Source organism: Pseudophryne corroboree, chromosome 8 (genome assembly GCF_028390025.1).
Source record: "Pseudophryne corroboree isolate aPseCor3 chromosome 8, aPseCor3.hap2, whole genome shotgun sequence".
NCBI lineage: Eukaryota > Metazoa > Chordata > Amphibia > Anura > Myobatrachidae > Pseudophryne > Pseudophryne corroboree.
The window spans coordinates 162,886,354-163,028,694 of NC_086451.1; the positions used below are offsets into that span (position 1 = coordinate 162,886,354).

The following is a 142,341-nucleotide window of genomic DNA, read 5'->3' on the forward strand; positions in this document are numbered from 1 at the left end:
CAACAACAAAAAATACCCAAATAAAAACACAAACACACACAGCGTGACAGTAAAATTATTGAGACAGGCTGTAGCATGTGGGTGCATGTAACCCTATAAAAGTGATGGATTGGGTGACTATTACAATACCCACTGTTGCTGTCTGAAAAATTATGGATTTATAGATTGCTCTGCCGAGACATGTTTTTTTCTAAAATGCACCACAGGTATGGATGGATAGTATACTTGACGACACAGAGGTAGGTAGAGCAGTGGCCTACTGTACCGTACTGCTATATATTATATTATTTATTATTATTATTATTATCCTTTATTTATATGGCGCCACAAGGGTTCCGCAGTGCCCAATTACAGAGTACATAAACAAATAATCAAACAGGAAAACAGCAACTTACAGTTGACGACAATATAGGACAAGTACAGGGTAAATAAACATAGCTACATCAGCAGATGACACTGGAATAAGTATCAGGTGGCAGAAGACTGCTGGATTTGGTGCAGCTGAAGATTATTAAAGTAAGAAAAGAGTAAGCACATGAGGGAAGAGGGCCCTGCTCGTGAGAGCTTACATTCTAAAAGGGAGGGGTAGACAGACAGGGGTGAGACAGATGGGGTACATAGAGAGCATGGAACAGAGGTTTAGGATGAGATTTGGCTGGGTTTGGTGAAGAACTGGGTCTTGAGAGCCCGTTTGAAGTTTTGTAGAGAGGTGGAGAGTCTGAGGGGGAGAGGTAGGGAATTCCAGAGAAGTGGTGCAGCACGTGAAAAATCTTGGAGGTAGGAGTGGGAGGAAGTAATCCGTAGGCAGGAGTCGGTGTGCATTAGCAGAGCGAAGAGGACGGGTGGGAGTGTAAAGCGAGATAAGATCAGAGATGTAGATGGGAGAGGAGTGGGTGAGGGCTTTGTAAGCAAGTGTGAGAAGCTTGAAATGGATTCTGAAAGGGAAGGGGAGCCAGTGAAGGACTAGTAAGAGAGGAGAGGTGGACGTAGTGCGTTTGGTGAGGAAAATGAGCCGGGAAGCAGCATTGAGGATAGATTGGAGTGGAGAGAGGTATTTGTCAGGAATGCCAGTCAGGAAGAGATTACAGCAGTCCAGTCTGGAGATGACCAGTGAGTGGATAAGAGTCTTAGTAGCATCCTGGGTCAGAAAGGGTCTGATCCTGGAAATATTTTTTAGATGAAAACGGCAGGTTTGTGAGAGGTGCTGAATGTGTGGTTTGAAGGAGAGGGAGGAGTCAAGGATTACTTCAAGACAGCGCACTTGGGGGGTAGAGGAGATAGTAGTGCCATCAATAGATAATGAGATTGTAGGAGGTGAGGTTATGCGGGAGGGAGGGAAGATGATCAGCTCGGTCTTAGACATGTTAAGTTTAAGAAAGAGCTGGGACATCCAGGAAGAGATAGCAGAGAGACAGTTGGAGATACGAGTGAGGAGAGTAGGGGAGAGGTCTGGAGAGGAAAGATAGATTTGAGTGTCATCAGCATAGAGATGATATTGGAAACCAAAAGAACTAATGAGCTTACCTAGTGAGGACGTATAGAGAGAGAAGAGAAGAGGACCAAGGACAGAACCTTGGGGAACCCCTACAGTTAGTGGAAGTGAGGGGGAGGTGGAGTCATGAGAGGAGACAGAGAATGAACGGTCAGAAAGGTAGGACAACAACCAAGAGAGGGCTGTGTTACGCAGACCAATGGAGTGAAGGATTTGCAGTAGGAGAGGATGGTCCACAGTGTCAAAAGCAGCAGAGAGATCAAGTAGAATAAGTAGAGAGTAGTGTCCCTTAGATTTAGCAGCATGGAGGTCATTGCATACTTTTGTAAGGGCAGTTTCAGTGGAGTGGAGAGGACGGAAGCCAGACTGGAATGGGTCAAGCAGTGAGTGTGAGGAAAGAAAGGAAGTAAGGCGGTTGTAGACAATACGCTCAAGGAGTTTGGAGGCAAAAGGGAGGAGAGAGATGGGTCGGTAGTTGGAGAGAGTGTTTGGATCAAGGGTAGGTTTTTTAAGAATAGGAGAGATGAGAGCGTGCTTGAAGGCAGAGGGGACAGTGCCTGATGAGAGGGAGAGATTGAGAAGGTGGGAAAGATGGGAAAAAGCAGAAGAAGAGAGGTGGCAAAGGAGGCGGGAGGGGATTGGGTCAAGTGGGGAGGTGGTGAGGGGACAGGAACGAATGAGGGCCATGACTTCCTCTCCAGATGCATGGGAGAAAGATGACAGAGTTGGTGCGAGGGATGGGGAGGGTTGGTAAGGGTTGGGAGAAGGCTGGTTACTGATAGTCTGGTGTGATGTGATGTCCTGACGTATGGAGTCAATTTTGGATGTGAAGTTAGTGGCAAAGTCAAGAGCAGAGAGTGAGGAAGGGAGACGAGGTGGAGGTGGGCAGAGGAGTGAGTTGAGAGTGGCAAAGAGGCGCCGGGGGTTGGAAGACTGGGAGGAGATGAGGTTCTTGAAGTATGACTGTTTAGCAAGAGAAAGGGCAGCACTGAAGGATGAGAGCCTAAGTTTGAAATGGAGGAAGTCTGCCTTAGAGCGTGATTTCCTCCAGTGTCGCTCAGCCGTACGTGAGCATTTTTGCAGATATCTGGTGCATTTGGTGTGCAAGGGTTGAGGTGTTAATTTGTGAGGGTGAATAGTGGTTGGTGGAGCAACAGAGTCAAGAGCAGAAGTAAGGGAAGCATTGTATGTGGAAGTGGCTTGTTCAGGGCATGAGAGAGAGAGAATAGGAGAGAGAAGTGAGTCAAACAGGGAGGAAAGGAATGTGGTGTCAATAGCTTCAATGTTACGCTTAGTGATGGTAGCCTTAGGAGGTAGAGATGGGGAAGTCGAGAGAGATAGGTTGAAGGAGAGCAGGTGGTGGTCAGAGAGGGGAAATGGGGAGTTGGAAAAATCAGAAATATCACAGCGGTGAGTGAAGACCAGATCCAGTGAGCTCCCATTCACATGGGAGGGTGAGGAGGTCCACTGGGAGAGACCAAGTGAAGAGGTGAGGTTAAGGAGTTTAGAGGCAGGGGATTGTGTGGGGATGTCAATAGGGATGTTGAAATCGCCAAGGATAATGGTGGGAATGTCAGAAGAGAGGAAGTGAGGAAGCCAGGAAGCAAAGTTGTCGATTAATTTGGAAGCAGTGCCAGGGGGGCGGTAAATGACAGCTTCTCTAAGATGGACTGGTTGGAAGAGGCATATGGCGTGGACCTCAAATGTAGAGAATATAAGGGATGGTTCTGGTGGTATGAGTTGGTAGGAGTTACTAGAAGGTAAAAGGACCCCAACACCACCCCCATGGCGACCCCCAGGTCGGGGTGTGTGTGTGAATGTAAGGCCCCCAGCAGAGAGAGCAGCAGCAGAAGTAGTGTCAGAGGGCGTAATCCAAGTTTCAGTAATGGCTAGTAGGTGTAGGGAGTTGGAAATGAAAAGGTCATGAGTGGGGACCAGTTTGTTATAAACAGATCTGGCATTCCAGAGGGCACAGGATAGGGGGTATGAGTTTGTGGGAGAGATGTGAATTAGATTTTCAGGGTTGCTGTAGCGATGAGGTGGGATTAACTTTGAGGGCAGGGATGATGAGAGAGTAGTGATGGTACGGGTGCCTGAGCTAGGAGGGGAAACTGCAGGAGGTGGGCAGGGAGGGAGGTCAGTGTGATGTGAATGGGGGTGTGGGGAGGTGACAGGGAAGGGAGAGAGGGAGCAGGGCTGAGTTGTGGGGTAGCAGGACCATGGGGCAGAGGTGAATGAAAGTGGGGTAACAGGAAAGGTGGGGGAAGGAAACAGAGGGATGGAGGGGAGACAGAGGAGGGGAGAGAGGAGGAGGTGGAGGAGACTAGGGGGGAAGGCTAAAGATACATTATTAGGTAGACACTGAGTGATGTGGGGAGTATAAGAAAACCTTGACATAGTGTTAAGTAGGTAAATAGGTTGAGGGAAAGTGGAAGTAGGAGAGGAGACTGTAAGGCAATCCGAGCAGAAGAATTGCAGAAATGCAGGTGAGAAAAGCAGTGTAGGCTCAAGGGGTGTAGATTTAGTATGAAATGAGTCAAAAGCATAGATAAAGTGGGTGCAGAAAAGTATTTGGAGTGTAAGAAATGAAAGGATTGTGAGAGGTTTAAGAAGCAATGGTAATTATGTTAGATGTTTTAAGTGTTTGCAGGTAAAATTGCATTGGTGCAGCTGTGCTTAAAAAACAAAATTACAATAATACAGATACAGGCATTTGTAGGTGAAATGGGTGGTTTATGAAATGTCCAAGTAAGGTAGTTCTGTGCTATGTAATCAGATGCAACAATCAGGAGGTGAGTGATCTGAGGAGTAAGTGACTCACATTTGTTATTAGTTCTTCAGTTTTCTTTGTTTTGTTAGATTGGTGTGCTTCTGTTTTCCTTCTTTTTCACTTCGATTGAACGCTGATTGAACACTGCTGTTATGTGTCAATTTTATCACGCTTTGATAAAAATGCACGCTTAGATCAATAAATGCACAGCCAAATGGCTTTGCACAGCCTACACCATTGGACTTAAGTAGAAGACTATTACAAGTGAAACCAATAATTGAAATCTGTAACCACACCCCACCCCCTCAAATGCCAGGCAATAAATTACCTTAAAAACAACAACCAGGCATTCCACAAAGATTAAACTGGGTCTATATCATTCAAAACTTTAAAAAAGTACTTCAAAATCACATACTATGCAATAATGTTTCAATTTGCATTACCCAGCAGAATTAGCTTTGCATATATAGATATAGTGCAGCAGAATATATTGGTGGTTGTAGTCAATTGTAATTACCTGTAGGTGACAAGAAGAGAAGAAACGTCAATTCACAATCAATATCAGCTGAAGATAAATTAACGCTGATTGAACGCTGCTGTTATGTGTCAATTTTATCACGCTTTGATAAAAATGCACGCTTAGATCAATAAATGCACAGCCAAACGACTTTGCACAGCCTACACCATTGGACTTAAGTAGAAGACTATTACAAGTGAAACCAATAATTGAAATCTGTAACCACACCCCACCCCCTCAAATGCCAGGCAATAAATTACCTTAAAAACAACAACCAGGCATTCCACAAAGATTAAACTGGGTCTATATCATTCAAAACTTTAAAAAAGTACTTCAAAATCACATACTATGCAATAATGTTTCAATTTGCATAACCCAGCAGAATTAGCTTTGCATATATAGATATAGTGCAGCAGAATATATTGGTGGTTGTAGTCAATTGTAATTACCTGTAGGTGACAAGAAGAGAAGAAACGTCAATTCACAATCAATATCAGCTGAAGATAAATTAACGCTGATTGAACGCTGCTGTTATGTGTCAATTTTATCACGCTTTGATAAAAATGCACGCTTAGATCAATAAATGCACAGCCAAACGGCTTTGCACAGCCTACACCATTGGACTTAAGTAGAAGACTATTACAAGTGAAACCAATAATTGAAATCTGTAACCACACCCCACCCCCTCAAATGCCAGGCAATAAATTACCTTAAAAACAACAACCAGGCATTCCACAAAGATTAAACTGGGTCTATATCATTCAAAACTTTAAAAAAGTACTTCAAAATCACATACTATGCAATAATGTTTCAATTTGCATTACCCAGCAGAATTAGCTTTGCATATATAGATATAGTGCAGTAGAATATATTGGTGGTTGTAGTCAATTGTAATTACCTGTAGGTGACAAGAAGAGAAGAAACGTCAATTCACAATCAATATCAGCTGAAGATAAATTAACGCTGATTGAACGCTGCTGTTATGTGTCAATTTTATCACGCTTTGATAAAAATGCACGCTTAGATCAATAAATGCACAGCCAAACGGCTTTGCACAGCCTACACCATTGGACTTAAGTAGAAGACTATTACAAGTGAAACCAATAATTGAAATCTGTAACCACACCCCACCCCCTCAAATGCCAGGCAATAAATTACCTTAAAAACAACAACCAGGCATTCCACAAAGATTAAACTGGGTCTATATCATTCAAAACTTTAAAAAAGTACTTCAAAATCACATACTATGCAATAATGTTTCAATTTGCATTACCCAGCAGAATTAGCTTTGCATATATAGATATAGGAGCAGCAGAATATATTGGTGGTTGTAGTCAATTGTAATTACTCAGCAGAATTAGCTTTGCATATATAGATATAGTGCAGCAGAATATATTGGTGGTTGTAGTCAATTGTAATTACCCAGCAGAATTAGCTTTGCAAATATAGATTTAGTGCAGCAGAATATATTGGTGGTTGTAGTCAGTTGTAATTACCCAGCAGAATTAGCTTTGCATATATATAGTGCAGCAGAATATATTGGTGGTTGTAGTCAATTGTAATTACCCAGCAGCAGCTCTACTGCACTCAACATCACCAGTGCTCACAATATATATAATGCTATATACTATGCCATAGTGGTGCTTACTATATAACACCTCCTACTGCGTTCCCCCTGGCAATGAGCATGACACCCAGAGAGTGAAACCCCTGGCAATGAGCATGACACCCAGCACGTGAAACTCTTGGCATTGAGCAGTTTTTGTAAAAGTAATTAGAAGCTTTACTGTAGGGCATAGTGTATCACAGATATTGTGGTGAGTGACATAATATGTTCCAAAGGGCATTAATGTGTGGGGCTTAACATGGTGGAAATTACTGTACTTTTTTCCCTGTGGTGGCCGAGGTCTGTTGGTGCAGGGTCAAGAACTGGGGTGTAAGGTAGTCTTTGCCTGCAAGGCTACGCCCATTTTATGGAGACCATACCCATTTTTGCGAGGTCACGCCCCCCCATCCCGTCCGGAGCGCTCACGCAAATATAGTTTTTTTTATATATATATATATGGGGGAGGGGCACAATTTTTAATGCCAATGGTGGCGGGGGGCACGCATTTGAAGCCAAATTGTTTAGAAACACCCCTGCAAGAAAATATCTGCAAATCCAATGTTACCATAAGTGTGGCATATACCTGCGCTTGCTCGCGGGGTGAGAACATCTCCCTAATTGAATTCAGCGATATGAATAGAGGTTGTGCAGCAGCCACAGAAAGGGTTAATCTCTGCATCTTGTCACTAAATTACATTGTTGCAATTTTAGCTGGGAGCTGCAATAATTACTCTAATACATAACACAGCCAACACTTCTATATTCACACAATATACTGCATGGTGAATATAGAAGTGGTGCTTACTAAACAGCACCTCCTACTGCATTCCACATCACCGCTGGTCACACTCATATCAGGCCCATAATGCTGTATACTATGCCATAGTGGTGCTTACTATATAACACCAGGTGATGTGCAGTGGTCAAAACACACTAACTGGTCCCATGCTGTTGTTGAACTAAAGGCCTATACACACGATGAGATTCGGTCTATGCTAATAGGTTTAAAAAGGTTACATAAAAGCTACTTTATGTATTTATTCATTAAAGTTTTTAAGTTGTATTTTACAACCATACAATGATATGATATATAATGTATCGTATAATCATTACATAATGTTGATGGCATTGAATTGTCTCTGCCTTGACTAGTGGCAGCAGCTTCAGCACTAGGTGGAAGTGGATCTTGATCTTTCCCTATTTTACCCTCCACCTTTTTGTTCTCCGTTTTTTAATGTGTGGAATTATATGCCAGTAATATATCTGGAATTAGACGGTGGTAATGTCTGGAATTAGATACCACTAGATAGATACCAGATATCACTGTGACTGTAATGATGACATATGCACAGTGACAGGACACTACCACAGCACCCTACAGCAGCCATATGCGGCACAAGACACTGGAGTATTAGTAATGTACTGTAGTATACTGAGCACCACAAGACAATGAGCAGTGATACGGAGCACTGATGAGATTACTAGAACTGACACTGAGCAGCCAGATGCAGCACTGGACTATTAGTAATGTACTCTAGTATACTGAGCACCACAATGCAGCACAAGACAATGAGCAGTGATACTGAGCACTGATGAGGATACTACTGAGAACTGACACTGAGCAGGAGAGACACACTACAATTTCATCTTGCGCCTCTTTTTTTATTTATCTTTGCATCATATGCTGTTTGGGGCTATTTTTTTAAGTGCCATCCTGTCTGACACTGCAGTGCCACTCCTAGATGGGCCAGGTGTTTGTGCTGCCCACTTGGGTCGCTTAGCTTAGTCATCCAGGGACCTTGGTGCAAATTTTAGGACTAAAAATAATATTGGGAGGTGTGAGGTGTTCAGAATAGACTGGAAAGGAGTAGAAATTATGGTTATTGAGCTTAATACTATAGGATCAAAATTACCCCCAAATTCTATGATTTTAGCTGTTTGAGGTTTTAAAAAAAAATCACCCGAATCCAAAACCCGAAAGGGTGGTTTTGCCAAAACGCGTCCGTATCCAAAACACAACTGCGGATCCGAAACCAAAACCAAAACATGAAACACGAAAAATGCCCGCTGCACATCTCTAGTTAGGGGAGAAGCATGTAGCCTTGTAGACTATGTACAGCTATATCTAGAAAAATATACGATCTAATCTTTAACCAACCAATGCAAGAAAGTATTTAATGTGAAAATACGAAACACTAGACTAATTGGAGGTGCGCCCTAAAGCAAATTACAATGTTAGGATTAGGGGGTTCGGAAAGACCTCTAGTGTATACACTACTATATACATTTTAAGATAGGAAGGTACAAATTACATATTCACATTGCATCTATGGGCTGGATTCAAATGTCCCTTTCCTCCCTCAATCGTGCCCGTCAGCAGCTATTCTAATGTTGCTGCCAACGGGTGCGACATGTTTATTTCAGCTCGCTACCCCCAGGGGAAACAAGCTGAAATGTGAGCAAAGAGACCCATTTGGGCAACCAAACGGTGTCTTTTCACGATCGCGCCCATTACTTTATTCAGGTTTAGGTGCTTTGTGCACCTAAACCAGAGTGTAATGGGCGCAATAATTGAGGGCATTTGAATTTCCCTTATATGTGTGTGTGTGATATACACACAGACACACATACTGTATTTCTTTATATAATGGACACCTCAGTTTCTATTCATTCATGTCCTGCCCCCTACTCTGTCAGACCCCTTCCCCTCTACTTTTCTGACCCCAAACGCCACTCATTCTTGTTGAGTGCTGGTGGGCCCATTCAGAATTTTGCTATGGGGCCCACAAAGGTCTAGTTACGCCACTGGGCAGGGTTATAGAGGAGGCGGTGCAAGGCATCCTGGGAACAGTCAAAGCTTTAGCCTGTTGGTGCCTTGGATCAACATCCAACTCTACACCCCGATGTTAGTGTAGTGCCTTTTGGGGTTAAGGTTTTACAGAAAGTTACAGGTTTTTTTAATTTAGTAAAATATGCCCCATTTTAAAGATAGGGCATTTAAATTTGTTGCACCTGTGCAGTACATAGCAGCCTGCAGGGCATGTACAGTGGCTTCATTTGGGTGCACATACATTGCCGGCTCCTGGTCGCAAACTGAAATTATTGTGTGTAAGTGGAATTAGCGGTGTTTATGTCATACAGGGGGGTGGGGGAGGTTTGTGGTTGGCGGGGGGCACGCTGTGCGATTATTATCCTGCATCTATACATACATGCGCTAACACCTGGACATACACTGATGTACCCACACCTAATATCCATACATACACGCCCTGACACCTGGACATACACCAACATTCCCACACCTGCATCTATACATACACATGCTGACACCTGGACATACACCAACATTCAAGCACCTGCATCTATATATACACGCGCTGACAAATGGACATACACCGACGTACCCACACTTGCATCTATACATACATGCACTGACATCTGGACATACAAGCACCTGCATCTATACATACACGCGCTGACACCTGAACCTACACTGACGTTTCCACACCTGCATCTATACATACACATTCTGACACCTGGACATACACAGACGTACCCACACCTGCATCTATACATACACGCGTTGACACCTGGACGTACACTGACGTACACACACCTACATCTACACACACGGTCGTGCCCTTATATTAAGGCTGAATCGAACAAACGGAATTCTCCCATAGGGAACTTCTGAGATGGGGGCATGGTATTTGAGGGGCTACACCTCAAAACTGATTGGACGTACTGAGCTGAAATTTGGCATGGGAGCGTAGAATCGTCACCCGGTGCTGCATGCCAAATTTCAGGGCAAAATAATAAAAAATGAGGAATTGGGAGTAACCTAAAGTTCCAACTGTCAGTTTTTTTCTGCTACTTCCTTGTTGGCTTATTGACACCGTTTTCCTATAGAGTGAATGAGGAGATTTTTGGGAAGGCATAACTCAGGGTAGAGGACAAAGAAAGACTAGGGGGTAAATTTACTAAGATTCGTAATTTCCGAAAAAAGGTCAAAGTTCAATCACGAATGACATCGACAGTGTAAAACTGCAACTTTTTGAATTGATTACGATGGATTTACTAAGCTGTCGTATTCGGGTTTTTCTTTTCTTCCGATGTCGATGTCATTCGTTTTTTTTTACCTATTTTTACGGCAGTGATTAGCAAAACACTGCCGTTTTTTTTTACAATCAATCTCGGCCGGATCTGTGTGATCCGTGCTGGGGTTCTTATTTTTTTTTTTTTTAATTAAACAATGTAAAATCCCCCAAAAAAAATGCGTGGGGTCCCCCCTCCTAAGCATAACCAGCCTCGGGCTCTTTGAGCCGATCCTGGTTGCAGAAATATGGGGGAAAAATTGACAGGGGTTCCCCCATATTTAAGCAACCAGCATCGGGCTCTGCGCCTGGTCCTGGTTCCAAAAATACGGGGGACAAAAAGAGTAGGGGTCCCCCGTATTTTTAAAACCAGCACCGGGCTCCACTAGCTGGACAGATAATGCCACAGCCGGGGGTCACTTTTATACAGTGCCCTGCGGCCGTGGCATCAAAAATCCAACTAGTCACCCCTGGCCGGGGTACCCTGGGGGAGTGGGGACCCCTTCAATCAAGGGGTCCCCCCCCCCCAGCCACCCAAGGGCCAGGGGTGAAGCCCGAGGCTGTCCCCCCCCATCCAATGGGCTGCGGATGGGGAGGCTGATAGCCATTTGTGATAATGAAAAGATATTGTTTTTAGTAGCAGTACTACAAGTCCCAGCAAGCCTCCCCCGCATGCTGGTACTTGGAGAACCACAAGTACCAGCATGCGGCGGAAAAACGGGCCCGCTGGTACCTGTAGTACTACCACTAAAAAAATACCCAAAAAAACACAAGACACACACACCGTGAAAGTATAATTTTATTACATACATACACACATACATACATACTTACCTTATGTTCTCACGCAGGTCGGTCCTCTTCTCCAGTAGAATCCAAGGGCTACCTGTTGAAGAAATTCTACTCACCAGATCCAGTGGTCCAGGCTCCTCGGCAAATCCAGGGATAATCCACGTACTTGAATAAAACAAAAAAACGGTTGCCCGACCTCGAACTGAAAGGTGACCCATGTTTGCACATGGGTCACCTTTCCACGAATGCCAGAAACCCACTTTGCCTTCTGACTAAGTGGGTTTCTTCAGCCAATCAGGGAGTGCCACGTTGTAGCACTCTCCTGATCAGCTGTGTGCTCCTGTCCTCACTGACAGGCAGCACACGGCAGTGTTACAATGTAGCGCCTATGCGCTACATTGTAACCAATGATGGGAACTTTCTGCCCTGCGGTTGACCTAAAGTGACGTCACCGCTGAGCAGAAAGTTCCCAGCATTGGTTACAATGGAGCGCATAGGCGCTACATTGTAACACTGCCGTGTGCCGCCTGTCAGTGAGGACAGCAGCACACAGCTGATCAGGAGAGTGCTACAACGTGGCACTCCCTGATTGGCTGAAGAAACCCACTTAGACAGAAGTCAAAGTGGGTTTCTGGCATTCGTGGGAAGGTGACCCATGTGCAAACATGGGTCCCCTTTCAGTTCGTGGTCGGGACACCGTTTTTTTTTATTTATTCAAGTACGTGGATTAACCCTGGATTTGCCGAGGAGCCTGGACCCATGGATCTGGTGAGTAGAATTTCTTCAAAGAGGTAGCCCTTGGATTCTACTGGAGAAGAGGACCGACCTGCGTGAGAACATAAGGTAAGTATGTATGTATGTGTGTATGTATGTAATAAAATTATACTTTCACGGTGTGTGTGTCTTGTGTTTTTTTGGGTATTTTTTTAGTGGTAGTACTACAGGTACCAGCGGGCCCGTTTTTCCGCCGCATGCTGGTACTTGTGGTTCTCCAAGTACCAGCATGCGGGGGAGGCTTGCTGGGACTTGTAGTACTGCTACTAAAAACAATATCTTTTCATTATCACAAATGGCTATCAGCCTCCCCATCCGCAGCCCATTGGATGGGGGGGGACAGCCTCGGGCTTCACCCCTGGCCCTTGGGTGGCTGGGGGGGGGGGACCCCTTGATTGAAGGGGTCCCCACTCCCCCAGGGTACCCCGGCCAGGGGTGACTAGTTGGATTTTTGATGCCACGGCCGCAGGGCGCTGTATAAAAGTGACCCCCGGCTGTGGCATTATCTGTCCAGCTAGTGGAGCCCGGTGCTGGTTTTAAAAATACGGGGGACCCCTACTCTTTTTGTCCCCCGTATTTTTGGGACCAGGACCAGGCGCAGAGCCCGATGCTGGTTGCTTAAATATGGGGGAACCCCTGTCATTTTTTCCCCCATATTTCTGCAACCAGGATCGGCTCAAAGAGCCCGAGGCTGGTTATGCTTAGGAGGGGGGACCCCACGCAATTTTTTTGGCAAAAATAAGCACTTTCCCACCCCTTCCCACTGATATACATGCACGGATCTCATGGATCCCTGCATGCATCTCAAATCACGGAAAAAAAAAGCAGGTCTGTTTTTTTTAGGACTTTTTTACGAGTTGTAATTTTTCACGGCAGTGTTTTGTGTTTTTTTGCTTTGCACTTCTTAGTAAATGACCGAGATTCATATCTAAACAGGCGTAATTTGACCGATGGTGTATTCATTCGTAATTTTTTACCTGAACTAGCAAAAAATTACGAATGCCCTCATCACTGCCGTGATTAGTGTTTAGTAAATGACCGAGATTAACCGAGATGACACTTTGAAGAAAAAACGGCATCTCGGTCAAAATCGGGAGCTTAGTAAATATACCCCTAGGGGTTTGTTTTATTAGATAGAGTATGTCCCAGTGTAGTGCCTTTTGGGGTTGTGGTTTTTCAGAAAGTTATAGTTTTTTTTTTATTAAGTAAAATATGCCCCATTATAATGATAGGGCTTTTCAATTTGTTGCGGCTGCGCAGTGGCCGCCAGCAGGGGGTGTACAGTGGCAGCTTCACTTGGGTGTACTAACATGGACGACTTTTTCCTCGCCTCTGGTTTTTGTTGGTAAACTGGAGGGGAACGGCCTACACTTGGGTGATACAGTGGGGTAAGGGGGTGTTTTGGGGTTACTGGGGGCATAGTGTGATAATTATAGGCCCTGGCACGGCTCACGTTAGTTTTATTGTTCCGTGGTGTAGGAGCGGTGGCAGGGCCGGCTCCTACACCACGTGATCACAGCACAGTCAGCCAGGGGCGGGAAGTTCAAAAGTGCTTAGCACTGTGCAGTATTTATCCCGTCATTATAGACGCAGCCTAGCACTGCAGCTGCTGCTGCGGAACTTCCACTGGTGCAGGGGGTGCAATGCGCAGGGGCCCATGGTAATGAAGGGGCCCATATGTGTCAAACTTAATTATACTGACTTATCTTTATGAATGTATTGCTGGGCACGCACGGCTGTGGTCTGTAATAAAGGAGGAGGAGGAGGCGGTCTAGCTGGAGGAGGAAGAGGGAGCCCACTCCCCTCTCTTCACATCTCCTCCCATTCTCTTACCGTCCTCATCCCCTCTCACAGACAGGCTGCTATTGCCGGGTTCGACGTCATGATCTAGTGACCGGCCCCGGCGCGAAAATAAAGAGAGCAGAGAAGCTTTCCTGAGTCCATGTCCCCCGGTAAGCCTTATACATAGCACCCCAGATCACCTCCATCAGGAACCGGCCCTGGTCACCTCCATCACCCTCCGGCCCTGGTCACTTCCATCATCATACCTCCCAACTGTCCCGATTTTCGCGGGACAGTCCCGTTTTTTGGGGACTGTCCCGCTGTCCCACCCGCGGGCCGCAGTGTCCCGCGGTGGGGGGGGGGCAGTTGGGAGGCTCTGTCACCCGCTGCCCTGCTTAGCAGAGCAGCGGTGAATAGACGCTGTGCGCATGCGCACAGCGTCTATTCAGTGCAGACAGAGGGAGAGGGGGCATGCCAGCAGCTCACAGAGCGCTGGGCATGCCCCCTCAGTGACGAAAACGGGGGCGTGACTCGCGATCGCGGGTCCTCCCACGAAGCCACGCCCCCTTTTCGTAGGCCGCGCCCCCTTTTCGGAATCGCGCGCGGCCAGAAGGTTGACCAAGAGGAACGATGGTGCCCATGTGCTGTCCGGGAATGATGGTGCTGCGCCTGTCTGGCTAGGCAGGGGAGAGAAGGGTCATGCTGGGGGAAAAGATGGTGCAAAGCTGTCTGTGTTGAGGGGGGGAGGGGGGGGGTGATGGTGTTGTCCTGTCTGCCTGTGGAAGGGGGGGTGATTGTGCTGTCTGTCTATGGGAAGAGGAAGTGTCTGTCTATGGGGGGGGGGGGGGGGAGGGGGCGTTGCTGGAGGAAAAGATTGTGCTACATTGTCTATCTAGGGGTGTGGAGGGTGATGGTGTTGTCCTCTCTGCCTCTTTTCATGTGTCTTACTCTCTCTTTCATGTGTCTTACTCTCTCTTTCATGTGTCTGGCTCTTTTTCTTCTCTGTATCTCACTTTTCATGTGCCTATCTCTCTTTTGATGTGTATGTGTGTCTCTCTCTTCATGTGTCTCTCCTTTCATGTCTCTTTCTTGATCTCTCACTCTCTTTTCATAGCGCCCTTTTCTTGTCTCTTTTCATGTCACTCTGTCTCTCTCTCCATGTCTTTCTCTCTCTCTTTTTCTCTGTATCTCTCTTTTTTCATGTGCCTATCTCTCTTTTCAAGTCTCTCTTCATGTGTGTCTCTTTTTCTCTGTATCTCTCTTTTCATGTCTCTCACTGTCTCTTCATCTCTCTCTTTTCATATCTCTCTTTTCATGACTCTTTACATGTCAATCTATGTCTCTCTCTCTCCATGTCTGTGTCTCTCTCTTTTCATGTCTCTCTCTCTTTTCATGTGTATCTCTCTCTTTATGTCTCTTTTCATGTGTCTCTCACTGTTTTCATATCTCTTTTCATGTGTCTCTCTTTTTCTCTGTATCTCTCTTTTCATGTGTCTCTCTCTTTTCATGTGTCTCTCTCCCTCTCTCTTTTCATGTCTCTCCATGTTTCTCCCTCTGTGTGTCTCTCTTTTCATATCTCTCTTCATGTCTCTCTCTCATGTCTATCACTTTCTTTCTCTTATGTCCATCTCTCTCTCTTCCTGTCTCTGTCTTTTCATGTGTCTCTCTCTTTTCATGTCTCTTTCTTGATATCTCACTCTCTCTCTCTTTTCATGACTCTTTTCTTGTCTCTTTTCATATCACTCTGTCTCTCCATGTCTGTTTCTCTCTCTCTTTTCATGTCTCTCTTTTTCTCTGTATCTCTTTTTTTTTCATGTCTCTCTCTCTCTCTTCATGTCTGTCTCTGTAAATATCCCATTTTCTCTGTCTCTATCCCTATGTCTGTCTCCTCATGTCTCTCTTCATTTTTCTGTCTAACACACACACCTTTCTCTCTCTCTCTCACACACACACACACACACACACACACACACTGTACACATCTCTCACACATACGTACAGTATGTTTGTCTTTTCATGTCTCTTTTTCTCTGTCTCTCCATTTCTGTCTCTCTATCTCTCCATGTCTCTCTCTCCTTTTCTCTGTCTCTCTGTGTCTCTCTCCCTTTTTCTGTCTCTGTCTCTCCCTTTTGCTCTGTCTCCCCATGTCTCACTACATGTTTCTGTCTCTCTCAGACACATACATATCTCTCTCACACACATACATGTTTTTCTTTTCATGTCTTTCTCTCTTTGTTTCTATCCATGTCTGTCTGTTTCTCACTCTCTCTATTTCTCTGTCTCTCTTTTTCTCTATCTCTCCATGGGCGGGATGTACTAAGCGGAAAATGCGGTAAACTCCCTGTTTACCGCATTTTCCGGATGTACTAACCCCAGGCCGGCAGGACAGCGCCGCGGTGGGGTACGTCCATAGAAGCCTATGGGGCTTCTCTCCGCGGCGCTGTGTGAGGGATCTAATCGGATCCCTCCTAGCATGCCCTGCGGCCACCCCCGTCACCCTGCGCATGCACAGACTGACTTCTGGGGCCGAATCCCGGAAGTCAGGCTGCCGCTGCGCATCGCGGAGGACAGCTCTTATCGGAAGAGCTGTCCTCCGCAATGCTGAGTACATATGCGATCAGCATCATGGCGCAGGGCGGCGATGTACATTAGTACATCCCGCCCCATGTCTTTCTCATTTTTCTGTCTCACTCGCACACACATATAGATCGCTCTGTCTCTCTCTCTATCCATGTCTTTCTAATTTTTTTTGTCTCGCACACACATATACTGTATATCGCTCTCTCTCACACACACACACATATATATATATATATCTCTCACACACATATGCATATCTCTCACACACGCATACATATCTCTCACACAGACATACATGTATGTATCTCTATGTCTAATCTCCATGTCTCTCCTTTTTTCTCTCTGTCTTACTCTCTCGCACACACATACCGAATCCCAGTGAACCCTTTAAACCCAATTTACCCCCTTGACTCCCTCCTATAAAGACTTCACCTCTGCCTCTCCCCGTCACCCTCTACCTGTTACCCACTCTCTCCCAGTCACCCACCGTCTCTTCCTTTCACCCACTCTGTCATCCTGAGCCTCACCCTGTCACACTCTAATTCACGTCACCTTCTAACTCTCCCTGTCACACTCTGCCTCTTCCTAGTCACCCACTGTTTTTCCCTGTAACCATTAAACCTCTCCCTGTCACCCTCTCCTTATCACCTGCTGCCTCTCCTGTCCCCCTATCCCCGTCACCAACTACCTCTCCTGTCACCCTCTGTCTCCCCGTCACCCACTGCCTTTACCTTTAACCACCTCCCCTTCACCCACTGCCTCTACCTTTAACCCTCTCCTCTTCACCCACTACCTCTCCCTGTCATCTTCTACCCTTCACCCACTGCCTCTCCCTGTAGTCCTCTCACTCTCTCTCTCCACTACCAAGCAACATATTTTGAACTTGAGGAGAGGGGCCCAAAGCATATTTCTGCACCTGGGCCCACCACCCACAATTTCCGCCACCAGACTCTGGGTCCCCATCCTCCTCTTCCGCTACAGGTTCACAAGCAGCAAGAGCACTCCGATCCCCCCTCCAACCCGCCTCTCTGATCTCCCAATTCTCTGATTCTCCTCTCTATGTTCCAACCCCCCCCCCCCGTCTCTCTCCATCTGCAGGAATAGGACCCGCCCCCTTCTTCATTCAGCCCGCCCCCTTCATCCCCTGTATCTTTCTTTCTGCCATTTGTGATCTCTCCCATCTGTAGGAATAGGCCCCGCACCTTTTTTACTCAGCCCGCCCCCTTCTTCCCCTGTACCTTGCTCTCTCCCGAGTGTGTGCTCTCCGTCTCTCCCGTCTGCAGGAATAGGCCCCGACCCCTTCTTCATTACTTTCTTAGGAAAGGGAGGAGGAGCCGAGGAGGAAGGTGTACTCTGGGAGGCCGGGAGCTGCGGCGGTGTAGAGGGGCTGATGAAACACTTTGGCCACTCCCCCTCCAGCGGACCTTGGAAACAGCACCTTATAGGGGGAGAAGACCCGGACACCTGCATTCTACCACCCCTTCCCCCGCTGCTTCAATGAAGACAGCTCTGCCAGGCCAGTCACAGTGGCGTGGAGAAGAGAGGGGGGAGGCGCACTCACAGATCTAGCACACAGCGGCAGAGGTGTCTGGGTAAGAAAACAGTGGCATGTGATCAACGTCTGGATGTGCCCAGCACAAGGCTGACTGGCAATTACTTGCCACTCCCAGCACTGCTCAATTCCCTGCTCCGCACCTCTTCCCAACACCTCCCCCCTGTTATGTGTTGTGTACACTAGTGTGACCTGCTGGCACTCCAACTCCCATGTCGTGTCAGCTGTTTTACTTATCCTCCAGCTCACCAACCCCTCCCCCCCCCCCACGTAATGTGCACCTATAGCCAGACTCCAAATTCCCCTCCCTGCTGTGTGTCCGGCCATCCCCCCCTCCCTGCTGTGTGTCCGGCTACACCCCCCCTCTCCTCCGTGCTGTGTGTCCGGCCAACACCCCCCCCCTCCCTCCCTGCTGTGTGTCCGGCCACCCCCCCCTCCCTGCTGTGTGTCCGGCCAACCCCCCCCCCTCCTCCCTGCTGTGTGTCTGGCCACCCCCCCCCTCCCTGCTGTGTGTCAGGCCACCCCCCCCTCCCTGCTGTGTGTCCGGCTACCCTTCCTCCTCCCTGCTGTGTGACCGGCCAACCCCCCTCCCTCCTCCCTGCTGTGTGTCCGGCCAACCCCCCTCCCTCCTCCCTGCTGTGTGTCCGGCCACCCCCCCCCTCCCTGCTGTGTGTCCGTCTACCCTCCCTCCTCCCTGCTGTGTGTCCGGCCACCCTCCCTCCTCCCTGCTGTGTGTCCGGCCACCCTCCCTGCTGTGTGTCCGGCCAACCCCTCCCTCCTCCCTGCTATGTGTCCGGCCAACCCCCCCCCCCTCCCTCCTCCCTGCTATGTGTCCGGCCAACCCCCCTCCCTCCTCCCTGCTGTGTGTCCGGCCACCCCCCCCCCCCCCTCCCTGCTGTGTGTCCGTCTATCCTCCCTCCTCCCTGCTGTGTCTCCGGCCACCCTCCCTCCTCCCTGCTGTGTCTCCGGGCACCCTTCCTCCTCCCTGCTGTGTGTCCGGCCTACCCCCCCCCCTGCTGTTTGTCCGGCCACCCTCCCCTCCCCTGCTGTGTGTCCGGCCTACCCCCCCCCCCCTCCCTGCTGTGTGTCCGGCCTACCCCCCCCCCCCTCCCTGCTGTGTGTCCGGACTACCCCCCCTCCTCCCTGCTGTGTGTCCGGCCACCCTCCCCTCCCCTGCTGTGTGTCCGGCCTACTCCCCCCCCCCCCTGCTGTGTGTCCAGCCCCCCCCCTCACCTGCTGTGTGTCCAGCCCCCCCCTCCTCACCTGCTGTGTGTCCGGCCTACCCCCCCTCCCCTCCCTGCTGTTTGTCCGGCCTACCCCCCCCCACATCTCATTCACCCACCGCCGCAGACTCCTCCCCCACACGGTTATTATAATAAGGCCACCCCCCCCCTCACCTGCTGTGTGTCCAGCTCCCCCCCTCACCTGCTGTGTGTCCAGCCACCCCCCCCCTCACCTGCTGTGTGTCCGGCCTACCCCCCCCCCCTCACCTGCTGTGTGTCCAGCCCCCCTCACCTGCTGTGTGTCCAGCCGCCTACCCCCCCCCCCCCTCACCTGCTGTGTGTCCGGCCTTCCCCCCCCCCTCCCTGCTGTGTGTCCAGCCCCCCCCCTCACCTGCTGTGTGTCCAGCCCCCCCCCCCTCACCTGCTGTGTGTCCGGCCTACCCCCCCTCCCTGCTGTTTGTCCGGCCTACCCCCCCTCCCCTCCCCTGCTGTGTGTCCTGCCTACCCCCCCTCCCTGTTGTGTGTCCAGCCCCCCCCCCCCTCACCTGCTGTGTCCGGCCTACCCTCCCCTCCCCTGCTGTGTGTTCGGCAACCCCCCCCTCTTCCCGCTGTGTTCGAACACCCCCTACCCCCTCCCCTCCCTGCCGTGTGTCCGGTCACCCTCCCCTCTCTGCTGTGTGTCCAGCCACCCCCCCCCCTCTCTGCTGTGTGTCCGGCCACCCCCCCCAGACACGCAGCGCCTGACACACACAGACATGCAATGCCTGACACGCATACGCATATGCAGCGCCTGACACACACGCACACACACAGCACCTCACACACACACACACACAGCACCTGACACTCACACGGACCTGACACACACGCACTCACACGCAGTACCTGATACACGCACACGCATATGCAGCGCCTGACACACACGCAGCACCTGACACGCACACACACAGATGCAGTACCTAACATTCACACGGATCTGACACACACGCACACACTCACACGCAGCACCTGACACACACAGATACGCAGCGCCTGACACACACGCACAGGCAGCGCCTGACACACACGCACAGGCAGCGCCTGACACACACGCACAGGCAGCGCCTGACACACACGCACAGGCAGCGCCTGACACACACGCACAGGCAGCGCCTGACACACAGGCAGCGCCTGACACACAGGCAGCGCCTGACACTGACACACAGGCAGCGCCTGACACGCAGGCAGCGCCTGACACACAGGCAGCGCCTGACACACACGCACACACCTGACACACACGCACACACCTGACACTCACACGCACCTGACACACGCACTCACACACAGCACCTGACATACTCACATGCAGCACCTGACACACACACACACGCAGACATGCAGCACATGACACGCAGCGCCTGACACACACACAGACACGCAGCGCCTGACACACACGCAGCGCCTGACACACACGCAGATACGCAGCGCCTGACACACACGCAGATACGCAGCGCCTGACACACACGCAGACACGCAGCGCCTGACACACACGCAGACACGCAGCACCTGGCACACACGCAGCACCTGACACACGCAGCACCTGACACACACACGCAGACATGCAGCACATGACACACAAGCAGCGCCTGACACACACGCAGACACGCAGCGCCTGACAGACACGCAGCGCCTGACACACACGCAGACACGCAGCGCCTGACACACACGCAGACACGCAGCGCCTGACACACACGCAGCACCTGACACACACGCAGACACGCAGCGCCTGACACACACGCAGCACCTGACACACACGCAGACATGCAGCACCTGACACACGCAGCACCTGACACACACGCAGACACGCGGCACCTGACACACACGCAGCACCTGACACACACGCAGACACGCAGCACCTGACACACACGCAGACACGCAGCACCTGGCAGACACGCAGCACCTGACACACGCGCAGACACGCAGCACCTGACACACACGCAGACACGCAGCACCTGACACACACGCAGACACGCACACACACACAGCACCTGACACAGATATGCAGCGCCTGACACACACACGCAGACATACAGCGCCTGACACACACACACGCAGACATGCAGCGCCTGACACACACACGCAGACATGCAGCGCCTGACACACACACACGCAGACATGCAGCACCTGACACACCCACACACAGATATGCAGCACCTGACACACCCACACACACATACAGACAAGCAGCACCTGACACACACACACACACACACGCAGCACCTGACACACATATATACATGTGGCATTTAACGCACACACGCACAGCACCTGACACACAATCATATACACTCAGAGCACCTAACACACACATACACTCGCAGCACCTCACACACACTCGTATACACACGCAGCACCTGCTACTTACACATATATACACATGCAGCACCTGCCACTCCCACATACATGAACAGCACCTAACACACACATATATACATGCAGCACCTGACACACATACACGCGCAGCACCTGACAGTCGCACACATACAGATGCGACAGCTGACACAAACACATACACGCTCAACACCTGACACCCACGTGGCAGCTGACGCATACAAATGCAGCACCTGAGATACACACATACACGTACAGCACCTGAGACACACACATACATGTACAGCACCTGAAACACACACACACATGTATGTACACGCGCGGCTCCAGGCACACACATACGTACGTACACACGCGGCACTTGACACACACACACACGTACACGCGCGGCACCTGACACACACGCACGCACGCACGCACGTACGTACGTACGTACGTACACGTGTGGCATCTGACACACACACACGTATGCACACGCGTGGCTCCTGACACACACGCGTGTTGCTCCTGACACACACACATGTACGTACACGCTCGGCTCCTGACACACACACGTATGTATGTATACGTGCTGCACCTGACACCTACACGTATGTACGTATACGCGTGGCTCCTGACACCCTCACGCATGTACACGTGCTGCTCCTGGCACACACACGCACACACACGTACACGCGTGGCACCTGACACATACACGCGTGTACGTACACACATGCACAGCACCTGACATACACACATGTAGGTACGCGCCACCTGACACACACACACGTACACGCACGACACCTGACACACACGTACATACTAGTGATGAGTGGGTTCGGTTCGTCGGAATCCGGACCCTCCGGACTTGACCCATTTTACATGGGTCCGAGGCAGGTTCGAACCTTCCCGCCTTGCTCGGCTAACCCGAGCGCGCCCGAACGTCATCATCCCGCTGATTCCCGCGAGATTCGGATGTCTGCATTCGTGGAAAGGGGTCCTATGTGTAAACATGGGACCCCTTTCAGTCCGTCTGGTCCGGGTGTTCGGTTTGTTGTTTTGCCAAGTACGTGGATTTAATCTGGAACCTGGATCAGGTGAGTATAATTATCTTTTATTTTCAGGTACCCGTGGATTCTACTTGGAGAAGAGGACCGACTGCTTCGTGTCAACATAGGTAAGTATGTGTGTGTCGGCAGGTGTAAAATAAAGTTATACTTTCACGGTGTCTGTGTCCTGTTTTTATTTGGGTATTTTTTTCCCAGTAGAACTACAGGTACCAGCGGGCCCGTTTTTCTCCCGCATGCTGGTACTTGTGGTTCTCAAAGTACCATCTTGCGGGGGAGGCTTGCTGGGACTTGTAGTGCTACTGGAAAAAAACAATATTCTTTCAATTTTCTCAAGGCTATCAGCCTCCCATCCGCAGCCCTTGGATGGGGGGGACAGCTTCGGGCTTCACCCCTGGCCCTTGGGTGGCTGGGGGGGGGGACCCCTTGATTGAAGGGGTCCCCACTCCCCCAGGGTACCCCGGCCAGGGGTGACTAGTTGGATATTTAATGGCACGGCCGCAGGGCACTGTATAAAAGTGACCCCCGGCTGTGGCATTATCTGTCCAGCTAGTGGAGCCCGATGCTGGTGTAAAAAATATGGGGGACCCTACTCTTTTTGTCCCCCGTATTTTTTGCACCAGCACCAGGCGCAGAGCCCGGTGCTGGTTTTAAAAATACGGGGGATCCCCTGTCCGTTTTTTCCCCGGATTTTTAGAACCAGGATCGGCTCGAAGAGCCCGAGGCTGGTTATGCTTTGGAGGGGGTACCCCACGCAAATTTTTTTTCCGGGTTTTTCACATTCCATTTAAAAATAACAAACAAATAATAATCTTTTAAAAAATATATAAATAATACTTGTGCCTCCAAAAAAGACAAACCAAGTACCTAATCCCTTCTAATATAAATAGATATGCTATTACCCCCCAAAAAACAGCAAAAAAAACATGTTTTAATTTTTTTTATTAGATTCCGCCTGCAAAATGTGGTGGATTGAAAATTACGAATTTACTGTTTAAAAGCACTGTTGTCGAATTTACAAACTTCAATTGAATATACTTTTGTCGAACTGCTGCATTTGTACCATTGCAGAAAAGTCGAATTTGTCAAATGTCGAATTTTAAAAAGTCGAATTTTGAGAGCCTGTAAGAATAGGCCCCTCCCCCTTCTTCACATCAGCCGTCCTCTTCTACCCCTGTACCTTGCTCTCTCCTGTCTGTGCTCTCTCCCGTCTGTAGGACTAGGCCCCGCCCCCTTCTTACCCTCCAGTGACTGCTCTCTCCTGACAAGTGGACCAGGCCTGCCCCCTACACGCTGCTGGTGTCTTCATTGTTACTTGGTCTGGAGCTCCGTTGGGGAGAGAACTCACGTGAGCTTATTAAGAATGAGGAACTGGGATGTTTTAATTTTATTGTGAGTAGTGTAGTGTGGTGATGTAGTATGTTGTATGGGGGGTATAGTGTAACTATGAAGTGCAGCATATGGGAGGGCTGTAGCATAGTGATGTAGTGTGGCATATGGGGGGTGGTAGCGCATAGGCGTGTGTACAGGGGGTGCCTGGTGCGCACAGGCACTCCCTAATGTCCAGCACCGCTGCACGCCACGCTTGCTGTAGCACAGTGATCGCTGAGTGTGTGATCAGTGGAGCCTAGCCTGCAGCTCATTTCTGTACCTCCCACCACCGCTGCTGGGAGGGCAGACGGGGAGCAGGTGTCACAAGGAGTGTGTGGGTAACTAATTCACAATACTTCCGCTCAACGTGGCACTGCTGGTCCTTCATCTCCCATGTCTCTTCACCAGGTGGCGGGCGGCCCAGAAATTAAGTGATGTGTTGTGCAGCAGTCAGTGTGAAGTGACTGTGAGTAACACTGGTGGTGCTGATGATGCTGCTGCAGAATCGGGAAGCAATTAATTCATAAATATAATGTACTCTATCAGTGTATTATACATACATAAACATGTACATACGTGTATTTGTGTATACATGTATATGCATGTATATACATGAGTGTGTGTGCATATATATATATATACAGCCAGTTCCCAGGAACAAGAGTCCTCCCCCGCTTCCGCTAAGTCCACAGCATGACGCTGGGGCTCCACTGGTGGAGCCAGGTGCGGTGGGGGCCCGTCTCAAGTGCTTCAGCGGTCAGTGGGCTTGCTCACAGGTGGATCCCTGGATTCTACAAGTAGTGTCTCAGGGATACAAGCTGGAATTCGAGACGTCTCCCCCTCGCCGTTTCCTAAAATCTGCCTTGCCAACATCTCCCTTGGACAGGGAGGCTGTGATAGAGGCAAATTCACAAGCTGTATTCGCAGCAGGTGATAGTCAAGGTACCCCTCCTTCAACAAGGAAAGGGTTACTATTCCACAATGTTTGTGGTACCGAAACCGGACGGTTCGGTTAGACCCATTTTAAATTTAAAATCTTTGAACACGTATATAAAACGGTTCAGGTTCAAGATGGAATCAGGGCGGTTATCTCAAGCCTGGAGGAAGGAGATTACATGGTATCACTGGACATCAAGGATGCTTACCTGCATGTCCCCATTTACACTCCTCACCAGGTGTACCTAAGATTTGTGGTACAGGACTGTCATTACCAATTCCAGGCGCTGCCGTTTGGTCTGTCCACGGCACTGAGGGTGTTTACCAAGTTAATGATGATACTCCTGCGAAAAAAGGAAGTTATAATTATCCCGTACTTGGACGATCTCCTGATAAAGGCGAGGTCCAAGAAACAGTTGTTGATCCGAGTAGCACTTGCTCTAGGCTGGTGCTACAACAGCACGGCTGGATCCTGAATATTCCAAAGTCGCAGCTGGTTCCTGCAACACGTCTATTGTTCCTGGGGATGGTTCTGGACACAGAACAGAAAAGGGTGTTTCTCCCGGAGGAGAAGGCCAAGGAGTTGTCATCGCTAGTCAGAGACCTCTTAAGACCAAAACAGGTGTCGGTGCACCACTGCACGCGAGTCCTGGGAAAGATGGTAGCTTCTTACGAAGCAATTCCGTTCGGAAGGTTCCATGCACGGATCTTTCAGTGGGATCTGTTGGACAAGTGGTCCGGATCGCATCTTCAGATGCATCAGAGGATAACCCTGTCTGCAAGGACCAGGGTGTCTCTACTGTGGTGGCTGCAGAGTGCTCATCTTCTAGAGGGCTGCAGATTCGGCATACAGGACTGGGTCCTGGTAACCACGGACGCCAGCCTTCGAAGCTGGGGAGCAGTCACACAGGGAAGAAATTTCCAGGGACTATGGTCAAGCCAGGAAATGTCCCTACACATAAATATTCTGGAACTAAGAGCCATTTACAATGCCCTAAGTCAGGCAAGACCCCTGCTTCAAAGTCAGCTAGTACTGATTCACCCAGACAACATCACGGCGGTCGCCCATGTAAACCGACAGGGCGGCACGAGAAGCAGGATGGCGATGGCAGAAGCCATGAAGATTCTCCGATGGGCGGAAAATCACGTGTTATTCCGGGAGTGGACAACTGGGAAGCAGACTTCCTCAGCAGACACGACCTCCACCCGGGAGAGTGGGGACTTCATCCAGAAGTCTTCCGGCTGATTACAAACCTCAACAAAAAGCTAGAAAACTATTGCGCCAGGTCAAGGGACCCTCAGGCGATATCGGTGGATGCTCTAGTGACACCGTGGGTGTACCGGTCGGTTTATGTGTTTCCTCCTCTTCCCCTCATACCAAGGGTGCTGAGGATAATAAGAAGGAGAAGAGTAAGAACTATACTCATTGTTCCGGATTGGCCAAGAAGAGCTTGGTACCCAGAACTTCAAGAAATGATCTCAGAGGACCCATGGCCTCTACTGCTCAGACAAGACCTGCTGCAGCAGGGGCCTTGTCTGTTCCAAGACTTACCGCGGCTGCGTTTGACGGCATGGCGGTTGAACACCGGATCCTGAAGGAAAAGGGCATTCCGGAGGAAGTCATTCCTACGCTGAACAAAGCCAGGAAGGACGTGACCGCAAAACATTATCACCGCATATGGCGAAAATATGTTGCTTGGTGTGAGGACAGGAAGGCCCCAATGGAGGAATTTCAACTGGGTTGATTCCTGCACTTCCTACAGTCAGGGGTGACTATGGGCCTCAAATTGGGGTCCATTAAGGTCCAGATTTCGGCTCTGTCGATTTTCTTCCAAAAAGAACTGGCTTCCCTGCCGGAAGTTCAGACTTTTTTTTAAAGGAGTGCTGCATATTCAGCCTCCTTTTGTGCCTCCAGTGGCACCTTTGGATCTCAACGTGGTGTTGGATTTCCTTAAATCACATTGGTTTGAGCCACTTTAAACCGTGGAGTTAAAATATCTCACGTGGAAAGTGGTCATGCTATTGGCCCTGGCTTCGGCCAGGCATGTGTCAGAGTTGGCGGCTTTGTCATGTAAAAGCCCTTATGTGATTTTCCATATGGATAGGGCGGAATTGAGGACTCGTCCCCAATTTCTGCCTAAGGTGGTTTCAGCGTTTCATTTGAACCAACTTATTGTGGTGCCTGCGGCTACTCGGAACTTGGAGGATTCCAAGTTGCTGGATGTAGTCAGGGCCCTGAAAATTTGTTTCCAGAATGGCTGGAGTCAGGAAAACTGACTCGCTGTTTATCCTCTACGCACCAAACAAGATGGGTGCTCCTGCTTCAAAGCAGACTATTGCTCGCTGGATATGTAGCACAATTCAGCTTGCACATTCTGCGGCGGGACTTCCGCATTCTAGAATAGTAAAAGCCCATTCCACGCGGAAGGTGGGCTCTTCTTGGGCGGCTGCCCGAGGGGTCTCTGCTTTACAACTTTGCCGAGCTGCTACTCGGTCGGGGTCAAACACATTTGCAAGATTTTACAAGTTTGATACCCTGACTGAGGAGGACCTGGAGTTCGCTCATTCGGTGCTGCAGAGTCATCCGCACTCTCCCGCCTGTTTGGGAGCTTTGATATAATCCCCATGGTCCTTACGGAGTCCCAGCATCCACTTAGGACGTCAGAGAAAATAAGATTTTACTCACCGGTAAATCTATTTCTCGTAGTCCGTAGTGGATGCTGGGCGCCCATCCCAAGTGCGGATTGTCTGCAATACTTGTACATAGTTATTGTTAACAATAGGGTTATTGTTGAGAGCCATCTGTGCAGAGGCTCCGTTGTTGTCATACTGTTAACTGGGTATAATATCACGAGTTGTACGGTGTGGCTGGTATGAGTCTTACCCGGGATTCAAAATCCTTCCTTAGTGTCAGCTCTTCCGGGCACAGTATCCTAACTGAGGTCTGGAGGAGGGTCATAGGGGGAGGAGCCAGTGCACACCAGGTAGTCCTAAAGCTCTCTTTAGTTGTGCCCAATCTCCTGCGGAGCCGCTATTCCCCATGGTCCTTACGGAGTCCCAGCATCCACTACGGACTACGAGAAATAGATTTATATATATATATATAATAAGATTTTACTTATTATATATATATATATATATATATATATGACTTGGGGTTTGTTTTATTAGATAGAGCATGTCCCTGTAAAGTGCCTTTTGGGGTTGTGGTTTTTCAGAAAGTTACAGGTTTTTTTTAATTAAGAGAAATATGCCCCATTATAGAGATCGGACATTTCAATTTGTTGCGCCTGCGCAGTGGCCGCCAGCAGGGGGTGTACTAGAGTGCCTTCTCTTGAGAGCCGCAATATGGCCGCCTTCTCCCCGGTTATTCTGTAAATAGGAAAATAACCTCACAGGTTCACATAGGGCAGAGTTGCCACTACTAGTGCAGGGCTGTAACGTACAGTACTAAGGAAAAGCCATATACTAAAGCGGCACGGTGACCTCACCCCTCTCAGAGACACCAGGGCGCAGCACACTGTACGGGGTACACTGGTACACACACCTGTTAGCTCAGGGCAGCACTATAGGACCCTCCTGTAATGCTGTGCTGGTGGCGTGTAGTGATCAGGGCACTGGGAGACAGGCAGGCTGGTCTCCGTCTCTGCTGCCTATAGAACTTCCACCTCTGTTATATATCAGGGCTGCTCTCCTGTTGTTATGATTCCAATACTCTGGTCTGGGGATATCTTATAGCAAGGACCTGAGTACTGGAACGTAATGCTGGGAAAGGGAGTGGGAACGGGAATAGCCCCTGGCGCCCTATCTCCGTTGTCTCGCCCGTGCTGTCAGAAATCTCTTGCGAGACTATGGTTGCTTGGACCCATGGCAGCCGCGTTTGAAGGGCGGATTACGTCTGCCCAACTCCGATGGCCCCTCAGGTCTTAATGGGAGACAAAGAGAAATCCGAGACAGGGTGATAACAAGGGGCCCTCTACTAAACAACAAAGCCAGGGGCTCAAAACTAACTTTAAACTAGAGTATGTGTGGAAAACCGCCAGGGAAAAGGACAACTAAAATACCCACTTGTCCACTCTCCTACCCGGCACCGGCGAGTTCCGGAGAGGACTGTGGGAGCGGAAACCTCCGCAAATGCACCAACACAAAATACAAAATAAAGCGGCCTAGGCCGCAGCACGCGGCAGAGCTGCCACTCACGAAAACCACACGAGATCCTCTAGCGACTGTTGCGGGTAAATGAGGACTGGAAGTCTCCTTGGGAAGAGATGACAACACCAAGATTCAGGAACTCTGAGGACAGGAATGACCGGACACAGCAGAACTGGAACAGACGTCAGCAAACCAAAGCAGCATGCAGGAAGCTATAACCGGCGTCTGTGTGAGGCACTGAGAAGGTATTTAGCAGGGAGTCCTCCAATCAGAAGTTCAGAGCCTGATTAGCACCATGCCGTGCAGCTGCCTTGCTGCACGACCAGAAGACAAGTGTGTGTGTAGTTCACTTGATTGACCCTGCAACGGGGAGCGCAGTCCGTCCGTGGCGTCCCCATTGCTAGGGTCCAGGCGGCTCAGCGCGCCCGGCGTCCTAGCGTTGCTAGGGAGCCGGCGGCTAGCACGCTCGGCGTTGCTAGGCGCCGGGCCGCGAGGACATCGCGGACCACGGCGCCTAACACCTGTGTGTTCTCTTCCTCTCCTACCTCACACTGGAACTGGCTGCCCAGAGAACGAGAGGGCAGCGGCTGACATCAGAGAGGGTGCAGCAATCTGTGTGGGCAGAGCCCCTCACAGCAAGGTGTCCTTATGCTGTGCCCCGTGTAATCACTGTGATCCATACAGACTCTCACCCTGGTATGCTCTCTATTTATTATTGATTTTTTTACACTGCGGCATGCTCAAGGGAAGGGAGCAGGCACCCCCCCACCCCACCACCACTACTCCTCTGCCAGCATCACTGCCGAGCCGGTCAGTGTTCCGGCGGCAATGAGCAGTAGGCAGCCACCAGCAACAACAGTCAGAAAGCTGTTACTCCCGGCAGCAGTAGCGTCAAGCTGCAATTCAGCCAGCGGCACGATGATCCGGGAGACAGTGGCAGCACAGGGAAGCAGTACCCCCTCCAATCGCAGCACCAACCAGGAGACTGAGGCAGCAACCTGCCCCCAACAGCAGCACCACCCTGATGATATGTAAGATGCATTTTGGTGTCACAAGAAGGTGGCCGGAGTAGTGGCTGGCTGTGGTCACACCCCGGGGAAAAGTGATAGTGATTTCTTTATCATCCACTAGGGGTCACTGGAGTACTCTTAGGGATATGGACGGGCGTAGCCGAACAAAGGCACTGAATATTTAAATTTAGGACTCTCCCCCCTCCATATCCCCGAGTACCTCAGTGTACTCTCCCAGTGTTTTTTCGGTGCTCACAGCACGAACATCGGCTTGTGGGAATGCCACATGTCAGAAGATTTTATTACATTTTTCATTTTACTTTTTATTTTTAATTTTTACACTTCCCTTCCCAGTTTCTGGAAAAACATGGGTCCGGGATGGTGCCGCTGCAAGGCAGCGCATGGCGTGTCGGTCCTCACAAAGAGCACCCTCACAGCCACAGGCGCTACAAGCAGCGCATGGCGTGTCGGTCCTCACAAAGAGCACCCTCACAGCCACAGGCAGCCACTGTCTCCTGCAAGCTGAACGGAGCTTACAGAAACCCCGTCACAGCCAGGATGAGACAAAGAGCTGGAAGGAAAATGGAGCTGGACGGAGCTTACAGGAGAAGCCCCGTCACAGCCAAGATAAGACAAACAGCTGCACCTGGAGATGAGACAGGAGCCAGGATCTGCTGGACGGAGCTTACAGAAAGAAGCCCCGTCACAGCCAGGATGAAAGCTTACATAAGTGGCGAGCAAGGTATGTTTGTCAGGGCGGTCAGCTCATGCTGCCGCCCTGTTGTGTGGGGAAATTCTTTACTGAGGCACCCGTCCACGTGCCGCCGCTAATTAGACCCCTGAGCGAGGCCAGCCGAGCCAGCCACACTACGCGCACAGCTCTGAGCGGCCGCACGTCATTCAGAGACGCCGGCCGCTCTTCCAGCGCTGACCGCCCACCGCAGCCCGCCGCTGATACACGGACACTGCTGAACGATGTAAGGCGCGCTCTTCCGGACGGCTCCCCGGCGCTATACACAGCGCTCCCCGGCTATCCCTGCACCCGCTCCCGTCCGCTGCAGGTAACAGGGGGTAGAAGCTAGCGCACAAGCAGCGCAGCTGCAGGGGGGGTGAGGGGGAGTAATGCCCATAGCAGCAGCACCAAAGGCTGCATGGGTTAAGAAATAGGCTGTTCAGTTTGGTTGTTTGTTTTTTTTAAACAATACTCTGGTTTCTCTTCAGAATGACTAAATCTTTCGCCTTTTACTAAAGATTTCCCTGGAGAGGAACAACCATGAGTTTCATGCAGCCATTTTTAACCATGTTTCCTGGTTTTCTGTTAAGGCTGCAATATAATACAAAAATCAGCAGGCAGTGTTTATATTACTGGAAGGCTAACTAAAAGCATGTATTGGGAATGCATGTATTTTACTGTATACTAAACCTGGGATATCACTGTATAATAGGCTATTAAATAGCACTGCAGCAGGTAAACTGTACTGTGATTTTCAGTGAAAGCATGGCATGAGGGCCATTTTAATCATTGCTGTTGTTCCAGCTTATAATTCCAGAACATTCCGACATACACCTCTACTCCACAAGGAGGCGCAGGGGTGTTAGTAGGAATTTTTGGTTCAGGTTTCACATAAGTTAGCCAGGTAATCTGTATTTCTACATAATTCTAGAACATTCCTACCCTACATCTCTAAGCCACCAGAGGCGCAGGGGAGTAGGAATTTGGTTCGGGTTTCATATGCCCATGTGAACTGCTTTTCACATAAAGAATACTTTGGTTTCTCTTCATATCGAATAAATCTTTTGTTTTTGGCTAAAGATTTCCGTAGAGAGAAACAAGCATGAGTTTCATATGAATATGCTGTTCAGCAATAACATTTATATATATATATGACACATAATAACTTCATTAAGTCGTGCAAGTGTCTGTCTGTTGCCTATTATGGTGTCTGTCTACATAGCGAGTAAGGCTCTAGTACAGACTAAAAATAATTTTAAAAAGCCTAGGTTAACATTGGCAATTCAAATTAAAAGAGCGGTAACATCGGAGTCTCGGAATGACTCCGCCAGCTCTAACAAAAGACAGTCTTTCCAAAGGGCCAATTTCCCTTTGGGTACCAGAGTTTTTATTTCACTGGTCTTATAATTTAATGCACGATTCTATGTCAAATCTCACACCGATAACTACGAGTGAGAAGGGTACATTCGTCCAGCACTCAGATAGTGCGGGGTTTTGGACAACCATACATAATCGTTTCCAAAAGGACGCGATCCGCCATTGGTAGATGCGTTTCTGTCAAACATTATAAAAACCCAGGATACATTTGGGTCACTAGAATCTATGTATGAAACAATGACGATCACGGTTAAAAGAAGCTGCAGAGTATATCTGTAAAGCTTCTGCTAACGCCGGTTATTTTCATTGTCGCTAGTTAAGCGCGACAAGGCCAGAGCTTGTTTGCTCCTAAATTTGATATACTTGTAACGGCGTTTTATCCCTTTATGATATTCAGCCATTACCGCATACAGTATACTTGTAACGGCGTTTTACCCCTTTATAAGAAACAGTCACGCCTTGTAACGACAGGACGTTACAGTCAGCAAGCCAGTGGTTTGATCACCTCTTTTACAATTGTGGAAGCGCGTCTTTACATGTTACATTTGCGAGGTTTCATGATTTCAACTCATACATGTCTCAGCTATTTACAGCTTAAAGTACAAAACTGCCTCTGTCGAACGGTTTGGCAGGTGGCCATTTAGTTTTGCTGGTTTATAAACCAGGCAGTAGTACGCCAACAGAGTCAGAGTTACTTATTCCCCTCTGTTTGAGCAAAACCAAACTGCTCCGTCGCAATATCAATCAGCAAGTCATTTACTACACTTGGAAAATGGATTTTCTGCGGTTAGTATTTGCTTATTGGAGCCACAAAATTTGCATAATTGCATTTGATCTTCACAATGCGTATTTACCCAGTCCGGTTTGTTCATCACAGGTTCTAGCGTTTGCAAATCGCCACAACCATTAACCATTTCAGGTCTACCGTTGCTTATCGCTTCGGGTATTTACCAAAGTGATGTTGGGATGATAGCTCATCTCACATAAGAACTCTGTCTCAACAAAGTTCCTCTAACTTGCGCTACTAAGGTATACTGCGGTAGCAGATCAAGTTCGAAAACAATCGCATCTAATTCCGTCTAAACGATGTCAATTCCTAGGTAAGATTATAAATACGGTAAATCAAAGACTTTTACCTACTACACCAGCAAGAATAATGTACATCTAGTAATTAGTGCAAAACACGCACACTAGCGGTACATTGGTGTATTCACCTATTAAGAATAAAGATGTGTTTTCAATTTAGTTTGCCACCCTTCACTCGCGTTTCCCACAGAGGGACAAGGGTGCATATACTCTGGACGACAGTCGCAGAGGGTCAGGATTTGTAGTTAAAATCAGTGACAAAGGTTCTAAAACACGACAGATTGCTGTCGATAAATGTCCTAGAACTCCGTGCATTTTACAATGCAATACATGATTCACTTTCAGTCTGACCAGGGATATACTCTGGTTTCTCTTCAGAACGAATAAATCTTTCGCCTTTTACTAAAGATTTCCGTGGAGAGGAACAACCGTGAGTTTCATGTAATTTTTTGATGCCTGGCTCACGCTGGGCTTAAGCAGTCAAACAAGGCAACGGCAGTTGCATACACAACAACAGTGAGAACCAAGAAGCCGCATGGCAATGCGGCAGGTAACTCAAATCCTCAATGGCTCAGAACACCATTATGTGAAAATGTCAAGAGATCATTCCGTGAGTGGACATCTGTTAGACAGATGATCTCACCCGTCAGGATTTGGATCCTGAAAACTGGACATTAAATCCAGAGGTGTTTCATATGTGAGTCCACAGAAGGGGGTTACCCTCAAGTATACATGATGGCATCTCGCCACAATTACAAAAGCTCAGTATGTGTACAAAACACATCACAAGGGCAGTGGCGGTGGAGTCTCTCACATTCATGTGGTCATTCAGCATCGTGTATCTGGCTCCACCATTTTCCGCTGCTCTCTCCGTTGCCAAAACGGATCATAAGACAGTTCGTCACAGTCATACTGGTGGTATCTCATGGGTTTCGGAGAAGTTTGCTTCTCGATTTTCCAAGGAATACTTGCACACGATCTTGGGCCGCTCATAATACGTCCAACCTGTTACATCAGGGAACGGTCTTTTACCCATAGTTACCTATGTACCTATTACGTATGTACCGCAGCTGCGGTTGACGGGGTGAGGGTTCAGACCGCCATCTTAAGAAATGGAGCATTACAGTATCGGTTACACCAACCATGTTACAAGCTAGTAAGCCGCTTAAGGCAGCCCATTATTACAAAATTTCGTGTGCTTACATAGGTGGTAAACCTCGGAAGTATCCGACATCATCCTTCAAGTTACCCGTATTCTGTTAAACGGGGTGGGATGGAAAACTGCGTTTACCTGCACTCTCAGTGCAGATATCTGTATGGTAAACTTATTTTCAAAGACGTTTGCCTCTATTGCGTCTGTACACATCTTTCTACAAGGTGTCATCAAAGTTCAGACTCTATTTATCCCACCTACAGCGCCAGGTTGCTTGAGGTTGGGTTCAGATTTCTTACAGTTTTCATATTTTGAACCCTTACAACAAATGGGGATTAAGTTTCTCACTTTGGAAAATATTTTTCTTCTAGCCTTGGCTTCGGCAAGGGTTTTGTTTTCATATTTGGGTGCCTTGTATTCCAAGCCACCGTATTTGAGTTTTCTCATGACAAAGCAGATTTTCGGACGAATTCCGCTTTCGTATCCTTCACATCAATATACCAATAGTGGTTCCTGTGTGGACAGCACATTCTAGAATTCTGAATGTGGTACACGCATTACGCGTTTATATATGTCCCGAACGTCTACAGTACGTGATATGAATACGTTGTTTGTTCTCTATGATACTGCCAACTGGGGTTAGCCAGTTTCTCAGCAGACATTATCCAGTTGGATAATAATAATGACTACAAGTCAGGCTTACTTTAAGGCTAAGTTACAATCGCCTACGTCAGTAATAGCTCATCCCACAGGTTCTGTGGGAATGTCAGACCCAGCGGGTCATGGAGCGTCTACGACGCGGCTACATAGCCTTTAGTGCACCACGTTTGTGCACGTTTACACGTTATGAATGGTGGCGCCATCAGCATCTGGCTTTGGCCTGCCTACTGTTACAAGTATCAAACAGCTCTCCCGCCCACGAGGGAAGCTTTGGTACGTCCCAAGAGTACTCCAGTGACCCCTAGTGGATGATAAAGAAAATAGGATTTTGGTACTTACCAGGTAAATCCTTTTCTTTGAATCCATAGGGGGCACTGGACGCCCACCCAGAGCAGTTTTACCTGGGTTGTTTTAAGCTCAAGGGAGCTTAGGGTAAAAAGTTTTACTTGATTGATATTAAGCTCAGAGGAGCTTATGGTAACACATTTTCACCGATTGGTTCAAATTATAAAGTTCTATCGGTTATGGTGTCAACTGTTTAGTTGACAGTAAGGTTATGGGTCAACTTTGTTGTTGTCCGTTATGTTATAGGTATTCTCCATTGTCAACCTCTCTATATAGTTCCTGTTCGCTCAGTAAAAAACACTGAGAGAGTACACTGAGGTACTCGGGGATATGGAGGGGGGAGAGTCCTAAATTTAAATATTCAGTGCCTTTGTTCGGCTACGCCCGTCCATATCCCTAAGAGTACTCCAGTGCCCCCTATGGATTCAAAGAAAAGGATTTACCTGGTAAGTACCAAAATCCTATTTTCAGTGTTCCCTTGCGCGGGGATTTGATGTGTAGATGTATGGAGGCTATGTATGCATAGATGTGAGCGGCAGTGTGCGGATATATGAGAGCGGCAGTGTGCGGATGTATGAGAGCGGCAATGTACGGCTGTATAACTGCATCGGTGTGCGGCTGTATGAGTGTGATGGTGTGCGTCTGTAAGAGTGCGGCAGTGTGCGTCTGTAAGAGTGCGGAGTTGTACGGATGTATAAGAGCGGGGTTGTACGGATGTATGAGAGCGGCAGTGTATGGATATATGAGAGCAACAGTGTACAGTTGTGTATGAGAGTGGCGGTGTACGGATATATGAGAATGGCAGTGTATGGATGGCAGCGTCATAGGGAGGGATGTCGGAATGTTGTTATAGGGTTCCTAATACAAAATGGAATCCGTATAGTGGGTGGGGCTGGCACCATGGCACCACGTTGGGCTTGATGGGCAGGTAGTGCGGCAAGCACACCCAAATTGGCATATGACGTCGCCCGCAGTCCACACTGTTGTGAGGAGTCAGAGTTAATTTTGACTGTGTACTGCACTCACAGAGGACCTACCGCCCGTCCCCTCCTCGCATCTGAGCAGCAGGTCAGGCTCTTATTTTCTTTTTAATCAGGAGAGGCCAAGTGAACTGTGAGCAGGGGGGCAGAGCTACATGGAACCCAGAGGGGCTGCTGTGCTGTCAGAGAGGGAGAGGAAGAGAGAGATGAAGCTACTGCAGATCCCCAGCTGATTGTGAGGTGCCGGGTTTAAGGGTGATGTGATCACCCTTCTCCCTCGCTGCAGCTGGGGACCGCATCTAGGCTTCCTCCATCGAGGGCATGCGGCGCAGCAGTGGGCAGCGTGTAATGAGTTTGTCTGACTCATTATACTGCTGCCTGTTGTGGACACCTCCGTCTGTACGGACTGGTGTACATGCCCAGCACAGAGGTGACAGTGTTGGTGGAAGTGCTGCCCAGCTCTGACCCTGCAGGCCTCCCTGATCTGGCTTCGGCCGCTGCTGCTGCGGCCCCGAAACCCCTGCCGGTCCCCTCCATAGACTTCTGCCTGGCCAGCGATGAGGTACTAGGGGTAGCCCAGCTGCGGGAAGGGTATGTCTCTGGCTTTCTCTCCGGCAGGGGAAGGTGACAGCGGCGGAGGAAGTGCTGCCCACCTCAGACACTGCAGGCCTCCCCGATCCAGCTGCGGCCACAGCTGATGCTGCCAGAACCCCCTGCTGGTCTCCTTTGTTGACTGCCGCATGGCCAGTGCTGAAGTACTGGGGGTAGGCCAGCTACGGGAAGAGTGTCTCTGCCTCGGACTCTCTCTCACTGGCAGGGGAAGGAAGGGCTGATTCTCTGGCACAACAGGGAGGGCTGGGCTGCAGGAACACAGCACTGGAAGAAACAGGAGGCCGAACTCATGACCAAAAAGTGAGCAGTGCAGTGATCAGCCCCCTGGTCTTTCCCTCTCTCTGGGTGCAGAGCTGTATTCTATAGAGAGAGCTGGGATGGGAAGAAGGGGAACGGCACTTGACATACACATACACGCGCAACACCTGACACACACACACACATACACGTGCGGCACCTGACACACACACGTAGCATCAGACACAATAAAATATACATGCAGCACCTGACACACACACGCGCAACACCTGACACACACACATATACACATGCGGCACCTGACACACACACGTAGCATCAGACACAATAAAATAAACATGCAGCACCTGACACATGCATGTACACGCAGCACCTGACACATACATATACACGCAGCACCTGACACATACATATACACGCAGCACCTGACACATACATATACACGCAGCACCTGACACATGCATATACACGCAGCACCTGACACATACATATAAACGGAGCACCTGACACATACATATACACGCACACCATCAGACACACTAATATACACATGCAGCACCTGACACACACATAGACACGTGCAGCACCTGACGCACACACATGTACACGCGCAGCACCTAATGCACACTCATGTACACACGCAGCACCTGACGCACACTCATGTACATGCACAGCACCTAATACACACTCATGTACACGCGCAGCACCTGACGCACACTAATGTACACGCGCAGCACCTGACACAGACATACGTATTCATGCGCAGCACCAGACATACACTTGTACACACGCGGAGCACATGATACTCGCACACATATACACCCGCAACACCTGACACACACACACGTGCGGCAGCTGACGCATACACACGCTTCATCAGACACACTCATATATACACGCAGCACCTGACACACACACACACACACACACACAGGACCTGACACACATACACAGGCAGCACCTGACACACACACATATACATGCGCAGCACCTGACACCACGCACTCACACGTACAAGCAATGCATTTCACGCCTACCTCCAGCCTCAGTTACATGCTGCTGCCGCCTACCCCCCTCCCTGCATCAGCTGCAAAATATTTTGACCAAAGTCTAAAGGCCCATACACATTAAACGATGTCGCTCTGTGAGCGACATTGTCTAATGTTTCCCCCTCCCGGGCCGGCGGCCGGCTGTACACACTGAGCGGTATGACCGCTCATATTGCTCAGTGACGTCACGCCCCCGCCAGCCCTGTATGAAGGTCGTGGATGACAGTCCACATCCTTCATGCATGCCCTACCGACAGCGACGAATGTTGCCGACCCGCGGGGCCGCGCATTGTTTCTTCGCTGGCGGCATATACACTTAACGATAAAACGAGCGATGTCGCTCAAGGAGGGGGAAAATGAGCGACGTCGCTCATTAAATCGTTAAGTGTGTACGGACCTTAAACAATTCGGTTTGGTAAATAAAATTATTTTGCACAGAACAGTGATGTTATACGAACATTTTCATTAAACATTTAAAAAATCAAATGTTTATTCTTACAGTGAAATTTTACATTTCTGAATAAAAAAAATAAATTTAAAAAAAGCGATGAAATTCCATAGACAAAAAACCTTACGGTTTCACATGTCCCATTAAGGCTTCTTAGACATGATCGAAATTTCAGAAACCTGTTGTAACTCTTCCACTCAAACTCCAAAAAGCAATGAAATTCCGATCATTAAGGCTGACGCCTTAATGGACGTGTTCCTTGCGCAATACAGATATGGTATGCCATCACAGCCTGTGGGTAAGTGCAGATTCAGCACTCTCACAGAGTGAGATTGCTGTCACTCACACAATGGTGGAGCTGCTAATTCACAGATTTGTGTGCTCATTGGAATACACACATGCAGTCTATGCAACTGAAGGTCTGTGCAGTTTTGTGGTGCTCCCATCCCACACAGTGCCCACAACCATCCCATTCAGTCACCACAACAATGCCACCTTGTTACAACATCCTTCTCACTCCATACATCCATCTCACTTAGTATACACATTTAGCTCCCTCAAACATCTTGGTTATTTGCTAAACTATAATACCCCATCTACGGACTATGCATCTACACTTACTTCCCCTATACACCCCCATGCTGCCCTGTCTTCCCCAATCCCTACTGCTGTGTTCTCCCATCTGTGCTAGTCTGTACCATCTTTCCCCACCTGTGCCTTGTCTGTACCACCGTTTCCTTTTCTCTGTGCTGCTCAGTGTTTCCTTCTTCAACGTCACTCTGCCTCCTCCAATACATAGCACACTGTCTTCTCTCCCATCTGCACCAGTTTTCTACCCATCCATGCCAGTGTTTTCAACCCATCTGCACCATTTCCCCCATCTACACCGCTCTGTCTCCCTTCCCATACTTGCTGCTTAATCTACCCCCTATCCACACCACTCTTACCCCATTCATGTAGCTGACATCCTGAAGGTAAATTTAGTGGATCCTGCGCTCTTGGCAGGGGGATAACCGCCACAGCCCACCCCCCAGTGGTCCGGAAACGCCTCCGTTGTGCAGACCATGCCCTGCCAATGGCATTCTAACGCTGTTTGCTCGCCCCCTTCCTTCCCCGCAACCACCTCTGCCTATCAATCAGGCAGGGTGATAGCATCTCACTGGGCTCCTGGGGTACGCACGCGCAGTGCGGCCATTGCACGTGCGCACCTCACAAACTAATTCAGACTGCAATCGCTGCTGCTGCGGTCTGAATTACCCCGTGTTTCTTTGTCCCCCCCATTAGTGCTGCTTAGTGTTCCCTCTATCCACACACTTCTGTTCCCCCATCCACACCGATTTCCTCCCTCCAATCAACAACACTCTTACCTCATCTGAGCAGCTTTGTCTTCCGCTCAGACCTTCAGTTGCATAGACTGCATGTGTGTATTCCAATGAGCACACAAATCTGTGAATTAGCAGCTCCACCATTGTGTGAGTGACAGCAATCTCACTCTGTGAGAGTGCTGAATCTGCACTTACCCACAGGCTGTGATGGCATACCATATCTGTATTGCGCAAGGAACACGTCCATTAAGGCGTCAGCCTTAATGATCGGAATTTCATTGCTTTTTGGAGTTTGAGTGGAAGAGTTACAACAGGTTTCTGAAATTTCGATCATGTCTAAGAAGCCTTAATGGGACATGTGAAACCGTAAGGTTTTTTGTCTATGGAATATATATATATATATATATATCACAAACATATATGATTCATACATATATCACACTCACATACATGATACATACATGAGAAAGACCTGGGAAGGTGATGAGGCCCGGGCCCCCTGCTGATGTTGCGTTGAGGAAGGCAGTGTTCCAGGGCGGATGCCAGTCGGGGAGAGCGCCGCGCAGCCCGGGAAAAATACTGCTGAGGAGCTACATCTGGAAGAGCCCCAGGGAGGGAGAGTGTCACATGCCCCATCCTGCGCGGCACACTCTGCAGGCCTGCACATGGGAAGGGAGGTCTCTGGCCACACATACTCACCCTGCTGCTGAAGCCCCGTTGCTGTCCCCATCAGCGCTCTCCAGCGGGGAGCGGGGCCAGGATGAACCTCAACCTGTGAGAACTATCTTCATGATCAAGAGATCTCATATGCAAGATAAGTATGTGTTGGGAAAGGGCTGGGGAGGGCGGCTGCTCGGGCACACCCTCGTCAAGTTAAGGAGATTTAACTGAGGAAGCACAAGGGAACTCTCGTCTGGGGACAACAACTGCAGGGAGACCACATCTTTTCTGATGAACATGGGAGGGCGGAAGGCTGCCTAATACTGAAGCACCCTCAGACATTAAACCATATGCAACAACTATTGCAAGCATTCCTGGGGGAAGGTCTGCAGCAGACGGATTTGCATTCAGTGATGTCATCCAAGCAGTGGGCCAAAGTTGGCTGGAACCCTCATCTGTATATGAAAAGAGAAAAGGGGCATGCGGGGCATGGCGGTCTTTTGCGGCGCTTGGATAACCCCAAGTTTGCATTAAACACCCCCACCCTCCTTCGGTGTGGGGCTCATGTTGGCCATGCCCAAGCCCCTGAAGCATTCAAGCTGATTTCTTGCAGCAGCTGGGCTCTACAAGACAAGTAAAAGGGTGTGGGCCCTGCAGCACCACCGGTAGTTTGCATACACACATATATAGGACAGCATCTCTTATATGCCCCAGGGTCAATAAAATAGTATCCTTGTCTAGGCTATCCATCCCCTCAGATAAGGCATTTGTCCATGCCGCTACAGCACTACACACCCAGGTCGACGCAATTGCCGGTCTGAGTAAGGTACCTGAATGTGTATAAATGGACTTCAGGGTAATCTCCTGTTTGCGGTCAGCACACTCTTTGAGGGTAGCCGTATCCTGGGACGGGAGGGCTACCTTCTTGGATAAGCGTGTTAATGCTTTGTCCACCCTAGGGGAGGATTCCCATCGTAACCTATCCGTTGATGGGAAAGGATACGCCATAAGATTCCTTTTGGATATCTGCAGTCTTTTATCTGGAGATTTCCAAGCTTTTTTACATAACTCGTTTAGCTCGTGTGAGGGGGGAAAGGTTACCTCAGGCTTCTTTCCCTTGTACATATGTACCCTCTTGTCAGCGACAGGGGGTTACTCTGTGATGTGCAAAACATCTTTTATTGCCATAATCATAAATCGAATGGATTTTGCCAATTTTGGCTGTAACTTTGCATCATCGTAATCGACACTGGAGTCAGAATCCGTGTCGGTATCTGTGTCAACAAACTGGGATAGTGGGCGCTTATGAGACCCTGACAGTCCCTGCAACATAGGATCAGGCATGGGTTGAGACCCTGACTGTCCCAAAGCTTCTGCCTTGTCTAATCTTTTGTGCAATGAGTTTACACTAGCATTTAAAACATTCCACATATCCATCCAATCAGCTGTCGGCAGAGAAACCACATTCATTTGCTCCCGCTCCTCTCTAATATAGCCTTCTTCCTCAGACATGTCGACACACGTGTACCGACACACCACACACACAGGGAATGCTTTTTCTGAAGACAGTTTCCCCACAAGGCCCTTTGGAGAGACAGAGAGGGAGTATGCCAGCACACACCCCAGCGCTATATAACCCAGGAATAAAACAGTAACTTAATGTTTGCCCAGTAGTGCTGCTGTATGTAATTTGCGAATTATGTGCCCCCCCCCCTCTTTTCAACCCTCTTGTCTAACGTGGTATAAGCAGGGTAGAGTCCGGGGAGCTTCCTCTCAGCGGTGCTGTGGAGAAAAAATGGCGCTGGTGAGTGCTGAGGGAGAAGCCCCGCCCCCTCGGAGGTGGGCTTCTGTCCCGCTTAAACTGTAAAATTGGTGGGGGCTCATACATTTATACAGTGCCCAGCTGTATATATGTTATATTTTTGCGAAAGAGGTTTATATTGCTGCCCAGGGCGCCCCCCCTGCGCCCTGCACCCTTACAGTGACCGGAGTATGTGAGGTGTATGGGAGCAAAGGCACACAGCTGCAGTGCTGTGCATTACCTCAGTGAAGATCATGAAGTCTTCTGCCGCCTCTGAAGTCTTCTTTTCTTCTCATACTCACCCGGCTTCTATCTTCCGGCTCTGCGAGGGGGACGGCGGCGTGGCTCTGGGACGGACGGCGAGGGTGAGATCCTGCGTACCAATCCCTCTGGAGCTAATGGTGTCCAGTAGCCTAAGAAGCAGGACCTTGCAACTCAGAGAGTAGGGCTGCTTCTCTCCCCTCAGTCCCTCGATGAGGGAGTCTGTTGCCAGCAGTGCTCCCTGAAAATTAAAAACCTAACAAAATACTTTCTGTCAGAAAGCTCAGGAGAGCTCCTGAAAAGCACCCAGTCTCCACTGGGCACAGTATCAAACTGAGGTCTGGAGGAGGGGCATAGAGGGAGGAGCCAGTGCACACCCAGAACTAAAGTCTTTCTTAAAGTGCCCATGTCTCCTGCGGAGCCCGTCTATCCCCATGGTCCTTACGGAGTCCCCAGCATCCTCTAGGACGTTAGAGAAAATAGGATTTTAATACCTACTGGTAAATCCTTTTCTCTTATTCCGTAGAGGATGCTGGGCACCCGTCCCAGTGCGTACTGTGTCTGCAGTTATTAAATGGCCCTTAACTCCAGAACATTTATGTGGAGACAACTTTCCTGACTTGACCATCTTCCTTGGATGTTTTCCCCCTGTGTGACTGCTCCCCAGCCTCGGAGGGTTGCATCCGTGGTCCCTAGGATCCCGTCCTGGATCCCAAACCATCGCCCCTCTAGGTGGTGAGAACTGTGCAGCCACCAATGGAGTGAGATTCTGGTCTTGGAAGACAGGATTATCCTCCGGTGCATGTGTAGGTGGGATCCGGACCACTTGTCCAACAGGTCCCACTGGAACACTCTGGCATGGAGCCTGCCAAACTGAATGGCATCGTAGGCCGCAACCATCTTCCCCAGCAACAGAATGCATTGATGGATTAACACTCTTGCTGGTTTCAGAATTTGTTTGACCAGACTCTGGATCTCCAGAGCCATTCCACTAGAAGAAAACCTCTTCTGTGTCCAGTATCACTCCCAAAAACAACAACCGCGTCATTAGGACCAACTGCGATTTTGGCAAGTTTAGGAGCCAACCATGTTGTTAAAGAACTGTCAGGGAGAGTAGATGTTTTGCACCAACTGGTACCGGGATCGCGTCCTTTATCAGGAGATCATCCAAGTACGGGATAATTGTGACTCCTTGCTTGCGAAGGAGAACCATCATTTCCGCCATCACCCTGGTGAAAATCCTCGGAGCCGTGGAAAGACCAAACGGCAACGTCTGAAATTGGTAATGACAATCCTGAATTGCAAACCTCAGGTAGCTTGATGCAGTGGCTAAATGGGAACATGTAAGTAGGCATCCTTTATGTCTACCAAAACCATGAAATCTCCTTTATCCCCCGGACTGGAGATCACTACCCTGAGAGATTCCATCTTGAAATTGAATTTCTTTAGGTAGAAATTAAGGGATTTCAGATTTAAGATTGGTCTGACTGAGCCGTCCGGCTTCGGGACCACGAAGAGGCTTGAATAAAAACCTTCTCCCTGCTGACTAAGGCTGATTTGAACAATTGGTGAGGGGGAACTTCTTGAAACCCCAGTTTGTACCCTTGGGACACTATTTGTAAAACCCACGAGTCCAGGTCCGAATGAATCCAGAACTGACTGAAGAGTTTTAGACGTGCCCCCCAGTGGTGGAACTAGCGAGCAGTGGGCCCATGTGCGACAAAATGGCTTGGGCCCCCCCCCCCCCCATCCCATCCCATCCAAGTCCACCCCCTCACCCCTGGAGAGGATCTGGTGAGGGGGGCCTGCTCAGGGAAGTGGATACCTAGCAACAGTGCCGTAACTAGACATTTTAGCAGTGTGTGCAAGAAACGGCATTGGAGCCCCACCCCTGCATGCACAACAGGGGCAGCAAAAAAACATAGTGGCGTGGCTTCGTGGTTAAGGGGTGTGGCCACAAAATAATACCAATTCATAAAACGGTGCACAGTAGTCTCCATTATTCAAATTACGCCGCACAGTAGCACCACTACACCAGGTAGAGACCCTTTTACACCTTACGGCGGACAGATTCCTCTTTTTACACATTACAGCAGACAGCGTCCTCTTTTTACACATTACAGCAGACAGCGTCCCCTTTTTACACATTACGGCAGACAGCATCCCCCTTTTTTACACAACGGCAGACAGCGTGCCCTTGTTACACATAGCGGCAGACAGCGTACATTTTTTTCACATAACGGCAGACAGCCTGCCCTTGTTAAACATAGCGGCAGACAGCGTACACTTTTTTCACATAACAGCAGTCAGCCTGCCCTTGTTACACATAATGGCAGACATCGTACACTTTTTACACATTACAGCAGACAGCTTGCCCTTGTTACACATTACAGCAGACAGCTTGCCCTTGTTACACATTATGGCAGACAGCGTGCCCTTGTTACACATTACGGCAGACAGCATCTCCCTTGTTACACATTACGGCAGGCAGATTCCCCCTTGTTACACATTGCGGCAAGCAGATTCCCCCTTTTTACACATTGCGGCAAGCAGCTTCCCCCTTTTTACACATTGCGGCAGGCAGATTCCCCCTTTTTACACATTGCGGCAGGCAGTCCCCCTTTTTACACATAGCTGCAGGCAGATTCCCCCTTTTTACACATAGCGGCAGGCAGATTCCCCCTTTTTACACATTGCGGCAGGCAGTCCCCCTTTTTACACATAGCTGCAGGCAGATTCCCCCTTTTAACACATAGCTGCAGGCAGATTCCCCCCTTTTACACATAGCTGCAGGCAGATTCCCCCTTTTTACACAAAAAGCGGCAGGCAGATTCCCCCTTTTTACACATAGCGGCAGGCAGATTCCCCCTTTTTACACATAGCGGCAGGCAGATTCCCCCTTTTTACACATAGCGGCAGGCAGTCCCAACAAAGAAAGAAAGAGAAGAAAGAAAGAAAGAAAGAAAGAAAGAAAGAAAGAAAGAAAGAAAGAAAGAAAGAAAGAAAGAAAGAAAGAAAGAAGAATTATACTTACCCTCTCCGCTGGCTCAGGCTCCTCGTGCAGCTTGACGATTCCCGGGCAGTAGAGAAGGAGGAGAAGGGAGGTGGAGGAGGAAGCCGCAGCAGCGCTGTGTTATTGGTGGAGGCGCTGCTGCTGCTGCCCCTCTGCTTCACTATAGGCTGTTCTCGGAAGACAGCCTATAGTGAAGCAGAGGGGCAGCAGCAGCAGCGCCTCCACCAGTAACAAAGCGCTGCTGCGGCTCCTTCCTTCACCTCCCTCCTCCTCCTCCTCCTCCCCGTGCCGCTGCTCCTCTCATCTCCAAGCGACCCTCCTCCCTCTTCGTGTGTTACAGAGGCGGCAGCGTGTCTGGTGCTGCGGCTGCTGCCCGTAGTGCCCTGGCCTGATCTGTTCGTTACGACGGGCGGGCGGCGGGAGTCGCAGGACGCAGACCCGACGGGAGCGCTGGTGTGCGGCTGCGGCATGATACAATGAGTCATTGTGACTCATTGTAATGCCGGCGGCTGTGGGCCCTTGAGTGCGGCGGGGCCCCAGTGCAATGCACTGCCTGCCCTGCCAGTAGTTCCGCCCCTGGTGCCCCCCACTGGTGTGGGCTCCTGCAAGAGAGCCCCAGCGTCATGCAGTGGATTTGGCAGAAGCAGAGGACTCTGCTCCTGCGATCTTGAAGAGGCTTCTTGGAGTCAGCATCAGCATTCCCTTGGTGAATCCACAATGCCCTCCTATCCGAGACTGCCATGAAATTGGCCAGTGAGCACTTGTGCCCGGTGTAGGATTTTTAAATATGTGTAGTTTACTGTATGCAAGGGTTTAAAACCTTTTAGGAACTGAGATCTAAGGTGTATTACATGTAGTTTAAAAAAAACAAAAAAGGTTTATTTTATGGCAGTAGTTTCCAAACTGGGGTTCTTGCACTGGTAGCATAGTTTGGTGGTCCAGGACCAATTAAAATTATTTATACTTTATTAAATTGGCAAAACCATTCCCTCACAACATAACTGAACCTGAGGATGACATGCTATAAACACAATTTACTTAATTTTATATTTTTTTCTGAATTTCTCAATAAAGAAAACTTTGGCCTAGGGGTGCCGTGAAACAAATTTTGATACTATTTATTTATATAGTGCTCTTTCTCCAACAGGACTCAAGGCGCTTGAGATATGGCTTCTGGAACTGAACACAGGATTCTAAATGTGGCTGTACCAAGGACCTATACAGTGGCATTACAGGTTGAGTATCCCTTATCCAAAATGCTTGGGACCAGAGGAATTTTGAATATCGGATTTTTCTGTATTTTGGAATAATTGCATATCATAACGAGATATTATGGTGATGGGACCTAAATCTAAGCACAGAATGCATTTATGTTTCATATATACCATATACACACAGCCTGAAGGTCATTTTAGCCAATATTTTTTATAACTTTGTGCATTAAACAAAGTGTGTGTACATTCACAGAATTCATTTATGTGTCATATACACCTTATACACACAGTCTGAAGTTCATTTAATACAATATTTTTAATAACTTTGAGTATTAAACAAAGTTTGTGTACACTGAGCCATCAAAAAACAAAGGTTTCACTATCTCAGTCTCACTCAAAAAAGTCCGTATTTCGGAATATTCCGTATTTCGGAATATTTGGATATGGGATACTCAACCTGTATTACTTTTTTCTGCTACTGGTTCTTTACCTATGCAAACAAGCATCTGACTTGCCTTTCCTATTGCTTTGTTACATTGCTCACCTGAAATAGTAATACTTAGATAGCTTTCCTCTTGCCATTATAATGCCCTTAATATTATAGTTAGCCTTTGTATTTTTGAGACGTGTATGATTTTGCATTTTTTGGCATTAAATGTTGCCATGTTCTTGACCATTCCTCTAGTGCAGGGGCGGAACTGCCAGAGACAACGGAGTCAGTTGCCGCCGGGCTCCAGCCCTAAAGGGGCTTCCTCCATTGCCCTCCGGCTGTTACGTGCCCTTCCTACTAAATAGACAAAGGCGCTACCAGCAGGGTCTCGCAGTTTGTACATTCCATGCCGTAACACCCTTCTTTCCACCTTTTTAAAGACCCAGCCCAGCAGCCTCGCCGCTGCCACCACCGCTAGCTGCAGCACTGCCAGCGGTGGGGTGCCCCTGCTTCTTCTCACACCACAGATAGCTGGGCAGCACTGCAACTGCCTGCCTGATTGCTCCGCCCCCTTCCGGCTCCCAAGCACCTCTGCTGCCCAGTGATCCAGGAGCCTGCTGCTAGGAAGAAGTGGCCGAGCTTCAGCAAGCGAGTCTGGACACTGGCGGAGGAAGCCATGATAACCAGATAATGGGGAGTGGAGAGCCAGTTCCAAGGTAATACTTTATACAGCTGGTTGAGATCCTGGTCGGTGGATATGGATTTCAAGAAAACCCTGGAGATGCTTCCTTTCAAGGGAGACACTCTCTTTGGAGAAGACCTCAATAAGATTGTAGCTGATCTGGCTACTGCTAAAACAGCTTGCCTACCTTGTATGACTCCTACCACGCAGAAGGCTAAAAGTACTTTCCCTTGGCCCTTTCATCCTCAAGGTAAAGCGTACCCAAGGTCAGGCATACCCAAAGCAAGCTCATGCTTCCAGACCTGACAAGCCCAGACTGAAGCAAGCCTGGGCTGCCCATCAGCCTGCTTCCAAAACGGACAAGCCTGCCGCATGACGGTGCAGGCCTCCCTCTGGGGGATCCCAGGGTGGGGGGCCCGACTTCTAGGTTTGGCATAATTCTAAGCTAGAGAATTCTGTTTGGAGCTCACCTTGTACTTTGTGAAGAAATAATCAGCATTGTGGCTGAGCAGATACATGTAGTGTGTGGCTGCAAACTGCATGGATCTGCTGCGTTGTAATGCTGATACTTTTTTTTTCAAAGTACCAATAGCTTCATATAATGTTCACAATTTTTATGCAGGATCAAATAGCTCAATAGGTAGGGTGTTTGATTAGAATTCAACAGGTTATAGGTTTGAATCCTGGGTATGGTAGTTATAGGTTTGAATCCTGGGTATGGTATAGTTGTTCTGACTGCCGGCATCCTATCACCTGGGATATCATACTAAATAAATGGAGTTGATCAATTTTTTTTATTTTTTTTTTAAACTAGGGACAATTTCCAGATACTTTTCTTTATAACTGAGATTGCCCCCTGGAACTTCACATCAGTTGACAACTATGCATGAGTGGGCAGTGCTTGCTCTGGATCTGCCCACCCATTTATGTGCCGTCATAAAAGAAAGCACAACTGACAGTTATCCTGGGCGTACACTACACAATTATCTGTCAGGCTATCTATCCAGTCTGGATGGATGGAATGAAAATCTGGTAATGTATAGGAGCAAATGTCAATTAACCATTTGCTCCCAAACACTAGAAAAGTGGTCAAAAATGGTCATTACACAAATTGGTTAAACCCAAAATTTAACCAATTTGTTTAGGGGACCATTTTTGTCCATTTTCTAGTGTTTGAGAGTAAATCGTTGATGGTCATTTGCTCACATAGATAACCGGATTTCTATTCCAACCAGCCAGTGTTGGAGATATGGTCTGCCAGATTACATAATGCATACCAGAGCCATAACTAGACTTTTTGGTGCCCTGTGACAGATAATTATATGCGCCCCCCCCCTCCACTATTTTTGCAATATGGACAAAAGGCGCATGCCTTGTGGGGAAGGGGCATAACAAGATTGGTCTCAGAGAAAGCACATGAGATATGAAGATATATCTAGTATACTTGACACTCAATGGTTTGTGGTATTGCCGGGGTGCCCTCCTTAAATGCATATACAGTCACACATGGCGTGTTTGTGCAAATGGCATATCAGCAGTCAGCACTAACTGGTGACATGCCATTTGTACAAGTAAGCCATGTGTGACTAATATATAAACATACTTTATTAAATAACACCTCAAACTATCATACCCAGGATTCAAACCTATAACCTGTTGAATTCTAATCAAATACCCTACCCATTGAGCTACTTGATCCTGCATCTATTCTAACCTCCAAAAACAGATTCAGTTGCATTTTCCAGCGTGTTTTGTTTGCGCCTTTGCAAATGTCTTACATCGACAAACTTATTTAGTACTATTTTGCAAATAGGGTTACATTGTCGCAACATTGTGTTCCCTAATTGCTTGATTTTTTTAAATGCAACAATTGATAAAGACACCTGATAATTGCTCTGTGGAGTCTTATTTTGTGTCTACTTCTTATCTACATTTAATTCCCTACCTCTAATCAAGGCATTTTTAAATGCTGGGGGCTGCCAGGACGTGAGGCCTACCTAGACTTTAGATCTGAATTTGAAAGTACTTGTGAACTAACTTAATTTCCTACTTCTAAATTCATTCCTAAATTCACTACTTACATGAATCCTGTAGTTGGGCATTTTGAGCCTTCAATTGTGGGCATTGTTTTGTGTCCAGACCAGCAGCTGGTGGTGTGCATTTGCTGGAAAGGCATCGAAGACCTCCGATATGCTGCATCTCCTGATGTGTGTCTCCCTCAAGTGGCTGTCAGCAAATGCATGCTAGACACCCCATTCCAAGCTGATTGTGACATCACGGAACATGCATCATAGAACAGGCATGCTAGAATATGGGTCTTCAACCTGCGACCCTCCAGCTGCTGTGGAACTACATATACCAGCATGCCCTGCCTCAGTTTTAGCATACCTTAATAGCAAAACTGTGGCAGGGCATGCTGGGATGTGTAGTTTCACAGCAGCTGGAGGGCCACAGGATGAAGACCCATGTGCTAGAGCCAAGCCGCAGGTACATTGAATGCTAGCAAGCTGAATGTTTAAATCCTTTTTGTTCCGCAGCATTCCAATGCGGAAGATTCCATGGAACCAGAGATTATTCCATTGAGAAGGACATGCTGCCTGGATGACTGCACTGTGCAAATTAAATCACGGAGCCAGTTGGCTTGTGGGTGGCTCTGGTGACTGGGTGGTTGGGTGGGCGGTGTGTCGGAGGTGGAGCACATGCAAATGAATGTGTATCATCCAGCTAGTGAGAGTGAAAACTCATGCAGGAGTGTGCCTGCTTGTCAGTGGGTTATGCACCTTGAGAGGCGTCAAATCTACATGGAGCAGCTGGAGGGGACAAGAGCAGGTTTGCAAAATATAGATAGAAGAGCATATATGCTGGCGCATTCTCCATGATTGTGTCAGCTTATGTTTTGGTGCACTGCACTTTCCTTCACTAAGTTTTAGCCATTTTGGTTAAACGCAAGTGTAGTTGCTTCTCGCACTTTTGGCTGTGATCTTGTATCGTGGTTGAAGAGTCTGCTGGAGGGATTGTTTTCTTCATTGGCGAGAGACTGAAGATATTCCAGGATGGAAGGCTTGGAAACACTATCCGTTTTTCAGTTGTGGAAGAGTTGAAAGACCGGATTGGACTACATTCTATAGTAAAGGATATCTTTGTATTTATTAATCCTCCATTTATATGTGTCTGTCTTTCAATAAAGCTTCGGGCTTGTGATTCCCTCACCCTCTTACACTCCACACACATAGCCTTATTAACTGTTGTATTATTGTATAGTTTAAATGTATAGTGCAGTTCATGATTTATAGTGTAGGCTGGCCTGTGCTGTAGTTCTTGAACTGTACTATACCGACAGCATTTGTATTGTGTTTTATCTGTGCTGCAACACAGTACTTATGTGTGTAATGTTTATGTATGTTTTTTTGCTTCTTTATGTCAATAAAGACTGCTTTTTCAATCCAATATCTGAAAACAATCAATGTTTATCTTTGATGGCAATAGAAGTGGTATGATATTTGCTGCTTTTGAAAGGCAATATCTGATATGTCCCCTATCTGGGAACCATATATTAAATGGCTTTTCAGAAAAGGAAGATGGTAGAAGAGCTTTCAGTTCTTGTTGGACCGATGCACATTTCCTATTCTAGCCTCCAAAAACAGATTCAGTTGCATTTTCCAGCGTGTTTTAAATGCGCCTTTGCAAATGTCTTACATCGACAAACTTATTTAGTACTATTTTGCAAATAGGGTTACATTGTTGCAACATTGTGTTCCCTAATTGCTTGATTTTTTAAATGCAACAATTGATAAAGACACCTGATAACTGCTCTGTGGAGTCTTATTTTGCGTCTACTTCTTATCTCCATTTAATTCCCTACCTCTAATCAAGGCATTTTTAAGTGCTGGGGGCTGCCAGGACGTGAGGCCTACCTAGACTTTAGATCTGAATTTGAATGTACTTGTGAACTAACTTAATTTCCTACTTCTAAATTCATTCCTAAATTCACTACTTACATGAATCCTGTAGTTGGGCATTTTGGGACTTCGATTGTGGGCATTGTTTTGTGTCCAGACCAGCAGCAGGTGGTGTGCATTTGCTGGAAAGGCATCGAAGACCTCCGATATGCTGCATCTCCTGATGTGTGTCTCCCTCAAGTGGCTGTCAGCAAATGCCTGCTAGACACCCCATTCCAAGCTGATTGTGACATCACGGTACATGCATCATAGAACAGGCATGCTAGAACATGGGTCTTCAACCTGCGACCCTCCAGCTGCTGTGGAACTACACATCCCAGCATGCCCTGCCTCAGTTTTAGCATACCTTAATAGCAAAACTGTGGCAGGGCATGCTGGGATGTGTAGTTTCACAGCAGCTGGAGGGCCACAGGATGAAGACCCATGTGCTAGAGCCAAGCCGCAGGTACATTGAATGCTAGCAAGCTGAATATTTAAATCATTTTTGTTCCGCAGCATTCCAATGTGGAAGATTCCATGGAACCAGAGATCCTTCCATTGAGAAGGACATGCTGCCTGGATGACTACACTGTGCAAATTAAATCACGGAGCCAGTTGGCTTGTGGGTGGCTCTGGTCACTTTGTGGTTGGGTGGGTGGTGTGTCGGAGGTGGAGCACATGCAAATGATTGTGTATCATCCAGCTAGTGAGAGAGAAAACTCATGCAGGAGTGTGCCTGCTTGTCAGTGGGTTATGCACCTTTCCAGACGTCAAATCTACATGGAGCAGCTGGAGAGGACAAGAGCAGGTTTGCAAAATATAGACAGAAGAGCTCTCCAGCCTAGTTTGCTGTCTGTTTCCACTTTTCTTTTCTTGAGCCGCTCCCTTCTATGCCCTTGCGCACTATCCTGACTTCTCCCGTCTGCTTACTTTGTGCCTTCCAATGCACAATGCAAACTACAGGTAGTGCTGCAGGGCCCACACCCTTTTACTTGCCTTACAGAGCAGCTCTGGAGCTGTTACAGTGCCCAGCTGCTGCAAGAAATCAGCTTGAATGCTTCAGGGGCTGGGGCATAGCCAACATGAGCCCCACACCGAAGGAGGGTGGAGGTGTTTAATGCGAACTAGAGGTCATCCAAGCGCCGCAAAAGGCCGCCATGCCCTGCACGCCCCTTTTCTCTTTTCATATGCAGACGAGGGTTAAAGCCAACTTTGACCCACTGCTTGGATGGCATTACCATATGCAAATCAATCTGCTGCAGGCCTTCCCCCAGGAATGCTTGCACTAGTTGTTGCATTTGGTTTGTTGTTTGGGGGTGCTTCAGTATTAGGCAGCCTTCTGCCCTCCAATGTTCATCTGAAAATATGTGTTCTCCCTGCAGTTGTTGTCCCCAGATGAGAGTTCCCTTGTGCTGCCTCAGTTGAATCTCCTTTACTTGACAGAGATGTGCCTGAGCAGCGGCCCTCTCCAGCCCTATCCCAAATCATACTTATCTTGCATAGGAGATACCATGGTCATGAAGATTGTTTTTCCAGGGTGAGGTTCATTCATTGCATTCTGGGTATGCTGACCCCTGTGATTTCCCCAAATGTGGGAAACTTGACTGCATTATTTGTAGTAGTGGGGGACTGTGTTTGTGCTTTCCTCTGGTCAGCTCTGGTAAAAGTCAGATTTCTTTGTCTCATTTCTTCCTCTAGCCTTGTTCTTCTTTCGAGAGTTCCCTTGTGCTGCCTCAGTTGGATCTCCTTCACTTGACAGGGGGGTGCCCGAGCAGCGACCCTCCCCAGCTCTAGCCCAACTCCTACTTACCTGCCAGGTGAGATACTATGATCATGTAGGTGCTTCTCCCAGGGCAAGGCTCACCCATTGCACTCTGGGTGTGCTGCTCCTGCGATTTCCCCAAATGTGGGACACTTGACTGCATAATTTGTGTTTCCCCTGGTCGGCTCTCGTATAATTCAGATCTCTTTGTCTCAGGTCTCTCTCCAGCCTAGTTTGCTGTCTGTTTCCACTTCTCTTTTCTTGAGCCGCTCCCTTCTATGCCCTTGCGCACTATTCTGACCTCTCCTGTCTGCTTACTTTGTGCCTTCCAACGCACAATGCAAACTACAGGTAGTGCTGCAGGGCCCACACCCTTTTACTTGCCTTACAGAGCAGCTCTGGAGCTGTTACAGTGCCCAGCTGCTGCAAGAAATCAGCTTGAATGCTTCAGGGGCTGGGGCATAGCCAACATGAGCCCCACACCGAAGGAGGGTGGAGATGTTTAATGCGAATTAGGGGTCATCCAAGCGCCGCAAAAGGCCGCCATGCCCTGCACATCCCTTTTTTCTTTTCATATGCAGACGAGGGTTGAAGCCAACTTTGACCCACTGCTTGGATGACATCACCATATGCAAATCCATCTGCTGCAGGCCTTCCCCAGGAATGCTTGCACTAGTTGTTGCATTTGGTTTGTTGTTTGGGGGTGCTTCAGTATTAGGCAGCCTTCTGCCCTCCCATGTTCATCTGAAAATATGTGTTCTCCCTGCAGTTGTTGTCCCCAGATGAGAGTTCCCTTGTGCTGCCTCAGTTGAATCGCCTTTACTTGACAGAGATGTGCCTGAGCAGCGGCCCTCCCCAGCCCTATCCCAAATCATACTTATTTTGCATAGGAGATACCATGGTCATGAAGATTGTTCTCCCAGGGTGAGGTTCATTCATTGCATTCTGGGTATGCTGACCCCTGTGATTTCCCCAAATGTGGGAAACTTGACTGCATTATTTGTGGTAGTGGGGGACTGTGTTTGTGCTTTCCTCTGGTCAGCTCTGGTAAAAGTCAGATTTCTTTGTCTCAGATCTTCCTCTAGCCTTGTTCTTCTTTCGAGAGTTCCCTTGTGCTGCCTCAGTTGGATCTCCTTCACTTGACAGGGGGGTGCCCGAGCAGCGACCCTCCCCAGCTCTAGCCCAACTCCTACTTACCTGCCAGGTGAGATACTATGATCATGTAGGTGCTTCTCCCAGGGCAAGGCTCACCCATTGCACTCTGGGTGTGCTGCCCCTGTGATTTCCCCAAATGTGGGAAACTTGACTGCATAATTTGTGTTTCCCCTGGTCGGCTCTCGTATAATTCAGATCTCTTTGTCTCAGGTCTCTCTCCAGCCTAGTTTGCTGTCTGTTTCCACTTCTCTTTTCTTGAGCCGCTCCCTTCTATGCCCTTGCGCACTATTCTGACCTCTCCTGTCTGCTTACTTTGTGCCTTCCAACGCACAATGCAAACTACAGGTAGTGCTGCAGGGCCCACACCCTTTTACATGCTTTACAGAGCAGCTCTGGAGCTGTTACAGTGCCCAGCTGCTGCAAGAAATCAGCTTGAATGCTTCAGGGGCTGGGGCATAGCCAACATGAGCCCCACACCGAAGGAGGGTGGAGATGTTTAATGTGAATTAGGGGTCATCCAAGCGCCGCAAAAGGCCGCCATGCCCTGCACATCCCTTTTTTCTTTTCATATGCAGACGAGGGTTGAAGCCAACTTTGACCCACTGCTTGGATGAGATCACCATATGCAAATCCATCTGCTGCAGGCCTTCCCCAGGAATGCTTGCACTAGTTGTTGCATTTGGTTTGTTGTTTGGGGGTGCTTCAGTATTAGGCAGCCTTCTGCCCTCCCATGTTCATCTGAAAATATGTGTTCTCCCTGCAGTTGTTGTCCCCAGATGAGAGTTCCCTTGTGCTGCCTCAGTTGAATCGCCTTTACTTGACAGAGATGTGCATGAGCAGCGGCCCTCCCCAGCCCTATCCCAAATCATACTTATTTTGCATAGGAGATACCATGGTCATGAAGATTGTTCTCCCAGGGTGAGGTTCATTCATTGCATTCTGGGTATGCTGACCCCTGTGATTTCCCCAAATGTTGGAAACTCGACTGCATTATTTGTGGTAGTGGGGGACTGTGTTTGTGCTTTCCTCTGGTCAGCTCTGGTAAAAGACAGATTTCTTTGTCTCAGATCTTCCTCTAGCCTTGTTCTTCTTTCGAGAGTTCCCTTGTGCTGCCTCAGTTGGATCTCCTTCACTTGACAGGGGGGTGCCCGAGCAGCGACCCTCCCCAGCTCTAGCCCAACTCCTACTTACCTGCCAGGTGAGATACTATGATCATGTAGGTGCTTCTCCCAGGGCAAGGCTCACCCATCGCACTCTGGGTGTGCTGCCCCTGTGATTTCCCCAAATGCGGGAAACTTGACTGCATAATTTGTGTTTCCCCTGGTCGGCTCTCGTATAATTCAGATGTCTTTGTCTCAGGTCTCTCTCCAGCCTAGTTTGCTGTCTGTTTCCACTTCTCTTTTCTTGAGCCGCTCCCTTCTATGCCCTTGCGCACTATCCTGACTTCTCCCGTCTGCTTACTTTTTGCCTTCCAACGCACAATGCGAACTACAGGTAGTGCTGCAGGGCCCACACCCTTTTACTTGCCTTACAGAGCAGCTCTGGAGCTGTTACAGTGCCCAGCTGCTGCAAGAAATCAGCTTGAATGCTTCAGGGGCTGGGGCATAGCCAACATGAGCCCCACACCGAAGGAGGGTGGAAGTGTTTAATGCGAACTAGGGGTCATCCAAGCGCCGCAAAAGGCCGCCATGCCCTGCACGCCCCTCTTCTCTATTCATATGCAGATGAGGGTTGAAGCCAACTTTGACCCACTGCTTGGATGACATCACCATATGCAAATCCATCTGCTGCAGGCCTTCCCCCAGGAATGCTTGCACTAGTTGTTGCATTTGGTTTGTTGTTTGGGGGTGCTTCAGTATTAGGCAGCCTTCTGCCCTCCCATGTTCATCTGAAAATATGTGTTCTCCCTGCAGTTGTTGTCCCCAGATGAGAGTTCGCTTGTGCTGCCTCAGTTGAATCTCCTTTACTTGACAGAGATGTGCCTGAGCAGCGGCCCTCCCCAGCTCTATCCCAAATCATACTTATTTTGCATAGGAGATACCATGGTCATGAAGATTGTTTTCCCAGGGTGAGGTTCATTCATTGCATTCTGGGTATGCTGACCCCTGTGATTTCCCCAAATGTGGGAAACTGGACTGCATTATTTGTGGTAGTGAGGGACTGTGTTTGTGCTTTCCTCTGGTCAGCTCTGGTAAAAGTCAGATTTCTTTGTCTCAGATCTTCCTCTAGCCTTGTTCTTCTTTCGAGAGTTCCCTTGTGCTGCCTCAGTTGGATCTCCTTCACTTGACAGGGGGGTGCCTGAGCAGCGACCCTCCCCAGCTCTAGCCCAGCTCCTACTTACCTGCCAGGTGAGATACTATGATCATGAAGGTGCTTCTCCCAGGGCAAGGCTCACCCATTGCACTCTGGGTGTGCAACTCCTGCGGTTTCCCCAAATGTTGGACACTTGACTGCATAATTTGTGTTTCACCTGGTCGGCTCTCGTATAATTCAGATCTCTTTGTCTCAGGTCTCTCTCCAGCCTAATTTGCAGTCTGTTTCCACTTCTCTTTTCTTGAGTTGCTCCCTTCTATGCCCTTGCGCACTATCCTGACTTCTCCCGTCTGCTTACTTTGTGCCTTCCAACGCACAATGCAAACTACAGGTAGTGCTGCAGGGCCCACACCCTTTTACTTGCCTTACAGAGCAGCTCTGGAGCTGTTACAGTGCCCAGCTGCTGCAAGAAATCAGCTTGAATGCTTCAGGGGCTGGGGCATAGCCATCATGAGCCCCACACCGAAGGAGGGTGGAGGTGTTTAATGCGAACTAGGGGTCATCCAAGCACCGCAAAAGGCCGCCATGCCCTGCATGCCAATTTTCTCTTTTCATATGCAGACGAGGGTTGAAGCCAACTTTGACCCACTGCTTGGATGACATCACCATATGCAAATCCATCTGCTGCAGGCCTTCCCCCAGGAATGCTTGCACTAGTTGTTGCATTTGGTTTGTTGTTTGGGGGTGCTTCAGTATTAGGCAGCCGTCTGCCCTCCCATGTTCATCTGAAAATATGTGTACCTCCTGCAGTTGTTGTCCCCAGATGAGAGTTCCCTTGTGCTGCCTCAGTTGAATCTCCTTTACTTGACAGAGATGTGCCTGAGCAGCGGCCCTCCCCAGCCCTATCCCAAATCATACTTATTTTGCATAGGAGATACCATGGTCATGAAGATTGTTCTCCCAGGGTGAGGTTCATTCATTGCATTCTGGGTATGCTGACCCCTGTTATTTCCCCAAATGTGGTAAACTTGACAGCATTATTTGTGGTAGTGGGGGACTGTGTTTGTGCTTTCCTCTGGTCAGCTCTGGTAAAAGTCAGATTTCTTTGTCTCAGATCTTCCTCTAGCCTTGTTCTTCTTTCGAGAGTTCCCTTGTGCTGCCTCAGTTGGATCTCCTTCACTTGACAGGGGGGTGCCCGAGCAGCGACCCTCCCCAGCTCTAGCCCAACTCCTTCTTACCTGCTAGGTAAGATACTATGATCATGAAGGTGCTTCTCCCAGGGCAAGGCTCACCAATTGCACTCTGGGTGTGCTGCTCCTGCGATTTCCCCAAATGTGGGAAACTTGACTGCATAATTTGTGTTTCCCCTGGTCGGCTCTCGTATAATTCAGATCTCTTTGTCTCATGTCTCTCTCCAGCCTAGTTTGCTGTCTGTTTACACTTCTCTTTTCTTGAGCCACTCCCTTCTATGCCTTGCGCACTATCTTGACTTCTCCCGTCTGCTTACTTTGTGCCTTCCAACACACAATGCGAACTACAGGTAGTGCTGCAGGGCCCACACCCTTTTAGTTGCCTTACAGAGCAGCTCTGGAGCTATTACAGTGCCCAGCTGCTGCAAGTAATCAGCTTGATTGCTTCAGGGGCTGGGGCATAGCCAACATGAGCCCCACACCGAAGTAGGGTGGAGGTGTTTAATGCGAACTAGGGGTCATCCAAGCGCCGCAAAAGGCCGCCATGCCCTGCACGCCCCTTTTCTCTTTTCATATGCAGACGAGGGTTGAAGCCAACTTTGACCCACTGCTTGGATGACATCACCATATGCAAATCCATCTGCTGCAGGCCTTCCCCCAGGAATGCTTGTACTAGTTGTTGCATTTGGTTTGTTGTTTGGGGGTGCTTCAGTATTAGGCAGCCTTCTGCCCTCCCATGTTCATCTGAAAATATGTGTTCTCCCTGCAGTTGTTGTCCCCAGATGAGAGTTCCCTTGTGCTGCCTCAGTTGAATCTCCTTTACTTGACAAGGGAGGCATTTTGGATTTTTTCTTTGGGTACCCTTACACCTGATGGTCTGAATGAGAGCATCGAACTGAACAACATTGGCAGTCTCTGAAGATTTTATCTATTGATTTACCTAATATATTATTTATTGAATATCCATTTATTGTATGTTTAATAAATAAACAAAATTATTAGAAGTAGCTATTTTGGAAACAGCTTTCCTCTTAGGATGAAACTGTATAATCCTGTTGTGTGTATTCCTTTAATGCTCCTTAGTAAAATCCACTAGTAATGATGAACATCAGATTTCTTCCTCCATCCTCTTTTTACACTTTCTCTTGGTTCTATATATATATATATTTTTTCTATTTTTATTTTTTTCCCCTCCTTCTCCCAAAAGGCCCCCCTCCCTCTCCCCCCCTCCCTGTTTTAAATTTTAAAATCTTTAAATATTTAAATCTTCGAATCCTTAAATTGTCTGTTTAATATTTATTTTTTCTTCAATTCTTTTTGTTGTTTAAACAGCAATGTAGTTATTCCAGGGGTTAAAATAATGAAATATAGAAATAATATTAACAAAAATTAAAGGTAAAAATGAATTGATAGAATGATCCCATTAAAAGTAAATAAATAATATGGATGTTAAGCTGAGCAGGTTGGATTCGAACATGGGACTAGCTGCATAGAGTGCATTTGATGTTTCCCCTGCGCCACAAGAACTGCTTTAGTAATGGCATGGATTTATGTTACCCTAAAAGGTTTTATATAAGTAAATGGGGATCCTTAGTGCTGAGTCTCTGAATTATGTATATGTGATTATAGATATGAGGTATTGATTGAAAGATTATAGGTTAATCTGTATATAGATTATATATTTTCTGTTATTTTTTAAACCACCTTGTTGCTTATTTTATTATTATTTTTAATCACCATGTTGCTTATTTTTATATTATGAAATGCCTTTATATGTGCAATTGCAATTAGAAAGTTGTTCCATATGTGAGTCATTACATGTATGCATCCAATTAGTACATGTATGTATCCAATCAACTAATTAGTAATGCTATTGGTCCGGTGCATTTTAAAAAGAGCCTGCTAGGCTGCTGATGTATCCTCTGACGAAACCGCTCTTGGATAACAGCGGAGAAACACGTAAGGAAGGTGATTACCGGACACTCTGATTGCTGAGATATAAGCCCGTTCATGAACGAGCTACATCACGGCGGACGTCTGATGTAAAGACAGCGGTGAAGGGGAAAAAGCAATTTGAGACCGAGCAAAAGGAGGTCTCTACCCCACGGCAGGGAGAAATATCCCGACCGCGAGTGCCAATAAGATCCAGCCACGGTTAACGGGGGTCGTAGCATACCGCTGTGTTTCACCAACCATCACAGCGCTCTCCCCCTGTTTTCTTTCATTACTCACGTGAGTTACATATGAACTTTAACTGCAGTAAATAAGAGGCGTTGGTTACAACTGTTGCTGTTCATCCACAAGAAGGAATTTAATGTATCAATTACAATTGGAAAGTAACGATTAAATTACAACAGCTGTATCCAGGAGGATTTTTTGGACACTTTAATAAACATTCCGTTGTCATCAAGGGCAATATGAAATAGATCCTGATTACATTTAGATATGGATAGTGGTGCCTATATATGTTGACTCCATTGTATTTTATTGAATGTGGGTTTCTTCTGTCTATATATATTTTTTTTAAAATAAAGAGCTTGTATATTTTATTTTTTGCGCTCCCTTGATAACAAGTGTGATTATCTTTAAAATTTGGTTTATTATTGGTAGAACAGTACTACCTATGGGAGCACCATTTTATAATATATGGTGAAAATTAATAGATGTATAAAGATTAAATAAGCAACAAATTGGTGAAATAGATAAGTTTTGATAGGAGCACTGGGTTCTATATATATTTATTGACATTTGGTTATATATATGTATAGACTTTATAAATTCTTGACAGAGATGTGCCTGAGCCCTCCCCAGCCCTATCCCAAATCATACTTATTTTGCATAGGAGATACCATGGTCATGAAGATTGTTCTCCCAGGGTGAGGTTCATTCATTGCATTCTGGGTATGCTGACCCCTGTGATTTCCCCAAATGTGGGAAACTCAACTGCATTATTTGTGGTAGTGGGGGACTGTGTTTGTGCTTTCCTCTGGTCAGCTCTGGTAAAAGTCAGATTTATTTGTCTCAGATCTTCCTCTAGCCTTGTTCTTCTTTCGAGAGTTTCCATGTGCTGCCTCAGTTGGATCTCCTTCACTTGACAGGGGGGTGCCCGAGCAGCGACCCTCCCCAGCTCTAGCCCAACTCCTACTTACCTGCCAGGTGAGATACTATGATCATGAAGGTGCTTCTCCCAGGGCAAGGCTCACCCATTGCACTCTGGATGTGCTGCTCCTGCGGTTTCCCCAAATGTTGGACACTTGACTGCATAATTTGTGTTTCCCCTGGTCGGCTCTCGTATAATTCAGATCTCTTTGTCTCAGGTCTCTCTCCAGCCTAGTTTGCTGTCTGTTTCCACTTCTCTTTTCTTGAGTTGCTCCCTTCTATGCCCTTGCTCACTATCCTGACTTCTCCCGTCTGCTTACTTTGTGCCTTCCAACGCACAATGCAAACTACAGGTAGTGCTGCAGGGCCCACACCCTTTTACTTTCCTTACAGAGCAGCTCTGGAGTTGTTACAGTGCCCAGCTGCTGCAAGAAATCAGCTTGAATGCTTCAGGGGCTGGGGCATGGCCAACATGAGCCCCACAGAGAAGGAGGGTGGGGGTATTTAATGCGAACTAGGGGTCATCCAAGCGCCGCAAAAGGCCGCCATGCCCTGCATACCCCTTTTCTCTTTTCATATGCAGATGAGGGTTCCAGCCAACTTTGGCCCACTGCTTGGATGACATCACCGTATGCAAATCCGTCTTCTGCAGACCTTCCCCCAGGAATGCTTGTACTAGTTGTTGCATTTGGTTTGTTGTTTGGGGGTGCTTCAGTATTAGGCAGCCTTCTGCCCTCCCATGTTCATCTGAAAATATGTGTTCTCCCTGCAGTTGTTGTCCCCAGATGAGAGTTCCCTTGTGCTGCCTCAGTTGAATCTCCTTTACTTGACAGAGATGTGCCTGAGCAGCGGCCCTCCCCATCCCTATCCCAAATCATACTTATTTTGCATAGGAGATACCATGGTCATGAAGATTGTTCTCCCAGGGTGAGGTTCATTCATTGCATTCTGGGTATGCTGACCCCTGTGATTTCCCCAAATGTGGGAAACTTGACTGCATTATTTGTGGTAGTGAGTGACTGTGTTTGTGCTTTCCTCTGGTCAGCTCTGGTAAAAGTCAGATTTCTTTGTCTCAGATCTTCCTCTAGCCTTGTTCTTCTTTCGAGAGTTTCCTTGTGCTGCCTCAGTTGGATCTCCTTCACTTGACAGGGGGGTGCCCGAGCAGCGACCCTCCCCAGCTCTAGCCCAACTCCTACTTACCTGCCAGGTGAGATACTATGATCATGAAGGTGCTTCTCCCAGGGCAAGGCTCACCCATTGCACTCTGGGTGTGCTGCTCCTGCGATTTCCCCAAATGTGGGAAACTTGACTGCATAATTTGTGTTTCCCCTGGTCGGCTCTCGTATAATTCAGATCTCTTTGTCTCAGGTCTCTCTCCAGCCTAGTTTGCTGTCTGTTTCCACTTCTCTTTTCTTGAGCCGCTCCCTTCTATGCCCTTGCGCACTATCCTGTCTTCTCCCGTCTGCTTACTTTTTGCCTTCCAACGCACAATGCGAACTACAGGTAGTGCTGCAGGTCCCACACCCTTTTATTTGCCTTACAGAGCAGCTCTGGAGCTGTTACAGTGCCAACTGCTGCAAGAAATCAGCTTGAATGCTTCAGGGGCTGGGGCATAGCCAACATGAGCCCCACACCGAAGGAGGGTGGAGGTGTTTAATGCGAGCTAGGGGTCATCCAAGCGCCGCAAAAGGCTGCCATGCCCTGCACGCCCCTTTTCTCTTTTCATATGCAGACGAGGGTTGAAGCCAACTTTGACCCACTGCTTGGATGACATCACCATATGCAAATCCATCTGCTGCAGGCCTTCCCCCAGGAATGCTTGCACTAGTTGTTGCATTTTGTTTGTTGTTTGGGGGTGCTTCAGTATTAGGTAGCCTTCTGCCCTCCCATGTTCATCTGAAAATATGTGTTCTCCCTGCAGTTGTTGTCCCCAGATGAGAGTTCCCTTGTGCTGCCTCAGTTGAATCTCCTTTACTTGACAGAGATGTGCCTGAGCAGCGGCCCTCCCCAGCCCTATCCCAAATCATACTTATTTTGCATAGGAGATACCATGGTCATGAAGATTGTTCTCCCAGGGTGAGGTTCATTCATTGCATTCTGGGTATGCTGACCCCTGTGATTTCCACAAATGTGGGAAACTCGACTGCATTATTTGTGGTAGTGGGGGACAGTGTTTGTGCTTTCCTCTGGTCAGCTCTGGTAAAAGTCAGATTTCTTTGTCTCAGATTTTCCTCTAGCCTTGTTCTTCTTTCGAGAGTTCCCTTGTGCTGCCTCAGTTGGATCTCCTTCACTTGACAGGGGGCTGCCCGAGCAGCGACCCTCCCCAGCTCTAGCACATGTAAGTTTGTTTTTATTTTACTACATTGTGGTTTGTGGCTCTATACCATGTAATGCATGTCTTTTAACAGTAGTCAAGTCTTCCAATGTGCTTGTTAGTGAAACCCAATACATAGCTTTATTTTATTTTGTTTCTTCAAATATTGAATGCATATGTCTTATAACTTTTTTTTTCAATATATAAACATTTTTATTATAAGATTTTCAATGACACAAGTACATCCAAGTTGCAGATTATGGGTTGTGAAGGACAAATCAACCATATAAACAATTTAAGCAATTTAAATTGCATGCAGGTAGTAGAATATCAAACTCCTTGGATGAGAGTTGGTCGTAATAAACTAGGATAGAAAAGAATAAAGTAGAAAATAAGATTTTAAACCTACCGGTAAATCTTTTTCTCGTAGTCCGTAGAGGGTGCTGGGGACTCCGTAAGGACCATGGGGATAGACGGGCTCCGCAGGAGACATGGGCACTTTAAGAAAGACTTTAGTTCTGGGTGTGCACTGGCTCCTCCCTCTATGCGCCTCTATGCCACAGTTAGAGAAACTGTGCCCAGAGGAGACTGACAGTATGAGGAAAGGATTTTGTTAATCCAGGGCAAGATTCATACCAGCCACACCAATCACACTGTATAACTTGTGATAAACTACCCAGTTATGAGTACGAAAAAACAACATACTGTAGCATCAGTGCAGGACCGATGCAACTATAACATAACCCTTATTGAAGCAATAACTATATACAAGTATTGCAGAAGTAGTCCGCACTTGGGACGGGCGCCCAGCATCCTCTACGGACTACGAGAAAAAGATTTACCGGTAGGTTTAAAATCTTATTTTCTCTAACGTCCTAGAGGATGCTGGGGACTCCATAAGGACCATGGGGATTATACCAAAGCTCCAAAACGGGCGGGAGAGTGCGGATGACTCTGCAGCACCGATTGAGCAAACATGAGTTCCTCCTCAGCCAGGGTATCAAACTTATAGTATTTTGAAAAGGTGTTTGAACCTGACCAAGTAGCAGCTCGACACAGCTGTAGTGCCGAGACCCCTCGGGCAGCCGCCCAAGAAGAGCCCACTTTCCTCGTGGAATGGGCCTAGACCGATTTCGGTAACTGCAATCCAGCCATAGAATGCGCTTGCTGAATCGTGTTACAAATCCAGCGAGCAATAGCCTGCTTTGAAGCAGGGGCACCAATCTTGTTGGTTGCATACAGGACAAACAGCGCTTCAGTTTTCCTGACTCTAGCCGTCCTGGCCACGTAAATTTTCAAAGCCCTGACCACATCAAGTAACTCGGAATCCTCCAAGTCACGCGTAGCCAAAGGCACCACAATAGATTGGTTCATATGAAAAGATGAGACCACTTTTGGTAGGAATTGAGGATGGGTCCGCAATTCCGCTCTATCCACATGGAACACCAAATATGGGCTTTTATGTGACAAAGCCGCTAATTCCGACACTCGCCTAGCCAAAGCCAAGGCTAATAACATGACCACCTTCCACGTGAGATATGTTAACTCCACCGTTTTAAGGCTGCTAAAAACTGCTAGCGAGCAATCAACTCAGAATGACCCCCATAGTGTATTGCAAGAAAATATCTGTAAATCCAATGGTACCGTAAGTGCGGTATATACTCGCACTTCTTTGCGGGGCGAGAACATCTCCCCTAAGTGAAGTCAGCCCTATGAATAGAGTTTGTGTGATCCCTGTGCAGCAGTCACAGAAAGGGTTCATCTCTGCAGTTTGTCACTCAAATTACATTGTTGCATTTTTTCTAGAAGTGGATCTGAGAGCTGTTACCCGCAGACCAGCTACAATAATTATCCTGGGATAGTGCGCAAGGGCATAGAAGGGAGCGGCTCAAGAAAAGAGAAGTGGAAACAGACAGCAAACTAGGCTGGAGAGAGACCTGAGACAAAGAGATCTGAATTATACGAGAGCCGACCAGGGGAAACACAAATTATGCAGTCAAGTTTCCCACATTTGGGGAAATCGCAGGAGCAGCACACCCAGAGTGCAATGGGTGAGCCTTGCCCTGGGAGAAGCACCTTCATGATCATAGTATCTCACCTGGCAGGTAAGTAGGAGTTGGGCTAGAGCTGGGGAGGGTCGCTGCTCGGGCACCCCCCTGTCAAGTGAAGGAGATCCAACTGAAGCAGCACAAGGAAACTCTCGAAAGAAGAACAAGGCTAGAGGAAGATCTGAGACAAAGAAATCTTACTTTTACAAGAGCTGACCAGAGGAAAGCACAAACACAGTCACTCACTACCACAAATAATGCAGTCAAGTTTCCCACATTTGGGGAAATCACAGGGGTCAGCATACCCAGAATGCAATGAATGAACCTCACCCTGGGAGAACAATCTTCATGACCATGGTATCTCCTATGCAAAATAAGTATGATTTGGGATAGGGCTGGGGAGGGCCGCTGCTCAGGCACATCTCTGTCAAGTAAAGGAGATTCAACTGAGGCAGCACAAGGGAACTCTCATCTGGGGACAACAACTGCAGGGAGAACACATATTTTCAGATGAACATGGGAGGGCAGAAGGCTGCCTAATACTGAAGCACCCCCAAACAACAAACCAAATGCAACAACTAGTACAAGCATTCCTGGGGGAAGGTCTGCAGAAGACGGATTTGCATACGGTGATGTCATCCAAGCAGTGGGCCAAAGTTGGCTGGAACCCTCATCTGCATATGAAAAGAGAAAAGGGGTATGCAGGGCATGGCGGCCTTTTGCGGCGCTTGGATGACCCCTAGTTCGCATTAAATACCCCCACCCTCCTTCTGTGTGGGGCTCATGTTGGCCATGCCCCAGTCCCTGAAGCATTCAAGCTGATTTCTTGCAGCAGCTGGGCACTGTAACAGCTCCAGAGCTGCTCTGTAAGGCAAGTAAAAGTGTGTGGGCCCTGCAGCACTACCTGTAGTTTGCATTGTGCATTGTAAGGCACAAAGTAAGCAGACGGGAGGAGAAGTCAGGATAGTGCACAAGGGTATAGAAGGGAGGGGCTCAAGAAAAAAGAAGTGGAAACAGACAGCAAACTAGGCTGGAGAGAGACCTGAGACAAAGAGATCTGAATTATATGAGAGCCGACCAGGGGAAACACAAATTACGCAGTCAAGTTTCCCACATTTGGGGAAATCACAGGGGCAGCACACCCAGAGTGCAATGGGTGATCCTTGCCATGGGAGAAGCAACTTCATGATCATAGTATCTCACCTGGCAGGTAAGTAGGAGTTGGGCTAGAGCTGGGGAGGGTCGCTGCTCGGGCAGCCCCCTGTCAAGTGAAGGAGATCCAACTGAGGCAGCACAAGGGAACTCTCGAAAGAAGAACAAGGCTAGAGGAAAATCTGAGACAAAGAAATCTGACTTTTACCAGAGCTGACCAGAGGAAAGCACAAACACAGTCCCCCACTACCACAAATAATGCAGTCGAGTTTCCCACATTTGTGGAAATCACAGGGGTCAGCATACCCAGAATGCAATGAATGAACCTCACCCTGGGAGAACAATCTTCATGACCAAGGTATCTCCTATGCAAAATAAGTATGATTTGGGATAGGGCTGGGGAGGGCCGCTGCTCAGGCACATCTCTGTCAAGTAAAGGAGATTCAACTGAGGCAGCACAAGGGAACTCTCATCTGGGGACAACAACTGCAGGGAGAACACATATTTTCAGATGAACATGGGAGGGCAGAAGGCTACCTAATACTGAAGCACCCCAAAACAACAAACAAAATGCAACAACTAGTGCAGGCATTCCTGGGGGAAGGCCTGCAGCAGATGGATTTGCATATGGTGATGTCATCCAAGCAGTGGGTCAAAGTTGGCTTCAACCCTCGTCTGCATATGAAAAGAGAAAAGGGGCGTGCAGGGCATGGCAGCCTTTTGCGGCGCTTGGATGACCCCTAGCTCGCATTAAACACCTTCACCCTCCTTCGGTGTGGGGCTCATGTTGGCCATGCCCCAGCCCCTGAAGCATTCAAGCTGATTTCTTGCAGCAGCTGGGCACTGTAACAGCTCCAGAGCTGCTCTGTAAGGCAAGTAAAAGGGTGTGGGCCCTGCAGCACTACCTGTAGTTTGCATTGTGCATTGTAAGGCACAAAGTAAGCAGACGGGAGGAGAAGTCAGGATAGTGCACAAGGGTATAGAAGGGAGGGGCTCAAGAAAAAAGAAGTGGAAACAGACAGCAAACTAGGCTGGAGAGAGACCTGAGACAAAGAGATCTGAATTATATGAGAGCCGACCAGGGGAAACACAAATTACGCAGTCAAGTTTCCCACATTTGGGGAAATCACAGGGGCAGCACACCCAGAGTGCAATGGGTGATCCTTGCCATGGGAGAAGCAACTTCATGATCATAGTATCTCACCTGGCAGGTAAGTAGGAGATGGGCTAGAGCTGGGGAGGGTCGCTGCTCGGGCAGCCCCCTGTCAAGTGAAGGAGATCCAACTGAGGCAGCACAAGGGAACTCTCGAAAGAAGAACAAGGCTAGAGGAAAATCTGAGACAAAGAAATCTGACTTTTACCAGAGCTGACCAGAGGAAAGCACAAACACAGTCCCCCACTACCACAAATAATGCAGTCGAGTTTCCCACATTTGTGGAAATCACAGGGGTCAGCATTAGTGATGAGCGGATTCGGTTTTACTCGGTTCTCAAAACTGCATCTTATTGGCTCACGGATGTCACGTGTTTTGGATAGCCAATAAGATGCCGTTTTGAGAACCGAGTAAAACCGAGTAAAACCGAGTAAAACCGAACCTCGCTCATCACTAGTCAGCATACCCAGAATGCAATGAATGAACCTCACCCTGGGAGAACAATCTTCATGACCAAGGTATCTCCTATGCAAAATAAGTATGATTTGGGATAGGGCTGGGGAGGGCCGCTGCTCAGGCACATCTCTGTCAAGTAGAGGAGATTCAACTGAGGCAGCACAAGGGAACTCTCATCTGGGGACAACAACTGCAGGGAGAACACATATTTTCAGATGAACATGGGAGGGCAGAAGGCTACCTAATACTGAAGCACCCCAAAACAACAAACAAAATGCAACAACTAGTGCAGGCATTCCTGGGGGAAGGCCTGCAGCAGATGGATTTGCATATGGTGATGTCATCCAAGCAGTGGGTCAAAGTTGGCTTCAACCCTCGTCTGCATATGAAAAGAGAAAAGGGGCGTGCAGGGCATGGCAGCCTTTTGCGGCGCTTGGATGACCCCTAGCTCGCATTAAACACCTTCACCCTCCTTCGGTGTGGGGCTCATGTTGGCCATGCCCCAGCCCCTGAAGCATTCAAGCTGATTTCTTGCAGCAGCTGGGCACTGTAACAGCTCCAGAGCTGCTCTGTAAGGCAAGTAAAAGGGTGTGGGCCCTGCAGCACTACCTGTAGTTTGCATTGTGCATTGTAAGGCACAAAGTAAGCAGACAGGAGGAGAAGTCAGGATAGTGCACAAGGGTATAGAAGGGAGGGGCTCAAGAAAAAAGAAGTGGAAACAGACAGCAAACTAGGCTGGAGAGAGACCTGAGACAAAGAGATCTGAATTATATGAGAGCCGACCAGGGGAAACACAAATTACGCAGTCAAGTTTCCCACATTTGGGGAAATCACAGGGGCAGCACACCCAGAGTGCAATGGGTGATCCTTGCCCAGGGAGAAGCAACTTCATGATCATAGTATCTCACCTGGCAGGTAAGTAGGAGTTGGGCTAGAGCTGGGGAGGGTCGCTGCTCGGGCACCCCCCTGTCAAGTGAAGGAGATCCAACTGAGGCAGCACAAGGGAACTCTCGAAAGAAGAACAAGGCTAGAGGAAAATCTGAGACAAAGAAATCTGACTTTTACCAGAGCTGACCAGAGGAAAGCACAAACACAGTCCCCCACTACCACAAATAATGCAGTCGAGTTTCCCACATTTAAGGAAATCACAGGGGTCAGCATACCCAGAATGCAATGAATGAACCTCACCCTGGGAGAACAATCTTCATGACCATGGTATCTCCTATGCAAAATAAGTATGATTTGGGATAGGGCTGGGGAGGGCCGCTGCTCAGGCACATCTCTGTCAAGTAAAGAAGATTCAACTGAGGCAGCACAAGGGAACTCTCATCTGGGGACAACAACTGCAGGGAGAACACATATTTTCAGATGAACATGGGAGGGCAGAAGGCTGCCTAATACTGAAGCACCCCCAAACAACAAACCAAATGCAACAACTAGTGCAAGCATTCCTGGGGGAAGGCTGCAGCAGATGGATTTGCATATGGTGATGTCATCCAAGCAGTGGGTCAAAGTTGGCTTCAACCCTCGTCTGCATATGAAAAGAGAAAAGGGGCGTGCAGGGCATGGCGGCCTTTTGCGGCGATTGGATGACCCCTAGTTCGCATTAAACACCTCCACCCTCCTTCGGTGTGGGGCTCATGTTGGCTATGCCCCAGCCCCTGAAGCATTCAAGCTGATTTCTTGCAGCAGCTAGGCACTGTAACAGCTCCAGAGCTGCTCTGTAAGGCAAGTAAAAGGGCGTGGGCCCTGCAGCACTACCTTAAGTTCGCATTGTGCGTTGGAAGGAAACAAATTAAGCAGACGGGAGAAGTCAGGATAGTGCGCAAGGGCATAGAAGGGAGCGGCTCAAGAAAAAAGAAGTGGAAATAGACAGCAAACTAGGCTGGAGAGAGACCTGAGACAAAGAGATCTGAATTATACGAGAGCCGACCAGGGGAAACACAAATTATGCAGTCAAGTTTCCCACATTTGGGGAAATCGCAGGAGCAGCACACCCAGAGTGCAATGGGTGAGACTTGCCCTGGGAGAAGCACCTTCATGATCATAGTATCTCACGTGGCAGGTAAGTAGGATTTGGGATAGAGCTGGGGAGGGTCGCTGCTCGGGCACCCCCCTGTCAAGTGAAGTAGATCCAACTGAGGCAGCACAAGGAAACTCTCGATAGAAGAACAAGGCTAGAGGAAGATCTGAGACAAATAAATCTGACTTTTACCAGAGCTGACCAGAGGAAAGAACAAACACAGTCCCCCACTACCACAAATAATGCAGTCGAGTTTCCCACATTTGGGGAAATCATAGGGGTCAGCATACCCAGAATGCAATGAATGAACCTCACCCTGGGAGAACAATCTTCATGACCATGGTATCTCCTATGCAAAATAAGTATGACTTGGGATAGGGCTGGGGAGGGCCGCTGCTCAGGCACATCTCTGTCAAGTAAAGGAGATTCAACTGAGGCAGCACAAGGGAACTCTCATCTGGGGACAACAACTGCAGGGAGAACACATATTTTCAGATGAACATGGGAGGGCAGAAGGCTGCCTAATACTGAAGCACCCCCAAACAACAAACCAAATGCAACAACTAGTGCAAGCATTCCTGGGGGAAGGCCTGCAGCAGATGGATTTGCATATGGTGATGTCATCCAAGCAGTGGGTCAAAGTTGGCTTCAACCCTCGTCTGCATATGAAAAGAGAAAAGTGGCGTGCAGGGCATGGCGGCCTTTTGCGGCGCTTGGATGACCCCTAGTTTGCATTAAACACCTCCACCCTCCTTCGGTGTGGGGCTATGCCCCAGCCCCTGAAGCATTCAAGCTGATTTCTTGCAGCAGCTGGGCACTGTAACAGCTCCAGAGCTGCTCTGTAAGGCAAGTAAAAGGGTGTGGGCCCTGCAGCACTACCTGTGGTTTGCATTGTGCGTTGGAAGGCACAAAGTAAGCAGACGGGAGAAGTCAGGATAGTGCGCAAGGGCATAGAAGGGAGCAACTCAAGAAAAGAGAAGTGGAAACAGACAGCAAACTAGGCTGGAGAGAGACCTGAGACAAAGAGATCTGAATTATACGAGAGCCGACCAGGGGAAACACAAATTATGCAGTCAAGTGTCCAACATTTGGGGAAACCGCAGGAGCAGCACACCCAGAGTGCAATGGGTGAGCCTTGCCCTGGGAGAAGCACCTTCATGATCATAGTATCTCACCTGGCAGGTAAGTAGGAGTTGGGCTAGAGCTGGGGAGGGTCGCTGCTTGGGCACCCCCCTGTCAAGTGAAGGAGATCCAACTGAGGCAGCACATGGAAACTCTCGAAAGAAGAACAAGGCTAGAGGAAGATCTGAGACAAATAAATCTGACTTTTACCAGAGCTGACCAGAGGAAAGCACAAACACAGTCCCCCACTACCACAAATAATGCAGTCGAGTTTCCCACATTTGGGGAAATCACAGGGGTCAGCATACCCAGAATGCAATGAATGAACCTCACCCTGGGAGAACAATCTTCATGACCATGGTATCTCCTATGCAAAATAATTATGATTTGGGATAGGGCTGGGGAGGGCCGCTGCTCAGGCACATCTCTGTCAAGAATTTATAAAGTCTATACATATATATAACCAAATGTCAATATATATATATAGAACCCAGCGATTCTATCAAAACTTATCTATTTCACCAATTTGTTGCTTATTTAATCTTTATACATCTATTAATTTTCACCATATATTATAAAATGCTGCTCCCATAGGTAGTACTGTTCTACCAATAATAAACCAAATTTTAAAGATAATCACACTTGTTATTAAGGGAGCGCAAAAAATAAAATATACAAGCTCTTTATTTTTAAAAAATATATATAGACAGAAGAAACCCACATTCAATAAAATACAATGGAGTCAACATATATAGGCACCACTATCCATATCTAAATGTAATCAGGATCTATTTCATATTGCCCTTGATGACAACGGAATGTTTATTAAAGTGTCCAAAAAATCCTCCTGGATACAGCTGTTGTAATTTAATCATTACTTTCCAATTGTAATTGATACATTAAATTCCTTCTTGTGGATGAACAGCAACAGTTGTAACCAACGCCTCTTATTTACTGCAGTTAAAGTTCATATGTAACTCACGTGAGTAATGAAAGAAAACAGGGGGAGAGCGCTGTGATGGTTGGTGAAACACAGCGGTATGCTACGACCCCCGTTAACCGTGGCTGGATCTTATAGGCACTCGCGGTCGGGATATTTCTCCCTGCCGTGGGGTAGAGACCTCCTTTTGCTCGGTCTCAAATTGCTTTTTCCCCTTCACCGCTGTCTTTACATCAGACGTCCGCCGTGATGTAGCTCGTTCATGAACGGGCTTATATCTCAGCAATCAGAGTGTCCGGTAATCACCTTCCTTACGCGTTTTTCCGCTGTTATCCAAGAGCGGTTTCGTCAGAGGATACATCAGCAGCCTAGCAGGCTCTTTTTAAAATGCACCGGACCAATAGCATTACTAATTAGTTGATTGGATACATACATGTACTAATTGGATGCATACATGTAATGACTCACATATGGAACAACTTTCTAATTGCAATTGCACATATAAAGGCATTTCATAATATAAAAATAAGCAACATGGTGATTAAAAATAATAATAAAATAAGCAACAAGGTGGTTTAAAAAATAACAGAAAATATATAATCTATATACAGATTAACCTATAATCTTTCAATCAATACCTCATATCTATAATCACATATACATAATTCAGAGACTCAGCACTAAGGATCCCCATTTACTTATATAAAACCTTTTAGGGTAACATAAATCCATGCCATTACTAAAGCAGTTCTTGTGGCGCAGGGGAAACATCAAATGCACTCTATGCAGCTAGTCCCATGTTCGAATCCAACCTGCTCAGCTTAACATCCATATTATTTATTTACTTTTAATGGGATCATTCTATCAATTCATTTTTACCTTTAATTTTTGTTAATATTATTTCTATATTTCATTATTTTAACCCCTGGAATAACTACATTGCTGTTTAAACAACAAAAAGAATTGAAGAAAAAATAAATATTAAACAGACAATTTAAGGATTCGAAGATTTAAATATTTAAAGATTTTAAAATGTAAAACAGGGAGGGGGGGGAGGGAGGGGGGCCTTTTGGGAGAAGGAGGGGAAAAAAATAAAAATAGAAAAAAAAATATATATAGAACCAAGAGAAAGTGTAAAAAGAGGATGGAGGAAGAAATCTGATGTTCATCATTACTAGTGGATTTTACTAAAGAACTTTAAAGGAACACACACAACAGGATTATACAGTTTCATCCTAAGAGGAAAGCTGTTTCCAAAATAGCTACTTCTAATAATTTTTTTATTTATTAAACATACAATAAATGGATATTCAATAAATAATGTATTAGGTAAATCAATAGATAAAATCTTCAGAGACTGCCAATGTTGTTCAGTTCGATGCTCTCATTCAGACCATCAGGTGTATGGGTACCCAAAGAAAACATCCAAAATGCCTCCCTTGTCAAGTAAAGGAGATTCAACTGAGGCAGCACAAGGGAACTCTCATCTGGGGACAACAACTGCAGGGAGAACACATATTTTCAGATGAACATGGGAGGGCAGAAGGCTGCCTAATACTGAAGCACCCCCAAACAACAAACCAAACGCAACAACTAGTACAAGCATTCCTGGGGGAAGGCCTGCAGCAGATGGATTTGCATATGGTGATGTCATCCAAGCAGTGGGTCAAAGTTGGCTTCAACCCTCGTCTGCATATGAAAAGAGAAAAGGGGCGTGCAGGGCATGGCGGCCTTTTGCGGCGCTTGGATGACCCCTAGTTCGCATTAAACACCTCCACCCTACTTCGGTGTGGGGCTCATGTTGGCTATGCCCCAGCCCCTGAAGCATTCAAGCTGATTACTTGCAGCAGCTGGGCACTGTAATAGCTCCAGAGCTGCTCTGTAAGGCAACTAAAAGGGTGTGGGCCCTGCAGCACTACCTGTAGTTCGCATTGTGCGTTGGACGGCACAAAGTAAGCAGACGGTAGAAGTCAAGATAGTGCGCAAGGGCATAGAAGGGAGTGGCTCAAGAAAAGAGAAGTGTAAACAGACAGCAAACTAGGCTGGAGAGAGACATGAGACAAAGAGATCTGAATTATACGAGAGCCGACCAGGGGAAACACAAATTATGCAGTCAAGTTTCCCACATTTGAGGATATCGCAGGAGCAGCACACCCAGAGTGCAATTGGTGAGCCTTGCCCTGGGAGAAGCACCTTCATGATCATAGTATCTCACCTAGCAGGTAAGTAGGAGTTGGGCTAGAGCTGGGGAGGGTCACTGCTCGGGCACCCCCCTGTCAAGTGAAGGAGATCCAACTAAGGCAGCACAAGGGAACTCTCGAAAGAAGAACAAGGCTAGAGGAAGATCTGAGACAAAGAAATCTGACTTTTACCAGAGCTGACCAGAGGAAAGCACAAACACAGTCCCCCACTACCACAAATAATGCTGTCAAGTTTACCACATTTGGGGAAATAACAGGGGTCAGCATACCCAGAATGCAATGAATGAACCTCACCCTGGGAGAACAATCTTCATGACCATAATATCTCCTATGCAAAATAAGTATGATTTGGGATAGGGCTGGAGAGGGCCGCTGCTCAGGCACATCTCTGTCAAGTAAAGGAGATTCAACTGAGGCAGCACAAGGGAACTCTCATCTGGGGACAACAACTGCAGGAGGTACACATATTTTCAGATGAACATGGGAGGGCAGAAGGCTGCCTAATACTGAAGCACCCCCAAACAACAAACCAAATGCAACAACTAGTGCAAGCATTCCTGGGGGAAGGCCTGCAGCAGATGGATTTGCATATGGTGATGTCATCCAAGCAGTGGGTCAAAGTTGGCTTCAACCCTCGTCTGCATATGAAAAGATAAAATTGGCATGCAGGGCATGGCGGCCTTTTGCGGTGCTTGGATGACCCCTAGTTCGCATTAAACACCTCCACCCTCCTTCGGTGTGGGGCTCATGATGGCTATGCCCCAGCCCCTGAAGCATTCAAGCTGATTTCTTGCAGCAGCTGGGCACTGTAACAGCTCCAGAGCTGCTCTGTAAGGCAAGTAAAAGGGTGTGGGCCCTGCAGCACTACCTGTAGTTTGCATTGTGCGTTGGAAGGCACAAAGTAAGCAGACGGGAGAAGTCAGGACAGTGCGCAAGGGCATAGAAGGGAGCAACTCAAGAAAAGAGAAGTGGAAACAGACTGCAAATTAGGCTGGAGAGAGACCTGAGACAAAGAGATCTGAATTATACGAGAGCCGACCAGGTGAAACACAAATTATGCAGTCAAGTGTCCAACATTTGGGGAAACCGCAGGAGTAGCACACCCAGAGTGCAATGGGTGAGCCTTGCCCTGGGAGAAGCACCTTCATGATCATAGTATCTCACCTGGCAGGTAAGTAGGAGCTGGGCTAGAGCTGGGGAGGGTCGCTGCTCGGGCACCCCCCTGTCAAGTGAAGGAGATCCAACTGAGGCAGCACAAGGGAACTCTCGAAAGAAGAACAAGGCTAGAGGAAGATCTGAGACAAAGAAATCTGACTTTTACCAGAGCTGACCAGAGGAAAGCACAAACACAGTCCCTCACTACCACAAATAATGCAGTCCAGTTTCCCACATTTGGGGAAATCACAGGGGTCAGCATACCCAGAATGCAATGAATGAACCTCACCCTGGGAAAACAATCTTCATGACCATGGTATCTCCTATGCAAAATAAGTATGATTTGGGATAGAGCTGGGGAGGGCCGCTGCTCAGGCACATCTCTGTCAAGTAAAGGAGATTCAACTGAGGCAGCACAAGGGAACTCTCATCGGGGGACAACAACTGCAGGGAGAACACAAATTTTCAGATGAACATGGGAGGGCAGAAGGCTGCCTAATACTGAAGCACCCCCAAACAACAAACCAAATGCAACAACTAGTGCAAGCATTCCTGGGGGAAGGCCTGCAGCAGATGGATTTGCATATGGTGATGTCATCCAAGCAGTGGGTCAAAGTTGGCTTCAACACTCATCTGCATATGAATAGAGAAGAGGGGCATGCAGGGCATGGCGGCCTTTTGCGGCGCTTGGATGACCCCTAGTTCGCATTAAACACCTCCACCCTCCTTCGGTGTGGGGCTCATGTTGGCTATGCCCCAGCCCCTGAAGCATTCAAGCTGATTTCTTGCAGCAGCTGGGCACTGTAACAGCTCCAGAGCTGCTCTGTAAGGCAAGTAAAAGGGTGTGGGCCCTGCAGCACTACCTGTAGTTCGCATTGTGCGTTGGAAGGCACAAAGTAAGCAGACGGGAGAAGTCAGGATAGTGCGCAAGGGCATAGAAGGGAGCGGCTCAAGAAAAGAGAAGTGGAAACAGACAGCAAACTAGGCTGGAGAGAGACCTGAGACAAAGACATCTGAATTATACGAGAGCCGACCAGGGGAAACACAAATTATGCAGTCAAGTTTCCCACATTTGGGGAAATCACAGGGGCAGCACACCAAGAGTGCGATGGGTGAGCCTTGCCCTGGGAGAAGCACCTACATGATCATAGTATCTCACCTGGCAGGTAAGTAGGAGTTAGGCTAGAGCTGGGGAGGGTCGCTGCTCGGGCACCCCCCTGTCAAGTGAAGGAGATCCAACTGAGGCAGCACAAGGGAACTCTCGAAAGAAGAACAAGGCTAGAGGAAGATCTGAGACAAAGAAATCTGACTTTTACCAGAGCTGACCAGAGGAAAGCACAAACACAGCCCCCCACTACCACAAATAATGCAGTCGAGTTTCCAACATTTGGGGAAATCACAGGGGTCAGCATACCCAGAATGCAATGAATGAACCTCACCCTGGGAGAACAATCTTCATGACCATGGTATCTCCTATGCAAAATAAGTATGATTTGGGACAGGGATGGGGAGGGCCGCTGCTCAGGCACATCTCTGTCAAGTAAAGGCGATTCAACTGAGGCAGCACAAGGGAACTCTCATCTTGGGACAACAACTGCAGGGAGAACACATATTTTCAGATGAACATGGGAGGGCAGAAGGCTGCCTAATACTGAAGCACCCCCAAACAACAAACCAAATGCAACAACTAGTGCAAGCATTCCTGGGGAAGGCCTGCAGCAGATGGATTTGCATATGGTGATGTCATCCAAGCAGTGGGTCAAAGTTGGCTTCAACCCTCGTCTGCATATGAAAAGAAAAAAGGGATGTGCAGGGAATGGCGGCCTTTTGCGGCGCTTGGATGACCCCTAATTCGCATTAAACATCTCCACCCTCCTTCGGTGTGGGGCTCATGTTGGTTATGCCCCAGCCCCTGAAGCATTCAAGCTGATTTCTTGCAGCAGCTGGGCACTGTAACAGCTCCAGAGCTGCTCTGTAAAGCATGTAAAAGGGTGTGGGCCCTGCAGCACTACCTGTAGTTTGCATTGTGCGTTGGAAGGCACAAAGTAAGCAGACAGGAGAGGTCAGAATAGTGCGCAACGGCATAGAAGGGAGCGGCTCAAGAAAAGAGAAGTGGAAACAGACAGCAAACTAGGCTGGAAAGAAACCTGAGACAAAGAGATCTGAATTATACGAGAGCCGACCAGGGGAAACACAAATTATGCAGTCAAGTTTCCCACATTTTGGGAAATCACAGGGGCAGCACACCAAGAGTGCAATGGGTGAGCCTTGCCCTGGGAGAAGCACCTACATGATCATAGTATCTCACCTGGCAGGTAAGTAGGAGTTGGGCTAGAGCTGGGGAAGGTCGCTGCTCGGGCACTTCCCTGTCAAGTGAAGGAGATCCAACTGAGTCAGCACAAGGGAACTCTCGAAAGAAGAACAAGGCTAGAGGAAGATCTGAGGCAAATAAATCTGACTTTTACCAGAGCTGACCAGAGGAAAGCACAAACACAGTCCCCCACTACCACAAATAATGAAGTCGAGTTTCCCACATTTGGGGAAATCACAGGGGTCAGCATACCCAGAATGCAATGAATGAACCTCACCCTGGGATAACAGTCTTCATTACCATGATATCTCCTATGCAAAATAAATATGATTTGGGATAGGGCTGGGGAGGGCCGCTGCTCAGGCACATCTCTGTCAAGTAAAGGAGATTCAACTGAGGCAGCACAAGGGAACTCTCATCTGGGGACAACAACTGCAGGGAGAACACATATTTTCAGATGAACATGGGAGGGCAGAAGGCTGCCTAATACTGAAGCACCCCCAAACAACAAACCAAATGCAACAACTAGTACAAGCATTCCTGGGGGAAGGTCTGCAGAAGACGGATTTGCATACAGTGATGTCATCCAAGCAGTGGGCACGGTTGGCTGGAACCCTCATCTGCATATGAAAAGAGAAAAGGGGTATGCAGGGAATGGCGGCCTTTTGCGGCGCTTGGATGACCCTTAGTTCGCATTAAACACCCCCACCCTCCTTCGGTGTGGGGCTCATGTTGGCAATGCCCCAGCCCCTGAAGCATTCAAGCTGATTTCTTGCAGCAGCTGGGCACTGTAACAGCTCCAGAGCTGCTCTGTAATGCAAGTAAAAGTTTGTGGGCCCTGCAGCACTACCTGTAGTTTGCATTGTGCATTGGAAGGCACAAAGTAAGCAGACAGGAGGAGAAGTCAGGATAGTGCACAAGGGTATAGAAGGGAGGGGCTCAAAAAAAAAAAAGTGGAAACAGACTGCAAACTAGGCTGGAGAGAGACCTGAGACAAAGAGATCTGAATTATATGAAAGCCGACCAGTGGAAACACAAATTATGCAGTCAAGTTTCCCACATTTGGGGAAATCACAGGGGCAGCACACCCAGAGTGCAATGGGTGAGCCTTGTCCTGGGAGAAGCACCTTCATGATCATAGTATCTCACCTGGCAGGTAAGTAGGAGTTGGGCTAGAGCTGGTGAGGGTCGCTGCTTGGGCACCCCCCTGTCAAGTAAAGGAGATCCAACTGAGGCAGCACAAGGGAACTCTCGAAAGAAGAACAAGGCTAGAGGAAGATCTGAGACAAAGAAATCTGACTTTTACCAGAGCTGACCAGAGGAAAGCACAAACACAGTCCCCCACTACCACAAATAATGCAGTCAAGTTTCCCACATTTGGGGAAATCACAGGGGTCAGCATACCCAGAATGCAATGAATGAACCTCACCCTGGGAGAACAATCTTCATGACCATGGTATCTCCTATGCAAAATAAGTATGATTTGGGATAGGGCTGGGGAGGGCCGCTGCTCAGGCACATCTCTGTCAAGTAAAGAAGATTCAACTGAGGCAGCACAAGGGAACTCTCATCTGGGGACAACAACTGCAGGGAGAACACATATTTTCAGATGAACATGGGAGGGCAGAAGGCTGCCTAATACTGAAGCACCCCCAAACAACAAACCAAATGCAACAACTAGTGCAAGCATTCCTGGAGGAAGGCCTGCAGCAGATGGATTTGCATATGGTGATGTCATCCAAGCAGTGGGTCAAAGTTGGCTTCAACCCTCGTCTGCATATGAATAGAGAAAATGGGCGTGCAGGGCATGTCGGCCTTTTGCAGCGCTTGGATGACCCCTAGTTCGCATTAAACACCTCCACGCTCCTTCGGTGTGGGGCTCATGTTGGCTATGCCCCAGCCCCTGAAGCATTCAAGCTGATTTCTTGCAGAAGCTGGGCACTGTAACAGCTCTAGAGCTGCTCTGTATGGCAAGTAAAAGGGTGTGGGCCCTGCAGCACTACCTGTAGTTCGCATTGTGCGTTGGAAGGCACAAAGTAAGCAGATGGGAGAAGTCAGGATAGTGCGCAAGGGCATAGAAGGGAGCGGCTCAAGAAAAGAGAAGTGGAAACAGACAGCAAACTAGGCTGGAGAGCTCTTCTGTCTATATTTTGCAAACCTGCTCTTGTCCTCTCCAGCTGCTCCATGTAGATTTGACGTCTGGAAAGGTGCATAACCCACTGACAAGCAGGCACACTCCTGCATGAGTTTTCTCTCTCACTAGCTGGATGATACACAATCATTTGCATGTGCTCCACCTCCGACACACCACCCACCCAACCACCCAGTGACCAGAGCCACCCACAAGCCAACTGGCTCCGTGATTTAATTTGCACAGTGTAGTCATCCAGGCAGCATGTCCTTCTCAATGGAAGGATCTCTGGTTCCATGGAATCTTCCACATTGGAATGCTGCGGAATAAAAAGGATTTAAATATTCAGCTTGCTAGCATTCAATGTACCTGCGGCTTGGCTTTAGCACATGGGTCTTCATCCTGTGGCCCTCCAGCTGCTGTGAAACTACACATCCCAGCATGCCCTGCCACAGTTTTGCTATTAAGGTATGCTAAAACTGAGGCAGGGCATGCTGGGATGTGTAGTTCCACAGCATCTGGAGGGTCGCAGGTTGAAGACCCATGTTCTAGCATGCCTGTTCTATGATGCATGTACCGTGATGTCACAATCAGCTTGGAATGGGGTGTCTAGCAGGCATTTGCTGACAGACACTTGAGGGAGACACACATCAGGAGATGCAGCATATCGGAGGTCTTCGATGCCTTTCCAGCAAATGCACACCACCTGCTGCTGGTCTGGACACAAAACAATGCCCACAATCGAAGTCCCAAAATGCCCAACTACAGGATTCATGTAAGTAGTGAATTTAGGAATGAATTTAGAAGTAGGAAATTAAGTTAGTTCACAAGTACATTCAAATTCAGATCTAAAGTCTAGGTAGGCCTCACGTCCTGGCAGCCCCCAGCACTTAAAAATGCCTTGATTAGAGGTAGAGAATTAAATGTAGATAAAAAGTAGACACAAAATAAGACTCCACAGAGCAGTTATCAGGTGTCTTTATCAATTGTTGCATTTAAAAAATCAAGCAATTAGGGAACACAATGTTGCAACAATGTAACCCTATTTGCAAAATAGTACTAAATAAGTTTGTCGATGTAAGACATTTGCAAAGGCGCATCCAAAACACGCTGGAAAATGCAACTGAATCTGTTTTTGGAGGCTAGAATAGGAAATGTGCATCGGTCCTACCAGTACTGAAAGCTCTTCTACCATCTCCCTTTTCTGAAAAGCCATTTAATATATGGTTCCCAGATAGGGGACATATCAGATATTGCCTTTCAAAAGCAGCAAATATCATACCACTTCTATTGCCATCAAAGATAAACATTGATTGTTTTCAGATATTGGATTGAAAAAGCAGTCTTTATTGACATAAAGAAGCAAAAAAACATACATAAACATTACACACATAAGTACTGTGTTGCAGCACAGATAAAACACAATACAAATGCTGTCGGTATAGTACAGTTCAAGAACTACAGCACAGGCCAGCCTACACTATAAATCATGAACTGCACTATACATTTAAACAATACAATAATACAACAGTTAATAAGGCTATGGGTGTGGAGTGTAAGAGGGTGAGGGAATCACAAGCCCGAAGCTTTATTGAAAGACAGACACATATAAAGGGAGGATTAATAAATACAAAGATATCCTTTACTATAGAATGTAGACCAATCCGGTCTTTCAACTCTTCCACAACTTAAAAACGGATAGTGTTCCCAAGCCTTCCATCCTGGAATATCTTCAGTCTCTCGCCAATGAAGAAAACAATCCCTCCAGCAGACTCTTTAACCACGATACAAGATCACAGCCAAAAGGGCGAAAAGCAACTACACTTGCGTTTAACCAAAATAGCTAAAACTTAGTGGAGGAAAGTGCAGTGCACCAAAACATAAGCTGACACAATCATGGAGAATGCGCCAGCATATATGCTCTTCTATCTATATTTTGCAAACCTGCTCTTGTCCCCTCCAGCTGCTCCATGTAGATTTGACGTCTGGCAAGGTGCATAACCCACTGACAAGCAGGCACACTCCTGCATGAGTTTTCACTCTCACTAGCTGGATGATACACATTCATTTGCATGTGCTCCACCTCCGACACACCGCCCACCCAACCACCCAGTCACCAGAGCCACCCACAAGCCAACTGGCTCCGTGACTTAATTTGCACAGTGCAGTCATCCAGGCAGCATGTCCTTCTCAATGGAATAATCTCTGGTTCCATGGAATCTTCCGCATTGGAATGCTGCGGAACAAAAAGGATTTAAACATTCAGCTTGCTAGCATTCAATGTACCTGCGGCTTGGCTCTAGCACATGGGTCTTCATCCTGTGGCCCTCCAGCTGCTGTGAAACTACACATCCCAGCATGCCCTGCCACAGTTTTGCTATTAAGGTATGCTAAAACTGAGGCAGGGCATGCTGGGATGTGTAGTTCCACAGCAGCTGGAGGGTCGCAGGTTGAAGACCCATGTTCTAGCATGCCTGTTCTATGATGCATGTTCCGTGATGTCACAATCAGCTTGGAATGGGGTATCTAGCAGGCATTTGCTGACAGCCACTTGAGGTAGACACACATCAGGAGATGCAGCATATCGGAGGTCTTCGATGCCTTTCCAGCAAATGCACACCACCTGCTGCTGGTCTGGACACAAAACAATGCCCACAATCGAAGTCCCAAAATGCCCAACTACAGGATTCATGTAAGTAGTGAATTTAGGAATGAATTTAGAAGTAGGAAATTAAGTTAGTTCACAAGTGCATTCAAATTCAGATCTAAAGTCTAGGTAGGCCTCACGTCCTGGCAGCCCCCAGCATTTAAAAATGCCTTGATTAGAGGTAGGGAATTAAATGTAGATAAGAAGTAGATGCAAAATAAGACTCCACAGAGCAGTTATCAGGTGTCTTTATCAATTGTTGCATTTAAAAAATCAAGCAATTAGGGAACACAATGTTGCAACAATGTAACCCTATTTGCAAAATAGTACTAAATAAGTTTGTCGATGTAAGACATTTGCAAAGGCGCATTTAAAACACACTGGAAAATGCAACTGAATCTGTTTTTGGAGGCTAGAATAGGAAATGTGCATCGGTCAAACAAGTACTGAAAGCTCTTCTACCATCTTCCTTTTCTGAAAAGCCATTTAATATATGGTTCCCAGATAGGGGACATATCAGATATTGCCTTTCAAAAGCAGCAAATATCATACCACTTCTATTGCCATCAAAGATAAACATTGATTGTTTTCAGATATTGGATTGAAAAAGCAGTCTTTATTGACATAAAGAAGCAAAAAAACATACATAAACATTACACACATAAGTACTGTGTTGCAGCACAGATAAAACACAATACAAATGCTGTCGGTATAGTACAGTTCAAGAACTACAGCACAGGCCAGCCTACACTATAAATCATGAACTGCACTATACATTTAAACAATACAATAATACAACAGTTAATAAGGCTATGGGTGTGGAGTGTAAGAGGGTGAGGGAATCACAAGACCGAAGCTTTATTGTAACACAGACACATATAAGGGGAGGGGCAATAAATAGAAAGGTATCCTTTACTATAGAATGTAGTCCAATCCGACCTCTGTGCTCTTCCACAACTGAAAAACGGATAGTGTTCCCAAGCCTTCCATCCTGGAATATCTTTGGTCTTTCGCCAATGAAGAAAACAATCCCTCCCTCCAGCAGACCCTTCAACCACGATACAAGATCACAGCCAAAAGGCCGAGAAGCAACTACACTTGAGCTTAACAAAAATGGCTAAAACTTAGTGGAGGAAAGTGCAGTGCACCAAAACATAAGCTGACACAATCATGGAGAATGTGCCAGCATATATGCTCTTCTACCTATATTTTGCAAACCTGCTCTTGTCCCCTCCAGCTGCTCTATGTAGATTTGACGTCTGGCAAGGTGCATAACCCACTGACAAGCAGGCACACTCCTGCATGAGTTTTCTCTCTCACTAGCTGGATGATACACAATCATTTGCATGTGCTCCACCTCCGACACACCACCCACCCAACCACCCAGTCACCAGAGCCACCCACAAACCAACTAGCTCCGTGATTTAATTTGCACAGTGTAGTCATCCAGGCAGCATGTCCTTCTCAATGGAAGGATCTCTGGTTCCATGGAATCTTCCACATTGGAATGCTGCGGAACAAAAAGGATTTAAATATTCAGCTTGCTAGCATTCAATGTACCTGCGGCTTGGCTCTAGCACATGGGTCTTCATCCTGTGGCCCTCCAGCTGCTGTGAAACTACACATCCCAGCATGCCCTGCCACAGTTTTGCTATTAAGGTATGCTAAAACTGAGGCAGGGCATGCTGGGATGTGTAGTTCCACAGCAGCTGGAGGGTCGCAGGTTGAAGACCCATGTTCTAGCATGCCTGTTCTATGATGCATGTACCGTGATGTCACAATCAGCTTGGAATGGGGTGTCTAGCAGGCATTTGCTGACAGCCACTTGAGGGAGACACACATCAGGAGATGCAGCATATCGGAGGTCTTCGATGCCTTTCCAGCAAATGCACACCACCTGCTGCTGGTCTGGACACAAAACAATGCCCACAATCGAAGTCCCAAAATGCCCAACTACAGGATTCATGTAAGTAGTGAATTTAGGAATGAATTTAGAAGTAGGAAATTAAGTTAGTTCACAAGTACATTCAAATTCAGATCTAAAGTCTAGGTAGGCCTCACGTCCTGGCAGTTCCCAGCACTTAAAAATGCCTTGATTAGAGGTAGAGAATTAAATGTAGATAAAAAGTAGACACAAAATAAGACTCCACAGAGCAGTTATCAGGTGTCTTTATCAATTGTTGCATTTAAAAAATCAAGCAATTAGGGAACACAATGTTGCAACAATGTAACCCTATTTGCAAAATAGTACTAAATAAGTTTGTCGATGTAAGACATTTGCAAAGGCGCATCCAAAACACGCTGGAAAATGCAACTGAATCTGTTTTTGGAGGCTAGAATAGGAAATGTGCATCGGTCCTACCAGTACTGAAAGCTCTTCTACCATCTCCCTTTTCTGAAAAGCCATTTAATATATGGTTCCCAGATAGGGGACATATCAGATATTGCCTTTCAAAAGCAGCAAATATCATACCACTTCTATTGCCATCAAAGATAAACATTGATTGTTTTCAGATATTGGATTGAAAAAGCAGTCTTTATTGACATAAAGAAGCAAAAAAACATACATAAACATTACACACATAAGTACTGTGTTGCAGCACAGATAAAACACAATACAAATGCTGTCGGTATAGTACAGTTCAAGAACTACAGCACAGGCCAGCCTACACTATAAATCATGAACTGCACTATACATTTAAACAATACAATAATACAACAGTTAATAAGGCTATGGGTGTGGAGTGTAAGAGGGTGAGGGAATCACAAGCCCGAAGCTTTATTGAAAGACAGACACATATAAAGGGAGGATTAATAAATACAAAGATATCCTTTACTATAGAATGTAGTCCAATCCGGTCTTTCAACTCTTCCACAACTTAAAAACGGATAGTGTTCCCAAGCCTTCCATCCTGGAATATCTTCAGTCTCTCGCCAATGAAGAAAACAATCCCTTCAGCAGACTCTTTAACCACGATACAAGATCACAGCCAAAAGGGCGAGAAGCAACTACACTTGCGTTTAACCAAAATAGCTAAAACTTAATGGAGGAAAGTGCAGTGCACCAAAACATAAGCTGACACAATCATGGAGAATGCGCCAGCATATATGCTCTTCTATCTATATTTTGCAAACCTGCTCTTGTCCCCTCCAGCTGCTCCATGTAGATTTGACGTCTGGCAAGGTGCATAACCCACTGACAAGCAGGCACACTCCTGCATGAGTTTTCACTCTCACTAGCTGGATGATACACATTCATTTGCATGTGCTCCACCTCCGACACACCGCCCACCCAACCACCCAGTCACCAGAGCCACCCACAAGCCAACTGGCTCCGTGACTTAATTTGCACAGTGCAGTCATCCAGGCAGCATGTCCTTCTCAATGGAATAATCTCTGGTTCCATGGAATCTTCCGCATTGGAATGCTGCGGAACAAAAAGGATTTAAACATTCAGCTTGCTAGCATTCAATGTACCTGCGGCTTGGCTCTAGCACATGGGTCTTCATCCTGTGGCCCTCCAGCTGCTGTGAAACTACACATCCCAGCATGCCCTGCCACAGTTTTGCTATTAAGGTATGCTAAAACTGAGGCAGGGCATGCTGGTATATGTAGTTCCACAGCAGCTGGAGGGTCGCAGGTTGAAGACCCATATTCTAGCATGCCTGTTCTATGATGCATGTTCCGTGATGTCACAATCAGCTTGGAATGGGGTGTCTAGCATGCATTTGCTGACAGCCACTTGAGGGAGACACACATCAGGAGATGCAGCATATCGGAGGTCTTCGATGCCTTTCCAGCAAAATGCACACCACCAGCTGCTGGTCTGGACACAAAACAATGCCCACAATTGAAGGCTCAAAATGCCCAACTACAGGATTAATATAAGTAGTGAATTTAGGAATGAATTTAGAAGTAGGAAATTAAGTTAGTTCACAAGTACATTCAAATTCAGATCTAAAGTCTAGGTAGGCCTCACGTCCTGGCAGCCCCCAGCATTTAAAAATGCCTTGATTAGAGGTAGGGAATTAAATGTAGATAAGAAGTAGACACAAAATAAGACTCCACAGAGCAATTATCAGGTGTCTTTATCAATTGTTGCATTTAAAAAAATCAAGCAATTAGGGAACACAATGTTGCGACAATGTAACCCTATTTGCAAAATAGTACTAAATAAGTTTGTCGATGTAAGACATTTGCAAAGGCGCAAACAAAACACGCTGGAAAATGTAACTGAATCTGTTTTTGGAGGTTAGAATAGATGCAGGATCAAGTAGCTCAATGGGTAGGGTATTTGATTAGAATTCAACAGGTTATAGGTTTGAATCCTGGGTATGATAGTTTGAGGTGTTATTTAATAAAGTATGTTTATATACTAGTCACACATGGCTTACTTGTACAAATGGCATGTCACCAGTTAGTGCTGACTGCTAATATGCCATTTGCACAAACACGCCATGTGTGACTGTATATGCATTTAAGGAGGGCACCCCGGCAATACCACAAACCATTGAGTGTCAAGTATACTAGATATATCTTCATATCTCATGTGCTTTCTCTGAGACCAATCTTGTTATGCCCCTTCCCCACAAGGCATGCGCCTTTTGTCTATATTGCAAAAATGGGGAGGGGGGGGGGCATATAATTATCTGTCACAGGGCACCAAAAAGTCTAGTTATGGCTCTGGTATGCATTATGTAATCTGGCAGACCATATCTCCAACACTGGCTGGTTGGAATAGAAATCCGGTTATCTATGTGAGCAAATGACCATCAACGATTTACTCTCAAACACTAGAAAATGGACAAAAATGGTCCCCTAAACAAATTGGTTAAATTTTGGGTTTAACCAATTTGTGTAATGACCATTTTTGACCACTTTTCTAGTGTTTGGGAGCAAATGGTTAATTGACATTTGCTCCTATACATTACCAGATTTTCATTCCATCCATCCAGACTGGATAGATAGCCTGACAGATAATTGTGTAGTGTACGCCCAGGATAACTGTCAGTTGTGCTTTCTTTTATGACGGCACATAAATGGGTGGGCAGATCCAGAGCAAGCACTGCCCACTCATGCATAGTTGTCAACTGATGTGAAGTTCCAGGGGGCAATCTCAGTTATAAAGAAAAGTATCTGGAAATTGTCCCTAGTTTAAAAAAAAAATAAAAAAAAATTGATCAACTCCATTTATTTAGTATGATATCCCAGGTGATAGGATGCCGGCAGTCAGAACAACATACTTTATTAAATAACACATCTCAAACTACCATACCCAGGATTCAAACCTATAACCTGTTGAATTCTAATCAAACACCCTACCTATTGAGCTATTTGATCCTGCATAAAAATTGTGAACATTATATGAAGCTATTGGTACTTTGAAAAAAAAAGTATCAGCATTACAACGCAGCAGATCCATGCAGTTTGCAGCCACACACTACATGTATCTGCTCAGCCACAATGCTGATTATTTCTTCACAAAGTACAAGGTGAGCTTCAAACAGAATTCTCTAGCTTAGAATTATGCCAAACCTAGAAGTCGGGCCCCCCACCCTGGGATCCCCCAGAGGGAGGCCTGCACCGTCATGCGGCAGGCTTGTCCGTTTTGGAAGCAGGCTGATGGGCAGCCCAGGCTTGCTTCAGTCTGGGCTTGGCAGGTCTGGAAGCATGAGCTTGCTTTGGGTATGCCTGACCTTGGGTACGCTTTACCTTGAGGATGAAAGGGCCAAGGGAAAGTACTTTTAGCCTTCTGCGTGGTAGAAGTCATACTAGGTAGGCAAGCTGTTTTAGCGGTAGCCAGATCAGCTACAATCTTATTGAGGTCTTCTCCAAAGAGAGTGTCTCCCTTGAAAGGAAGCACCTCCAGGGTTTTCTTGGAATCCATATCCACCGACCAGGATCTCAACCAGCTGTATAAAGTATTACCTTGGAACTGGCTCTCCACTCCCCATTATCTGGTTATCATGGCTTCCTCCGCCAGTGTCCAGACTCGCTTGCTGAAGCTCGGCCACTTCTTCCTAGCAGCAGGCTCCTGGATCACTGGGCAGCAGAGGTGCTTGGGAGCCGGAAGGGGGCGGAGCAATCAGGCAGGCAGTTGCAGTGCTGCCCAGCTATCTGTGGTGTGAGAAGAAGCAGGGGCACCCCACCGCTGGCAGTGCTGCAGCTAGCGGTGGTGGCAGCGGCGAGGCTGCTGGGCTGGGTCTTTAAAAAGGTGGAAAGAAGGGTGTTACGGCATGGAATGTACAAACTGCGAGACCCTGCTGGTAGCGCCTTTGTCTATTTAGTAGGAAGGGCACGTAACAGCCGGAGGGCAATGGAGGAAGCCCCTTTAGGGCTGGAGCCCGGCGGCAACTGACTCCGTTGTCTCTGGCAGTTCCGCCCCTGGACTAGAGGAATGGTCAAGAACATGGCAACATTTAATGCCAAAAAATGCAAAATCATACATGTCTCAAAAATACAAAGGCTAACTATAATATTAAGGGCATTATAATGGCAAGAGGAAAGCTATCTAAGTATTACTATTTCAGGTGAGCAATGTAACAAAGCAATAGGAAAGGCAAGTCAGATGCTTGTTTGCATAGGTAAAGAACCAGTAGCAGAAAAAAGTAATACAGGTTGAGTATCCCATATCCAAATATTCCGAAATACGGACTTTTTTGAGTGAGACTGAGATAGTGAAACCTTTGTTTTTTGATGGCTCAGTGTACACAAACTTTGTTTAATACTCAAAGTTATTAAAAATATTGTATTAAATGAACTTCAGACTGTGTGTATAAGGTGTATATGACACATAAATGAATTCTGTGAATGTACACACACTTTGTTTAATGCACAAAGTTATAAAAAATATTGTCTAAAATGACCTTCAGGCTGTGTGTATATGGTATATATGAAACATAAATGCATTCTGTGCTTAGATTTAGGTCCCATCACCATAATATCTCGTTATGGTATGCAATTATTCCAAAATACAGAAAAATCCGATATCCTAATGACGCGGTTGTTGTTTTTGGGAGTGATACTGGACACAGAAGAGGTTTTCTTCTAGTGGAATGGCTCTGGAGATCCAGAGTCTGGTCAAACAAATTCTGAAACCAGCAAGAGTGTTAATCCATCAATGCATTCGGTTGCTGGGGAAGATGGTTGCGGCCTACGAGGCCATTCAGTTTGGCAGGCTCCATGCCAGAGTGTTCCAGTGGGACCTGTTGGACAAGTGGTCCGGATCCCACCTACACATGCACCGGAGGATAATCCTGTCTTCCAAGACCAGAATCTCACTCCATTGGTGGCTGCACAGTTCTCACCACCTAGAGGGGCGATAGTTTGGGATCCAGGACGGGATCCTAGGGACCACGGATGCAACCCTCCGAGGCTGGGGAGCAGTCACACAGGGGGAAAACATCCAAGGAAGATGGTCAAGTCAGGAAAGTTGTCTCCACATAAATGTTCTGGAGTTAAGGGCCATTTAATAACTGCAGACACAGTACGCACTGGGACGGGTGCCCAGCATCCTCTACGGACTAAGAGAAAAGGATTTACCAGTAGGTATTAAAATCCTATTTTCTCTAAAGTCCTAGAGGATGCTGGGGACTCCGTAAGGACCATGGGGATAGACGGGCTCCGCAGGAGACATGGGCACTTTAAGAAAGACTTTAGTTCTGGGTGTGCACTGGCTCCTCCCTCTATGCCCCTCCTCCAGACCTCAGTTTGATACTGTGCCCAGTGGAGACTGGGTGCTTTTCAGGAGCTCTCCTGAGCTTTCTGACAGAAAGTATTTTGTTAGGTTTTTAATTTTCAGGGAGCACTGCTGGCAACAGACTCCCTCATCGAGGGACTGAGGGGAGAGAAGCAGCCCTACTCTCTGAGTTGCAAGGTCCTGCTTCTTAGGCTACTGGACACCATTAGCTCCAGAGGGATTGGTACGCAGGATCTCACCCTCGCCGTCCGTCCCAGAGCCGCGCCTCCGTCCCCCTCGCAGAGCCGGAAGATAGAAGCCGGGTGAGTATGAGAAGAAAAGAAGACTTCAGAGGCGGCAGAAGACTTCATGATCTTCACTGAGGTAACGCACAGCACTGCAGCTGTGTGCCTTTGCTCCCATACACCTCACATACTCCGGTCACTGTAAGGGTGCAGGGCGCAGGGGGGGCGCCCTGGGCAGCAATATAAACCTCTTTCGCAAAAATATAACATATATACAGCTGGGCACTGTATATATGTATGAGCCCCCACCAATTTTACAGTTTAAGCGGGACAGAAGCCCGCCTCCGAGGGGGCGGGGCTTCTCCCTCAGCACTCACCAGCGCCATTTTTTCTCCACAGCACCGCTGAGAGGAAGCTCCCCGGACTCTACCCTGCTTATACCACGTTAGACAAGAGGGTTGAAAAGAGGGGGGGGGGCACATAATTCGCAAATTACATACAGCAGCACTACTGGGCAAACATTAAGTTACTGTTTTATTCCTGGGTTATATAGCGCTGGGGTGTGTGCTGGCATACTCCCTCTCTGTCTCTCCAAAGGGCCTTGTGGGGAAACTGTCTTCAGAAAAAGCATTCCCTGTGTGTGTGGTGTGTCGGTACACGTGTGTCGACATGTCTGAGGAAGAAGGCTATATTAGAGAGGAGCGGGAGCAAATGAATGTGGTGTCTCCGCCGACAGCTGATTGGATGGATATGTGGAATGTTTTAAATGCTAGTGTAAACTCATTGCACAAAAGATTAGACAAGGCAGAAGCTTTGGGACAGTCAGGGTCTCAACCCATGCCTGATCCTATGTTGCAGGGACTGTCAGGGTCTCATAAGCGCCCACTATCCCAGTTTGTTAACACAGATACCGACACGGATTCTGACTCCAGTGTCGATTACGATGATGCAAAGTTACAGCCAAAATTGGCAAAATCCATTCGATTTATGATTATGGCAATAAAAGATGTTTTGCACATCACAGAGTAACCCCCTGTCGCTGACAAGAGGGTACATATGTACAAGGGAAAGAAGCCTGAGGTAACCTTTCCCCCCTCACACGAGCTGAACGAGTTATGTGAAAAAGCTTGGAAATCTCCAGATAAAAGACTGCAGATTTCCAAAAGGATTCTTATGGCGTATCCTTTCCCATCAACGGATAGGTTACGATGGGAATCCTCCCCTAGGGTGGACAAAGCATTAACACGCTTATCCAAGAAGGTAGCCCTCCCGTCCCAGGATACGGCTACCCTCAAAGAGTGTGCTGACCGCAAACAGGAGATTACCCTGAAGTCCATTTATACACATTCAGGTACCTTACTCAGACCGGCAATTGCGTCGACCTGGGTGTGTAGTGCTGTAGCGGCATGGACAAATGCCTTATCTGAGGGGATGGATAGCCTAGACAAGGATACTATTTTATTGACCCTGGGGCATATAAGAGATGCTGTCCTATATATGTGTGTATGCAAACTACCGGTGGTGCTGCAGGGCCCACACCCTTTTACTTGTCTTGTAGAGCAGCTCTGAAGCTGTTACAGTGCCCAGCTGCTGCAAGAAATCAGCTTGAATGCTTCAGGGGCTTGGGCATGGCCAACATGAGCCCCACACCGAAGGAGGGTGGGGGTGTTTAATGCAAACTTGGGGTTATCCAAGCGCCGCAAAAGACCGCCATGCCCCGCATGCCCCTTTTCTCTTTTCATATACAGATGAGGGTTCCAGCCAACTTTGGCCCACTGCTTGGATGACATCACCGAATGCAAATCCGTCTGCTGCAGACCTTCCCCCAGGAATGCTTGCAATAGTTGTTGCATATGGTTTAATGTCTGAGGGTGCTTCAGTATTAGGCAGCCTTCCGCCCTCCCATGTTCATCTGAAAAGATGTGGTCTCCCTGCAGTTGTTGTCCTCAGACGAGAGTTCCCTTGTGCTTCCTCAGTTAAATCTCCTTAACTTGACGAGGGTGTGCCCGAGCAGCCGCCCTCCCCAGCCCTTTCCCAACACATACTTATCTTGCATATGAGATCTCTTGATCATGAAGATAGTTCTCACAGGTTGAGGTTCATCCTGGCCCCGCTCCCCGCTGGAGAGCGCTGATGAGGACAGCAGCGGGGCTTCAGCAGCAGGGTGAGTATGTGTGGCCAGAGACCTCCCTTCCCATGTGCAGGCCTGCAGAGTGTGCCGCGCAGGATGGGGCATGTGACACTCTCCCTCCCTGGGGCTCTTCCAGATGTAGCTCCTCAGCAGTATTTTTCCCGGGCTGCGCGGCGCTCTCCCCGACTGGCATCCGCCCTGGAACACTGCCTTCCTCAACGCAACATCAGCAGGGGGCCCGGGCCTCATCACCATCCCAGGTCTTTCTCATGTATGTATCATGTATGTGTGTGTGATATATGTATGAATCATATATGTTTGTGATATCTATCTATCTATCTATCTATCTATCTATCTATCTATCGTATGTGTGTGTATATATGTATCTATCATGTATGTATGTATCTATCTTGTATGTATGTGTTCTATCTATCTATCTATCTATCTATCTATCTATCTATCTATCTATCTATCTATCGTGTGTGTGATATATGTATGTATCTATCATGTATGTGTTATATGTATGTATCACACCTTCCTCTATACATATACATACATACATACATACATGCATACATACACACACCTATATCTGTACGTACACTGACATACACACACCAACATCTATACATAAACACGCTGACCCCTAAACGTACACCAACGTACCCACATGTGAATCTATACATACATGTGCTGACACCTGGACATACACTGATGTACCCACACCTAACATCTATACATACACATGCTAACAACTGGACGTATACAGACGTACCCACATTTGCATCCATGCATATATAGATGTAGGTGTGTGTACGTCAGTGTACGTCCAGGTGTCAACGCGTGTATGTATAGATGCAGGTGTGGGTACGTCTGTGTATGTCCAGGTGTCAGAATGTGTATGTATAGATGCAGGTGTGGGAACGTCAGTGTAGGTTCAGGTGTCAGCGCGTGTATGTATAGATGCAGGTGCTTGTATGTCCAGATGTCAGTGCATGTATGTATAGATGCAAGTGTGGGTACGTCGGTGTATGTCCATTTGTCAGCGCGTGTATATATAGATGCAGGTGCTTGTATGTTGGTGTATGTCCAGGTGTCAGCATGTGTATGTATAGATGCAGGTGTGGGAATGTTGGTGTATGTCCAGGTGTCAGGGCGTGTATGTATGGATATTAGGTGTGGGTACATCAGTGTATGTCCAGGTGTTAGCGCATGTATGTATAGATGCAGGATAATAATCGCACAGCGTGCCCCCCGCCAACCACAAACCTCCCCCACCCCCCTGTATGACATAAACACCGCTAATTCCACTTACACACAATAATTTCAGTTTGCGACCAGGAGCCGGCAATGTATGTGCACCCAAATGAAGCCACTGTACATGCCCTGCAGGCTGCTATGTACTGCACAGGTGCAACAAATTTAAATGCCCTATCTTTAAAATGGGGCATATTTTACTAAATTAAAAAAACCTGTAACTTTCTGTAAAACCTTAACCCCAAAAGGCACTACACTAACATCGGGGTGTAGAGTTGGATGTTGATCCAAGGCACCAACAGGCTAAAGCTTTGACTGTTCCCAGGATGCCTTGCACCGCCTCCTCTATAACCCTGCCCAGTGGCGTAACTAGACCTTTGTGGGCCCCATAGCAAAATTCTGAATGGGCCCACCAGCACTCAACAAGAATGAGTGGCGTTTGGGGTCAGAAAAGTAGAGGGGAAGGGGTCTGACAGAGTAGGGGGCAGGACATGAATGAATAGAAACTGAGGTGTCCATTATATAAAGAAATACAGTATGTGTGTCTGTGTGTATATCACACACACACATATAAGGGAAATTCAAATGCCCTCAATTATTGCGCCCATTACACTCTGGTTTAGGTGCACAAAGCACCTAAACCTGAATAAAGTAATGGGCGCGATCGTGAAAAGACACCGTTTGGTTGCCCAAATGGGTCTCTTTGCACACATTTCAGCTTGTTTCCCCTGGGGGTAGCGAGCTGAAATAAACATGTCGCACCCGTTAGCAGCAACATTAGAATAGCTGCTGACGGGCACGATTGAGGGAGGAAAGGGACATTTGAATCCAGCCCATAGATGCAATGTGAATATGTAATTTGTACCTTCCTATCTTAAAATGTATATAGTAGTGTATACACTAGAGGTCTTTCCGAACCCCCTAATCCTAACATTGTAATTTGCTTTAGGGCGCACCTCCAATTAGTCTAGTGTTTCGTATTTTCACATTAAATACTTTCTTGCATTGGTTGGTTAAAGATTAGATCGTATATTTTTCTAGATATAGCTGTGCATAGTCTACAAGGCTACATGCTTCACCCCTAACTAGAGATGTGCAGCGGGCATTTTTCGTGTTTCATGTTTTGGTTTTGGTTTCGGATCCGCAGTTGTGTTTTGGATACGGACGCGTTTTGGCAAAACCACCCTTTCGGGTTTTGGATTCGGGTGATTTTTTTTTAAAACCTCAAACAGCTAAAATCATAGAATTTGGGGGTAATTTTGATCCTATAGTATTAAGCTCAATAACCATAATTTCTACTCCTTTCCAGTCTATTCTGAACACCTCACACCTCCCAATATTATTTTTAGTCCTAAAATTTGCACCAAGGTCCCTGGATGACTAAGCTAAGCGACCCAAGTGGGCAGCACAAACACCTGGCCCATCTAGGAGTGGCACTGCAGTGTCAGACAGGATGGCACTTAAAAAAATAGCCCCAAACAGCACATGATGCAAAGATAAATAAAAAAAGAGGCGCAAGATGAAATTGTAGTGTGTCTCTCCTGCTCAGTGTCAGTTCTCAGTAGTATCCTCATCAGTGCTCAGTATCACTGCTCATTGTCTTGTGCTGCATTGTGGTGCTCAGTATACTAGAGTACATTACTAATAGTCCAGTGCTGCATCTTGCTGCTCAGTGTCAGTTCTAGTATCCTCATCAGTGCTCAGTATCACTGCTCATTGTTTTGTGCTGCATTGTGGTGCTCAGTATACTACAGAACATTACTAATAGTCCAGTGCTGCATCTGGCTGCTCAGTGTCAGTTCTAGTAATCTCATCAGTGCTCCGCATCACTGCTCATTGTCTTGTGGTGCTCAGTATACTACAGTACATTACTAATACTCCAGTGTCTTGTGCCGCATATGGCTGCTGTAGGGTGCTGTGGTAGTGTCCTGTCACTGTGCATATGTCATCATTCCAGTCACAGTGACATACCCTCCAACTGTACCTTTTTAATAGGTACAGTACCTTTTTTTCATGGTCTGTACCTATTTTTGGCTCTCCAAACTTCCATTGAAAGTATAGGAAAAGGGGCGTGACCACGCCCCCTTTACCCGTGACCACGCCCCTTTCCCTAATTTGTACCAATTTTTGTGTGTAAAATGTTGGAGGGTATGCAGTGATATCTGGTATCTATCTAGTGGTATCTAATTCCAGACATTACCACCGTCTAAGTCCAGATATATTACTGGCATATAATTCCACACATTAAAAAATGGAGAACAAAAAGGTGGAGGGCAAAATAGGGAAAGATCAAGATCCACTTCCACCTAGTGCTGAAGCTGCTGCCACTAGTCAAGGCAGAGACAATTCAATGCCATCAACATTATGTAATTATTATACGATACATTATATATCATATCATTGTATGGTTGTAAAATACAACTTAAAAACTTTAATGAATAAATACATAAAGTAGCTTTTATGTAACCTTTTTAAACCTATTAGCATAGACCGAATCTCATCGTGTGTATAGGCCTTTAGTTCAACAACAGCATGGGACCAGTTAGTGTGTTTTGACCACTGCACAGCACCTGGTGTTATATAGTAAGCACCACTATGGCATAGTATACAGCATTATGGGCCTGATATGAGTGTGACCAGCGGTGATGTGGAATGCAGTAGGAGGTGCTGTTTAGTAAGCACCACTTCTATATTCACCATGCAGTATATTGTGTGAATATAGAAGTGTTGGCTGTGTTATATATTAGAGTAATTATTGCAGCTCCCAGCTAAAATTGCAACAATGTAATTTAGTGACAAGTTGCAGAGATTAACCCTTTCTGTGGCTGCTGCACAACCTCTATTCATATCGCTGAATTCAATTAGGGAGATGTTCTCACCCCGCGAGCAAGCGCAGGTATATGCCACACTTATGGTAACATTGGATTTGCAGATATTTTCTTGCAGGGGTGTTTCTAAACAATTTGGCTTCAAATGCGTGCCCCCCGCCACCATTGGCATTAAAAATTGTGCCCCTCCCCCATATATATATATATAAAAAAAACTATATTTGCGTGAGCGCTCCGGACGGGATGGGGGGGCGTGACCTCGCAAAAATGGGTATGGTCTCCATAAAATGGGCGTAGCCTTGCAGGCAAAGACTACCTTACACCCCAGTTCTTGACCCTGCACCAACAGACCTCGGCCACCACAGGGAAAAAAGTACAGTAATTTCCACCATGTTAAGCCCCACACATTAATGCCCTTTGGAACATATTATGTCACTCACCACAATATCTGTGATACACTATGCCCTACAGTAAAGCTTCTAATTACTTTTACAAAAACTGCTCAATGCCAAGAGTTTCACGTGCTGGGTGTCATGCTCATTGCCAGGGGTTTCACTCTCTGGATGTCATGCTCATTGCCAGGGGGAACGCAGTAGGAGGTGTTATATACTATAGTAAGCACCACTATGGCATAGTATATAGCATTATATATATTGTGAGCACTGGTGATGTTGAGTGCAGTAGAGCTGCTGCTGGGTAATTACAATTGACTACAACCACCAATATATTCTGCTGCACTATATATATGCAAAGCTAATTCTGCTGGGTAATTACAACTGACTACAACCACCAATATATTCTGCTGCACTATATCTATATTTGCAAAGATAATTCTGCTGGGTAATTACAATTGACTACAACCACCAATATATTCTGCTGCACTATATCTATATATGCAAAGCTAATTCTGCTGAGTAATTACAATTGACTACAACCACCAATATATTCTGCTGCACTATATCTATATATGCAAAGCTAATTCTGCTGGGTAATGCAAATTGAAACATTATTGCATAGTATGTGATTTTGAAGTACTTTTTTAAAGTTTTGAATGATATAGACCCAGTTTAATCTTTGTGGAATGCCTGGTTGTTGTTTTTAAGGTAATTTATTGCCTGGCATTTGAGGGGGTGGGGTGTGGTTACAGATTTCAATTATTGATTTCACTTGTAATAGTCTTCTACTTAAGTCCAATGGTGTAGGCTGTGCAAAGCCGTTTGGCTGTGCATTTATTGATCTAAGCGTGCATTTTTATCAAAGCGTGATAAAATTGACACATAACAGCAGTGTTCAATCAGCATTAATTTATCTTCAGCTGATATCGATTGTGAATTGACGTTTCTTCTCTTCTTGTCACCTACAGGTAATTACAATTGACTACAACCACCAATATATTCTGCTGCACTATATCTATATATGCAAAGCTAATTCTGCTGGGTAATGCAAATTGAAACATTATTGCATAGTATGTGATTTTGAAGTACTTTTTTAAAGTTTTGAATGATATAGACCCAGTTTAATCTTTGTGGAATGCCTGGTTGTTGTTTTTAAGGTAATTTATTGCCTGGCATTTGAGGGGATGGGGTGTGGTTACAGATTTCAATTATTGGTTTCACTTGTAATAGTCTTCTACTTAAGTCCAATGGTGTAGGCTGTGCAAAGCCATTTGGCTGTGCATTTATTGATCTAAGCGTGCATTTTTATCAAAGCGTGATAAAATTGACACATAACAGCAGTGTTCAATCAGCGTTCAATCGAAGTGAAAAAGAAGGAAAACAGAAGCACACCAATCTAACAAAACAAAGAAAACTGAAGAACTAATAACAAATGTGAGTCACTTACTCCTCAGATCACTCACCTCCTGATTGTTGCATCTGATTACATAGCACAGAACTACCTTACTTGGACATTTCATAAACCATCCATTTCACCTACAAATGCCTGTATCTGTATTATTGTAATTTTGTTTTTTAAGCACAGCTGCACCAATGCAATTTAACCTGCATACACTTAAAACATCTAACATAATTACCATTGCTTCTTAAACCTCTCACAATCCTTTCATTTCTTACACTCCAAATACTTTTCTGCATCCACTTTATCTACGCTTTTGACTCATTTCATACTAAATCTACACCCCTTGAGCCTACACTGCTTTTCTCACCTGCATTTCTGCAATTCTTCTGCTCGGATTGCCTTACAGTCTCCTCTCCTACTTCCACTTTCCCTCAACCTATTTACCTACTTAACCCTATGTCAATGTTTTCTTATACTCCCCACATCACTCAGTGTTTACCTAATAATGTATCTTTAGCCTTCCCCCCTAGTCTCCTCCACCTCCTCCTCTCTCCCCTCCTCTGTCTCCCCTCCATCCCTCTGTTTCCTTCCCCCACCTTTCCTGTTACCCCACTTTCATTCACCTCTGCCCCATGGTCCTGCTACCCCACAACTCAGCCCTGCTCCCTCTCTCCCTTCCCTGTCACCTCCCCACACCCCCATCCACATCACACTGACCTCCCTCCCTGCCCACCTCCTGCAGTTTCCCCTCCTAGCTCAGGCACCCGTACCATCACTACTCTCTCATCATCCCTGCCCTCAAACTTAATCCCACCTCATCGCTACAGCAACCCTGAAAATCTAATTCACATCTCTCCCACAAACTCATACCCCCTATCATGTGCCCTCTGGAATGCCAGATCTGTTTATAACAAACTGGTCCCCACTCATGACCTTTTCATTTCCAACTCCCTACACCTACTAGCCATTACTGAAACTTGGATTACGCCCTCTGACACTACTTCTGCTGCTGCTCTCTCTGCTGGGGGCCTTACATTCACACACACACCCCGACCTGGGGGTCGCCATGGGGGTGGTGTTGGGGTCCTTTTACCTTCTAGTTACTCCTACCAACTCATACCACCAGAACCATCCCTTATATTCTCTACAGTTGAGGTCCACGCCATATGCCTCTTCCAACCAGTCCATCTTAGAGTAGCTGTCATTTACCGCCCCCCTGGCACTGCTTCCAAATTAATCGACAACTTTGCTTCCTGGCTTCCTCACTTCCTCTCTTCTGACATTCCCACCATTATCCTAGGCGATTTCAACATCCCTATTGACATCCCCACACAATCCCCTGCCTCTAAACTCCTTAACCTCACCTCTTCACTTGGTCTCTCCCAGTGGACCTCCTCACCCTCCCATGCGAATGGGAGCTCACTGGATCTGGTCTTCACTCACCGCTGTGATATTTCTGATTTTTCCAACTCCCCATTTCCCCTCTCTGACCACCACCTGCTCTCCTTCAACCTATCTCTCTCGACTTCCCCATCTCTACCTCCTAAGGCTACCATCACTAAGCGTAACATTGAAGCTATTGACACCACATTCCTTTCCTCCCTGTTTGACTCACTTCTCTCTCCTATTCTCTCTCTCTCATGCCCTGAACAAGCCACTTCCACATACAATGCTTCCCTTACTTCTGCTCTTGACTCTGTTGCTCCACCAACCACTATTCACCCTCACAAATTAACACCTCAACCCTGGCACACCAAATGCACCAGATATCTGCAAAAATGCTCACGTACGGCTGAGCGACACTGGAGGAAATCACGCTCTAAGGCAGACTTCCTCCATTTCAAACTTATGCTCTCATCCTTCAGTGCTGCCCTTTCTCTTGCTAAACAGTCATACTTCAAGAACCTCATCTCCTCCCAGTCTTCCAACCCCCGGCGCCTCTTTGCCACTCTCAACTCACTCCTCTGCCCACCTCCACCTCGTCTCCCTTCCTCACTCTCTGCTCTTGACTTTGCCACTTACTTCACATCCAAAATTGACTCCATACGTCAGGACATCACATCACACCAGACTATCAGTAACCAGCCTTCTCCCAACCCTTACCAACCCTCCCCATCCCTCGCACCAACTCTGTCATCTTTCTCCCATGCATCTGGAGAGGAAGTCATGGCCCTCATTCGTTCCTGTCCCCTCACCACCTCCCCACTTGACCCAATCCCCTCCAGCCTCCTTTGCCACCTCTCTTCTTCTGCTTTTTCCCATCTTTCCCACCTTCTCAATCTCTCCCTCTCATCAGGCACTGTCCCCTCTGCCTTCAAGCACGCTCTCATCTCTCCTATTCTTAAAAAACCTACCCTTGATCCAAACACTCTCTCCAACTACCGACCCATCTCTCTCCTCCCTTTTGCCTCCAAACTCCTTGAGCGTATTGTCTACAACCGCCTTACTTCCTTTCTTTCCTCACACTCACTGCTTGACCCATTCCAGTCTGGCTTCCGTCCTCTCCACTCCACTGAAACTGCCCTTACAAAAGTATGCAATGACCTCCATGCTGCTAAATCTAAGGGACACTACTCTCTACTTATTCTACTTGATCTCTCTGCTGCTTTTGACACTGTGGACCATCCTCTCCTACTGCAAATCCTTCACTCCATTGGTCTGCGTAACACAGCCCTCTCTTGGTTGTCGTCCTACCTTTCTGACCGTTCATTCTCTGTCTCCTCTCATGACTCCACCTCCCCCTCACTTCCACTAACTGTAGGGGTACCCCAAGGTTCTGTCCTTGGTCCTCTTCTCTTCTCTCTCTATACGTCCTCACTAAGTAAGCTCATTAGTTCTTTTGGTTTCCAATATCATCTCTATGCTGATGACACTCAAATCTATCTTTCCTCTCCAGACCTCTCCCCTACTCTCCTCACTCGTATCTCCAACTGTCTCTCTGCTATCTCTTCCTGGATGTCCCAGCTCTTTCTTAAACTTAACATGTCTAAGACCGAGCTGATCATCTTCCCTCCCTCCCGCATAACCTCACCTCCTACAATCTCATTATCTATTGATGGCACTACTATCTCCTCTACCCCCCAAGTGCGCTGTCTTGGAGTAATCCTTGACTCCTCCCTCTCCTTCAAACCACACATTCAGCACCTCTCACAAACCTGCCGTTTTCATCTAAAAAATATTTCCAGGATCAGACCCTTTCTGACCCAGGATGCTACTAAGACTCTTATCCACTCACTGGTCATCTCCAGACTGGACTGCTGTAATCTCTTCCTGACTGGCATTCCTGACAAATACCTCTCTCCACTCCAATCTATCCTCAATGCTGCTTCCCGGCTCATTTTCCTCACCAAACGCACTACGTCCACCTCTCCTCTCTTACTAGTCCTTCACTGGCTCCCCTTCCCTTTCAGAATCCATTTCAAGCTTCTCACACTTGCTTACAAAGCCCTCACCCACTCCTCTCCCATCTACATCTCTGATCTTATCTCGCTTTACACTCCCACCCGTCCTCTTCGCTCTGCTAATGCACACCGACTCCTGCCTACGGATTACTTCCTCCCACTCCTACCTCCAAGATTTTTCACGTGCTGCACCACTTCTCTGGAATTCCCTACCTCTCCCCCTCAGACTCTCCACCTCTCTACAAAACTTCAAACGGGCTCTCAAGACCCACTTCTTCACCAAACCCAGCCAAATCTCATCCTAAACCTCTGTTCTACGCTCTCTATGTACCCCATCTGTCTCACCCCTGTCTGTCTACCCCTCCCTTTTAGAATGTAAGCTCTCACGAGCAGGGCCCTCTTCCCTCATGTGCTTACTCTTTTCTTACTTTAATAATCTTCAGCTGCACCAAATCCAGCAGTCTTCTGCCACCTGATACTTATTCCAGTGTCATCTGCTGATGTAGCTATGTTTATTTACCCTGTACTTGTCCTATATTGTCGTCAACTGTAAGTTGCTGTTTTCCTGTTTGATTATTTGTTTATGTACTCTGTAATTGGGCACTGCGGAACCCTTGTGGCGCCATATAAATAAAGGATAATAATAATAATAAATAATATAATATATAGCAGTACGGTACAGTAGGCCACTGCTCTACCTACCTCTGTGTCGTCAAGTATACTATCCATCCATACCTGTGGTGCATTTTAGAAAAAAACATGTCTCGGCAGAGCAATCTATAAATCCATAATTTTTCAGACAGCAACAGTGGGTATTGTAATAGTCACCCAATCCATCACTTTTATAGGGTTACATGCACCCACATGCTACAGCCTGTCTCAATAATTTTACTGTCACGCTGTGTGTGTTTGTGTTTTTATTTGGGTATTTTTTGTTGTTGTAGAACTACAGGTACCAGCAAGCCCGTTATTTCCCCGCCTGCTGGTACTTGAGGTTCTCCAAGTACCAGCAAGCGGGGGAGGCTTGCTGGGCCTTGTAGTTCCACAACAAAAAAAACAATATTCTTTTTTTACACACATGGCTATCAGCCCGGCACCCACCACCCAGGGGTGCTGGGGACAGCCTCGGGCTTCACCTCTGGCCCTTGGGTGCCTCGAGGGGAGGAACCTCTTGATTTAAGGGGTCCCCACTCCTCCAGGGAACCCCGGCCAGGGGTGACTAGTTGGAGGGGTAATGCCAGGGCCGCAGGGACCTACATAAAAGTGTCCCCCGGCTGTGGCATTATCTCTCTGGCTAGTGGAGCCCGGTGCTGGTTTTAAAAATATGGGGGACCCCTACATCTTTTGTCCCACGTATTTTTGGAACCTGGACCGTTCTAAGAGCCCGGTGCTGGTTGTCTGAATACGGGGAACCCCTGTCCAATTTTTCCCCCAGTATTTAAATAACCAGGACCGGCTCAAAGAGCCCGAGGCTGGTTATACTAAGGAGGGGGGACCTCACGCATTTTTTTTTAACCCATTCAGACCCTTCTCCTTTAAGTTAATGGAAGCCCTGGACAACAAAATTGCATTCATGTCCTCCTCCCTCACCCTTCCCAGTCCCAAACACTCATTTTTTTTTTCTTTAAAAATGTATAATATATAACAAGAACAATGAGCAGGCAGGCAGCGGGCATTGGCGGCATCGGACTGAGATAGAAATTAGTGGTGGAGGGCTGGGTCAGTTGATTGTGGGAGAGTTTGTAAGCCATTGGCGGTGGCAGCGGGTATCGGCTCAGAGGCAGTAGCGGGCATTGGCTAAGGGTCATCGGCAGGATTCGGCGGAAATTATGGCTGTAGTGCCTCACTAGCCACTGACCTCACCGCACGCCACTGTGGGACAGATGTAACATGCAGAGAGAGGTAGATTTGGGAGGGGGAATGTCCTAGCATAACTGTTAATTGCAGTGTAATACTGTTATTCAGCTGTGCAGCATTTGTGGCTAAATGTCAACGAAGCCAGTATTTACCCTGCATGCAAAACAATAAATGTATTTGAACATACCTCCCAACTATACCAATTTTTGCAGGACAGTCACTTTTTTGGGGAATGTCCAGCTAACCCAAACACCCCCCCCCCCCCCCTGTGGGGGCCGCAGTGTCCCATAGTCATGGGGAAGGGGGGGGGTGGAAGGCTCCCTGTAGCTTGTTGCTCTGCAAATATGCACATTGTGGGTAATTCAGACCTGATCGCTAGGGTGTGTTTTTTGCATCCCTGTAATCAGGTAGTTGCCGCCTACAGCGGAAGGGAAAATTTGCTGTGCAGGTGTGTGATCACATGTGCACAAGAGCTGCACAGCTCAGCACTTACTCAGCCATTGAGGTGACGTCACAAATCCTCCCACAAAACGCCGGGTCCCTCCAGTGTTTTTCCGGACACTCCCTAGAAACATTCAGTTGCCACCCACACAAACACCCTCTTCTTGTCAATCTTCTTGTGATCTCCGGACCGTCGCACTTACGCATTGTGGCGCATACGCATGTGCAGTGCAGACCTGATTGCCCGCTGGGTGAAAATAAATTGAAGCGATCTGGTCTGAATAAGCCTCAATGTCTATTCACGGGAGACAGAGGGGCTGGGGCATGGCCAGCAGCTCACAGAGCACCTATAATGACAAAAATGGGAGACATGGCTCATGATTGCGATATACCTGCGAAGGTACGCCCTCTACTGATTGACAGGCAGAGGCATTCGCATTTTCTGCGGGGCACCCGGAGAAAATGTAGGCACACGCACAGGATGGACCCTGCGTATATGCCCCCATCCTCTTCATAGTTTTTGCGGTTGTAACGCGTATTACGATCCAAACTATGTCTTATATACACGAGCAGTGTGAAAATGGGGGTAATTCGATGGGGTAATTCCAAGTTGATCACAGCAGGAATTTTGTTTGCAGTTGGGCAAAACCATGTGTACTGCAGGGGAGGCAGATATAACATGTGCAGAAAGAGTTAGATTTGGGTGAGTTATTTTGTTTCTGTGCAGGGTAAATACTGACTGCTTTATTTTTACACTGCAAATTAGATTGCAGATTGAACACACCACACCCAAATCTAACTCTCTCTGCACATGTTAAATCTGCCTTCCCTGCAGTGCACATAGGTGGTCATTCCGAGTTGTTCGCTCGGTAATTTTCTTCGCATCGCAGCGATTTTCCGCTTAATGCGCATGTGCAATGTTCGCACTGCGACTGCGCCAAGTAAATTTGCTATGCAGTTAGGAATATTACTCACGGTTTTTTTATCGTTCTGGTAAACGTAATGTGATTGACAGGAAGTGGGTGTTTCTGGGCGGAAACAGACTGTTTTAGGGGCGTGTGGGAAAAAATGCTACCGTTTCTGGGAAAAACGCGGTAATGGCTGGAGAAACGGAGGAGTGTCTGGGCGAACGCTGGGTGTGTTTGTGACGTCAAACCAGGAACGACAAGCACTGAACTGATCGCACTGGCAGAGTAAAGGGCCCTACACACTCGGCGATGCGCCGCCGAGGTGCCCGACGGCCGATACGGCCGACGAGCAACCCGGCGGCGGGGGGGCAGTGACGGGGGGAGTGAAGTTTCTTCACTCCCCCCGTCACCCGGCTGCATTGAAGTGCAGGCAAATATGGACGAGATCGTCCATATTGGCCTGCATGCACAGCCGACGGGAGACCAGCGATGAACGAGCGCGGGGACGCGCATCGTTCATCGCTTAAGTCTCCACACTGAAAGATATGAACGAGTTCTCGTTCATTTATGATCGAGATCGTTCATATCTTTCAGAATATCGCCAAGTGTGTAGGGCCTATAAGTCTCGAGCTACTCAGAAACTGCACAGAGATGTCTTATCGCAATATTGCAAATCTTTCGTTCGCAATTTTAAGATGCTAAGATTCACTCCCAGTAGGCGGCGGCTTAGCGTGTGCAATGCTGCTAAAAGCAGCTTGCGAGCGAACAACTCGGAATGAGGGCCATGGGGGGTAATTCTGAGTTGATCGCAGCAGGATTTTTGTTAGCAGTTGGGCAAAACCATGTGCACTGCATTTACGAACAGATGATTTTTTATATAAATTTTAAAATGTTAGTAAATGTGTGTTTTTTTTTCAACCTGGAAGCCCAACATCGATTAAGATCGATCTTAAATAGACCCCTGGGTTTTAAGGATAACCATGGTTGAGTCCAATGGTTAATTCACATTGACCGAAGTTCTAATTAAGTCACCTGTGCTCAAGCATGATATCCTTAAAATCTGGATTGCAATGACAGCATTTGGGAACTATGCCTAAGGGTTTAATTTTTACATTTATCCACTGACAATAAATCTACCTACAATATCCCTGTAACTGTTATGATTACAGTATTTCACTAAATAATTTAATTTGCTGAACCTTCTGTAAAAAGAAATATTAAGATGCTGTAATTCCCAGATGCAGCAAATTTGTTAGCTAGTGGGCAAAACCATGTGCACTGCATGGATGGGGGGGGGGCAGATATAACATTTGCAGAGAGATTTAGGTGGGTTATATTGTTTGTGTGCAGGGTAAATACTGGCTGTTTTGTTTTTACACTGCAATTTAGATTTCAGTTTGAACACACCGCACCAAAATCTAACTCTCTCTGCACATATTATACACCCCCCCCCCCCCCTGCAGTGTACATGGTTTTAGCTAATAAATTTGCTGCTGTGATCAGATCTGAGTTAAGCCCTATGTATTTGGCACTGGCAAAGGGTTAGAGGCCTTGCTGTAGAGCTCACACCTTTCTTATCATGCATTGTAATATTTCCTATGTCCTGATGTTGTGCTCTCTGCTCCATCCAAGTAAACAGCAATGTAGCGTGGCTATCAAAGAGCGTGAAGATTGCAGATTTCCTGGGATTAATGCTAAAGAATGCTATTATAGAGGCTGCTGCTTTAATTCAAGTGTCACTGGGGTTAAATTGTGTTTTTACCTTAAAAACACAGGTAGAGTATACAGTAGAGTGGGAGCATGTAGTGCTATTGATTACAGATTTGATGGAGCTTAAACATGGATAAGGTCCATAGCTATAAGAGTTTATCTTGTGTATCCTTTATTCTTAGTCATGGTCAGATAAGATTAGAAAATACCATTTAAGTGGAAATTTCCTGTTAGCTGTTTTAGCTAAATTGTACCAGTTAAAAAAAAAAAAAAACTAAGCTGCTGTAATTCCTGGATGTTTCCTTACTGCATCAACAGGAAGTGACAAGAAACAATGTAATGTGGAACCGTACAGCAGAAGGGATTGCGGCTACCCCTCAATAAGTGCAGCGGAATGTAAGAAGAGGAATTGTTGCTTTGACTGCAGCATTCCCGGGGTTAACTGGTGTTTCTTCAAGTCACAAGGTATGGAGCTGCTGTATAGTTACTCGCAAGTCAGTAGTTGTATGATGCTCACACCTGTTAAGCTGGATACACACAGAATGCCCTACACAGGGGGTGAAATGAGCGCCCCCCCACCCCCCGTACGCTCAGTACACATCACGCTGTGCTGAGCGGGGGGAGAGATGTGTGCTGAGCAGTTCGCTCAGCACACATCTCCCCAAAATCGGGCCGTGAATACGGACCTTTAAACTGGATCCACACTTAGATTATCTGTCCAATTTTTTTTTTCTAGTTGAAACAAAATTATGCTAATATGTGGCAGCAAATGACAATTGACCATTTGCTCACAAACACTGGAAAACATCCAAAAATGGTCATTTAGATAAATTGGTTAAATCCATTTCATTTAGCTAATTTATCCAAACTACCTTTATTGTATCTTTGTGGGTGAATGATGTGTGGGTCAGTGTTGAGGGTGGTGGAGGAGATGGGTAATAGGCACAGCAGGGTGTGGACAGTCAAATAGTGTGCTTAGAGGTTCAGAGTCATTGTATGAGACTCTGGCAACAGTGACTTGATGAGTCTGGTGTCCATAGGGTGGGACGCACTAACCTTTTTATGCTATTGAAATAGTTCTCCTCCTGACCGACGCAGTTCCTTGCTCCGAGGTTGGTGTATTGTCCTGTTGCAGCGCCTCTCCACTGTGGTCACAGTGAGCTGTGTGGTGTTGCTGGCGCATGCCAATCTCCTCCCAACCTCCCTCTGGCATTTCAGACCTACGTACGCATGATGGGATCTTGTATGATATGCGCGTGTGCTGTAGAGATGAAAGTGGCGGTGAGGAGGCAGATCGTGAGATGGGGAAACTTTGTGGACTGTTAGCGAAGGGGAGCACTGGGCAATCTGAGTTGCAAAGAGGGCAGCAGAAGAGGTTATTGCATGTGCACTGGTGACAGGTCCATCCTTGGTGGCTAGTCTCAGTGGTAAAGGGGTACATGAGCTAGTGTCCCTTGGTCAGCCATGTACCATGGCCACCTCCCTACCTCCTATATATTCTCCCTAATCTGTCACTTTGTTACGGTCTGCTGCTGGCACTGGTGTATCGTCCTGCAGATGCCGTCTCCGCCCATTGATGTGACTTCCCCCAGAGTTAGCCACACAGAGTGACAGATCTGGGAAAATATATAGGAGATCATTACTTTCACTTGCAGCCTACCTTATTTTTTGCAGCCTAGCATGCTCCTGACCCCTTCTCTCACTAATACTTTTACAACATTCATGAACTCATCTTAAGGTTTCTTTATTATTCAGTCACACTGTCTTGGATCCAAACCATTTCCTGTGGCATTGCAGTCAAACAATTGAGCTATTTACCCTTGCATAGAAAGGTATAATCTAAGCTAGAGAATTCTATTTGGAGCTCACCTTGTACTTTGTGAAGAAATAATCAGCATTGTGGCTGAGCAGATATATGGAGTGTGTGGCTGCACACTGCATTGATCTGCTGAGTTGCAATGCTAATAATATTTTTTTGCAAAGTACCAATAGCTTCATATAATGTTCACAATTTTTATGCAGGATCAAGTAGCTCAATGGGTAGGGTGTTTGATTAGAATTCAACAGGTTATAGGTTTGAATCCTGGGTATGGTAGTTTGAGGTGTTATTTAATAAAGTGTGTTTATATATTAGTCACACATGGCTTACTTGTACAAATGGCATGTCACCAGTTAGTGCTGACTGCTGATATGCCATTTGCACAAGCAAGCCATGTGTGACTGTATATGCATTTAAGGAGGGCCCCCCGGCAATACCACAAACCATTGAGTGTCAAGTATACTAGATATATCTTCATATCTCATGTGCTTTCTCTGAGACCAATCTTGTTATGCCCCTTCCCCACGAGGCATGCGCCTTTTGTCCATATTGCAAAAATAGTGGGGGGGGGGGGGGGGCATATAATTCTCTGTCACAGGGCACTAAAAAGTCTAGTTATGGCTCTGGTATGCATTATGTAATCTGGCAGACCATCTCTCCAACACTGGCTGATTGGAATAGAAATCCGGTTATCTATGTGAGCAAATGACCATCAACGATTTACTCTCAAACACTAGAAAATGGACAAAAATGGTCCCCTAAACAAATTGGTTAAATTTTGGGTTTAACCAATTTGTGTAATGACCATTTTTGACCACTTTTCTAGTGTTTGGGAGCAAATGGTTAATCGACATTTGCTCCTATACATTACCAGATTTTTATTCCATCCATCCATCCAGACTGGATAGATAGCCTGACAGATAATTGTGTAGTGTACGCCCAGGATAACTGTCAGTTATGCTTTATTTTATGATGGCACACAAATAGGTGGGCAGATCCAGGGCAAGCACTGCCCACTCATGCATAGTTGTCAACTGATGTGAAGTTCCAGGGGGCAATCTCAGTTATAAATAATAGTATCTGGAAATTGTCCCTAGTTTAATAAAAAAAAAAAAAAAATTGATCAACTCCATTTATTTAGTATGATATCCCAGGTGATAGGATGCCGGCAGTCAGAATAACATGCTTTATTAAATAACACATCTCAAACTACAATACCCAGGATTCAAACCTATAACCTGTTGAATTCTAATCAAACACCCTACCCATTGAGCTATTTGATCCTGCATAAAAATTGTGAACATTATATGAAGCTATTGGTACTTTGAAAAAAAAAAAGTATCAGCATTGCAACGCAGCAGATCCATGCAGTTTGCAGCCACACACTACATGTATCTGCTCAGCCACAATGCTGATTATTTCTTCACAAAGTACAAGGTGAGCTCCAAATAGAATTCTCTATCTTAGAATTATACCTTTCTATGCCAAACCTAGAAGTCGGGCCCCCCACCCTGGGATCCCCCAGAGGGAGGCCCGCCCCGTCATGCGGCAGGCTTGTCCGTTTTGGAAGCAGGCTGACGGGCAGCACAGGCTTGCTTCAGTCTGGGCTTGGCAGGTCTGGAAGCATGAGCTTGCTTTGGGTATGCCTGACCATGGGTACGCTTTACCTGGAGGATGAAAGGGCCAAGGAAAAGTACTTTTAGCCTTCTGCGTGGTAGGAGTCATACTAGGTAGGCAAGTTGTTTTAGCAGTAGCCAGATCAGCTACAATCTTATTGAGGTCTTCTCCAAAGAGAGTGTCTCCCTTGAAAGGAAGCACCTCCAGGGTTTTCTTGGAATCCATATCCACCGACCAGGATCTCAACCAGCTGTATAAAGTATTACCTTGGAACTGGCTCTCCACTCCCCATTATCTGGTTATCATGACTTCCTCCGCCAGTTTCCAGACTCGCTTGCTGAAGCTCGGCCACTTCTTCCTAGCAGCAGGCTCCTGGATCACTGGGCAGCAGAGGTGCTTGGGAGCCGGATGGGGGAGGAGCAATAAGGCAGGCAGCCTTTGGCACCCACACACACCCACACACACCAAAAAAGAACATATCCCAGTTTAACATAACGCTATGTGGTGCAAGGTATGGAGCTGGTCACTTGTATCAGACCTCTGACATTTGCCTTTTCACCCATATTGCATACTTTTTCTTGCAGGTTGTGTCTTAATTCAAGAAGTGTTCTAAGTACTTCAGCTTAGTATCTTTACTGACCCCTCTTTACCCCACACTACATAACTGACCCCTCTATACCCTACACTACATCACTGACCTTTCTATAACCATCACTGCATTACTGACCCCTCTTTACAGTACACTGACCTCTATATACCTGCTAGTACATCCCTGATGCCTATATTCCCTACGCTACATCCCTGACGCCTCTATTCCCTACGCCACATCCCTGACGCCTCTATTCCCTACGCCACATCCCTGACGCCTCTATTCCCTACGCCACATCCCTGACGCCTCTATTCCCTACGCCACATCCCTGACGCCTCTATTCCCTACGCCACATCCCTGACGCCTCTATTCCCTACGCCACATCCCTGACGCCTCTATTCCCTACGCCACATCCCTGACGCCTCTATTCCCTACGCCACATCCCTGACGCCTCTATTCCCTACGCCACATCCCTGACGCCTCTATTCCCTACGCCACATCCCTGACGCCTCTATTCCCTACGCCACATCCCTGACGCCTCTATTCCCTACGCCACATCCCTGACGCCTCTATTCCCTACGCCACATCCCTGACGCCTCTATTCCCTACGCCACATCCCTGACGCCTCTATTCCCTACGCCACATCCCTGACGCCTCTATTCCCTACGCCACATCCCTGACGCCTCTATTCCCTATGCTACATCCCTGACGCCTCTATTCCCTACGCTACATCCCTGATGCCTCTATACAGTACAATGCATTACTGATCCCTCTAGACCATACATCCTCATTACATCAGAGAGTTAGTGAAACACTGGAAAAAATAAGGGTATAAGTGGACTACAGAAACTGATGCTCTAAACAAAGGAGAGAGAGAGAGAGAGAGTAAAGCACAAGGGAAAGTGGGCAATTGGAACACCATAGAGAGAGGAGAGATAGAAATGCCTGAAAAAGTAAAGGGGGTTGGGTATGGCATCCGGCGCTCGGGATTCCAGAGGTCACATGATCCCCAATCCTAATACTAACCCTCTGGGGGGGTGGCGGATAGGGCTAACCCTCAGGGGGTGGCAGCTAGGGCTACCCCCCCCTCCCCTCCTAGTGCCTTCCCTTACACCACCTCCCCTGGTCCGACTCCTAACCCTCCCTCCAATACTCACCTTCGGGATGTTGGCTGTCTGTGTGCCGGCACCAGTCTCCCAAGTGGTGTCAGGATTCCAACATCGGTCAAATGACCGCCGGTATACCGTCTGCCAGGATGGTAAATGTATCCTGAGGACAGGTAGTGAGTGTGGAGGGATAGGTGGTTCAGTAAAATGTAACGGCTCAAACTGCGATCATTCACTGTTAAATTGATTTATAGCTCTCCCTTTTTAACCATTGCAATTATAAAAGCAATGTTTTTTTTTAAACTTTTAAATAAAGCTTGTTAGCATCCCCAGCACACTGTATATGCTGGGAGATGTAGTTCTCAATATGAAAACATTTAATTACTGTATGAACTCTAATCCCCCAACTGAAACCTGGATGGTGCTCCTGGCAAGTGACATCCTGGCCAAGGGGTAGATACGCCCCAGAGGGTCAGGGCCAGCAACAGAAATCTTGGGCCCCAGTACACTGATATCTCTTGGGCCCCCTTAAGCCCCCCTTAACTTGGCAGAGGGATCTTTAAAAAAAAAATGGAGCCTTTGACTCGGACCGTCAGTGAGGCCGGCAGGTGGTTTTCATACTGGGCTATCCAGCTCTTCGGTGGCGGTGGCAGGGACATTCAGAAAAGGGCCAGCACAGCAACATGCATAATAATGGCAATACAGTATGGACCACAGGGACTGGACAAAGTGATGGGGTAAAAGGAGGGGGGAGGGTTTAGTTGGCCTGTTGACACTGCAGCATACTTACGACTGCAAGGGATATAGGACTCTTGAGTTCACGGGCCAATTTCATGGCAGTCTCGGATAGGAGGGCATTGTGGATTCACCAAGGGAATGCTGATGCTGACTCCAAGAAGAAAGGGAGTCTCTTCCCTATGAAGGTGAAGCCTTGTTTGGCGACGGCCTAGTTAATTTGATCTCGGCAGCTCCCGCAGGTAAGTCAACCTTCTTGCCCTATGTTCCCTCTCAACGGATGAAGATGCATCATTATCTACCGCAGTCATTTTGGCCCAATAGATATGCAAGAAGTTAAGATTCCCCTTTCTTTGCAGGTAGAGGAAGGAGAAGGAAGAGGTCTGTAGCCTCTTCAAGATCGCAGGAGCAGAGATTGTCCTCTGCTTCTGCCAAATCCACTGCATGACGCTGGGGCTTTCTTGCAGGAGCTCACACCAGTGGGGGCACGTCTAAAACTCTTCAGTCAGTTCTGGATTCATTCGGACCTGGACTCGTGGGTTTTACAAATAGTGTCCCAAGGGTACAAACTGGGTTTTCAAGACGTTCCCCCTCACCGATTGTTCAAATTGGCCTTAGTCAGCAGGGAGAAGGTTTTTATTCAAGCCTCTTCGTGGTCCCGAAGCCGGACGGCTCAGTCAGACCAATCTAAAATCTGAAATCCCTCAATTTCTTCCTAAAGAAATTCAATTTCAAGATGGAATCTCTCAGGGTAGTGATCTCCAGTCCGGAGGAAAGAGATTTCATGGTTTTGGTAGACATAAAGGATGCCTACTTACATGTTCCCATTTAGCCACTGCATCAAGCTACCTAAGGTTTGCAATTCAGGATGGTCATTACCAATTTCAGACATTGCCGTTTGGTCTGTCCACGGCTCCGAGGATTTTTACCAGGGTGATGGCGGAAATGATGGTTCTCCTTCGCAAGCAAGGAGTCACAATTATCCCGTACTTGGATGATCTCCTGATAAAGGCGAGATCCAGGGACCAGTTGGTGCAAAACATTGCACTCTCCCTGACAGTTCTTCAACAACATGGTTGGCTCCTACACTTGCCAAAATCGCAGTTGGTCCCAATGACGCGGTAGTTGTTTTTGGGAGTCATGCTGGACACAGAAGAGGTTTTCTTCCAGGGGAAAGGCTATGGAGATCCAGAGTCTGGTCAAACAAATTCTGAAACCAGCAAGAGTGTTAATCCATCAATGCATTCGGTTGCTGGGGAAGATGGTTGTGGCCTACGAGGCCATTCAGTTTGGCAGGTTCCATGCAAGAGTGTTCCAGTGGGACCTGTTGGACAAGTGGTCCGGATCCCACCTACACATGCACCGGAGGATAATCCTGTCTTCCAAGACCAGAATCTCACTCCATTGGTGGCTGCACAGTTCTCACCTCCTAGAGGGGCGATGGTTCGGGATCCAGCACTGGATCCTAGGGACCACAGATGCAACCCTCCGAGGCTGGGGAGCAGTCACACAGGGGGAAAACGTCCAAGGAAGATGGTCAAGTCAGGAAAGTTGTCTCCACATAAATGTTCTGGAGTTAAGGGCCATTTAATAACTGCAGACACAGTACACACTGGGACGGGTGCCCAGCATCCTCTACAGACTAGGAGAAAAGGATTTACCGGTAGGTATTAAAATCCTAGTTTCTCTAACGTCCTAGAGGATGCTGGGGACTCCGTAAGGACCATGGGGATAGACGGGCTCCGCAGAGTTCATGATCTTCACTGAGGTAACGCACAGCACTGCAGCTGTGCGCCATTGCTCCCATACACCTCACATACTCCGGTCACTGTAAGGGTGCAGGGCGCAGGGGGGGCACCCTGGGCAGCAATATAAACCTCTTTTTGGCAAAAATATAACATATATACAGCTGGGCACTGTATATATGTATGAGCCCCCGCCAATTTTACAGTTTAAGCGGGACAGAAGCCCGCCGCCGAGGGGGCAGGGCTTCTCCCTCAGCACTCACCAGCGCCATTTTTTCTTCACAGCACCGCTGAGAGGAAGCTCCCCGGACTCTCCCCTGCTTATACCATAGTAGACAAGAGAGTTGAAAAGAGGGGGGGGGGCACATAATTCGGCGCAAATTACATACAGCAGTACTACTGGGCAAACATTAAGATACTGTGTTATTCCTGGGTTATATAGCGCTGGGGTGTGTGCTGGCATACTCTCTCTCTGTCTCTCCAAAGGGCCTTGTGGGGAAGCTGTCTTCACACATTCCCTGTGTTTGTGGTGTCGGTACACGTGTGTCGACATGTCTGACATGTCTGAGGAAGAAGGCTATATTAGAGAGGAGCAGGAGCAAATGAATGTGGTGTCTCCACCGACAGCTGATTGGATGGATATGTGGAATGTTTTAAATGCTAGTGTAAACTCATTGCACAAAAGATTGGACAAGGCTGAAGCTTTGGGACAGTCAGGGTCTCAACCCATGCCTGATCCTATGTTGCAGGGACTGTCAGGGTCTTATAAGCGCCCACTATCCCAGATTGTTGACACAGATACCGACATGGATTCTGACTCCAGTGTCGATTACGATGATGCAAAGTTACAGCCAAAATTGGCAAAATCCATTCGATATATGATTATGGCAATAAAAGATGTTTTGCACATCACAGAGGAACCCCCTGTCCCTGACAAGAGGGTACATATGTACAAGGGAAAGAAGCCTGAGGTAACCTTTCTCCCCTCACACGAGCTGAACGAGTTATGTGAAAAAGCTTGGAAATCTCCAGATAAAAGACTGCAGATTTCCAATAGGATTCTTATGGCGTATCCTTTCCCATCAACGGATAGGTTACGATGGGAATCCTCCCCTTGGGTGGACAAAGCATTAACACGCTTATCCAAGAAGGTAGCCCTCCCGTCCCAGTATACGGCTACCCTCAAAGAGTCCGCTGACCGCAAACAGGAGATTACCCTGAAGTCCATTTATACACATTCAGGTACCTTACTCAGACCGGCAATTGCGTCGGCCTGGGTGTGTAGTGCTGTAGCGGCATGGACGGTTACCTTATCTGAGGGGATGGATACCATAGATAAGGATACTATTTTATTGACCCTGGGGCATATAAGAGATGCTGTCCTATATATGTGTGTATGCAAACTACAGGTGGTGCTGCAGGGCTCACACCCTTTTACTTGTCTTGTAGAGCAACTCTGGAGCTGTTACTGGGTCCAGCTGCTGCAAGAAATCAGCTTGAATGCTTCAGGGGCTGGGGCATGGCCAACATGAGCCCACACTGATGGGGGGTGGGGGTGTATAAAGCGATTTAGGTGTCATCCAAGCGCAACCCCACAAAGGCCGCCATGCCCTGCGTGACCCTTTTCTCTTTTCATATGCAGACGAGGGTTGCAGCCAACTATGCCCACTGCTTGGATGACGTCACCATATGCAAATCCATCTGCTGCAGGCCTTCCCCCAGGAATGCTTGCACTAGTTGTTGCATTTGGTTTGTTGTTTGGGGGTGCTTCAGTATTAGGCAGCCTTCTGCCCTCCCACATTCGTCTGAAAATGTGTTCTCCCTGCAGTTGTTGTCCCCAGATGAGAGTTCCCTTGTGCTGCCTCAGTTGAATCTCCTTAACTTGACAGGGGTGTGCCCGAGCAGCCGCCCTCCACAGCCCTATCCCAACACATACTTATCTTGCATATGAGATCTCTTGATCATGAAGATAGTTCTCACAGGGTGAGGTTCATCCATTACATTTTAAAGTAGGAAGGTACAAATTACATATATGTGCTGGATTCAAATGTTTCCCCCCCTTCCTTTCTCAATTGTGCCCATCAGCAGCTATTCTAATGTTGCTGCCAATGGGTGTGACACATTCATTTCTTCTGTGGGGTACACTGGACTCCACAAGGATTCACATTGGGGTGTAGAGTAGTATCTTGATCTGAGGCACCAACAGGCTCAAAGCTTTTGACTGTTCCCAAGATGCTCAGCGCCCCCTCCTCTATAACCTCGCTTCCATGAACAGGGAGCTCAGTTTGTAGTTGGTGCCTTCAGTAGCAGGCCACTTAGGTAGCCTATTCTTAGCTATTAATTTTGGCAAGAAAAGAAGAACTTTTTTTATAAGAATCTACAAGGGCTGCAGCAGGCTAGGTCTAATAGACTTCTTTACTGCAGCTCCATCACTCCCAGTGGCGCAGTATACTCCCGTGCCCCGGTTGCTGGGTCACTGCAGCGGAGGCTCCGGTTTCTTCCTAAGGTCAGTCACACACACACCACCCTCCGGGATCACGAGGCCGCTGATGGGGGCGGGCCGTGTGCGCACTGGCGTGGACACTGATTACTGGGCAGCCGCTCCACTAGCCACCAGGGACAGTTAAGGAGCACAGCTCTGGGGTTTTTTCTCCTATATTAACCCCATTTTGTACTACCCGCAGTGCATTGTGATAGGTAATGGGGCCTGATTCAGGTTGGATCGCAATCCAACTGCAAAAACTGCTAAGAGCAAACGCATCCGCCTGCATTTTCTGCGGTACCCCGCAGATAATGCGATCGCCTCTGCCTGTGAATCGGTGAAGGGGGGTCAACAACATTCCATTTCCAAGTCGGAGATGGAGCGGTGCGGGGGCACGGTTTCAAAATGGGGTCGGCAACGGAGAAACAGGAGGTGTGGTCAGAGCAGCTGCATGACATCACATGGGCCGGACTCTGCCAGTGGAGCCCCAGCGTCATGAGGTAGATTTTGTAGAGGCCGGGGAGGACTTCTGTTCCTGGGAACTAGCTGTGTTGTGCAGCTTTATTCCTCTGCCCCTACCTCTGGCAAGAAAGGACGCACCTCGCACTTTCTTGTTTCTTTGTGACCGAAAGGACTGCATTTGATAATGCGGAGCTTTCTTATGCTGTGAGGGAACATAAGGTAAAAATTTGATTTTCCAACTGTAGCTGTGCGTGTTAATGCTTTGTCCATCCTAGGGGAGGATTTCCATCGTAACCTATCCGTTGATGGAAAAGGATACGCCATAAGAATCCTTTTGGAAATCTGCAGTCTTTTATCTGGAGATTCCCAAGCTTTTTCACATAACTCGTTCAGCTCGTGTGACCCCCTCAAAGGTTACCTCAGGCTTCTTTCCCTTGTACATATGTACCCTCTTGTCAGGGACAGGGGGTTCCTCTGTGATGTGCAAAACATCTTTTATTGCCATAATCATATATCGAATGGATTTTGCCAATTTTGGCTGTAACTTTGCATCATCGTAATCGACACTGGAGTCAGAATCCATGTCGGTATCTGTGTCAACAATCTGGGATAGTGGGCGCTTATGAGACCCTGGCAGTCCCTGCAACATAGGATCAGGCATGGGTTGAGACCCTGACTGTCCCAAAGCTTCAGCCTTGTCTAATCTTTTGTACAATGAGTTTACACTAGCATTTAAAGCATTCCACATATCCATCCAATCAGGTGTCAGCGAGGACACCACATTCATTTGCTCCCGCTCCTCTCTAATATAGCCTTCTTCCTCAGACATGTCGACACACGTGTACCGACACCACACACACAGGGAATGCTTTTTCTGAAGACAGTTTCCCCACAAGGCCCTTTGGAGAGACAGAGAGAGAGTATGCCAGCACACACCCCAGCGCTATATAACCCAGGAATAACACAGTAACTTAATGTTTGTCCAGTAGCGCTGCTGTATGTAATTTGCGACAAATTTTGTGCCCCCCCCCCCCTCTTTTCAACCATCTTCTCTACCGTGGTATAAGCAGGGGAGAGTCCGGGGAGCTTCCTCTCAGCGGTGCTGTGGAGAAAAAATGGCGCTGGTGAGTGCTGAGGGAGAAGCCCCGCCCCCTCGGCGGCGGGCTTCTGTCCCGCTTAAACTGTAAAATTGGCGGGGGCTCATACATATATACAGTGCCCAGCTGTATATATGTTATATTTTTGCCAATAAGAGGTTTATATTGCAGCCCAGGGTGCCCCCCCTGCGCCCTGCACCCTTACAGTGACCGGAGTATGTGAGGTGTATGGGAGCAATGGCGCACAGCTGCAGTGCTGTGCGTTACCTCAGTGAAGATCATGAACTCTGCGGAGCCCGTCTATCCCCATGGTCCTTACGGAGTCCCCAGCATCCTCTAGGACGTTAGAGAAACTAGGATTTTAATACCTACCGGTAAATCCTTTTCTCTTAGTCTGTAGAGGATGCTGGGCACCCGTCCCAGTGTGTACTGTGTCTGCAGTTATTAAATGGCCCTTAACTCCAGAACATTTATGTGGAGACAACTTTCCTGACTTGACCATCTTCCTTGGACGTTTTCCCCCTGTGTGACTGCTCCCCAGCCTCGGAGGGTTGCATCTGTGGTCCCTAGGATCCAGTGCTGGATCCCGAACCATCGCCCCTCTAGGAGGTGAGAACTGTGCAGCCACCAATGGAGTGAGATTCTGGTCTTGGAAGACAGGATTATCCTCCGGTGCATGTGTAGGTGGGATCCGGACCACTTGTCCAACAGGTCCCACTGGAACACTCTTGCATGGAACCTGCCAAACTGAATGGCCTCGTAGGCCACAACCATCTTCCCCAGCAACCGAATGCATTGATGGATTAACACTCTTGCTGGTTTCAGAATTTGTTTGACCAGACTCTGGATCTCCATAGCCTTTCCCCTGGAAGAAAACCTCTTCTGTGTCCAGTATGACTCCCAAAAACAACTACCGCGTCATTGGGACCAACTGCGATTTTGGCAAGTGTAGGAGCCAACCATGTTGTTGAAGAACTGTCAGGGAGAGTGCAATGTTTTGCACCAACTGGTCCCTGGATCTCGCCTTTATCAGGAGATCATCCAAGTACGGGATAATTGTGACTCCTTGCTTGCGAAGGAGAACCATAATTTCCGCCATCACCCTGGTGAAAATCCTCGGAGCCATGGACAGACCAAACGGCAATGTCTGAAATTGGTAATGACAATCCTGAATTGCAAACCTTAGGTAGCTTGATGCAGTGGCTAAATGGGAACATGTAAGTAGGCATCCTTTATGTCTACCAAAACCATGTAATCTCTTTCCTCCGGACTGGAGATCACTACCCTGAGAGATTCCATCTTGAAATTGAATTTTTTTAGGAAGAAATTGAGGGATTTCAGATTTTAGATTGGTCTGACTGAGCCGTCTGGCTTCGGGACCACGAAGAGGCTTGAATAAAAACCTTCTCCCTGCTGACTAAGGCCAATTTGAACAATCGGTGAGGGGGAACGTCTTGAAAACCCAGTTTGTACCCTTGGGACACTATTTGTAAAACCCACGAGTCCAGGTCCGAATGAATCCAGAACTGACTGAAGAGTTTTAGACGTGCCCCCACTGGTGCGGGCTCCTGCAAGAAAGCCCCAGCGTCATGCAGTGGATTTGGCAGAAGCAGAGGACAATCTCTGCTCCTGCGATCTTGAAGAGGCTACAGACCTCTTCCTTCTCCTTCCTCTACCTGCAAAGAAAGGGGAATCTTAACTTCTTGCATATCTATTGGGCCAAAATGACTGCGGTAGATAATGATGCGTCTTCATCCGTTGAGAGGGAACATAGGGCAAGAAGGTTGACTTACCTGCGGGAGCTGCCGAGATCAAATTAACTAGGCCGTCGCCAAACAAGGCTTCACCTTCATAGGGAAGAGACTCCCTTTCTTCTTGGAGTCAGTATCAGCATTCCCTTGGTGAATCCACAATGCCCTCCTCTCCGAGACTGCCATGAAATTGGCCCGTGAACTCAAGAGTCCTATATCCCTTGCAGTCGTAAGTATGCTGCAGTGTCAACAGGCCAACTAAACCCTCCCCCCTCCTTTTACCCCATCACTTTGTCCAGTCCCTGTGGTCCATACTGTATTGCCATTATTATGCATGTTGCTGTGCTGGCCCTTTTCTGAATGTCCCTGCCACCGCCACCGAAGAGCTGGATAGCCCAGTATGAAAACCACCTGCCGGCCTCACTGACGGTCCGAGTCAAAGGCTCCATTTTTTTTTTAAAGATCCCTCTGCCAAGTTAAGGGGGGCTTAAGGGGGCCCAAGAGATATCAGTGTACTGGGGCCCAAGATTTCTGTTGCTGGCCCTGACCCTCAGGGGCGTATCTACCCCTTGGCCAGGATGTCACTTGCCAGGAGCACCATCCAGGTTTCAGTTGGGGGATTAGAGTTCATACAGTAATTAAATGTTTTCATATTGAGAACTACATCTCCCAGCATATACAGTGTGCTGGGGATGCTAACAAGCTTTATTTAAAAGTTTAAAAAAAACATTGCTTTCATAATTGCAATGGTTAAAAAGGGAGAGCTATAAATCAATTTATCAGTGAATGATCGCAGTTTGAGCCGTTACATTTTACTGAACCACCTATCCCTCCACACTCACTACCTGTCCTCAGGATACATTTACCATCCTGGCAGACGGTATATCGGCGGTCATTTGACCGATGTTGGAATCCTGACACCACTTGGGAGACTGGTGCCGGCACACAGACAGCCAACATCCCGAAGGTGAATATTGGAGGGAGGGTTAGGAGTCGGACCAGGGGAGGTGGTGTAAGGGAAGGCACTAGGAGGGGGAAGGGGGTAGCCCTAGCTGCCACCCCCTGAGGGTTAGCCCTATCCGCCACCCCCCCAGAGGGTTAGTATTAGGATTGGGGATCATGTGACCTCTGGAATCCCGAGCGCCGATGCCATACCCAACCCCCTCTACTTTTTCAGGCATTTCTATCTCTCCTCTCTCTATGGTGTTCTAATTGCCCACTTTCCCTTGTGCTTTACTCTCTCTCTCCTTTGTTTAGAGCATCAGTTTCTGTAGTCCACTTATACCCTTATTTTTTCCAGTGTTTCACTAACTCTCTGATGTAATGAGGATGTATGGTCTAGAGGGATCAGTAATGCATTGTACTGTATAGAGGCGTCAGGGATGTAGCGTAAGGAATAGAGGCGTCAGGGATGTGGCGTAGGGAATAGAGGCGTCATGGATGTGGCGTAGGGAATAGAGGCGTCATGGATGTGGCGTAGGGAATAGAGGCGTCATGGATGTGGCGTAGGGAATAAAGGCGTCAGGGATGTGGCGTAGGAAATAGAGGCGTCAGGGATGTGGCGTAGGGAATAGAGGCGTCAGGGATGTGGCGTAGGGAATAGAGGCGTCAGGGATGTGGCGTAGGGAATAGAGGCGTCAGGGATGTGGCGTAGGGAATAGAGGCGTCAGGGATGTGGCGTAGGGAATAGAGGCGTCAGGGATGTGGCGTAGGGAATAGAGGCGTCAGGGATGTGGCGTAGGGAATATAGGCATCAGGGATGTACTAGCAGGTATATAGAGGTCAGTGTACTGTAAAGAGGGGTCAGTAATGCAGTGATGGTTATAGAAAGGTCAGTGATGTAGTGTAGGGTATAGAGGGGTCAGTTATGTAGTGTGGGGTAAAGAGGGGTCAGTAAAGATACTAAGCTGAAGTACTTAGAACACTTCTTGAATTAAGACACAACCTGCAAGAAAAAGTATGCAATATGGGTGAAAAGGCAAATGTCAGAGGTCTGATACAAGTGACCAGCTCCATACCTTGCACCACATAGCGTTATGTTAAACTGGGATATGTTCTTTTTTGGTGTGTGTGTGTGTGTGTGTGTGTGTGCCAAAGGCTGCCTGCCTTATTGCTCCTCCCCCATCCGGCTCCCAAGCACCTCTGCTGCCCAGTGATCCAGGAGCCTGCTGCTAGGAAGAAGTGGCCGAGCTTCAGCAAGCGAGTCTGGAAACTGGCGGAGGAAGTCATGATAACCAGATAATGGGGAGTGGAGAGCCAGTTCCAAGGTAATACTTTATACAGCTGGTTGAGATCCTGGTCGGTGGATATGGATTCCAAGATAACCCTGGAGGTGCTTCCTTTCAAGGGAGACACTCTCTTTGGAGAAGACCTCAATAAGATTGTAGCTGATCTGGCTACTGCTAAAACAACTTGCCTACCTAGTATGACTCCTACCACGCAGAAGGCTAAAAGTACTTTTCCTGGGCCCTTTCATCCTCCAGGTAAAGCGTACCCATGGTCAGGCATACCCAAAGCAAGCTCATGCTTCCAGACCTGCCAAGCCGAGACTGAAGCAAGCCTGGGCTGCCCGTCAGCCTGCTTCCAAAACGGACAAGCCTGCCGCATGACGGGGCGGGCCTCCCTCTGGGGGATCCCAGGGTGGGGGGCCCGACTTCTAGGTATGGCATAGAAAGGTATAATTCTAAGATAGAGAATTCTATTTGGAGCTCACCTTGTACTTTGTGAAGAAATAATCAGCATTGTGGCTGAGCAGATACATGTAGTGTGTGGCTGCAAACTGCATGGATCTGCTGCGTTGCAATGCTGATACTTTTTTTTTTCAAAGTACCAATAGCTTCATATAATGTTCACAATTTTTATGCAGGATCAAATAGCTCAATGGGTAGGGTGTTTGATTAGAATTCAACAGGTTATAGGTTTGAATCCTGGGTATTGTAGTTTGAGATGTGTTATTTAATAAAGCATGTTATTCTGACTGCCGGCATCCTATCACCTGGGATATCATACTAAATAAATGGAGTTGATCAATTTTTTTTTTTTTTTTAATTAAACTAGGGACAATTTCCAGATACTTTTATTTATAACTGAGATTGCCCCCTGGAACTTCACATCAGTTGACAACTATGCATGAGTGGGCAGTGCTTGCCCTGGATCTGCCCACCCATTTGTGTGCCATCATAAAAGAAAGCATAACTGACAGTTATCCTGGGCGTACACTACACAATTATCTGTCAGGCTATCTATCCAGTCTGGATGGATGGAATAAAAATCTGGTAATGTATAGGAGCAAATGTCGATTAACCATTTGCTCCCAAACACTAGAAAAGTGGTCAAAAATGGTCATTACACAAATTGGTTAAACCCAAAATTTAACCAATTTGTTTAGGGGACCATTTTTGTCCATTTTCTAGTGTTTGAGAGTAAATCGTTGATGGTCATTAGCTCACATAGATAACCGGATTTCTATTCCAATCAGCCAGTGTTGGAGAGATGGTCTGCCAGATTACATAATGCATACCAGAGCCATAACTAGACTTTTTAGTGCCCTGTGACAGAGAATTATATGCCCCCCCCCCCCCCCACTATTTTTGCAATATGGACAAAAGGCGCATGCCTCGTGGGGAAGGGGCATAACAAGATTGGTCTCAGAGAAAGCACATGAGATATGAAGATATATCTAGTATACTTGACACTCAATGGTTTGTGGTATTGCCGGGGGGCCCTCCTTAAATGCATATACAGTCACACATGGCTTGCTTGTGCAAATGGCATATCAGCAGTCAGCACTAACTGGTGACATGCCATTTGTACAAGTAAGCCATGTGTGACTAATATATAAACACACTTTATTAAATAACACCTCAAACTACCATACCCAGGATTCAAACCTATAACCTGTTGAATTCTAATCAAACACCCTACCCATTGAGCTACTTGATCCTGCATAAAAATTGTGAACATTATATGAAGCTATTGGTACTTTGCAAAAAAATATTATTAGCATTGCAACTCAGCAGATCAATGCAGTGTGCAGCCACACACTCCATATATCTGCTCAGCCACAATGCTGATTATTTCTTCACAAAGTACAAGGTGAGCTCCAAATAGAATTCTCTAGCTTAGATTATACCTTTCTATGCAAGGGTAAATAGCTCAATTGTTTGACTGCAATGCCACAGGAAATGGTTTGGATCCAAGACAGTGTGACTGAATAATAAAGAAACCTTAAGATGAGTTCATGAATGTTGTATAAGTATTAGTGAGAGAAGGGGTCAGGAGCATGCTAGGCTGCAAAAAAATAAGGTAGGCTGCAAGTGAAAGTAATGATCTCCTATATATTTTCCCAGATCTGTCACTCTGTGTGGCTAACTCTGGGGGAAGTCACAGCAATGGGCGGAGACGGCATCTGCAGGACGATACACCAGTGCCAGCAGCAGACCGTAACAAAGTGACAGATTAGGGAGAATATATAGGAGGTAGGGAGGTGGCCATGGTACATGGCTGACCAAGGGACACTAGCTCATGTACCCCTTTACCACTGAGGCTAGCCACCAAGGATGGACCTGTCACCAGTGCACATGCAATAACCTCTTCTGTTGCCCTCTTTGCAACTCGGATTGCCCAGTGCTCCCCTTCGCTAACAGTCCACAAAGTTTCCCCATCTCACGATCTGCCTCCTCACCGCCACTTTCATCTCTACAGCACACGCGCATATCATACAAGATCCCATCATGCGTACGTAGGTCTGAAATGCCAGAGGGAGGTTGGGGGGAGATTGGCTTGCGCCAGCAACACTACACAGCTCACTGTGACCACAGTGGAGAGGCGCTGCAACAGGACAATACACCAACCTCGGAGCAAGGAACTGCGTCGGTCAGGAGGAGAACTATTTCAATAGCATAAAAAGGTTAGTGCGTCTCACCCTATGGACACCAGACTCATCAAGTCACTGTTGCCAGAGTCTCATACAATGACTCTGAACCTCTAAGCACACTATTTTACTGTCCACACCCTGCTGTGCCTATTACCCATCTCCTCCACCACCCTCAACACTGACCCACACATCATTCACCCACAAAGATACAATAAAGGTAGTTTGGATAAATTAGCTAAATGAAATGGATTTAACCAATTTATCTAAATGACCATTTTTGGATGTTTTCCAGTGTTTGGGAGCAAATGGTCAATTGTCATTTACTGCCACATATTAGCATATTTTTTTTTTCTAGTTGAAACAAAATTTGGACAGATAATCTAAGTGTGGATCCAGTTTAAAGGTCCGTATTCACGGCCCAATTTTGGGGAGAGATGTGTGCTGAGCGAACTGCTCAGCACACATCTCTCCCCCCGCTCAGCACAGCGTGATGTGTACTGAGCGTACGGGGGGTGGGGGGGTGCTCATTTCACCCCCTGTGTAGGGCATTCTGTGTGTATCCAGCTTAACAGGTGTGAGCATCATACAACTACTGACTTGCGAGTAACTATACAGCAGCTCCATACCTTGTGACTTGAAGAAACACCAGTTAACCCCGGGAATGCTGCAGTCAAAGCAACAATTCCTCTTCTTACATTCCGCTGCACTTATTGTGGGGTAGCCGCAATCCCTTCTGCTGTACGGTTCCACATTACATTGTTTCTTGTCACTTCCTGTTGATGCAGTAAGGAAACATCCAGGAATTACAGCAGCTTAGTTTTTTTTTTTTTTTTTTAACTGGTGCAATTTAGCTAAAACAGCTAACAGGAAATTTCCACTTAAATGGTATTTTGTAATCTTATCTGACCATGACTAAGAATAAAGGATACACAAGATAAACTCTTATAGCTATGGACCTTATCCATGTTTAAGCTCCATCAAATCTGTAATCAATAGCACTACATGCTCCCACTCTACCACTGTACTGTATACTCTACCTGTGTTTTTAAGGTAAAAACACCATTTAACCCCAGTGACACTTGAATTAAAGCAGCAGCCTCTATAATAGCATTCTTTAGCATTAATCCCAGGAAATCTGCAATCTTCACGCTCTTTGATAGCCACGCTACATTGCTGTTTACTTGGATGGAGCAGAGAGCACAACATCAGGACATAGGAAATATTACAATGCATGACAAGAAAGGTGTGAGCTCTACAGCAAGGCCTCTAACCCTTTGCCAGTGCCAAATACATAGGGCTTAACTCAGATCTGATCACAGCAGCAAATTTATTAGCTAAAACCATGTACACTGCAGGGGGGGGGGGTGTATAATATGTGCAGAGAGAGTTAGATTTTGGTGCGGTGTGTTCAAACTGAAATCTAAATTGCAGTGTAAAAACAAAACAGCCAGTATTTACCCTGCACACAAACAATATAACCCACCTAAATCTCTCTGCCAATGTTATATCTGCCCCCCCCCATCCCTGCAGTGCACATGGTTTTGCCCACTAGCTAACAAATTTGCTGCATCTGGGAATTACAGCATCTTAATATTTCTTTTTACAGAAGGTTCAGCAAATTAAATTATTTAGTGAAATACTGTAATCATAACAGTTACAGGGATATTGTAGGTAGATTTATTGTCAGTGGATAAATGTAAAAATTAAACCCTTAGGCATAGTTCCCAAATGCTGTCATTGCAATCCAGATTTTAAGGATATCATGCTTGAGCACAGGTGACTTAATTAGAACTTCGGTCAATGTGAATTAACCATTGGACTCAACCATGGTTATCCTTAAAACCCAGGGGTCTATTTAAGATCGATCTTAATCGATGTGTGTTTTTTTTTCAACCTGGAAGCCCAACATTTACTAACATTTTAAAATTTATATAAAAAATCATCTGTTCGTAAATGCAGTGCACATGGTTTTGCCCAACTGCTAACAAAAATCCTGCTGCGATCAACTCAGAATTACCCCCCATGGCCCTCATTCCGAGTTGTTCGCTCGCAAGCTGCTTTTAGCAGCATTGCACACGCTAAGCCGCCGCCTACTGGGAGTGAATCTTAGCATCTTAAAATTGCGAACGAAAGATTTGCAATATTGCGATAAGACATCTCTGTGCAGTTTCTGAGTAGCTCGAGACTTACTCTGCCAGTGCGATCAGTTCAGTGCTTGTCGTTCCTGGTTTGACGTCACAAACACACCCAGCGTTCGCCCAGACACTCCTCCGTTTCTCCAGCCATTACCGCGTTTTTCCCAGAAACGGTAGCATTTTTTCCCACACGCCCCTAAAACGGTCTGTTTCCGCCCAGAAACACCCACTTCCTGTCAATCACATTACGATCACCAGAACGATGAAAAAACCGTGAGTAATATTCCTAACTGCATAGCAAATTTACTTGGCGCAGTCGCAGTGCGAACATTGCGCATGCGCATTAAGCGGAAAATCGCTGCGATGCGAAGAAAATTACAGAGCGAACAACTCGGAATGACCACCTATGTGCACTGCAGGGAAGGCAGATTTAACATGTGCAGAGAAAGTTAGATTTGGGTGTGGTGTGTTCAATCTGCAATCTAATTTGCAGTGTAAAAATAAAGCAGTCAGTATTTACCCTGCACAGAAACAAAATAACTCACCCAAATCTAACTCTTTCTGCACATGTTATATCTGCCTCCCCTGCAGTACACATGGTTTTGCCCAACTGCTAACAAAATTCCTGCTGCGATCAACTTGGAATTACCCCCATCGAATTACCCCCATTTTCACACTGCTCGTGTATATAAGACATAGGGCCTAATTCAGTTTGGATCGTAATACGCGTTCCAACCGCAAAAACTATGAAGAGGATGGGGGCATATACGCAGGGTCCATCCTGTGCGTGTGCCTACATTTTCTCCGGGTGCCCCGCAGAAAATGCGAATGCCTCTGCCTGTCAATCAGTAGAGGGCGTACCTTCGCAGGTATATCGCGATCATGAGCCATGTCTCCCATTTTTGTCATTATAGGTGCTCTGTGAGCTGCTGGCCATGCCCCAGCCCCTCTGTCTCCCGTGAATAGACATTGAGGCTTATTCAGACCAGATCGCTTCAATTTATTTTCACCCAGCGGGCAATCAGGTCTGCACTGCACATGCGTATGCGCCACAATGCGTAAGTGCGACGGTCCGGAGATCACAAGAAGATTGACAAGAAGAGGGTGTTTGTGTGGGTGGCAACTGAATGTTTCTAGGGAGTGTCCGGAAAAACACTGGAGGGACCCGGCGTTTTGTGGGAGGATTTGTGACGTCACAATGTGCATATTTGCAGAGCAACAAGCTACAGGGAGCCTTCCACCCCCCCCCCCCTTCCCCATGACTATGGGACACTGCGGCTCCCACAGGGGGGGGGGGGGGGGGGGGGTTGTTTGGGTTAGCTGGACATTCCCAAAAAAAGTGACTGTCCTGCAAAAATTGGTATAGTTGGGAGGTATGTTCAAATACATTTATTGTTTTGCATGCAGGGTAAATACTGGCTTCTTTGACATTTAGCCACAAATGCTGCACAGCTGAATTACAGTATTACACTGCAATTAACAGTTATGCTAGGACATTCCCCCTCCCAAATCTACCTCTCTCTGCATGTTACATCTGTCCCACAGTGGCGTGCGGTGAGGTCAGTGGCTAGTGAGGCACTACAGCCATAATTTCCGCCGAATCCTGCCGATGACCCTTAGCCAATGCCCGCTACTGCCTCTGAGCCGATACCCGCTGCCACCGCCAATGGCTTACAAACTCTCCCACAATCAACTGACCCAGCCCTCCACCACTAATTTCTATCTCAGTCCGATGCCGCCAATGCCCGCTGCCTGCCTGCTCATTGTTCTTGTTATATATTATACATTTTTAAAGAAAAAAAAAATGAGTGTTTGGGACTGGGAAGGGTGAGGGAGGAGGACATGAATGCAATTTTGTTGTCCAGGGCTTCCATTAACTTAAAGGAGAAGGGTCTGAATGGGTTAAAAAAAAATGCGTGAGGTCCCCCCTCCTTAGTATAACCAGCCTCGGGCTCTTTGAGCCGGTCCTGGTTATTTAAATACTGGGGGAAAAATTGGACAGGGGTTCCCCGTATTTAGACAACCAGCACCGGGCTCTTAGAACGGTCCAGGTTCCAAAAATACGTGGGACAAAAGATGTAGGGGTCCCCCATATTTTTAAAACCAGCACCGGGCTCCACTAGCCAGAGAGATAATGCCACAGCCGGGGGACACTTTTATGTAGGTCCCTGCGGCCCTGGCATTACCCCTCCAACTAGTCACCCCTGGCCGGGGTTCCCTGGAGGAGTGGGGACCCCTTAAATCAAGAGGTTCCTCCCCTCGAGGCACCCAAGGGCCAGAGGTGAAGCCCGAGGCTGTCCCCAGCACCCCTGGGTGGTGGGTGCCGGGCTGATAGCCATGTGTGTAAAAAAAGAATATTGTTTTTTTTGTTGTGGAACTACAAGGCCCAGCAAGCCTCCCCCGCTTGCTGGTACTTGGAGTACCTCAAGTACCAGCAGGCGGGGAAATAACGGGCTTGCTGGTACCTGTAGTTCTACAACAACAAAAAATACCCAAATAAAAACGCAAACACACATAGCGCGACAGTAAAATTATTGAGACAGGCTGTAGCATGTGGGTGCATGTAACCCTATAAAAGTGATGGATTGGGTGACTATTACAATACCCACTGTTGCTGTCTGAAAAATTATGGATTTATAGATTGCTCTGCCGAGACATGTTTTTTTCTAAAATGCACCACAGGTATGGATGGATAGTATACTTGACGACACAGAGGTAGGTAGAGCAGTGGCCTACTGTACCGTACTGCTATATATTATATTATTTATTATTATTATTATCCTTTATTTATATGGCGCCACAAGGGTTCCGCAGTGCCCAACTACAGAGTACATAAACAAATAATCAAACAGGAAAACAGCAACTTACAGTTGACGACAATATAGGACAAGTACAGGGTAAATAAACATAGCTACATCAGCAGATGACACTGGAATAAGTATCAGGTGGCAGAAGACTGCTGGATTTGGTGCAGCTGAAGATTATTAAAGTAAGAAAAGAGTAAGCACATGAGGGAAGAGGGCCCTGCTCGTGAGAGCTTACATTCTAAAAGGGAGGGGTAGACAGACAGGGGTGAGACAGATGGGGTACATAGAGAGCGTGGAACAGAGGTTTAGGATGAGATTTGGCTGGGTTTGGTGAAGAAGTGGGTCTTGAGAGCCCGTTTGAAGTTTTGTAGAGAGGTGGAGAGTCTGAGGGGGAGAGGTAGGGAATTCCAGAGAAGTGGTGCAGCACGTGAAAAATCTTGGAGGTAGGAGTGGGAGGAAGTAATCCGTAGGCAGGAGTCGGTGTGCATTAGCAGAGCGAAGAGGACGGGTGGGAGTGTAAAGCGAGATAAGATCAGAGATGTAGATGGGAGAGGAGTGGGTGAGGGCTTTGTAAGCAAGTGTGAGAAGCTTGAAATGGATTCTGAAAGGGAAGAGGAGCCAGTGAAGGACTAGTAAGAGAGGAGAGGTGGACGTAGTGCGTTTGGTGAGGAAAATGAGCCGGGAAGCAGCATTGAGGATAGATTGGAGTGGAGAGAGGTATTTGTCAGGAATGCCAGTCAGGAAGAGATTACAGCAGTCCAGTCTGGAGATGACCAGTGAGTGGATAAGAGTCTTAGTAGCATCCTGGGTCAGAAAGGGTCTGATCCTGGAAATATTTTTTAGATGAAAACGGCAGGTTTGTGAGAGGTGCTGAATGTGTGGTTTGAAGGAGAGGGAGGAGTCAAGGATTACTCCAAGACAGCGCACTTGGGGGGGTAGAGGAGATAGTAGTGCCATCAATAGATAATGAGATTGTAGGAGGTGAGGTTATGCGGGAGGGAGGGAAGATGATCAGATCGGTCTTAGACATGTTAAGTTTAAGAAAGAGCTGGGACATCCAGGAAGAGATAGCAGAGAGACAGTTGGAGATACGAGTGAGGAGAGTAGGGGAGAGGTCTGGAGAGGAAAGATAGATTTGAGTGTCATCAGCATAGAGATGATATTGGAAACCAAAAGAACTAATGAGCTTACTTAGTGAGGACGTTTAGAGAGAGAAGAGAAGAGGACCAAGGACAGAACCTTGGGGTACCCCTACAGTTAGTGGAAGTGAGGGGGAGGTGGAGTCATGAGAGGAGACAGAGAATGAACGGTCAGAAAGGTAGGACGACAACCAAGAGAGGGCTGTGTTACGCAGAACAATGGAGTGAAGGATTTGCAGTAGGAGAGGATGGTCCACAGTGTCAAAAGCAGCAGAGAGATCAAGTAGAATAAGTAGAGAGTAGTGTCCCTTAGATTTAGCAGCATGGAGGTCATTGCATACTTTTGTAAGGGCAGTTTCAGTGGAGTGGAGAGGACGGAAGCCAGACTGGAATGGGTCAAGCAGTGAGTGTGAGGAAAGAAAGGAAGTAAGGCGGTTGTAGACAATACGCTCAAGGAGTTTGGAGGCAAAAGGGAGGAGAGAGATGGGTCGGTAGTTGGAGAGAGTGTTTGGATCAAGGGTAGGTTTTTTAAGAATAGGAGAGATGAGAGCGTGCTTGAAGGCAGAGGGGACAGTGCCTGATGAGAGGGAGAGATTGAGAAGGTGGGAAAGATGGGAAAAAGCAGAAGAAGAGAGGTGGCAAAGGAGGCAGGAGGGGATTGGGTCAAGTGGGGAGGTGGTGAGGGGACAGGAACGAATGAGGGCCATGACTTCCTCTCCAGATGCATGGGAGAAAGATGACAGAGTTGGTGCGAGGGATGGGGAGGGTTCGTAAGGGTTGGGAGAAGGCTGGTTACTGATAGTCTGGTGTGATGTGATGTCCTGACGTATGGAGTCAATTTTGGATGTGAAGTAAGTGGCAAAGTCAAGAGCAGAGAGTGAGGAAGGGAGACGAGGTGGAGGTGGGCAGAGGAGTGAGTTGAGAGTGGCAAAGAGGCGCCGGGGGTTGGAAGACTGGGAGGAGATGAGGTTCTTGAAGTATGACTGTTTAGCAAGAGAAAGGGCAGCACTGAAGGATGAGAGCATAAGTTTGAAATGGAGGAAGTCTGCATTAGAGCGTGATTTCCTCCAGTGTCGCTCAGCCGTACGTGAGCATTTTTGCAGATATCTGGTGCATTTGGTGTGCCAGGGTTGAGGTGTTAATTTGCGAGGGTGAATAGTGGTTGGTGGAGCAACAGAGTCAAGAGCAGAAGTAAGGGAAGCATTGTATGTGGAAGTGGCTTGTTCAGGGCATGAGAGAGAGAGACTAGGAGAGAGAAGTGAGTCAAACAGGGAGGAAAGGAATGTGGTGTCAATAGCTTCAATGTTACGCTTAGTGATGGTAGCCTTGGGAGGTAGAGATGGGGAAGTCGAGAGAGATAGGTTGAAGGAGAGCAGGTGGTGGTCAGAGAGGGGAAATGGGGAGTTGGAAAAATCAGAAATATCACAGCGGTGAGTGAAGACCAGATCCAGTGAGCTCCCATTCACATGGGAGGGTGAGGAGGTCCACTGGGAGAGACCAAGTGAAGAGGTGAGGTTAAGGAGTTTAGAGGCAGGGGATTGTGTGGGGATGTCAATAGGGATGTTGAAATCGCCTAGGATAATGGTGGGAATGTCAGAAGAGAGGAAGTGAGGAAGCCAGGAAGCAAAGTTGTCGATGAATTTGGAAGCAGTGCCAGGGGGGCGGTAAATGACAGCTACTCTAAGATGGACTGGTTGGAAGAGGCATATGGCGTGGACCTCAAATGTAGAGAATATAAGGGATGGTTCTGGTGGTATGAGTTGGTAGGAGTAACTAGAAGGTAAAAGGACCCCAACACCACCCCCATGGCGACCCCCAGGTCGGGGTGTGTGTGTGAATGTAAGGCCCCCAGCAGAGAGAGCAGCAGCAGAAGTAGTGTCAGAGGGCGTAATCCAAGTTTCAGTAATGGCTAGTAGGTGTAGGGAGTTGGAAATGAAAAGGTCATGAGTGGGGACCAGTTTGTTATAAACAGATCTGGCATTCCAGAGGGCACAGGATAGGGGGTATGAGTTTGTGGGAGAGATGTGAATTAGATTTTCAGGGTTGCTGTAGCGATGAGGTGGGATTAACTTTGAGGGCAGGGATGATGAGAGAGTAGTGATGGTACGGGTGCCTGAGCTAGGATGGGAAACTGCAGGAGGTGGGCAGGGAGGGAGGTCAGTGTGATGTGGATGGGGGTGTGGGGAGGTGACAGGGAAGGGAGAGAGGGAGCAGGGCTGAGTTGTGGGGTAGCAGGACCATGGGGCAGAGGTGAATGAAAGTGGGGTAACAGGAAAGGTGGGGGAAGGAAACAGAGGGATGGAGGGGAGAGAGGAGGAGGTGGAGGAGACTAGGGGGGAAGGCTAAAGATACATTATTAGGTAGACACTGAGTGATGTGGGGAGTATAAGAAAACCTTGACATAGTGTTAAGTAGGTAAATAGGTTGAGGGAAAGTGGAAGTAGGAGAGGAGACTGTAAGGCAATCCGAGCAGAAGAATTGCAGAAATGCAGGTGAGAAAAGCAGTGTAGGCTCAAGGGGTGTAGATTTAGTATGAAATGAGTCAAAAGCGTAGATAAAGTGGGTGCAGAAAAGTATTTGGAGTGTAAGAAATGAAAGGATTGTGAGAGGTTTAAGAAGCAATGGTAATTATGTTAGATGTTTTAAGTGTTTGCAGGTAAAATTGCATTGGTGCAGCTGTGCTTAAAAAACAAAATTACAATAATACAGATACAGGCATTTGTAGGTGAAATGGATGGTTTATGAAATGTCCAAGTAAGGTAGTTCTGTGCTATGTAATCAGATGCAACAATCAGGAGGTGAGTGATCTGAGGAGTAAGTGACTCACATTTGTTATTAGTTCTTCAGTTTTCTTTGTTTTGTTAGATTGGTGTGCTTCTGTTTTCCTTCTTTTTCACTTCGATTGAACGCTAATTGAACACTGCTGTTATGTGTCAATTTTATCACGCTTTGATAAAAATGCACGCTTAGATCAATAAATGCACAGCCAAATGGCTTTGCACAGCCTACACCATTGGACTTAAGTAGAAGACTATTACAAGTGAAACCAATAATTGAAATCTGTAACCACACCCCACCCCCTCAAATGCCAGGCAATAAATTACCGTAAAAACAACAACCAGGCATTCCACAAAGATTAAACTGGGTCTATATCATTCAAAACTTTAAAAAAGTACTTCAAAATCACATACTATGCAATAATGTTTCAATTTGCATAACCCAGCAGAATTAGCTTTGCATATATAGATATAGTGCAGCAGAATATATTGGTGGTTGTAGTCAATTGTAATTACCTGTAGGTGACAAGAAGAGAAGAAACGTCAATTCACAATCAATATCAGCTGAAGATAAATTAACGCTGATTGAACGCTGCTGTTATGTGTCAATTTTATCACGCTTTGATAAAAATGCACGCTTAGATCAATAAATGCACAGCCAAACGGCTTTGCACAGCCTACACCATTGGACTTAAGTAGAAGACTATTACAAGTGAAACCAATAATTGAAATCTGTAACCACACCCCACCCCCTCAAATGCCAGGCAATAAATTACCTTAAAAACAACAACCAGGCATTCCACAAAGATTAAACTGGGTCTATATCATTCAAAACTTTAAAAAAGTACTTCAAAATCACATACTATGCAATAATGTTTCAATTTGCATTACACAGCAGAATTAGCTTTGCATATATAGATATAGTGCAGCAGAATATATTGGTGGTTGTAGTCAATTGTAATTACTCAGCAGAATTAGCTTTGCATATATAGATATAGTGCAGCAGAATATATTGGTGGTTGTAGTCAATTGTAATTACCCAGCAGAATTAGCTTTGCAAATATAGATATAGTGCAGCAGAATATATTGGTGGTTGTAGTCAGTTGTAATTACCCAGCAGAATTAGCTTTGCATATATATAGTGCAGCAGAATATATTGGTGGTTGTAGTCAATTGTAATTACCCAGCAGCAGCTCTACTGCACTCAACATCACCAGTGCTCACAATATATATAATGCTATATACTATGCCATAGTGGTGCTTACTATATAACACCTCCTACTGCGTTCCCCCTGGCAATTAGCATGACACCCAGAGAGTGAAACCCCTGGCAATGAGCATGACACCCAGCACGTGAAACTCTTGGCATTGAGCAGTTTTTGTAAAAGTAATTAGAAGCTTTACTGTAGGGCATAGTGTATCACAGATATTGTGGTGAGTGACATAATATGTTCCAAAGGGCATTAATGTGTGGGGCTTAACATGGTGGAAATTACTGTACTTTTTTCCCTGTGGTGGCCGAGGTCTGTTGGTGCAGGGTCAAGAACTGGGGTGTAAGGTAGTCTTTGCCTGCAAGGCTACGCCCATTTTATGGAGACCATACCCATTTTTGCGAGGTCACGCCCCCCCATCCCGTCCGGAGCGCTCACGCAAATATATTTTTTTTTATATATATATATATATATATATATATATATGGGGGAGGGGCACAATTTTTAATGCCAATGGTGGCGGGGGGCACGCATTTGAAGCCAAATTGTTTAGAAACACCCCTGCAAGAAAATATCTGCAAATCCAATGTTACCATAAGTGTGGCATATACCTGCGCTTGCTCGCGGGGTGAGAACATCTCCCTAATTGAATTCAGCGATATGAATAGAGGTTGTGCAGCAGCCACAGAAAGGGTTAATCTCTGCAGCTTGTCACTAAATTACATTGTTGCAATTTTAGCTGGGAGCTGCAATAATTACTCTAATACATAACACAGCCAACACTTCTATATTCACACAATATACTGCATGGTGAATATAGAAGTGGTGCTTACTAAACAGCACCTCCTACTGCATTCCACATCACCGCTGGTCACACTCATATCAGGCCCATAATGCTGTATACTATGCCATAGTGGTGCTTACTATATAACACCAGGTGCTGTGCAGTGGTCAAAACAAACTAACTGGTCCCATGCTGTTGTTGAACTAAAGGCCTATACACACGATGAGATTCGGTCTATGCTAATAGGTTTAAAAAGGTTACATAAAAGCTACTTTATGTATTTATTCATTAAAGTTTTTAAGTTGTATTTTACAACCATACAATGATATGATATATAATGTATCGTATAATCATTACATAATGTTGATGGCATTGAATTGTCTCTGCCTTGACTAGTGGCAGCAGCTTCAGCACTAGGTGGAAGTGGATCTTGATCTTTCCCTATTTTACCCTCCACCTTTTTGTTCTCCATTTTTTAATGTGTGGAATTATATGCCAGTAATATATCTGGAATTAGACGGTGGTAATGTCTGGAATTAGATACCACTAGATAGATACCAGATATCACTGCATACCCTCCAACATTTTACACACAAAAATCGGTACAAATTAGAAAAAGGGGCGTGGTCACAGGTAAAGGGGGGCGTGGTCACGCCCCTTTTCCTATACTTTCAATGGAAGTTTGGAGAGCCAAAAATAGGTACAGACCATGAAAAAAAGGTACTGTACCTATTAAAAAGGTACAGTTGGAGGGTATGTCACTGTGTCTGGAATGATGACATATGCACAGTGACAGGACACTACCACAGCACCCTACAGCAGCCATATGCGGCACAAGACACTGGAGTATTAGTAATGTACTCTAGTATACTGAGCACCACAAGACAATGAGCAGTGATGCGGAGCACTGATGAGATTACTAGAACTGACACTGAGCAGCCAGATGCAGCACTGGACTATTAGTAATGTTCTGTAGTATACTGAGCACCACAATGCAGCACAAAACAATGAGCAGTGATACTGAGCACTGATGAGGATACTAGAACTGACACTGAGCAGCAAGATGCAGCACTGGACTATTAGTAATGTACTCTAGTATACTGAGCACCACAATGCAGCACAAGACAATGAGCAGTGATACTGAGCACTGATGAGGATACTACTGAGAACTGACACTGAGCAGGAGAGACACACTACAATTTCATCTTGCGCCTCTTTTTTTATTTATCTTTGCATCATGTGCTGTTTGGGGCTATTTTTTTAAGTGCCATCCTGTCTGACACTGCAGTGCCACTCCTAGATGGGCCAGGTGTTTGTGCTGCCCACTTGGGTCGCTTAGCTTAGTCATCCAGGGACCTTGGTGCAAATTTTAGGACTAAAAATAATATTGGGAGGTGTGAGGTGTTCAGAATAGACTGGAAAGGAGTAGAAATTATGGTTATTGAGCTTAATACTATAGGATCAAAATTACCCCCAAATTCTATTATTTTAGCTGTTTGAGGTTTTAAAAAAAAATCACCCGAATCCAAAACCCGAAAGGGTGGTTTTGCCAAAACGCGTCCGTATCCAAAACACAACTGCGGATCCGAAACCAAAACCAAAACATGAAACACGAAAAATGCCCGCTGCACATCTCTAGTTAGGGGAGAAGCATGTAGCCTTGTAGACTATGCACAGCTATATCTAGAAAAATATACGATCTAATCTTTAACCAACCAATGCAAGAAAGTATTTAATGTGAAAATACGAAACACTAGACTAATTGGAGGTGCGCCCTAAAGCAAATTACAATGTTAGGATTAGGGGGTTCGGAAAGACCTCTAGTGTATACACTACTATATACATTTTAAGATAGGAAGGTACAAATTACATATTCACATTGCATCTATGGGCTGGATTCAAATGTCCCTTTCCTCCCTCAATCGTGCCCGTCAGCAGCTATTCTAATGTTGCTGCCAACGGGTGCGACATGTTTATTTCAGCTCGCTACCCCCAGGGGAAACAAGCTGAAATGTGTGCAAAGAGACCCATTTGGGCAACCAAACGGTCTCTTTTCACGATCGCGCCCATTACTTTATTCAGGTTTAGGTGCTTTGTGCACCTAAACCAGAGTGTAATGGGCGCAATAATTGAGGGCATTTGAATTTCCCTTATATGTGTGTGTGTGATATACACACAGACACACATACTGTATTTCTTTATATAATGGACACCTCAGTTTCTATTCATTCATGTCCTGCCCCCTACTCTGTCAGACCCCTTCCCATCTACTTTTCTGACCCCAAACGCCACTCATTCTTGTTGAGTGCTGGTGGGCCCATTCAGAATTTTGCTATGGGGCCCACAAAGGTCTAGTTACGCCACTGGGCAGGGTTATAGAGGAGGCGGTGCAAGGCATCCTGGGAACAGTCAAAGCTTTAGCCTGTTGGTGCCTTGGATCAACATCCAACTCTACACCCCTATGTTAGTGTAGTGCCTTTTGGGGTTAAGGTTTTACAGAAAGTTACAGGTTTTTTTTAATTTAGTAAAATATGCCCCATTTTAAAGATAGGGCATTTAAATTTGTTGCACCTGTGCAGTACATAGCAGCCTGCAGGGCATGTACAGTGGCTTCATTTGGGTGCACATACATTGCCGGCTCCTGGACGCAAACTGAAATTATTGTGTGTAAGTGGAATTAGCGGTGTTTATGTCATACAGGGGGGTGGGGGAGGTTTGTGGTTGGCGGGGGGCACGCTGTGCGATTATTATCCTGCATCTATACATACATGCGCTAACACCTGGACATACACTGATGTACCCACACCTAATATCCATACATACACGCCCTGACACCTGGACATACACCAACATTCCCACACCTGCATCTATACATACACATGCTGACACCTGGACATACACCAACATACAAGCACCTGCATCTATATATACACGCGCTGACAAATGGACATACACCGACGTACCCACACTTGCATCTATACATACATGCACTGACATCTGGACATACAAGCACCTGCATCTATACATACACGCGCTGACACCTGAACCTACACTGACGTTCCCACACCTGCATCTATACATACACATTCTGACACCTGGACACACACAGACGTACCCACACCTGCATCTATACATACACGCGTTGACACCTGGACGTACACTGACGTACACACACCTACATCTATATATGCATGGATGCAAATGTGGGTACGTCTGTATACGTCCAGTTGTTAGCATGTGTATGTATAGATGTTAGGTGTGGGTACATCAGTGTATGTCCAGGTGTCAGCACATGTATGTATAGATTCACATGTGGGTACGTTGGTGTACGTTTAGGGGTCAGCGTGTTTATGTATAGATGTTGGTGTGTGTATGTCAGTGTACGTACAGATATAGGTGTGTGTATGTATGTATGTATGTATGTATATGTATAGAGGAAGGTGTGATACATACATATAACACATACATGATAGATACATACATATATCACACACACGATAGATAGATAGATAGATAGATAGATAGAACACATACATACAAGATAGATACATACATACATACATGATAGATACATATATACACACACATACGATAGATAGATAGATAGATATATATATATATATATATCTATCACAAACATATATGATTCATACATATATCACACACACATACATGATACATACATGAGAAAGACCTGGGATGGTGATGAGACCCGGGCCCCCTGCTGATGTTGCGTTGAGGAAGGCAGTGTTCCAGGGCGGATGCCAGTCGGGGAGAGCGCCGCGCAGCCCGGGAAAAATACTGCTGAGGAGCTACATCTGGAAGAGCCCCAGGGAGGGAGAGTGTCACATGCCCCATCCTGCGCGGCACACTCTGCAGGCCTGCACATGGGAAGGGAGGTCTCTGGCCACACATACTCACCCTGCTGCTGAAGCCCCACTGCTGTCCCCATCAGCGCTCTCCAGCGGGGAGCGGGGCCAGGATGAACCTCAACCTGTGAGAACTATCTTCATGATCAAGAGATCTCATATGCAAGATAAGTATGTGTTGGGAAAGGGCTGGGGAGGGCGGCTGCTCGGGCACACCCTCGTCAAGTTAAGGAGATTTAACTGAGGAAGCACAAGGGAACTCTCGTCTGGGGACAACAACTGCAGGGAGACCACATCTTTTCAGATGAACATGGGAGGGCGGAAGGCTGCCTAATACTGAAGCACCCTCAGACATTAAACCATATGCAACAACTATTGCAAGCATTCCTGGGGGAAGGTCTGCAGCAGACGGATTTGCATTCGGTGATGTCATCCAAGCAGTGGGCCAAAGTTGGCTGGAACCCTCATCTGTATATGAAAAGAGAAAAGGGGCATGCGGGGCATGGCGGTCTTTTGCGGCGCTTGGATAACCCCAAGTTTGCATTAAACACCCCCACCCTCCTTCGGTGTGGGGCTCATGTTGGCCATGCCCAAGCCCCTGAAGCATTCAAGCAGATTTCTTGCAGCAGCTGGGCACTGTAACAGCTTCAGAGCTGCTCTACAAGACAAGTAAAAGGGTGTGGGCCCTGCAGCACCACCGGTAGTTTGCATACACACATATATAGGACAGCATCTCTTATATGCCCCAGGGTCAATAAAATAGTATCCTTGTCTAGGCTATCCATCCCCTCAGATAAGGCATTTGTCCATGCCGCTACAGCACTACACACCCAGGTCGACGCAATTGCCGGTCTGAGTAAGGTACCTGAATGTGTATAAATGGACATCAGGGTAATCTCCTGTTTGCGGTCAGCACACTCTTTGAGGGTAGCCGTATCCTGGGACGGGAGGGCTACCTTCTTGGATAAGCGTGTTAATGCTTTGTCCACCCTAGGGGAGGATTCCCATCGTAACCTATCCGTTGATGGGAAAGGATACGCCATAAGAATCCTTTGGGAAATCTGCAGTCTTTTATCTGGAGATTTCCAAGCTTTTTCACATAACTCGTTCAGCTCGTGTGAGGGGGGAAAGGTTACCTCAGGCTTCTTTCCCTTGTACATATGTACCCTCTTGTCAGCGACAGGGGGTTACTCTGTTATGTGCAAAACATTTTTTATTGCCATAATCATAAATCGAATGGATTTTGCCAATTTTGGCTGTAACTTTGCATCATCGTAATCGACACTGGAGTCAGAATCCGTGTCGGTATCTGTGTCAACAAACTGGGATAGTGGGCGCTTATGAGACTCTGACAGTCCCTGCAACATAGGATCAGGCATGGGTTGAGACCCTGACTGTCCCAAAGCTTCTGCCTTGTCTAATCTTTTGTGCAATGAGTTTACACTAGCATTTAAAACATTCCACATATCCATCCAATCAGCTGTCGGCGGAGACACCATATTCATTTGCTCCCGCTCCTCTCTAATATAGCCTTCTTCCTCAGACATGTCGACACACGTGTACCGACACACCACACACACAGGGAATGCTTTTTCTGAAGACAGTTTCCCCACAAGGCCCTTTGGAGAGACAGAGAGAGAGAGTATGCCAGCACACACCCCAGCGCTATATAACCCAGGAATAAAACAGTAACTTAATGTTTGCCCAGTAGTGCTGCTGTATGTAATTTGCGAATTATGTGCCCCCCCCCCCCCTCTTTTCAACCCTCTTGTCTAACGTGGTATAAGCAGGGTAGAGTCCGGGGAGCTTCCTCTCAGCGGTGCTGTGGAGAAAAAATGGCGCTGGTGAGTGCTGAGGGAGAAGCCCCGCCCCCTTGGAGGCGG

The 142,341-nt window shown here is 47.0% G+C and overlaps 36 non-coding genes and 3 pseudogenes across 36 annotated transcripts; 18 read left to right on the plus strand and 21 right to left on the minus strand.

Annotated features, from left to right (window-relative positions):
• Positions 1 to 31,268: 31,268 nt before the first annotated feature.
• Positions 31,269 to 31,380, plus strand: LOC134953770 (U5 spliceosomal RNA). Its single transcript, XR_010185770.1, has one exon. It is a non-coding gene; the product is annotated as a U5 spliceosomal RNA (small nuclear RNA).
• A 450-nt stretch (positions 31,381 to 31,830) lies between these two features.
• LOC134953799 (U5 spliceosomal RNA) lies at positions 31,831 to 31,946 on the plus strand. The gene has a single exon (XR_010185789.1). It is a non-coding gene; the product is annotated as a U5 spliceosomal RNA (small nuclear RNA).
• Positions 31,947 to 33,621: 1,675 nt separating this feature from the next.
• On the plus strand, positions 33,622 to 33,736 carry LOC134953719 (U5 spliceosomal RNA). Its single transcript, XR_010185729.1, has one exon. It is a non-coding gene; the product is annotated as a U5 spliceosomal RNA (small nuclear RNA).
• A 19,842-nt stretch (positions 33,737 to 53,578) lies between these two features.
• On the plus strand, positions 53,579 to 53,742 carry LOC134951013 (U1 spliceosomal RNA). Its single transcript, XR_010183829.1, has one exon. It is a non-coding gene; the product is annotated as a U1 spliceosomal RNA (small nuclear RNA).
• Positions 53,743 to 53,894: 152 nt separating this feature from the next.
• On the plus strand, positions 53,895 to 54,057 carry LOC134952583 (U1 spliceosomal RNA). The gene has a single exon (XR_010185075.1). It is a non-coding gene; the product is annotated as a U1 spliceosomal RNA (small nuclear RNA).
• A 670-nt stretch (positions 54,058 to 54,727) lies between these two features.
• LOC134950481 (U1 spliceosomal RNA) lies at positions 54,728 to 54,891 on the plus strand. The gene has a single exon (XR_010183393.1). It is a non-coding gene; the product is annotated as a U1 spliceosomal RNA (small nuclear RNA).
• Positions 54,892 to 55,043: 152 nt separating this feature from the next.
• Positions 55,044 to 55,206, plus strand: LOC134952511 (U1 spliceosomal RNA). The gene has a single exon (XR_010185018.1). It is a non-coding gene; the product is annotated as a U1 spliceosomal RNA (small nuclear RNA).
• Positions 55,207 to 55,876: 670 nt separating this feature from the next.
• On the plus strand, positions 55,877 to 56,040 carry LOC134950791 (U1 spliceosomal RNA). Its single transcript, XR_010183648.1, has one exon. It is a non-coding gene; the product is annotated as a U1 spliceosomal RNA (small nuclear RNA).
• A 152-nt stretch (positions 56,041 to 56,192) lies between these two features.
• Positions 56,193 to 56,355, plus strand: LOC134952968 (U1 spliceosomal RNA). Its single transcript, XR_010185325.1, has one exon. It is a non-coding gene; the product is annotated as a U1 spliceosomal RNA (small nuclear RNA).
• Positions 56,356 to 57,026: 671 nt separating this feature from the next.
• LOC134951462 (U1 spliceosomal RNA) lies at positions 57,027 to 57,190 on the plus strand. Its single transcript, XR_010184197.1, has one exon. It is a non-coding gene; the product is annotated as a U1 spliceosomal RNA (small nuclear RNA).
• Positions 57,191 to 57,342: 152 nt separating this feature from the next.
• Positions 57,343 to 57,505, plus strand: LOC134953197 (U1 spliceosomal RNA). The gene has a single exon (XR_010185478.1). It is a non-coding gene; the product is annotated as a U1 spliceosomal RNA (small nuclear RNA).
• A 671-nt stretch (positions 57,506 to 58,176) lies between these two features.
• On the plus strand, positions 58,177 to 58,340 carry LOC134951233 (U1 spliceosomal RNA). Its single transcript, XR_010184011.1, has one exon. It is a non-coding gene; the product is annotated as a U1 spliceosomal RNA (small nuclear RNA).
• Positions 58,341 to 58,492: 152 nt separating this feature from the next.
• On the plus strand, positions 58,493 to 58,655 carry LOC134953569 (U1 spliceosomal RNA). Its single transcript, XR_010185645.1, has one exon. It is a non-coding gene; the product is annotated as a U1 spliceosomal RNA (small nuclear RNA).
• Positions 58,656 to 61,277: 2,622 nt separating this feature from the next.
• Positions 61,278 to 61,441, plus strand: LOC134950277 (U1 spliceosomal RNA). The gene has a single exon (XR_010183224.1). It is a non-coding gene; the product is annotated as a U1 spliceosomal RNA (small nuclear RNA).
• A 152-nt stretch (positions 61,442 to 61,593) lies between these two features.
• On the plus strand, positions 61,594 to 61,756 carry LOC134953184 (U1 spliceosomal RNA). The gene has a single exon (XR_010185466.1). It is a non-coding gene; the product is annotated as a U1 spliceosomal RNA (small nuclear RNA).
• Positions 61,757 to 62,427: 671 nt separating this feature from the next.
• On the plus strand, positions 62,428 to 62,591 carry LOC134951358 (U1 spliceosomal RNA). The gene has a single exon (XR_010184113.1). It is a non-coding gene; the product is annotated as a U1 spliceosomal RNA (small nuclear RNA).
• A 152-nt stretch (positions 62,592 to 62,743) lies between these two features.
• LOC134952002 (U1 spliceosomal RNA) lies at positions 62,744 to 62,906 on the plus strand. The gene has a single exon (XR_010184629.1). It is a non-coding gene; the product is annotated as a U1 spliceosomal RNA (small nuclear RNA).
• Positions 62,907 to 63,576: 670 nt separating this feature from the next.
• LOC134950687 (U1 spliceosomal RNA) lies at positions 63,577 to 63,740 on the plus strand. Its single transcript, XR_010183563.1, has one exon. It is a non-coding gene; the product is annotated as a U1 spliceosomal RNA (small nuclear RNA).
• A 2,075-nt stretch (positions 63,741 to 65,815) lies between these two features.
• LOC134952003 (U1 spliceosomal RNA) lies at positions 65,816 to 65,978 on the minus strand. Its single transcript, XR_010184630.1, has one exon. It is a non-coding gene; the product is annotated as a U1 spliceosomal RNA (small nuclear RNA).
• Positions 65,979 to 66,130: 152 nt separating this feature from the next.
• On the minus strand, positions 66,131 to 66,294 carry LOC134951359 (U1 spliceosomal RNA). Its single transcript, XR_010184114.1, has one exon. It is a non-coding gene; the product is annotated as a U1 spliceosomal RNA (small nuclear RNA).
• Positions 66,295 to 66,989: 695 nt separating this feature from the next.
• Positions 66,990 to 67,131, minus strand: LOC134953465 (U1 spliceosomal RNA; annotated as a pseudogene).
• A 152-nt stretch (positions 67,132 to 67,283) lies between these two features.
• LOC134951112 (U1 spliceosomal RNA) lies at positions 67,284 to 67,447 on the minus strand. Its single transcript, XR_010183911.1, has one exon. It is a non-coding gene; the product is annotated as a U1 spliceosomal RNA (small nuclear RNA).
• A 695-nt stretch (positions 67,448 to 68,142) lies between these two features.
• On the minus strand, positions 68,143 to 68,284 carry LOC134953466 (U1 spliceosomal RNA; annotated as a pseudogene).
• Positions 68,285 to 69,455: 1,171 nt separating this feature from the next.
• LOC134953288 (U1 spliceosomal RNA) lies at positions 69,456 to 69,597 on the minus strand (annotated as a pseudogene).
• A 152-nt stretch (positions 69,598 to 69,749) lies between these two features.
• LOC134950668 (U1 spliceosomal RNA) lies at positions 69,750 to 69,913 on the minus strand. The gene has a single exon (XR_010183547.1). It is a non-coding gene; the product is annotated as a U1 spliceosomal RNA (small nuclear RNA).
• A 671-nt stretch (positions 69,914 to 70,584) lies between these two features.
• LOC134952989 (U1 spliceosomal RNA) lies at positions 70,585 to 70,747 on the minus strand. Its single transcript, XR_010185342.1, has one exon. It is a non-coding gene; the product is annotated as a U1 spliceosomal RNA (small nuclear RNA).
• Positions 70,748 to 70,899: 152 nt separating this feature from the next.
• On the minus strand, positions 70,900 to 71,063 carry LOC134950628 (U1 spliceosomal RNA). Its single transcript, XR_010183514.1, has one exon. It is a non-coding gene; the product is annotated as a U1 spliceosomal RNA (small nuclear RNA).
• Positions 71,064 to 71,724: 661 nt separating this feature from the next.
• Positions 71,725 to 71,887, minus strand: LOC134952870 (U1 spliceosomal RNA). Its single transcript, XR_010185253.1, has one exon. It is a non-coding gene; the product is annotated as a U1 spliceosomal RNA (small nuclear RNA).
• A 152-nt stretch (positions 71,888 to 72,039) lies between these two features.
• Positions 72,040 to 72,203, minus strand: LOC134950443 (U1 spliceosomal RNA). Its single transcript, XR_010183362.1, has one exon. It is a non-coding gene; the product is annotated as a U1 spliceosomal RNA (small nuclear RNA).
• A 2,623-nt stretch (positions 72,204 to 74,826) lies between these two features.
• On the minus strand, positions 74,827 to 74,989 carry LOC134953418 (U1 spliceosomal RNA). Its single transcript, XR_010185566.1, has one exon. It is a non-coding gene; the product is annotated as a U1 spliceosomal RNA (small nuclear RNA).
• Positions 74,990 to 75,141: 152 nt separating this feature from the next.
• On the minus strand, positions 75,142 to 75,305 carry LOC134951537 (U1 spliceosomal RNA). The gene has a single exon (XR_010184259.1). It is a non-coding gene; the product is annotated as a U1 spliceosomal RNA (small nuclear RNA).
• Positions 75,306 to 75,976: 671 nt separating this feature from the next.
• On the minus strand, positions 75,977 to 76,139 carry LOC134953003 (U1 spliceosomal RNA). The gene has a single exon (XR_010185353.1). It is a non-coding gene; the product is annotated as a U1 spliceosomal RNA (small nuclear RNA).
• A 152-nt stretch (positions 76,140 to 76,291) lies between these two features.
• On the minus strand, positions 76,292 to 76,455 carry LOC134951463 (U1 spliceosomal RNA). Its single transcript, XR_010184198.1, has one exon. It is a non-coding gene; the product is annotated as a U1 spliceosomal RNA (small nuclear RNA).
• Positions 76,456 to 77,126: 671 nt separating this feature from the next.
• On the minus strand, positions 77,127 to 77,289 carry LOC134953439 (U1 spliceosomal RNA). The gene has a single exon (XR_010185579.1). It is a non-coding gene; the product is annotated as a U1 spliceosomal RNA (small nuclear RNA).
• Positions 77,290 to 77,441: 152 nt separating this feature from the next.
• LOC134950917 (U1 spliceosomal RNA) lies at positions 77,442 to 77,605 on the minus strand. The gene has a single exon (XR_010183751.1). It is a non-coding gene; the product is annotated as a U1 spliceosomal RNA (small nuclear RNA).
• A 670-nt stretch (positions 77,606 to 78,275) lies between these two features.
• On the minus strand, positions 78,276 to 78,438 carry LOC134953380 (U1 spliceosomal RNA). The gene has a single exon (XR_010185549.1). It is a non-coding gene; the product is annotated as a U1 spliceosomal RNA (small nuclear RNA).
• Positions 78,439 to 78,590: 152 nt separating this feature from the next.
• Positions 78,591 to 78,754, minus strand: LOC134951935 (U1 spliceosomal RNA). The gene has a single exon (XR_010184576.1). It is a non-coding gene; the product is annotated as a U1 spliceosomal RNA (small nuclear RNA).
• A 673-nt stretch (positions 78,755 to 79,427) lies between these two features.
• LOC134952661 (U1 spliceosomal RNA) lies at positions 79,428 to 79,590 on the minus strand. Its single transcript, XR_010185137.1, has one exon. It is a non-coding gene; the product is annotated as a U1 spliceosomal RNA (small nuclear RNA).
• A 152-nt stretch (positions 79,591 to 79,742) lies between these two features.
• On the minus strand, positions 79,743 to 79,906 carry LOC134950482 (U1 spliceosomal RNA). The gene has a single exon (XR_010183394.1). It is a non-coding gene; the product is annotated as a U1 spliceosomal RNA (small nuclear RNA).
• Positions 79,907 to 142,341: the final 62,435 nt, after the last annotated feature.